The following is a 107,559-nucleotide window of genomic DNA, read 5'->3' as shown; positions in this document are numbered from 1 at the left end:
AGCTGCAGCGAGCAGGGACTACTCTTCGTTGCGGCGCACAGGGTGCGTGGGCTTCTCACTGCGGTGGCCTATCCTGCTGCAGAGCACGGGCTCTAGGCACGCAGGCTTCAGTAGTTGTGGCACACGGGCTTAGTTGCTCCGCGGCATGTGGGATCTTCCTGGACCAGGGCTCGAACCCGTGTCCCCCGCATTGGCAGGCGGACGCCCAACCACTGCGCCACCAATAAAACATTTTCTAACTAAAATTTTTAAAGTGTGTTTGCATGTTCCATTTCATTATCTGTCAGGAGCAGAGCATGGATATACTCAAACTTGAAGAACCTTGAGTCTTACACACCCACGCACACACACACACACACACACACAAGCAAAGTAAACAAACGACAACAAAAACCCAGTACACATATCTTGGGGCAAGATCAGTTATCAAATCCTTGCTTAGTATTCAGTGGAGGAACAAGAGCCCATTGATAACCAAAGTAGAAATGACAGTGGGGAAGGCTGAGGTTAGGGAGTTTTGCCAGGGGGAGTGGTGATGAGATGAAATATACCACTTTCTCTGAGTGATCCTTTGCCAAGAGGGTAATGCAAACCAGTAAACACGCATAGTCTCCCAACTGGCAGTGTACACAGTCCATGGGTGTCAGTGGGCAAGGACAGTGGGTCCACAGCAAGCAGTAGTATAAGACATCAATTCCATAGGTCTGGATGGTGAGCCTGAGGGACTAGAAGAAGGTGGAGCCTTCTTCCTCTCTTGTTTGATGAGCAAAGAACATCTCTGATCTCTGCTGAGAGTTTGATTCAGAAAAACTGGTGCTTCAGAGGACTTTGGTCAGTTTTTCACTGAGGGGTCACCCCAGAGGCTTCCTGCAGGCAGGGGTAGCTCATTCCATTTGAGCTCCTGGTCAAGGCGCTGGAACTTTATGATACAGGAGTGGAATCTGGAAATGGCAAAGCTTAGCCATCTGAAGCTGCATAATACCTCCAAATATGAGACTACGCTGGGGTGGCCATGAACAACGTCCCAGCGAAAGTTCACTGACAATTAATCTGCATCCCCTGATAAAGTCAAGAAAAGAGAAACTAGAGTTTAAAAGTCCTGTTGAACATTAGTTAATATTGGGAGCAAATAGCTGGGCTCTAACCATGAAACTTCTCCCTGAGAGGCTAGAGTGGACGTTTGCCACTTTGGCTATTCAGTATTCTTTCTTCTATAACAACAACCAGAGTTTATTATGGAGAACCACATTCTCCTTTTAGTCCACATGGATCAGGTAAGGCTCTGTGCCTGACACTGGGGGTGGAACCTTACCAAGGCCTGGCCAATCATACACAAAATCACCCTAGCTACACTTCAAGAGTGTGTGTGTGATGTGGTGGTGGTGACCAGGTTGGTCCAATCAGAATGAATCCCAGGAGTTGAATGGAAGTTGTTACGTCTATAAGAGCTCTCTTTTCTGGCAGACTTGAACCCGGGAGGCTGTACCTTTGAAGCTACTGAGGGCCATCTTGCTACCTTGTATAGCCTGAGAATTTTGCTATTGGGAAGGCTAATGTTGTCTGGAACACTATATGCTCAGTTAGGGGTGACCTGACTTTGCAGTGTGGGGCTGATGGGAAAATCACCAGAGCCTGTGATGGATCGATCAGAAGAGGCTGAATTCAGAAAGATGAAATAAACACCTGCAGCTTTCATCCTGATCTGCGTGCACACTATCCCTCCCCGCCCATCACTACCTGGTAGAACCTCAATCAAATCATTGTCTTCCTTCTTGGCTGGTCCAGTTTTCTAAGTTTTTGGCCTGTGATTTCTTCACAAGCTTTCCATAGACAGCTATGGCCTGTTAAAAAGGCTATCTTTCCTGCTTTGAACTGCTTTTGCACGATTGTCAAAAATCAGTTGAGCAGGCTTCCCTAGTGGCACAGTGGTTAAGAATCTGCCTGCCGATGCAGAGGACATGGGTTTGAGCCCTGGTCCGGTAGGATCCTACAAGCTGCGGAGCAACTGGGCCCGTGCGCCACAACTACTGAGCCTGCGCTCTGGAGCCTGCGCGCCACAACTACTGAAGCCCGCGCACCACAACTATAGAGGCCCGCATGCCTGGAGCCCGTGCTCCGCAACAGGAGAGGCCACCACAGTGGGAGGCCCGCACACTGCAGCAGAGAGTAGCCCCCGCTCGCCGCACCTGGAGAAAGCCCGCGTGCAGCAACGGAGACACAACACAGCCAAAAATAATAAATAAATAAAATAAATAAATTTATTTTAAAAAATCAGTTGAGCATATTTTTGTGGGACTATATCTGGATCCCCTGTTCATTGATCTATGTGTCTATCCCTCTGCAAATACTACACAGTATTGGTTACTACAGCTATATAATAAGTTTTGAAATGGAGAGGACTGACTGCTCCCATTTTATTACTTTTTTCAAAATTATTTTAGCTATTTTAGTTCCCTTATCTTTCCATAAAAGTTTAGAATAAACTTGCCTATATCTACAAAAAAAAAAGGCTCACTGGGTTTTGATATGAATTGCATTAAATCTATCAATTTTGGGAGAATTAACATGTTTACTATTCTTTGTCTTCCAATTCATGAACGTGGTATATCTCTGCATTTGTTTAGATCTTTGATTTCTTTTACCACTGTTGTAGAGTTTTCAGTATACAAGTCCTGGACATGTTTTGTTAGATTTACACTTAATTATTTTATTTTTATTAGTGACTGTAAATGTGTTTTACTTTTTGGTGTCCACATGTCCATTGCTAGTATCTAGAAATACAATTGATTGTTGTCTTTATTTTGAATCCTGTGACATTATTGAACTCAATTATTAGTTCAAGGAAGAAATACTTTTTAATAAATTCTTGTGGCATGAGGCCTGAAATTAAAATTCAATATTGAGAGCTGTCTTAACATCTAGTAAAATTGAGAGGGCCTCAAATGGTCTAACTGCAATTCCCCACTACCTCTTCTCCCACATGTGAGGTCCCCTAGCTATATGATCCTTCTTATCACAGGAACCAGACACAGTGCCTGTTTATTCCCGAGTAGCAGGCTTCAGTTCCCTATCAGCCCACTGAATTATCCAAACGAGCCCATCACACCCTCTGTGGGAACCAGGGCTTGTCCCCACCCTCTTGTTACTACAAAGTCTGCCTCCCAAGCCCCTACTTGTTCACTCTGTTCCAAGTGTAATCCCCCACATGGCCCTGCTTGGTGAGTGGTGTCCTCTCTTGGGCTGTGGGTAAATGTGACTTGTAAACTGCTGTTCATCCCATCTTTCAGTGTAGAACGTCGTGTGTTCAGCCAATCCCATTAGTTTACGGAGGGAATCTCTCACTGATGGATTGAAGAATAGGTGAGTAAGACAATTGGCGTCACAAACAGGATGGTCTAACCTCAGCTGAGGACAGTTGGTCAGCTTTAACTACCAGCTCCTTTGCTACTTAACTGGTTTGTAAGGTAGCAGTTACTATCTGGGATGTAAGTACCAGTTGCTGGCCAGCTTGGGCTTTAGCTCCTGTTCTGTTATTTCAAATGGATGTTGCCATCTCTTCGCACCCTAATGTCTCATGCTTGCCAACAAGGCAAAAACTATTGTTCATTGACCGTATCCCAGATTGAGGTACCATCAAGGGTGCCTTGTATGTGATACGTGGTCTCTGAGGCTCCTACCTGAGACCAGTGACAACATAATGTCCTAACTGGTGGGTGTTTGAGTTCCACTGACTGGGCATGGGCTAGCTCTTTGGTCATTGTGTCTAGCCTGATAACCATCACTGGCTGCTTGGGGCAGCCATAGAGACTCTGTTTGGGAAGGTAACCCCCACCGCCACCCCCCCGCCAACCACAGTCCTGGGGATGACCCCTTGTGTTGTTTGCAGAAAGGAAGGAGGCCATGACCCCAGGAAGATTTAAGAATGGCCCCTTGGTTGCCTCCTGAGTCATTGCTGTTCAGGCAAAAGTAGTGACCTTGTCCATCTCTCCTGTGCTGCATCTTCCCTTGGAGCAAGTTGTGTGCTCTCCTTACTCCTAACGGTTTTGAGGTGCACATCCATGGCAGCCCATGGCCCGAGAACTGATGAAAAAAACAAAAGTGGGGGAAGGGCTTCCCTGGTGGCGCAGTGGTTGAGAGTCCGCCTGCCAATGCGGGGGCGCGGGTTCGTGCCCCGGTCCGGGAAGATCCCACATGCCGCGGAGCGGCTGGGCCCGTGAGCCATGGCTGCTGAGCCTGCGTGTCCAGAGCCAGTGCTCCGCAGCGGGAGAGGCCGCGACAGTGAGAGGCCCACATACTGCAGAAAAAAAAAAAAAAGTGGGAGGAAGGGGCATGGCAGGGCCCTTCACGGTGTGCTGCGCCTGCTGATTCTCTAGATCTATAGGCATAAAAACTTCCTCCAGGACAGTCATTTCTATATCTTTGTCTTACTATACCTGATTAAAACAAATCCTGGGTACCCTTGAAATACCTGGGATCCCACTAAATTTAAATATGGTAAATATTTTGCTATTATAGATTTGGCTACTAGGTTCCATTCAATGCCTATTTCAACATTCTCTCAGCCTGTTTGCCTTCACCTCCAAAGGGGCACAATACACTTTTACCTTGTTACCCACAGGGTAACTAAACAGCTCTGCTATCACACACTACCTTTGCAGACAAGATCTTAAATGCACCCACCTTTCTCCAGGAGTACAGGTATGACATTACCTCCTTTGCAGACGTTTGTTTGACACACTTGTTAAGGATACACGAGTCCACCATCTTTTAGTTCTGTCTGGGTTCTGGAGGCAACGTACTCCTGGTTTACAAATTTTACTTAAGCCCATTTATGCTGTTACTTTTAAATGAGCCCACCTTGAGTGGGGGTCCCTCCAACAAGAGGCTCTAGAATCTGTCTAAATTAAAATCAACAGGCACTCCCCTTAGTGCCCTCAGAGACTCCTTCAGTGAAGTGGCTTTAGCAACTTCCCCTCCTGCTTCCTGGAGTCTCTGGACTGCTTATGATGTCTGTAAGTTGTCCTTGGGCTTCTGATGCAAGAAACTGCCCTCCTTGGCCCTGCATCACATACCATCAGAGCAGGAATTTCTGGCCATGCACTGGGCTCTTCTGGAAATAGAGTCTCTCCCAAACCCCAAGCTTCCATACCCAACTGCCCATTATTCCTTGAGTCATGGAAGCAACACTCCCACAAGCTCAGTAGGGTTATCAAAGACTCCTTGCTACAGGGTGGAGCCAAACCTAAGCCCTCTAGCACATCCTACCTGTAGGTGGGTATGGCCTCCCGTCATCAGTCCATTGCCAGATACCATGGAGCTGGAAGATGTTCCCCTCCCCCAGACCCTTTGGGATCAACCAAGTGAACATCAATGAGTTCATATACTTTATGATGTTGAGGACCACGTCTCCCTCTTGGTCAAGTGCCAACTTCACTGCCTGGGGAAGGACTTCACCTACTCCTTAGAATTCTCAGTCATCACCAAGGTTTAAATTGATGTCAAGCTATCAGAGAGTCAATTGTGGTATAAAGCCGTGAAATCAAGATTCACTATTAAGCGTTGCCTTGACATCTGGCAAAATTAGAGAATAATATGCTCCGATATACATAAATCTGCATATATTTCTAAAAGGCCTGAGAGAATACAGATCACCAATGGAGTGGTTTCCCAGGCAATGAAAAGAGGAGTGGGACTTAGCCAGGAAAAGTGAATTTTAGTCTTTTTTTTTATTATTCAAACAGAAAGTCACAAAAATTATAATCATCCTCATCACGAACTTTCATTCTTAAAAATGTTATGCCTCTTGTACTTTTGGGCTGTTCACCCTTTTTCTTATATGAAGAGCATGCACTTGTGTATTCTATCATTTTGAACATTAACGCAAGTTAGTGTTTTAATTCCCCAAGATCTGCATAAGTACCTGCTCCTTGTAAAACATGAAAGCATTACAAAAACCATTTGAAGCGTCCCTTGATCAGCCTTCAACCCCACTCATGCCCTTTCTCACAAGAAGTAACCACTGTCTGAAGGTGGGTCAATATCTTTGAAGTCCTTAAAACACACTTTTTTTTAAGTATTCGTATTTTTATCAAGCAAAGTCAAAATACATGCCTTTTTCAGTGACTTGGTTTCTTAAAAGTGCCATGTTGTCTCTGGCTGAAGAATCATCTATGGCTTTGAAAGGTCTTTCCGCACAACTCCAGCCCTCTTGCCAGGTGACAGCAGCAAAGATGTATATGTGGGCAAAACATCAGTAACAGCATTTAAAAGAAGATGCCCAGGGCTTCCCTGGTGGCGCAGCGGTTGGGAGTCCGCCTGCCGATGCAGGGGACATGGGTTCGTGTCCCGGTCCGGGAAGATCCCACATGCCGCGGAGCGGCTGGGCCCGTGAGCCATGGCCGCTGAGCCTGCGCATCCGGAGCCTGTGCTCCGCAACGGGAGAGGTCACGGCAGTGAGAGGCCCGCGTACCGCAAAAAAAAAAAAAAAAAAAAAAAAAAAAAAAAAAGATCTATTTCTTCCTTTCTAATACCCAGAATGTTACCCATTATCTGTAGCACTTCATGACGTTGTTGTTTTGGTGTTTGAAAATACCCCAAGAAGACGTTCCTCGTGAGGCTCTTGTCAACTTTTCCTTCTGTGTTACTTAGTAGGTTCATCAGTTTCTTCTGTACATCATCCAGCACTTCCTGTTGGACCTCATTTTGTTTTTTCAGATCTTTAATTTGTTCTTCCTTCAGAGTCAAGGCAGCATTCACTTTCTCCTGATGTCCTTGTGCCGATATTAGTTTTCCTTCTAGATTATCTGCAACTATTTCCATCCATTCTGCGACTACCATCCTCATGTTAGCTTAGCGCTTGTGCATACTACTTTTCTTGTTCTTGGGAAACAGAAAGCTGTAGCCAAATGTCATCTCTCTGCTTTGTGAGAACATTCAGTTGTTCCTTCAACGACTCTATCTGCAAACTGGCTTGCTGATTTGCATTTTCCCTCGCATTGGAAGATAAAAGGAGCTTTTCCTCCAATGCAGTGACTTTCATTCTTAGTTTAGCTGCTCTGTCTTCTGCAGCCAAAGCTTCGCGGTTATGAGACACTTCTGATTCTACTGCGTGCTTATGCGATCTCTCTGGCTCCTGCTTTAAGTGTAGTTCTTTGTCGTGTAAATGTTGAACCTCACTCTGGAGGGCACAGTTTTCTATTTGTTTCTGTTTCAATGCCAACATGGTCTCATTTCTGGCCTGTTGGAACATAACAGTCTTTTCTTGCATTGATGTAACTGCATTTAAAAACTGACTTAATTCCCCTGTCTTGCCGAGTTCTGTTTCTTTCAAAAGATACTCAAAAGCAAGCACCTTCTCCTTCATTGCAACGTATTCCAATTCTTTCTCTCTCCACATCATAGAAAACCACATCTTTGACTTTTGATTTTGTTTCCTCTTCCCTAGATGTTTCTACTAATTTTTCATTTTCCTCTTTTAGTTTACACATATCCAGTTCAAAGTTGACGACTCTCTCCTTCAGGTTGATTACTCCCTGCCTCAAAAGTTCATTTTCACTCACTACATTAGTGAAATTTTCACTTAAAGAAAGTAATTCATCACTTTTTGCTTTGATTAAAAGCTCTTTTTCCTTAAGTAAGTTTTGCAAGTCATCTTGTTTCTCCCGTAGCTGCTTCATTTCTGAATCCATTTGTTCACGTCGTTTTCTTTCTAGTTCTGAACTGTCTGCAATGGAATCAATCTATGATTACCTTCCTGGAGTGCTCTAATGGTTGCATCTTTTTCCTCCGTTAATTTTCTTAACTCTTCTGTCTCTTCTTTGAGCAATTTAGAAGATTCACTCAATCCACCAGGTTTCATTGCCTTCAGAGAGGCTGCTGACTCGGATGTAAGTGATTCATTGGACTGTAGTAAAATAAGGTCAAACAACCCTAACAGAATATCTTTGTATTGCAAAGCTGCTCTAGGCTAAACTGAATTTGCACTACTTGCTTCTCCAAGTTTTTGAGTTTGATTTCATTCCCATCGTAAGTTTGATCAGGTCAGTATAGTTCATCTGTAGTTTAGAATTATTATCATTGTCAACTAAAACCCGTGCCTGAAGTTGTTGAAGCTCTGTCTGAAGATGGGGTGACCCACGCTGCATATTTTATACAGTGGCCATCACGTGCTTTTTCTACTCTTCCATTATCTTAACTTGCTGTTTTAATTTATCACGTTCCTGTAGAAGCTCCTCAGACTGATCCATATTAACACCTCTCACTTCATCACCATTGCTGGACGTTTGCAGTATTGCCAGTAAAGTCTGACACTTCTGAGTCAAAGCATCAGTTTCCATATCTTTTTCTCGAATGATGTGGGACAAATTCTGCATCGTTTCTCTAAACATATCCTGACCACTGCTTTCAAATCTGGTGGAGAGTTTTGTATTTGCATCTTTGAGTTTCATGAGGTCTGCTTCTTTGGCAACAATTATATCCACATCATTCTCAAGTTTTCTCTTTTAAGATTGCTGTTTTCCCTAGTCTTCTCATCTAAAACAGCTAATATTTGTTCTCTTTCCAAAGCAGAGGCTCGCAATCGCTGTTGACTCTGTCCATTATCTTGGTCACTGGAGGAAGCTGAAGATACTTTCATGTGAAGACACAAATCTTTTTGCTGGATAAACTGCGTTAGTTTACCAATCTCACCTTTGGACAGCTGATCAATCTGTTCAGTTAAAAGGGTATTCTTTTCAATTAGAAGTTTAATCTCCAATTTTTGTTCTTTTATTCCTTGTACTGATCTTTCAGTTTCGGCTTTAGATAAGTCATGCTTTTCATTTCCATTTTCTATATTAAGACTCTGAGCTTCTGTTACTTGAAAAGTATCAGAATGTTCTGTTGGCGTGTGCTGGAATTTTTCCAGTGGCTGGGTTTTGATTTGTTCTATTGCATTTTGCAAATTCTCCTTTTCCTCCCCTTTGGCCAAAAAGAGCTGATTGTGTTTAATATTCATTTGCTCATGTTGGTATTTGGGATTTTTCTGTTTCTGCTCTTGTAAAGATTGAAGTAGTTGCATTTTACTCTGGTTTTGATCTTCAATTATCTTTTGATGAGGTTTAACCTCAAGATTATCTTCAACTGTTCTCTCTTGAGATACCTCAGATTCTAGTTCTGTAACAGTGTCTAGAGTTTTAGGGTCAACCATAGGTGCGGTTTGACTGTGTTCTTCCCTCAGTCATTCCAATTCTTCTTTCAGGTGACTATTTTCTTCTTTCATGGATGCAAGCCTTGTATCTTTTTCCTCTATGGTTTGCTGTAAAATTTCGATTTTTCTTAAGGCTTGAGTATATTGATCTAACTCCTCCCAAAGCTGTGAACTTCCTTGAAGTTTTTCAATAAATTTTTTTTTCTCTCTTATGAGTTGTTTCAATTGCTTCTGCTCTTCTAAACTAGATGACAAAATTTCCTTAGTTTCTTTGTGCTCAGCAATCATCTGCTCAATATTCTTTTTGAGTTTTGATATTTCACAGTCTTTCTCTTGACTGAGTTTAATTAAACACTCATGCTCCAGCTGTAAGGCACAGCTGTCTGGGTTATCTGTATTTGACAGTTCTTTAATAGTTTGCTCATACTTCCTTTCTTCCAACAGTCTCTGTTCATCCTGAAAAAATTCTGCTTCTAACTGTCCTTTTTCCATTTTTAAATGAATTAAATTTTCTTTTTGCCCATCTAACTCTTTAGTAATGTTCACTTTATCATCTTCAAGTTAACGAACTCTCTTTTTCTCATATTCTAGATCTTGTTTTACTTTACTGATGATGCTGTCTCCTTCATCTTGTTGTTCTGTTTGCTGATCTTTCATCAAAACCACGTGCATTGTAGTTTTTGGTTTTTGCCTGTGCAACTCTCCTAACTCAGAAATCAGTAATTTCTTTTAAGTAGTACTCTCATTGACTTTTCCTTCTTTGATTTCCCAGTCACATCTTAAATGATGTACTTCTGAATCCGAATCCATGTCTCCTGTAGCTGTTCTTTCAATGAGTTCATATTCATTGCTCAATTTGACAAGTGATCATTGAAGTTCTTCCTTTTCTTTATTTAATAATGAATTTTCTTTTTCTAAAACTTGGACTCATTTTTGAAGTTTCAGGTTCTCTTCCATGAGATCTTTATCCTGCTTTAAGCTACTCAATCGCATTATTTCATTTTCAGCAACAGACAGTGGCTGTTGCTATCCGGACACTTCTTCCAGTGATGTACTCTGTGGAAGAACTTTTTCTTTTTCTGTCACAGCATCACTCCACTTCCTAAGAGAAGGTTGCAACTCACCTTCTTCAGTTCTTTCGTTCATTTCATTTATCTGGTCTTGTTCTCTAATGAAAGCATCCCTTTCCTTTTCTACAGAAGATAATTTTTTTAAAGATATTTTACTCTAATCTCAAGTCCTTTGATTTTTTTTGGTGGAATCTAGTTTTTCAGCTGCTAGGACTTCAATAGCTTTTTGCATATCATGAATCATTCCCTCATAGTCCTTTAATTGTTTCTTTTTTTTTCTTTTCTTTTTTTTTTTGCAGTACACGGGCCTCTCACTGTTGTGGCCTCTCCCATTGCAGAGCACAGGCTCCGGACGCGCAGGCTCAGTGGCCATGGCTCATGGGCCCAGCCGCTCCGTGGCATGTGGGATCTTCCCAGACCGGGGCACAAACCCGCGTCCCCTGCATCGGCAGGCGGACTCTGAACCACTGCGCCACCAGGGAAGCCCCTTTAATTGTTTTTGATGCCTGCGACTTATTTCTGCCAGTTTCTGTTGATGAACTTCCTGCAACACTGCTATTTCAAGTTGATGGTCATCAATTTCCTTATTTAGATTCTGTTCAAATTCCTTGATGGTATTTTGCAGTTTGTAGATTTCATTTACATCAAAGCTATAGATCTAAATGAAATGCTGTAGAAGTTTGAGCAAAATGTCTCCAATGGCTGACATCAGCCTCAAGTCTTAAAACTTCTTTTGACAATCTATTTCTTGTTGTGACCAAATTAGGTCAGCAAAGTCCATATCATCATTCTGGAAACCTAAAGCATGCTGATAGATATCATAACCCACTGAAGAGGGTACACGAGTTGAGGGCACAAGGCCATCCTCAAGATTTACTATCTGGGTGACTGACTGCACCTTTAGCAACTGATCCTTTAGTGCTATCTGCCTTGCTTTAAGAAGTTTGATTTCTACGTCTTTCTGGTGTAATTGATGTCTGTAACTTGCAGTTTGCTGCTTTCGTTGAAGCTCTGAGGTTTCATACTTCTTGTCTACATCACTACAAAGATTCTAAGTCTCTCAGCCTCTGATTTTAAGACTGACTGAGAGTCTTCAACCTCCTCTGTTGTAGAGTCAGGTACTTCTACATTTTCAGCTCCCTTCCTCAGCACATCTTTTGTGAAACTAGAAATGTGGCCTGTGAAAGATGCCACAGTACCACCCACTTGCCCCAGGGAATGGCCTAAGCAGGAGCCAAGGCCACCAAACTAGGAGGACATCAAAGCAGGTCATAGAACTGACCTGGTCCTCTCCGAAAAAAGTGTCCAGCACAGTCGGACAATCCCGCCAAGTGTCACTGCACTGCTGCCAGCGTGAGGTTAAGAATCAAAGCACAGTGAGGGGCTTCTAGGCAATGTGGGCTGCGAGGGCCCCTCAATGGCCACACCTGCCTGGCAACGCCCAGGCCTGGCCTGGGACATAACAAAGGGCCCGTCTCCAGTGACCTGTCCCCTCTCGGGCCTCTGTTCATCCATGACTTCCCAGCGCTGGAGTTGGGCTCTTCTCCTCTCCTTCCGTGATTTTCCCAGTGCCCTGCACCACCTCGGCCCCCTGGACGCGGCCACCATCACAGCCGCACTAAAGGTGCCATCTCTGAGCTCCTGTTCGTAGAAAACACACTTTGCCTCTGATTTTTTTTTTATACGGAATGATATGCAAGGTAGATTTTAATCAATAAAAGAAAAGCAGTACTAGAGTAATACTTTTTGAATAGGAGTAAAATATATTTAATTGCCTTTGACTTTTTTACTAAGTGGCATCACACTGTCCTGCAGCTTGTGAGTTTCACGCAACCATTTTTTTTCTTAAAAAAATCGAGGTAAAATGTACATGGTGACACGCATCCCTCTTAAGAGTACAGATAGGTGCATTTTGACAAATGTCTACACCTGTGCATAAGTACGGCCCTGCTAAAGACTTTGAACATTTCCGTCGTCCCAAAGCTCCTTTTCGGGTCCACCTCGGCCCCCCTCCCTCAGTTAGCCCTGCCCGGGTGTCTAGCCCTGAAGATGAGTTTTGGCGGTTCTTGGACGGAGTCGCACCGTCTACACTCTTTGTGTCTGCTTTGTCCACCGTGTGTTTGAGATCTAGTCTGGGAAGTGAGTTAAGTATCCCTCGGGCGGGCGATCGCTGAGCGAAAGCACGCCGAGGTCCGAGTGGACCGCAGGGCCCTGGGCGGCCGCGCGTCGCGAGGCCCGGGGACCGCCTGCGGGCTGGGAATCGGGCGGCCCCCGGGCCGGGGGCGGAGGCCTGGCTGCGCGCCGCACTGGGCCTGGCGCTCTTCGCCGGACCAGACCCCGCGGGCCCGGCGGGCGGCGCCGCTGGAAGTGACGCGACGAGGGCGGGGCCGCGGGCCTGGGGAGCCGCCGCCGCTGCCGCCGCCGCCTCCGCCTCGGCCGCGAAGCGATGTAGGAGCCGCCAGGCCGTACCCCGTCCCGCCCGGCCTGAGCCCCGCGGGCCGCCGCCGCCGTCGCCATGAAGAAACAGTTCAACCGCATGAAGCAGCTGGCCAACCAGACCGTGGGCAGGCGAGTGCGCCGCGCCGGGCCGCCCGGGGGTTGCGCGGGCCGGGGGCCGGGGGTCACGGACGGGGGCCGGCCGGCTCCTCCGCGGGCCCGGCCGCTCCGGGCCCGGCCGCCGCCCCGTCCGAGGCCGGCGGGGCTCGGGGCCGGGGGCGGCGCCATGCCGCGGCCTGGCGCCCGGCTCTGGGCCGCCGCCTGGCCCCCGGAGACCGGCGGGGCGGGCCGCGCCTCCCTGCTCCCACCCCTCAGGGTCCCCACTGGCCCGCGAAGCATCGCCCTCCGGGGACTGGACCTGTCCCCTGTCTTTCCCACCAGGAGATCGAGCCGGCCCGGGCCGCCGCCTGCGGCTGAAACTCCGATCAGTGGTGTGTCCGAGGCTGCGGGGCTTGGGGCGGCATTCTCAGCCTTTCCGGGTCGCCCAGCTGCCGCAAAGCCTAGCTTACAAGTGTATGGTGGCAGTAAAGAAGTAAAGGGTCATTAAAGCCCAGCGGATCTGCCTAGTGAGTTTCAGAACGCTCTTTGAGAGAATTTAGAGGTGGTGCCGTCTCCAGACCAGGGGCGAATATGAACGGGATGGCTTGACATTTAATAAGTTGGAATTGGGAGAAAAGGATTCTGGAAACGCCTAGTGCCAATTTAAAAGGAAATTACTTTTTTTTTTTTTTTAAAGCCTTTCTCACTTTGGATTTGGAAGCACATCCTGCACGATATTTCTTTGGGATTCCTCGACTGCTTGACAAGCATTGATTCTGTAATGACAGAATAGACTAGAGTTTGTAGATGACCGGGCTGTTGGAACAGGACTGGTTTGTGGTTTTGAGAGCTTCTGGAGGTGATTGTCATGTGCTGTTTTATCTGGGGCGAATATTTCAAGGTCTTCCAGGGCAAGTTAGCTGTATGGTACGGATTTTGCTGTTTATTCTGGGAAGAGATATGAAAGTGGGAATTTTTCACAGCTTTTGCTTCTTCTTTCGGCAGTTGAGTCAAAGGCGGAGTTTGGTTTGGCCGGAGCACGTGGGACACTTCTTTTTTTGTGTGTGTATGAAAATACTTTTACTTCCTCTTGCGTTTTCTAAATTTGCTCTTTACTGTTTCGTTTCCCTCAACTTTCTGCTTAGTTTTGTTGTTTAATTTTTTTTGGTACCCCACCCTGTTAGCTTGGTGTGCATTTATCCTATTTCCAGAGTTAATTCCTGTCTAGGCTAAAGCCTAGGTGTGCCTGCTTTTCTGTTATTTGTGGGAGAATGATAGAAATAATGCTGAGAGAGAGGAAGGTAGACAGAGTATTAGTGACGGCTAATGTTTCAACCAAGAATCTGTAAATGAATTACAAGATAATTTCTGTGAATTTTCTGCCCCTCCTAGCGTTCTCAGTAACGTGAATTGTGGAATCAGTACTTAGTGAGTGTCAAAGTGTATTTGTCAGATAGTCATTTTGGCCTGTTTGTACATTGTATCAGGCAAGTGATTTTTTTTTTTTTTTAAACAAATTTCTGAGGCTTTAAAAGCTACAGAGCCGTTCAGGGAAGCTGTTCAGGGTGTCTCTGGCCCCTGCTTCCTCTGTAGCAGCTACTCTCTTTACACTTTTAAATTCCAGCCATACTTGCCTACTTTCAGTTTCCAGAGGAGGCTGTGCTTTCTTATGTTTTAGCCTCTACCTGGAACTCTGGGAAGCCTCTTTCATCACACCTGCCCTAGGCCACCTCCTGCTCAACCTTCAGGTCTCCTCATAAAGATCTCTGCCTCTAAAAGGCCTTCCCTGATGCTCCAGCATAAATTGGATGTCCCTCCTTGGTGCTTTCATAATTCCACGTAGCACCTGTTTTTGCATAATGTAATTGCCTCTTTACTTGCCAGCGTTCTCCATTAGACTAAACACTTTAAGAGTTTTTGCCCATTCTTCTTTGATTCCCAGGGACTGCTGTGGTTCCTATAACATGGTACATACTCAGTAAATATTGTTAAACGAATGTAAATCCAGTTCTCACTAGATTGCCCTGGTGGTGTGGGCCCAAGTATGGGAAAATGAGAATTGGATGGAGTAAGTGGTGTGACTCATCCTAGGACTATAATTCTGGCCCTGACCTTTGACTCTGTTTGAAAATCTTTATTGCTTGATGCAGTGGAAGCTGCAGCTATTACAGAGCTATTAAGGGTATGACAATTATGCACCGAAAGTCAAACTGTTTTTACTGGGGAACCTGTTGCTTTACTGCTATTGATTTCCTAGATATATCTGTATTTTTTTTTCCACTTAAGTAATTGTAAAGGACTAGGGAGAGAAAATGGAGGTAGGAGAGAGCCTAGAATTGTTATTGGGCAGAAGCAGAGGGTTGGTGGGCACCAGAATCAGGCTTCTGGTCATATTTGGGTCAAAACAAAGGCTAAAAAGCACACACGCACTAATGAATGAAGTTATCTGTGTGAATGGCTTGCCCATAGTGTGTACTATCAGTTTGTAGAGTTCTAGGTGGTGTCTTGTGATGAAGTATTCTCTTCGCAAAATGAGGAACTTGTGAGTAACCCCACAGTGAGGTTCCATGGGATGGACATGTGGGAGAATTAGTAATGGCTGGAAGGAGTGAGTTCTCATGATGCAATTTGCTTACAAGGGGTAGATGAGTCTGTTTCAGAAGATGGTTTGTGTCCCATAGGGTCAAGGCTTAAGAGGTGTTCTCCTGATATGGGTGTCCCAAATGAGAGAATGAGGATGGTTCCTTTCGTCCCCCTGACTTTTGTTGATTCATCCATTCAACAGACACTTGTTGGCCCGAACTGTGTGCCAGTGTGTGAGGTATTAAAGAGTCAAAAGTGAATACGACACAGTTTCTGCCCTGAAGGAGCTCAGTAGATTTGTGGAAGAGATAGGCAAGCAAAGAAATAATTATCTACCCTGAGCTCAGTGCTTATAGAAGGGTGGCTAGTGCCAGTTCTTATTGGATGGAGAGAGGTAACCAAAAAACAGGAGAAAGTTTGAGCGAAGCCTTTGTTTCCATCTTTGAGCACTTCTTTCAAATTTCTCTAATATTGATGAGGTCTCTTTTGATTGTAAGAAAACCCAAATCAAACTGCTATAAGCGAACATGGGAATTTCTAGGCTTACATGTGCCCAAAGGATCCAAAAGGAGTATGGCTGCAGGTTGGTCTGGATCCAGGGCTTCCACTCTTTAGACAAGCTGTGTCCACAAGGAGAACCCCCAGCCCCACCCCCTTCTTCCAGTCTCGTCCCAGAGGGACAGAATATTTTTCTTCCAGTCACTGTTGCCAAAGACCCAAGATGGACTCTGAGTGCTTCTGACTGGGTCCCATGCTTTTCCCTGGAAATGGGTATGGAGTAAACCCTGTCTGAACAACAGGGACTGAGAGTTGGGGAAACCGGGGCGCTGGTCAGGAAACAAGAAACATCATGTCGTGTCTTTTGTAGTCCTGCTAAGAAAGATATTTTGTTGTTTGGAAATCCTTGATGCAGATAATGCAGTGGATGCAGGTGGTGATTTTGGGGAGGTGATGCCCTGCATGGAGGAAGCTGTACACAGGATGAGGAACTTGAGGACAGTTTAGTTATGAGGTCGAAGTGTCCAGGAGAAAAGGAAGCTGAAGGACTAACCAGGAGAGTTATTACCTAGGTGAGGCTCTGGGAGGGAGTGTCTCATTGGGCGTGGGTTTCTGCCTTGATTGAAGTGCTCCCTGGAGGTTCAAATGCTTTCCCAGATAGTTGGCTTTAGATAAGCCAAGTTTACAGACTCAAATGCCTAGAGGGGCCAGACTAGTAAAATAAATGAGTGACTGAGGCCAGGTAAGGGTTGGGGGCGTGCCCACCCCCCCCCCCGCCATGATCTCACCAAAGGGGCATGTGGGATTATGGCCCCAGAGTGACTCAATCTTTGTAGCTTTCCAGAAAAGCCTGAAATCTGGATTTTAATGAAGGTTAGATGGCATTTAGCGCAAAGGAGACAATCACCGTGATACTGTGCGGGGCTAAACAAAATATATCGGTGACCAGATTTGGTGTGTGGGCCACCAGGTGGCAGTTGCTTGTCTAGAAGGACCTGGAGGTTCAGAATCCCTATGATTATTTTTCTTTTTTTCCCTGTACCTTACCCTGATATTACTGCATTCTCAGTTCTTTGGATTTGTTGAAGAGCTCATTCTTTCCTTTACCTTTAAAAGATTTGATAGTACTAATCATCAACTTTTCTCTAGTTGGTTTAGTTTGCCAAATGCTGTACCAGACCACCTGGCTTGGTTCTCACCTACTGGCAATGATCATTTCTATTCTAGAAAGGGGGAAAATGACTTGCCATGATCGCACAGCTACTAAGTGGCCGAGGCACGACTTGGGTCCAGGGCTTCTGACTCTGGATCCCATGTGCTTCCGACTACAGAATTTGGGCTGCCTTTTCACCAGGGAAGGATTAATGTTTATTAAAAGCTTTTGGTGCTTGTTAAGCCGCTGGGCTCAGTACTTTGCATAAATTATCTCACCACATTCTTGCAGCAGCTCTAAGAGGCAATGTTATTTGTTCCTGATTTAATGATGAGGCAGCCAGAACTCGGAGAGGTCATCAGGCTAGTAAATGACAGAGCTGTGCATTCAAACCCAGGTTTCTGATTCCAAAGCAGCTATAAATCTCCACGTGGGCAACTCTTATGTGAAAAACCTGTTGTTTGAGTCGTGAGTGATGCCTTCGTAAAATCCTGAAGGCTGAGAGTTGGATGTTGCTCTAGTCCAGTGGCTCTTACCAAGGTATGGTTTTGCCCCCCCAGGGGACATTTGGCAATGTCCAGAGACATTTTTTGATTGTTGTGACTTGACTGGGGGAGGGGTAGATAGAGGCCAGGGAGGCTTCTGAATATGCTGCAATGCACCTGACAGCCTCACAGTCCAGGCTTATCTGGTCCCAAATGCCAAGGCTGCTGAGGTTGAGAAACCCTGTTCTAGTCCTTCCAGGGTCTGGACGTCTGAATTATCAAAACCAAAGCTCCACACTGCTTGCTTGCAGGCCAGAGATGTGTTCTCTTTGGCCTATTCAGTATTTATTTATTTTTTTACAATCATTGGCTCATATTTAAAAATGAGAAGTTTTCACATGAAAACCTGGATTTCCAGCTGCTTCTAAAATCTCGGAAGACCTGGCAGTGCCTAGCATCCCTCCCGAGCACTGGCATCAGGAGCTCAGCAGCAGCTGTCCCATCTGGGTGGGGCATGAGCCGTCCAGTCCCTACCTGGCTTGTTTTATTCTGTTACGTTCTTTGCTGACCCTCCCTGAAGGGCACAGGTATCTAATGACCTTCTACTCCAGGCAGGCAGCACTAATTCTCAAGGTGAGTCAAATACCCCTTACCCCCGCACACCCCAGAGCAGTCCTCTGGTGCCACATTGAATCCATCTTGTCTCTCTTCCATGAGACAGCCCTTCCTATGTTTGACAGTACAGACCATACCCTTACTTTTGCCAGCATCACATTCTACATCCCTTGCCTACTCTGCTGCCTCATTTTACTCACACTGATTTCCTCTGAACAGTAATTCTGAGAAAGGGGAGGTAGCTGTGCTCTGCTTCAGTCTGAGTGGATTCCATCCAGTCTCTGCATAGAGTGGGGGTGGAAAGGAGTCCGGTGTCTTTGCAGCTTCTTCTGAATCTGATCTTCTGTGGCCTTGTTATGTACTTTACATATTGTGAAATCCTAGAATAGCAAACAGGTTATTTATAGGTGAGTGAAAACCCATTGTTCACTGAAAAAAAAAAACAGCCCTAAAAGGATGTGGCCATAAGCATCATTTTCACATATCATATGGAGTATGTGAACGCAGCATGTTACTCTAATATGGAATTACCTTGGTGCCAGTGATTGCCAGTGTGTGCATGGCAGGACCCCCTCCCCCACCCCGGGAATCAGCACTGGGGTATAGGGTCCTAGAGTCAGCATGTGCTCTACGCGTTCTTATCAGACTGGGATGGTTTTGCTTATATCATTCTATTTCTGTTTCTCAAATGTAGGTAGATGCCATTATAATTAATCCAGTATAAATCCATTTAAAAATATTATTACACTTCTATCTGCTTTGTGTATTGTTTTCTTAAACGCAGATAGTAAAAGTATAACAGGCCCATGGTCCTTTATCTATAACCCCTGGGATCAGATGAGTTTCAGAACTCAGAATTTTTCAGATTTTAAAGAAAATTAGGTACTTCCCTGGTGGCACAGTGGTTAAGAATCCACCTGCCAATGCGGGGGACACGGGTTCGAGCCCTGGTCTGGGAAGCTCCCACATGCCACAGAGCAACTAAGCCCGTGCGCCACGACTACTAAGCCTGCGCTCTAGAGCCCACGAGCCACAACTGCTGAAGCCCGCGAGCCACAACTACTGAAGCCCACGAGCCACAACTACTGAAGCCCACGAGCCACAACTACTGAAGCCCGTGCACCTAGAGCCCGTGCTCTGCAGCAAGAGAAGCCACCACAATGAGAAGCCCATGCACCGCAACGAAGAGTAGCCCCTGCTCACCGCAACTAGAGAAAGCCCGCGCCCAGCAGTGAAGACCCAATGCAGCCATAAATAAATAAAATAAAATAAATAATTAAAAAGAAAAGAAAAGTAATAATGCATATATGCTGTTATGTAATATCTCCAGTAGGGTCTGGGGCAGCAGCCTGTAATCATCATACATGTTATTATTTCCATAGCAAAATATATGAATGTATTTCACACTAAATGGAATCCTTAAAGATTAAAAATAGCTTCATGTTAGCTTAGGTCAAGTTATGTTGCCAAATGAGCTACAAAAAACTTTTTTTTTTTTTTATTTCAAAGTGATAGATAAGGGATTATGGACCTGTAATGTTCCTGGTGAGAGAGTCTGAACTTTTGCTTTACATAATGTCTCCCATATTGCAAAAAGTTGGAAACCACAATCATACTTTGTAAGCAGGGGTCGCAAATTCAAGTGCCAGGGCAATTAAAAGTAATAAGTGGGCTTCCCTGGTGGCGCAGTGGTTGAGAGTTCGCCTGCCGATGCAGGGGACACGGGTTCGTGCCCCGGTCCGGGAAGATCCCACATGCCGCGGAGCGGCTGGGCCCGTGAGCCATGGCCGCTGAGCCTGCGCATCCGGAGCCTGTGCTCCGCAACGGGAGAGGCCACAACAGTGAGAGGCCCACGTACCGCAAAAAAAAAAAAGTAGTAAGTGAAGTAGGAGATAGGTTCAAGGCAATAGGGGATGATGAGGACTGCAGTGAATTAGTGAGTACATGTTCATTTAAAGGGGAGAGTTGCTCTCAGCTCCAGCCAGTTGTTGCCATGGTGAAATGTGTGTCGTATAGTCACATCTCCTTGTTGCTAATGATATTCCAGAATGCTGATTTCTTGATGTTTAATGTTGGCAACTAAAAAAAAAAAACAAAACACTGCGTAGGCCAAAGAAAATGTATCTTCAAGCTTTATCTGGTCTTGGACTGCCTGCTTTGATATCTAGTTTAGAGACTAATTCTTATGGTATGAAAGTTGGACAGTGGTGTTTTGGTAATGAACTTCTTCACTTCTTCTTAAGTTGGAGACCAAACATTTGTTCTGTCATCATTCATCATACTTAATGCACATGTTATATATGTTTTGAGTGTAAAATTCATAATAAAAGTGAAACATTAAGAAGTTGATAGACATTTTATTTTAGAATTGCCTTACTTTCCAGCCAGTGGGAAGTTTTCTTTTTCATCTATGAATCTGAAACTTTAAAGTTTTTAATCTTGGGAAAGGGGATGAAAGCCCTAAGTTAAAATAGGAGCCTCTTTTTAAGTTAAGGGAGTTAATGGAGATTAGGCCATATGCCTCTACCGTTCCAGGACTGTAGTGACCCGAAGACATTGCCCATCTGCCCTTGTATTCGGACAAGGAAGTGCCCTTCATGTCCTCTCTTCTGAGGCCATTCCGCCTGGGTGATCTCAGCCCCATAACTGCCACCACCTGGCTGATGCCTCAGTTTTATTCCTCTGGCCCTGGCATCTCTTCATCTCTAGATTGAACGTCTCCACTTAAATGTCCTGCTAACACCAAACTCATGAACTTCATCCTGAAATTGGCCTCCTTTCTCTGGATCCCCTAGTCTATGCGTTGGCAAACTTTGGCCTGCAGGCCAAATCCTGTCTACCTTCTGCTTTGTAAAAAAGGTTTATTGGAATGTAGCCATGGGCTGATGCAGCAGAACTAAGTAGTTTTAACAGTGCCTTCTAACAAGATAGCGCTATCATTTCACTTGCAGCACAGCAAGTAATGTTGCATGGCAACGCATGTCACTGTGCGCGACATGATGAATGCCATGTCTCACCGTCACCCTAGTAGCACTAGACATTGTCTTTTTAAAATTTGCTACTTACTTTAATTTTTTCCACTAAGGTTGAAATGACCATTGTCCCTATATTCATATTTCCTTATATGTTCAAGTTTTCTGTATGTCATTTGTTTATTTAATTGCCATGGAATTAATGTTCAGTTGTCAATTTCACCATTCAGTTACCAGTTCAGCTCAACTGGTAACTATTGAGAACCTGTCTATTGAGAACCTGTCAAATGCTAGCGTCTGGGGTTAAAAACATAACTGGTTCCTAGGAACTTGAGTGGAAAGATGGACATACAAGCAGATAATTTGAATATAGCCAAATGTACCTATTCTAACATTTCAGGTGTTAATAATGAAATGCTAATGCCATATCTTGATTTATTCATATATTTTAATATAAACAAGCTGATATTCTTATTCTCAGATACATTACTTAATGAAAGCAGTTATGGAATCTTGAGAGAGCATGTCTATGACTAGGTGCAGATTTGATATAAGTTTCAGAAGATAAAGCAGATTCTGTTGAAAATCTAACCCTGTGATTTATATAAGAAACTGCTTTTGAGTAGGTAGAGCCTATTTGTAGCAAATGATGTGAAAACAATATTCAGTTCACCTCAGCCCTCCAGGTTGTAAGACTTGTTTCCTGTGTCCTAATATTTCACATTAATTACCGCTTATTGATTATTTGCATAGGCCACTTCCTTTTAATTAGTCCTAAGATGTTTCTCTTCCTCTCCTTTCCCTCGGTTCTTTTTTAGGTGTCTTATCAGAGATACCTTTTGATCTAGCAGTCAATTTGATCTCCCCTTTAATGTTTCATTAGCATTTCTTCTATGGTTTCTCGGTGTTCTTCCACATGGGTTAGCCAAGTTTATGTTTCCTAAAGAGTTTAAATGATAAATTGTAGACTAAGTAAACAGGTGCTCAAATGAATACAAATATTTAAATATATAAATGTTCAGAACTGACAGAAATTCTTGTATGCAACTACCAGCTACCTGTCACCTATCAGCGTGAACATTTACACATCTACCAGCTTGGATTTCATGTGGTCATTGGATACTTTCAGATGCATGGGCTGGAGTGGCCACTTAAACCCATGCCCAGCTGTACCTTGGGGAGATACACCAGAGTATTTCTACTTCACTAGCTACAGTGAGTGCTAGGATAGATGGAGCATGGACTCAGGCATGGGGGCTCTGAGATATGCTTTCGGCTCAGTGAAGGCACCTCTGACATGTGACACTTTAGCAATCTCGATAACAGGCAGGCAGGAATGACAGGTGATTAAGAATTCCAAGAGGGAAGAAAAATTCTTAGGGGAAACCTAAAACCCTGAAAATGTATCCTTTAACTTAATATTTTTTTGTCTATAAATTGGAAAAAGACAACTATATCTGACTCTTAACAGTGGAAAAACTCTATCCAGCTCTTATTTTCGAATTAGATATTGAAAGGTTATTAGGTAGTGAAAAGTTGTGTGTGGATCCACATGTTCTCAAGTCCGGAATGACTGTGGTATTTAAATTCACAAACCCCTGGATGCATTTCCATCCAGTTGGAGGAGCAAGTTGGTTCCTCAAAGCTTTAAGAAGTCTTAAAACCAGTATATTCAATTTTCTTTGCCTCGTGTAGCAAAGATGGCCATCTTCCCCCTAATAGACAATTTTGCTGTACATTGAAAGTCTATTGAGTCATCATATTTAACAGTGTAACTTTTAGTTTCTTTAATTTTCATTATACTTGTTCATCCCCTCTTATAACCTTTTCAATAATCTCACTGCTTTTGCGTTTTTGGACATGCTAGGATTAATAATAATCCCCAAACAATCCCAAGGTGGCAGGACTAAAATACATGATCACCCATGACCATGAACACCAACTTTTTGGAGTCGGGCAGTATTGATTGGCTTTTGTTCTCCTCTGTGGAAGACCAACATTAGAAAGGCTTCTGTTCCAGTTTTGGGGGGATCATGGTTTGAGGACTACTGCAGTGGAACTGGGGAGCCCTTACATGCAGAATGTTGAAAAAATTAAGTGGGTGCTTTAGGAAGACAAGTCTGGCAGCAGGTGGAGTTAGGATTGCAGAAGAAGGAAAAGAGGAGAAGGTGAAAGGAGGCTAGCTAGGAAACTATGGCCACAGGCTGAGAGAGGTGATGGCAGCCAGAACTAAGACAAGGGCATTGGAGGTTGACTTGAAAACATACTTAACACCATGATGTTTGTGGTGAAGAGAAAAGGTGTATGATTCGGTGTTATTTACAGAAATAGGTAACACCATGATTCTTCACTTTTCCATTGTTTTATAATGCTTCTCTTTTTTTAAGCATATAATTCATATATCTGCTTTTTTAGCTGGGCTTTCTATTCCATTGATTTATGGCTTTAGTGTGTGTGTATGTATGTGCACACCAGTACCACACTGTTTTACTAACTGTTGATCTGTAATGTGTTTTAAATCTGGTAGAGCTGGTTCCCTTCAACTCTTCTGTTTCAGTTATTCTTTCCTGTTTCTGTCAAAAAATGAATTTTGGTGTCACTTCTTTTCTAGTTCCTAGAAAAATTCATTTAGGATTTCGATTAATTTGGAGCTCACTTATCCAGGTAATATTTATTGGGTGCCTGCTATGGGCTAGGTCCTGAGGATACAGAAATAACTAAAACCGAGGAACTATGGTCTAGTAAACCTGTGAACTAGACCCTGGGGAGAATTGGTGTCTTTACAGTATGAGTGTTGGCACATCTCTTGATAGACACAAAGCTTTTATGTGTTTCCTAAATATTTTGCGGCTGTTGTTCTTGTTGAGACTAGTGCCTAATTAGTGTAATTGGTAAACATGGGTGATATTGATGTTTGTATATACTTGTTTACTTTACAACTTCTTTAGCTACAATTGATAATTTTGTTACTTCTTTGACTTTTCTGTGTATACAATATTATCTGTGTTATGTTTCTATTCTTTTGCTATTATTCAATGATTTCTTTTTCTTCCCTGATTTAATTGGTTAGACTCTCCAAAATAATGTTTAGCCTTATAATTGTTTATAGCAATATTGTATAAAGGGCATGTGATTGCACCCCTATTGGGCATTCCAGAAACATGATAAGGAATGCTTAAATCCTGCTAAAATGCAAATGTCTTCATCTGAATGGTACCCAGTGGAAACCAGCCAGCATTTGCCCTCTCTTTTTTGAGCCGCATACCTTTTAGTATGTCTGATGAGCCTTTATTCTGTGTCTTAGTCATAAGATTGACAGGTGACCTTAAGGGCAGAATGCTGACTTGTAGTGGCCCAACTGTATGGAGGAAACAATTGCCATACACTTGGGCTGAGGAAGGACTTAAAAGAAAAAGTTGAGAAATGGGGAGAGGAGTTTCAGTGGAGCATATGTGACTTGTCAAGTGGTCAGCAGGTCACAGGGCGATGGACTTAATTGTAGTCTGTGAATATTAGAGCAGTCTTTAGGAATAGAAACCTTGCTACCCGTAGATTTTGATGGAGCTTCTAACAGTCCTCTCCCCAGAAAAAAATCTCCGCAAACACATACTTGCATATAACTTCATGGACTTCACAGACATCCTCAAGCCCATGGATTAAAGAAAACCTATCTATATGGTCTGCGGCTCAAGAAGCCTACTGGTTATTGGAGAGATGCTGGGCTGCAGTTCCTGGGCTGTGAACTGGTCTTAATGTACAGATGGGTCCCTCACGTGTCTGTCTGTGTGTGGTGTTCTGCTAGTCTCCAAAATATACACTCAAGGTCTCTCTGAGAGCCTTCCCCACAAAAAAACAGAAATCTGGTTCTCTTAATGATGAGATGTGGTGAGCACATCAAATTACTTTCCCTTAATATAAATCAGCTTGTTGGGCAGTTTGTTAATTTAGTTATGTTTTCAAAACTTTTAGATGAGGGCTTAAGGAAACTAACATTGCTTTAGGGCAGTTGGGGTATGGTAAGAGGTAGGCTGGACTCCAGTCTGAGGGAGAGCCTGTCTATGCTGTTCACTAGCTCTCTTTCTCTGACCTTTGCCGAATCAGCTTCCCTGCTGTGTTGTCCGCCCAAGAGCAAGCCCTGGTATGTTTAGGAAGTTGGCAGGTGATAAGGACAGTAAGGAAACAGTATGAGACAATAGGTTAGTATTAAGAAAAATAGTCAGGTGAGATTTCACCTCACCACTATATGCCAAGATAAATTACAAACAGGTTAAGAGTTTCATGTAAAAAAGCCATAAAATAAATACAAGGAAATATGGAAATTACTTCATGCTCTGGCTTACAAATGCAGAGAATGAACAATAAAAGATAACCTATAGATTTAACCACATAATAACTAAAATTCTGTCTGTCATAGATCGTCATTAAAATTATGACAAATGATTAACTGGAAAAAATTGAGAGCAGCCACAACAGAGGGTTAATATCCTTAATGTATAAAGCTTTCTTATCGATCACTTTAAAGAACTCTTCTGTCATAAGCAAATCCCATGAACAGAAAGTCACAGGTGAAATACAGATGACCAGTAAATATGTGACTCTTTTTAAAATTACAAGGAATCAAAGAAGCACAAAGCTTCGAGACTCCATTTTTTATTTACCAAATTGGCAAAGTTGAAACTAATGCTGTGTTCCTGCCTTGGTAGAGGTGAGGAAGCCTGTGTCATGCATTGCTGGTGGAAATGCAAAGTGGCTTTCTTTTCCAGAAAGAAATTTGCCATTGTGTTTTAAGACCAACTTCAGTGTCGGGGAGGAGGGATAAACTGGGAGTCTGGGATTGACGTATACACAGTACTATATTTAAGACAGATAAGCAACAAGGACCTACTGTATAGCACAGGGAACTCTGCTCAATATTCTGTAATAACCAAATGGGGAAAGAATTTGAAAAAGAATAGATATACATATATGTATAACTGAATCACTGCTGTACACCTGAAACTGACACAACATTGTAAGTCAGCTGTAGTCCAATATAAAATAAAGATTAAAAAAAAAAAAGGAACCACTTCAAAAGTCTTAGCCCTAATTCTCTGTCCACCACCTGACTGCAGTCTCTTGCTCTCAGATTTCTCTCCCATCCAGTTCCTCCTGCCCTGGATGAAGTCCCCTTCGTCCTCCGACCTAAGTCCATAAAGCCTCTCTCTATGACATCACTTTCGGAACTCTGTCCAGCTGGCCTTTTCTTTTCACCTATTCTGCAGAATATGAGCCTGACTCCTTTATCTTCTTGGCATCTTCACTCTGATACCTGTGATGCAGGGTGTGACCTAGAAAGATCATCCAATTATGCAAGTTAGGGCTGCCAAAAGTTTATGGCCTCCAAGCTCAGCTGGGCTTTTAATACTGCATTCCAGTCCTTGGCTGAGTTTCCCATCCCATTTTCCAAAGTGCCTTCGCCAGACTTTTACTTTTCTCAAACCCACTCCACCCTGCTCCAGACACACCCACTCTCCTCAGATGACATGCCTCCTAATTTCCAGAGAAAACTGGATGCTGCCCCCAGTTCTCGGTCCCTGATGCTCAAGCACATCGTCTTCGTGCTCATCCTTGCTGCCCCTCTGTCTCCTTCAAGGGGGCTTTTCCTCACACTGGTCTTCCTCTGTCTGCTCTGCATTTTCAGCCTCACTCTCTCCACTGGCTCTTTCTTCTCAGCTGCTAACTGTGCTCAGGTTTTTCTGAGAAAGCTTTGCCTCTGCCTCTCCCACCTCCTCCCTGCATCTTGGCTTCCAGTAACCGTTCTCCTCATACCTTCCTGTCCTCTCTGCCACTGTTTGCATTTTTAACCAGTCACTCTACCTTGCTTCACTGCCAGCTTCTTCTCTGCCCTCCCAGGGGACTCCTCTTCTGTTCCCTGCTTTGGCTCCTCTTCCATTGTGTGCACAAGTCTTCTGTCCTCGGCCTCCATCTTCCCTGCAGGATCTGCATTCCAAGTGAACTCCCCCAAATCCATGTTTGCTGCTCCTCTTTACAGGATGCTCTGAATTTCCCATCCAGACGCCTCTTCTGTGCTTCTGTACATCAAAAGACACAAAGGACGGTTCCACCTGAGCATTCAACAGACCCGTTAAACTCAGCATTTCTGGAGCTGCCCGCCTTGACCTGACCTTCGGATCCTCCCAAATCTCTTTTCTAGGTGAAGAGCTTTATTATCCAGCGAGTCACTCAAGATAGAAACCTGGCGATCATTCCTTCTCGCTTCCTCCCCACACCATGTCACCAAGTCCTGGTCACTGTACCTCTGTAAAAGCTCCCCGTCCCCTCCTCTGCTTGCCCACTGCTTTCTCACTTGGTGGCCAGACCCCACCAAGTCTTTCCTCACTGGGATCTCATATATTTGGGTCTCTTAATGTTCTCCTCACCCTCCAGTATGTCTTCTCCCTCAGGCATGTTCCACGTGGTTGCCAGAAAGATCCTTCCAAAGAAAACTCATTGTGATGATGACAGCTTACATGTATCTGAATGCTTACCGTATGCCGGGCACTGTTTCAAGTGCTAGTCATATACCGGCTCATTGAATACCCAGCACAGTTAGTACCGTATTATTCCCTTTAACAGGTGCGAAAACAGAGGCACAGAGAGATTCAATAACTTGTCTGAGGTCACAGAGCTAGTAAGTCTGTCTCCAGAGTCTATACTCTTAACTACCTATGACAAAACAACAACAGAAACCATTTGGGGGGCTTTCTAGGAATGAGCACCTTGCATATATTATCTCTTTCAATCCTTTCAAGTCTCCAAGTTAGAAACTCAGTATCTCCATTTTTACAGGTGAGGAAATAGAGGCCCAGAGATGTGAAGTAACCTCATAGTCACACAACTTTTAGATGGTGGAGAGGGCTTCTTTTTTTTTTATAAATTTTATTATTTATTTATTTATTTAATTTTTAAATTTAGGTTTATTTTTGGCTGCGTTGGGTCTTTGTTGCTATGCACGGGCTTTCTCTGGTTGCGGCGAGCGGGGGCTACTCTTCGTTGCGGTGCGCGGGCTTCTCATTGCGGTGGCTTCTCTTGTTGCAGAGCACGGGCTCTAGGTGTGCGGGCTTCAGTAGTTGTGGTGCACAGGCTTCAGTAGTTGTGGCTCACGGACTCTAGAGCGCAGGCTCAGTAGTTGTGGCGCATGGGCTTAGTTGCTCCACGGCACGTGGGATCCTCCTGGACCAGGGCTGGAACCCGTGTCCCCTGCATTGGCAGGCGGATTCCCAACCACTGTGCCACCAGGGAAGCCCAGGGTGGAGAGGGCTTTGAGCCCCAGCAAACTTGGTCCAGGCTGTCACCCTAAACCACCTCATCCATACACAAGGGCCGGGGGAGGGGGTACCTTCTGGACTCACAATTTTATGTGCATTTTTCTGTTCTACTTTCAGAATTGTAGGTGGAAGATGAGATATGCATGTATGAGGTGGTCTCACTAATAAGAGCATTTGTGGTGATAAGAAAAGACCAGTTTCCTGTTTGAATGATATCCAGATATGATGAAATGTCACACTTTCCCAGTAATGCCGTAGAAATTCCTGTGCTCGTTTAAAATTCTCCATTCCAACTGCTCCCTCTCTGCCTTTTTATCCACTGATTTTGTAATTGGGAATTTTCATAAACTCTTAGGGACACAACTGTCATAATAACATGTGACAGCACAATGGATTGAACGATCGTCTCCACTAGTAGGTTCCTGAAATTATCCATGGGAGGGAAATTCTCTGCTGAGGAGAGGAACTTAAGACATTACGGGAGACAGTTTAGTTTAAGACGATTGGCTGAATACGTTATTTATTTCTTAAAATCCACTGAAATGTTAGAAGAGATTTTTTAAAAAATTTTTTGGAAATTAAAAAAGAAGGCACTGAAAGCCATTCAGAAAAAGTCCCAGGTGACTTATTGAGTAGTAAGTAGCTCCACAGATGACTGAAGCAAGTGCAGTTTTATCTGTTCATTTGTTGTCCAAGGCAGGACAATAGTATGTAAAAATAAACCCTCAGAAAAGATATTTTATCCACTAAAAAAAAAAAAAAAAGACTACTAACAGAAAGATACAGGGTTCTTGGAAGTTAAAAAATATACTACTCTCACCAATTCATAAAAAGCCTCAAGGGACTAAAGAAATAGTCTTTAGAAAAGAAGTAAGAGCAAGTTTCTATGTTCTTTCATTTTCCAGGACACAGGACTCCCCCAAATTTACATCAACAGGAAGAGCAATAATGAAACAAAAAAGAGTTATTTACTAGGTCATTACAGAATTGGACGAGCATCCTTCCTCTTCCTTCAAACTTCCATCCCATTAATATGAATAAATTATATTGATCTTCACCCAGAAAGACTGCCACCTTTTTGCCTTTCTGACAACCATGAAGATTCTTTCCGTTAACCAAATGGTTCTTAACTGGGGGCAGTTTTGCCCCCCGCCACCCCGACATATGGCAGTATACCAAATGGTTACTTGGTTGTCACCACTGGGATAAGGGGGATGCAATGCCGCTGGCTTCTAAGCTGTAGGAGCTAGGGCCACTGTTAACTTTCCACAATGCCCAGGACAGCACCCCCAGCAAGAAGGAGTTATCCAGACCAAAATGTCAGTGGTGCCAAGGTTGAGAAATCATTAACTCTAAATTGCCTAGCACACTTGTAGCCAAAACTTTTACTTTATCTCCCAAGACCTCAGAGACATAAGAAGTTAAAATCTGAAAGCTGAAAACTGGCAGTCTTCTTTATGTTAAACTATCCTAATACTTTACTAGAAAGTAGATGAAATCTCTAACATTTCCCTGTGCCTAATCTGCCTGCACGGTGAAACTAGGGTGTGACATTAAGTTTGACATTTAGCCTGGGGCAAAAATCTCCATAGTTAGAGTCTCTCTGCCACTCTGTCATTATCAGTCTGTCTGGTTCTCTTTCCCAGGGAGTTTGGGTGCAGCCTCACAGTGCCCCTCTGACTGCGGCTGCAGAGAGCCATGACTAATCGGAGTTGGCATGGGAAGGAAGAGCTCAGAGCTTTCCCCACCCCAAACTGGATCAGCAGAGATGTCTTGTGCCTAAGTTCTCTTCATCTCCCCTTGTCCTCCCCACTGCAATACTGTAGTGAGGTCTTCAGAAGATGAAATCTTTTTAACCTTTGTATCTCTAAAAATGTCTATTTGCCTTCATCTTTAAGGAATATTTTCATTTGATGTAAAATCGTTGGTTAACGGTTTTTTCTCTTACCACTTTAAAGATGTTATTCCATTGTCATCTGGTTCTAGTGTTTCCTATTACAAGTCAGCCATCATTCTTATTGTTGCTTTCCTGTATGTGAAGTGCTGTGCTTTTGTTTTTTAGATTTGAAAGCCTCTCACTCTTGTTCCTTCTCTCTCTCTTTTTCTTTTAACTTTTTATTGGGATATAGTTGTTTTACCATGTTGCATTAGTTTCTACTGTACAGCAAGCGAAGTGGAGTTCCCTGTGCTATACAGCAGGTTTTCATTAGTTATTTGTTTTATACATATTATTTTATATATATCAATCCCAATCTCCCAATTCATTCCACCACCACCCTTCCCCCTTGGTGTCCATACGTTTGTTCTCTACATCTCTGTCTCTATTTCTGACTTGCAAACTGGTTCATCTGTACCATTTTCTAGATTCCACATATATGCGTTAATATACGATATTTGTTTTTCTCTTTCTGACTTCACTCTGTATGACAGTCTCTAGGTCCATCTACTTCTCTACAAATGACCCAATTTCGTTCCTTTTTATGGCTGAGTAATATTCCATTGTATGTATGTACCATATCTTCTTTATCCATTTGTCTGTCGATGGGCATTTAGGTTGCTTCCATGACCTGGCTATTGTAAACAGTGCTGCAATGAACATTGGCGACCTTGATCTTTTTAGGTGTGTTTTTCTTTGTGTTTATCCTGCTTAGAGTTCTCTGAGCTTGGATCAGTGGTTTGATATTGTTCAGTAAATTCGGAAACTTCTCAGCCATTGTTTGTTCAGTATTTCTTCTGTCCTATGTTCTTTCTTTTTTCCCTCAAGCACTCTAATTACATATGTGAAACACTGATATTGTCCCATAGATCTCAGATACTTTGTATCTTAGCTTGGGTAATTTGTTTCGATTTCCAGATCTCTGCTGAAATCCCTCATCTACTCATGCATTCTGTCCATCTTTTCCACTAGCTCCTTTAATGTATTTATCATAGTTGTTCTAAAGTCCCCGCAAGATAATTCCAACATCTTGGCTGTCTTTGGATCTGGTTCTGTTGACTGTATTCCATCTTGATAATGCATACTTTGTTTCTTTCCTGTGGTAAGTTTTGATGTGTGGAAACTGAGAGTGTGTGCCTCTTCTGTCTGGCCATTCGTATGAGGACTCAAGTCAGTCTAGTCTGTTGCTGTGTGACTCCAGGCTTTGTTGTTGCTTTTGATACACTCAGCTCACCACTGACTTCAACTTATTTGAAGGTGGGATGAAAATTTTCCCTCTGGCAGAGCTTGTCTAGCTCAATTTTCTTGCTTATCCCCAAGTTTAGTAGGACTGGTGTGCCTACATCAAGAGAGCTTTTCTCAGCTCTCCTGCCCCTCCCTGTGGTTGAGGACCACTGCCTGATACTCATGTTATGGCCCAAAGTCCTGCAGGTTTCTCTGCTTTCCCCTGCCCTTGAGCAGGCTCTGCATACCTGTGCCTTGGGTGGCTTCAGGGGGGGATGTGCCCGCTCTCCCGCTGCCTCCCTCAGAGGTGGACTGCCACCACCTCCCACTCTGTGTGAGGTCCAGAGTACCAGAAGGTTTCTCTGGTTCTCGTGCTTTGCCCTCGGACTTCAGCAGGCCCCTGCACCTGAGCTAAGGTGGGCTCTCCCCCAGCTCTATCACCTTGTGTCCATTCCTCTCATCCCCTCTCTCTTAACCTCACTGCCTTAATGTCCTCTTCTCTATCTAACACCTGTGCTTCGAACTCCAATTCATCTGTTAGGCCTCAAAAGCCATTGCTAGTTTCAGAAAACTTTTCTGGTATCTTCAGTCTGCATTAGATGCCCTCCCCTTGCTCTGTAACCATTGGTAACTTAATTAACTTCTCTGTTCCTAGGTTTCTCATCTGTAAGATGTATATAATCATAGTATTGATCTCATCATTATCTTGAGGATTAAATGAGTTAATACTTGTAAAGCACCTGGAAACAAGACGTTAAGAACAGGATCTCTGGAATGAAATTGCCCAGATTCAGAACCTAGCTATGAAACCTTGGGCAAATCACTTCTCTGTTCATCAGTTTCCTCATCTGTAACATGGAGATGATACTCCTTACCCCACAGAGTTATTGTTGTACTTTTAAGGAATTAATTCATTCTTTTTTTTTTTTTTTTTTTGCTGTGCTGTGCGGCATGAGGCATCTTAGTCCCCTGACCAGGGGTTGAACCCGTGCCGCCTGCAGTGGAAGCTCGAAATCCTAACCACTGGACCACCAGGGAAGTCCCTTTAAGGAATTAATTCTTTTTTTTTTTTTTTTTTGTGGTATGCGGGCCTCTCACTGTTGTGGTGTCTCCCGTTGCGGAGCACAGGCTCCGGATGTGCAGGCTCAGCGGCCATGGCTCACGGGCCCAGCCGCCCCGCGGCATGTGGGATCTTCCCGGACCAGGGCACGAACCTGTGTCCCCTGCATCGGCAGGCAGACTCTCAACCACTGCGCCACCAGGGAAGCCCAGGAATTAATTCTCAAAAGCACCTAGAACAGTGCTAAAGCACATGGTACAAGCTCAATAAATATTAACTGTGGTGACAATGACAGACAACCACCCCTCTCAGAGTGCCCTGTGCTCCCCCGTCAGAGCATTCACTGCACTGGAGGTAATCGTTTATTTTCCTCGATAGTCCTCGAGCTTGTCAGGGCAGGGGCTGTATCTCTTACTCATAATGGCTCATGGAAGGAAACCCAACAAATATTTGTTCAATGACTAACCACATGGAAAGGTTAGTGGCAAAGTATGCATGACGGCAATCTGCAGTTGGACTCAGTGATGGGCCGCAAGCTCCACTCAATTAACATTTCATTTCAGTACAAGCCTTCTGAGTAAAAGCCTCATTTGAAAAAATCCATTGTTTATTTCGAGTCATCCACAGCATCCTTTCACCCATCAAGCTGTAGTGTTGGAACACTCTTGCCTTTGACCTTCAGAAAAGGGCAAGTGAAGATTGACGGTGTTCTCCACCCAGAATCTATCTGTCATCCCTCAAAAGCAGCTTCACCCCAATTTTCCAGGTGACTGATTTTTCCCTTCATTTTGTGCACCACGCTAATCATGGAACTTTCTGGGCTACATCTGTGATGCGTATTCCTTGTAGAAACCTAAAGGGTCCACACTTATCCAAATTCTCAGTATTATATGCCTTTAAAAAAAATCGATTGTTTATAGAGATGCAGTCCTCTATTTGCAAAGCACAGTTTTGAAGGTTTCAAAATATTCTCTCATTTGCTGTTTTATTGTGGTCTTTTAAAAGTTGTGGGAGATTGTTGATTCAAATATAAATAAAGTGAGATACAGGAAGGTCAAGAGTGTGTTTTTAGATCATTTGGTTAGTTTGTGGTACAGCTAGGACCAGCATCTAGCATGAAAATTAATTCAGAGAGACTCAACTTTGGTTAATGATCTTGAAACTGCTCTCTTCTGAGGGTCCAAAGACTTTTGTTTCATTATGTAATTTATTTAATGGGTGTTTGCCTCAGTTTCCACATCCATGAAATAGGGATAATAAAAATTGCCCCATAAGGTACATGTAATATAAGCAAATGAAATAATATATGTGAAAGTGCTTTCATTTTTTTAAAAAAAGAAGAAATAAATGCAAAGTCTTACTTAAGTTTTAATTTAATTTAGTTTTGGAAATCTGGAGATTTAAGTTGGTTATGATCCATGAATTTTAGTTTCTGTGTTTGATTTATTTCTCGACCAGAGAGAACTCCATATTTTATAAATTTTTCTTGAACTTTAAAAAGTGTTTTTCATGTCGTTAGTTGATAGCCAGTGATTCTGCCCTACTATTTCTGTTAAAATAGCAGCATGTCTTTGGCCAGGATAGGACAGTGAGGGCTGGGAATCTGTGTTCTTGTCCGTCTCCCGAATAACTGCAGAGGCCCTCCAGGTGTTCTCCTACCTCCATTCTGCACCCTGCTGTCAGAGTTGTCGTTCTAAAATTCAAATCTGGGTTTCGCCTTGCCACTCCATTGCTGAGAAACCATCAGCGGCTCCCCATTGCCCCCTACTTCCTTAGCAGGCAAAGCCTTTGTTTCAGCCAGGTCCCCTCACCCCGTGCTTTGTGCCCTAGTGCAGGACCGTCTCCAGACCGCTTTCCCCCATGCTCACTGGATGCTCTGTCTTATCTGAGATCTGCTTGGACGGTTTCCCCGTGAAGCCTCTCCCTGCCACGCAATCCATTACTCTTCTCTCTGTGCTCCCACAAGTCTGAACAAACGTGTTTACGTTTCTGTCTTTCCCATCAGCTCTCCAAGGGTGAAGACTGTGGTTCATTTCTCTCCTTTTTTTTCCTCCCCAGTCCTTGACGTTTAGAGAGTGCTCCATGAACATGGGCTGAATGAATGAAGACCTAAAGTATCTTGCAGCAAGTCCGTTCTCAGGTGGTTTCTCCCTGGAGAGTTCTTTGGCCCCTCTGTGAACATGCAGAGCCACCAGTGCTGGCATTTTTACAGCCTCATTACCGTCTGTTGTGAGGCTCAGCAGCTTAAGACGTTGATCCTTTGGTGAAGGATTTTGCTAACTCACCACATATTTGGTCTCTAAGTTTCTGTGTACTGTGTGCCTGTGCTTCTCTTTGGTGGCTTCCAGCCCACACAGCATTATCACAACCAACCCTTTGTTTTAATTGACAAGCCTGCCCTGCTCCTGCTGTATAAGTGTGACATAGCTTTTTGTCTTTGTGTGGTCTGGGCTCAGCCATGACTTCTTCCAGGAGAAGCTACAATAGCTTGATGACTGCAGAAGGGTTTTTCTTAGATAAGACTTACTGCTCTGGATTTATCTGCAGGTGGTTGTTATTTGCTGTAATTCTCAGAAGGGCTAACACTCCATGAACCCTCGCTAGGCACCGGGGAGCAGGTTTATGAGAGAGATAAGTGAAATGGGATAAATGGCGTTACTGTATAACCAGTGAAGTGGTGGTATTATTGTTATTATTATTCCCATTTTACAGTGGGGGGAGTGGAGCCTCCTGTTTGCAGCTTGCCAGGCGACGGTGCTGGGATTCAAAGTCAGGTCTGTCTGAGTCCAGAGCCCTGACTCTCAGCTCCTACCATGCATGTTCCGTCTCCTTATCCTTTGCCTAAAACGAAACTTAGAATCTGCTATCCATCAGTTTCTTATCCCTCAGCTTACTCTGCCCGAGAAGGCAAGAGAGTAAAGTCACTTGTGAGTCATGCCTATCAGGCCACATCCTGGGCGGTCTTGACCTAGAAGGAGGGCCTCTCTGGCCTGTTATCCAGTGACACTGCAAGCTCTCTCTACTGCCTACCATTTACTGCTGGACCCTCTCTCTACCGTGTCCTGGTACTTACCCTGCCACCTACAGCTACTGGTACTCTGACCCTCTAATGCAGGGGTTCTCAGCCCTGGCTGCACTTTGGAGTGGCCTGGGGAGCTTTAAAAAAAAAAAAAAAAGCCAGGTCCCACCCCCAAAAGTTCTGATTCAGCCATTCTCGGTTGGGGTCCAGCCGTTATTCTTTTTTTTTAACAACTTCACTGAGTTGTTAACAACTTTATATGTCATAAAATTCACCCATTTTAAGTGTACAGTTTAATGATTTTTTTAGCCAATTTACAGAGTCGGGTAACCATCACCACCGTCTGATTTTAGAACAGTGGCATCACCCCATGAGATCCCTCTCGTACCCCTTTATGGCTAATCCCTGTTCTCACCCTTACTCTTGGCTGACTACTAGTCTTCTTTCTGCCTCCACAGATGTGCTTTTTCTGGTCATTTCGTATAGACGGAATCACCTGCATTATTTTGAAAGCCCCCAGGATTGTAATGTGTAGCCATGGTTGAGAACCACTGTTATCTCCTAGTTTTTTACTACTGTTCCCTGGGTTCAGCTGACGGCTACCCACGAGGGCTGTCATTTAGTTTAGCTGTAAGTGAAGTGAGTCCCTCTAAGCGGGACTGAGAATGTAATGATCATTTATAACCTGCTTTCTATGGGAACATGCTTTTCAAAGTCCAAATGTGCTGACGTAGGAAGAAGCCTTTGGAAGGAAGCCTGCACAACCTGTCTTCAGATGTGGAGTGCCTCCCCGCCAGCAGCCCCGGCCCTGAGTCAGAGCCGAGCCCTTGACTTTGTGTGGCTTTGCCTTTGGCACTCTCAATTTAGCTTTTTTGCGTGGCTTCTCAGCTCCTGCTGGCCTTTGGCCTCGCCTGGCGGTGAACAGGACACCCCCCACCCCCTGGAGGTCTCAGCTCCACATGCACTGTCCGCATTGCAGTGCTTTGCGAATTATTTCTCACTATTTTTGCGTGTTTGAGAAAGCTTTGAGATGTCAAACTTACCTGCCTGCAGGCGCGAGCAAGTACTGTAAATGACTTGAGCAGGCCTGGGAGGGAGGGACTGGGACGTCTGACCGCTGAGGGGAGTCGCACAATGTGCTGGTGGCCGTGAACTTTCTTTCTGACTTTGCCATAAGCAGGAGTCCTCAGTGGAGCTTTTAGACTTAACACAGGGTTACAGCAGGGATAGCAAATAGATTCCATTCCATGTGCCGGAGGGGAAGAAAGCCAACTGACCCAACAAAAAGCTGTGGGATAAGCTTATGGGTGTAGGAAAATGATAAACTCAATTCAATTTATTTTAAAATATAACAGTTCATCTTAGTCATTGATTGGAATTCAAATAATATTACGGAGATTCAGTTAAGATTGATAGGGTTTGTTATTGTTATTTAAAGTAAAAAATAAATATTACTTAGAGCAGCTGTAAACACATGGGTAAAATTCCATCATTTGGGGAAATAAGGTATAGAACTATGAGACATATGCCGCCCATACTATTACCAAAATTCTTTCTACTTGATCATTTTCCCTCTGATAAATGTCCTATTTCTTTTCAGTGTTATGTATGGAGATTTTTTTTTTTCCCATACTATCCCTTTAGAGTTCTGTAAATGCTCTTTTAAGGCTTTTTAAATTACTTTGTGGAATGTGTAGCAAATCGATTCATTTATAAAGTGTCAGAGGGTCCTTTATTTTTAAAATCCAATTAAGTAGATTTGCAATTCCTTCCCAGAAACTTAAGAAGACAGCTAATCTAATGAGATAAAACAGGAAAAACTCACTCAGTAGTCCCCTGGCTCACTGTGAAATCAGATGAGTGAATCCAAACTCCCGAGCAAAGGCTCAAGGGGATTTTGTAAACACTTGTAACAGGAGATGACAGTGTTGCACAAAATCTCGTTCCCAGCGGAATGAAATAGACCACTTAGCCGTGGGTCTGGCCACTGTAATTTCTCTGAGAATGCAAATTCCGGTGCATGCAGTGCCATGCAGTGTTGTTGCCCCATGTACGATATTGAGAATCCTCAAAAGATTAATCAGAGTTTATCTTACTCATCGAAGATGCATTTAGGTATTTGCAGATAACCAGAATTTAAAATCAGTTTATTAAAAATTCTCTCCAAGTCCCATTTCTTTTTTTTTTTCACTTTAATTGGTATATCAAAGCGAATGTATAAGTGAAAAACCAACAGAACTATGATCTCTTGTGTGAATTTGTAAATTAAAAAACAGCAGCACTGGATCTTGGAGGCATTGGAAGCCCTCGATATTGGATGATAGTACTGGCTTCTGGACCACTAATTTGCATCCCTGGGTAGAGAGTGTACTGAGGGGTAGAAAGATGAGCCCCCAGAGTGGCTGAAGGGATTGAAGAGGAATAATCTGATGGAGTCCTAAAAAGCCAGTGTCTGAAATATATGTTGGGAAAGTGCAGAAATCCCCCTTCGAAGTCAGAAGAATTTGTAAGTGATTAAAAAGGATTGGAGTTTCATGGGAAACCGTATTTCACTTGTACATGGATCAGAGGTCAGCAAACTATAACCTGTGGACCAAATCCAGCTGCAGTAGGCTCAGAATGGTTTTTGCATTTTTAAATGGTTGAAAAGAAATCAAAAGAAGAATAATATTTCCTGACATATGAAAATCATGTGAATTCAAATTTCAGTGTCCATAAATAAGGTTTATTGGAACCCACCCAGGTTCATTCATTTTTATATTGTCCCTGGCTGCTTTTGTGCTACATGGCACAGCTGAGTAATTGCAGCAGAGACCATATGGCCTGCAAGCCTAAAATATTTATTATTTAGTCTTTCCAGAAAAAGTGTGTGATGCCTGACACAGACAATTGTATTTATTTACATCCTGTCCTGAAATATGTTTATAAGTAGGAATCAGGAAGAAAACAATCGTTATAATATGTGTTTGGAGTGGGGGACGTGGGTGGGTGGAAGCGGGTAGGCGGAACAGAAACATAATTTCTGACTTTTCTCTGTCACCAGCGTCACCAGCGCTGGGCTCTGCCTCCACGTTTGAACAATAGTGGCCGAGCCAGCCACCCCCATTCATTTTAGCAGCTGCTTCTCAAACACGAGGCAGAGAAAATACACCTCCAGACCAGCCTCACACACCAGTTCTCAGAGTGATTCTCAAAAGCCTGCTGGCCTGGTTTGCACCACATGCTGTGAGCATCACTGCTACAGACCCCCGGGTGGTCAAACTTTTCCTGTAAACGAGCAGCTGGTATTTTGAGCTCTGCAGACCACACGGTCTCTGTTGCGACAATTCAACTTCTCTGCTGTAGTGAAAACAGCCATAGATAATACATCAACAAGTCAGCCTGGCCGGGCCCTGAGAAAACTGGACTTGTGCACACTGAAAGCTGAATTTCATGTAATTTTTACATGTGACAAAATATTATTTATCTATTTGGATTTCTTTCAACCATTTAAAAATAAAACTCTCTTAGCTTGCTGGCTAAACAAAAATAGGCAGTGAACTGGATTTGACCAGCAGGCCATAGTTTACTGACCCCTGGTCATAGAGATGGTTTACTTTCTGTGTTTCTTTTCATGAAAGAAAGATGAATTTTGGAAGACAATATCACGTTTTAATTGTAGTCATCGTGGATTTTACGGTGGAAGGCAAATCTGTATTTATATTGTATGGCTGCTTTTCTGCCTTAGTGTTACTGAGTTTTTTCCTTGCTATCTCTTTCGAAATCTAGAAAATTCTTTTTCTCAAACCTTTCTCTGTCATAGTGACAGCCATTTACTTTGTCATTCGTTCATTCAGTGTATATTTACTAAGCGCCTACTGTGTGGCAGGCAGGGGCTAAGCTAGGTACTGGCGGAGGGGTGATGCTAAGATAGACCTGGGCCCTGCCCCCAGGGAGCTCTGTTGAGCAGGGATGAGGTCAGTAATACTCAGTGCTTGGAAGACCACAGAGTGCATTGAAGATGTGGACTTGAGCGTTTATTTCCATGGCTCCCATGGTACATGGTTTAAACAGATGTCTGTGCCCTGGGAAGCAGAATGGCAGTTCACGATAGTGGCGTCTGGCATTGAGTGTCGTGATGGCAGAAACTCCTCCAGAAATCAGTCCACGTTTAGAGATGGAAATTATCAGCCCCAATTGGAAATTTTCCTTTGATCCTGTCTCCTCATTTGAGCATTTCTGGAAAAGATGAACACATCACGACCCGCACAGCACTGCTGCTTTTAGGCTTTGGGAATTAGGAGGAAAAAATCTTACGCTTTACCAGAAAGTGATAAATAAATTAAAAATCCTGCCTGATGTAAGCCTTGCTTGAATGACTAGTGAAATTGCACAGCAACTTGCATAGGAAAAAACAACCCCCAGAGTAAAATGGCGAGTGGGAAGTGCCTTCCTGCTTTGTATTGTTTTTCCAGTTACAGACAGGAAACATCAAGTGTGTTTTCAAGCATGGAACATTGGACACAAAGAAAGCTCTGACAAAGCAGAAAAAAAAAACATATGCAAAAAGTTTAGGTCTGTGTAGCAAAATGTTTGATTGAAAACAATCCAGTTTAGTAAGTATTGTTTTTATGATTGGATCACCTTGTCTTGATAAGTTCAATCTCAGTAAAACCAAGTTTCTTTGGCTTAGGTAAATGGCTTTTAAATGGGGACCTTGGCTGGTATCCTGAATGCTAATTGCCGAACTTTCCTTAGGTAAAAATTCCACATCTCTGGTAAAGATGAATGTTCCAAAACACTTCAGCATAGAAAGGGCTGAGCCTTGGATGAGTCACAGTGATGAGGGAAGTCAGGTCATTTGGACCGCATATTGGGGGAGGTGGGGACATTGATGGTTCCCTAAAATTAAGATGGGGATAACACAGGCCATTGGGGGAATTTTTGTGTGAAGGAGCTACCCCAATTTGTATATTACATTCCACAATCGTGATTTGTAACTTAAAAGTAATCTTTCCTAGATATCCCATATTCATGGATTGGAAGAATTAGTATTGTTAAACTGTCCATACTACTCAATCTATAGATTCAGTATAGTCACATCAAAATTCCAATGGCATTTTTCACAGAAATAGAAAAAAGACTCCTCAAATTCATATGGGACCACAAAAGACCCCTAAATAGCTAAAGCAATACTGAGTAAGAACAAAGCTGAAGGCATCACACGTCCTGATTTCAAACTATATTATGAAGCTACAATAATCAAAGCAGTATGGCACTGGGATAAAAACAGACACATAGGCCAATGAAACAGAATAGAGAGCCCAGAAATAAACCCACACATATATGGTCAATTAATCTTCGACAAGGGCATCAGGAATACACAATAGGGAAAGGACAGTCTATTTGAAATGGTGTTGGAAAAAATCGATATACATATGCAAAAGAATGAAACTGGACTCTACCTTATACCGCTCACAAAAGTTAACTTGAAATGGATTAAAGACTTAAATATAAGACCTGAAACCATAAAGGTCCTAGAAGAAAATAGGGGAAAAACTCGTTGATATTGGTCTTGACAATAGTTTCATATATATGACACTCAAAGCACTGACAACAAAGGCAAAATAAACAAATGGGGCTATATCAAACTAAAAAGCTTCAGCACAGCTAAGGAAACAGTCTACAAAATGAAAAGGCATCTATTGGAATGGCAGAAAACGTTTGCAAACCATATATCTAAGGGGTTAATATCCAAAATATATATATATAATTCAATAGTAAACTCATATAATGCAATAGCAAAAAAACCAAATAACCTGATTAAAAAATGGTCAAAGGACCTAAATAGACATTTATCCAGTGAAAACACTTTTCCATATGGCCAACGGGTAATTGGAACCCTTTTGCATTGTTGGTGGTGTAAATTGGTACAGCCATTAAAGAAAACAGTATGGAGGTTCCTCAAAAAATAAAAATAGAACTACCATATGATCCAGCAATCCCACTTCTGGGTATATATCCAAAGGAAGTGAAATCAGTATTTCAAAGAGATATCTGGGCTCCCATGGTCGTTGTAGCATAGTCACGGTAGCTAAGATACAGAAACAACCTAAGTGTCTGTCAACGATGGATGGATAGATAAAGAAGTTGTATACACACACACACACACACACACACACACACACACAGGAACATTATTCAGCCGTGAGAAAGAAGGAAATCAGGAAATCCTGCCATTTGCAACACATGGATGACATTATGAAGGACATTATGCTAAGTGAAATAAACCAGACAGAGAAAGACAAATACTATATGATCTCACTTACATGTGAAATCTTAAAAAAAAAAAAAAAAAAAAAAGTCAAACTCATGGAAACAGAGTAGAATGGTGGTTACCAGGGACTGGGGAATCAGGGAAATGGGGAGATGCTAGTCAAAGGGTATAAGCCTTCAGTTATAAGATGAATAAATTCTGGGGATCTAATGTACAGCATGGTGACTATAGTTAATAATACATACTTGACATCTGTTAAGAGAGTAGATCTTAAGCATTCTCACAACTATAACAAAAAAGGTAATGGACGGGGCTTCCCTGGTGGCGCAGTGGTTGAGAGTCCGCCTGCCAATGCAGGGGACACGGGTTCGTGCCCCGGTCCGGGAAGATCCCACATGCCGCGGAGCGGCTGGGCCCGTGAGCCATGGCCGCCGAGCCTGCGCGTCCGGAGCCTGTGCTCCGCAACGGGAGAGGCCACAACAGTGAGAGGTCCGCATACAGCAAAAAAAAAAAAAAAAAAAGGTAATGGATGTGTTCATTAACCTGATTGTGGTAGTCATTTCACAATGTATATGTAAGTCAAATCATCACACTGTATACTTTAAATATATACAGTTTTTTTTGTTTGTTTGTTTGTTTGTTTGTTTTGTGGTACGCGGGCCTCTTACTGTTGTGGCCTCTCCTGTTGCGGCGCACAGGCTCCGGACGCGCAGGTTCAGCGGCCATGGCTCACGGGCCCAGCCGCTCCGCAGCATGTGGGATCTTCCCGGACCAGGGCACGAACCCATGTCCCCTGTATCGGCAGGCGGACTCTCAACCACTGTGCCACCAGGGAAGCCCAAATATATACAGTTTTATTTGTCAATTATACTTCAGTAAAGCTGGGGAGAAAATAATCTTTCTTGATATTTGTCTTTCTGTGACTGACTTCACTGAAATTATTTAAAATTGCCTATAATCAGGAAAGATTATTTTCCCCCCAGCTTTACTGATGTATAATTGGCAAATAAAACTGTACCTCATTGCAGTTTTTATTTGCAGCTGAGCATAGTAGTGCCTATGGACTTTTTGATTTTTCCAAAGTTAATTCTTGCTTTCTTTTTATATTGGCTTTGTTTTCTTTGTGGCTGTCTCAGTGCTATGCTCATATAACTGACTCTCAAAAAAAAACCCCTGATTTGTATTACTTGCATTTGTTTGCATTGTATTAGATTTTTTTCATTTCATGTTACCAGTGTGAGGTCACTGAACAAGGAGCTGGGATGAGATGCACAGAGTTGGTCCTCCTGGACCACTGAGCTGTTACTAAGTCATACCTGCTAAGCACCCTCATTGGGATTTTATTTTATCTTATTAATTAATTAATTAATTTTTAATTGAAGTATAGTTGGTTTACAGTGTTGTGTTAATTTCTGATTTATAGCAAAGTGATTCAGTTACACATACACATATATATATCCTTTTCCATTATGGTTTATTATAAGATATTGAATATAGTTTCCTGTGCTATACAGTAGGACCTTGTTGTTTATCTATTTTATATATAGTAGTTTGTCCCTGTTAATCCCAAACTCCTACTAATTTATTCCTTCTTCCCTCTTCCCTTGTGGTAACCATAAGTTTGTTTTCTATGTCTGTGAATCTGTTTCTGTTTTGTAAGTAAGTTCATTTGAATCATATTCTAGATTCCACATATAGGTGATATCATATGATATTTGTCCTTCTCCGTCTGACTTTCTTCACTTAGTATGGTAATCTCTAGGTCCATCCAGGTTGCTGCAAGTGACATTACTGTATTCTTTTGTATGGCTGAGTAATATTCCATTGTTTATATATACCACATCTTCTTTATTCATTTGTTGATGGACACTTATGTTGCTTCCATGTCTTGCCTATTGTAAATAGTGCTGCAGTGAATATTGGGATACATATATCTTTTTGAATTATAATTTTGTCTGGAATATATGCCCAGGAGTGGGATTGCTGGATCATACGATAACTCTAGTTTTAGTTTTTAAGGAACCTCCGTACTGTTTTCCATAATGGAAACTTACATTCCCACCAACAGTGTAGGAGGGGCCCCTTTTCTCCACACCCTCTCCAGCATTTGTTATTTGTAGACTTTTTAATGATAGCCATTCTGACCAGTGTGGTGGTACCTCATTGTAGTTTTGATTTGCATTTCCCTAACAGTTAGCAATGTTGAGCATCTTTTCATGTGCCCACTGGCCATCTGTACCACATTGGGATTTTGAAACTAAGTTTTCCTCTTCTATTTTAAAAATTTTGTTTCAAAAGAGGACGTATTTGCTCTGAATCTATTCTTTTGAACTTGTGAATATTTTGATAGGCCTTGGTACTCTTCTCCGTGTATACTTATACCTACAGAAGGAGATTTCAGAGTGCTGTCAGAGGTGCCCAGGGCCCTATCCAGACCTTTGGGTTCTGGCCAGTGAAGACAAGGTGAAAATTACATAGTCCAGTGGTGGTACTTTGCTTGAGGAGTGGCAAGGCTGTTGATCGAGAGGGGGTAGTGGTGAAGCTATGGCGGTCTCATGCCAGCTCTGTCCCTGCTAGGCCAACTGTCAGACTTCTTTCTGAGGCTGCTTGCTTGAGCTTATAGTCAGCTGGGGCCCTGCTCCACTTCCCTAACTGGCGTGACTGCCTGGGTTTGGTGCTTCAGCAGTGCCTGGCACCACGTGTGCCAAGCGAGGGCTGGGATGGCATATTGGCTTGCTGCTTGCAGAACTTGTTCATAGAGTTGAGAGTTGACCTCTTCTGGAAGCTGGAACCTCGACCTCATCTCCAGGCTGGGCTCCTCTGGACCTGGGAGGTATTTGAGTCAGGTCAGAGTTCCAGTTTCCTGCAGAAACCAATGAGTGAGCCACTCCTGTAGGCATCTCCAAGTTAACTGGGGCACTGCTGTGACGACCAGTATTGGAATTCTCTGTGCCAACGCCTGGGTTTAACTTGACGTGCCGTCACTCAAGTGTGGGCTGGGGGTGGGGGCCACCATACTTGTTGCGTCTCGTGCTGCTCTGAGCCTAGCAGTGTTTTGAGGTCATTCTAGGGGATCCCACCATTTTTGGGCCAAATGGCTTTTCCTTCTCTTGCGTTGGTTCATGGGCAAGATCATGCAGCCTTCCATGGCGCAGTGTATCTGATAAAAAGGCTTCAAATTTCCTGGTTCGCTGATGCTCTTCCTTCCCCCCTCCTTCAATGATCAGAACTGAAACAGTTTTTTTCTTTTTCCTTTAAAAATTTCCTGGTTCGTTTCAATGGGAATTTGGTAGGGAATGTTAAATACCTTGGTTTAAATCACTATTTGAGCCAGAAATCCAAAATGTCACTTTGTAGTGATTCTGGGTATAACATTGTGTGGCAACAATGCTGCCTTTTTGGACTGTGGAGAAAAAGTCTTTGTAAAAAATGATCATGATCTGGCAGCTGAGGCTCCAACAGCTCAGAATGCTCTGCCAGTTGGAATGGGCATCATCAGAAAATCACACCAGTCCCTGCCCCACCTCACACCAGTTAGAATGGGCATCGTCAGAAAATCTACAAACAACAAATGCTGGAGAGGGTGTGGAGAAAAGGGAACCCTCTTGCACTGTTGGTGGGAATGTAAATTGATACCGCCACTATGGAGAACAGTATGGAGGTTCCTTAAAAAACTAAAAATAGAACTAAAAACTAAAAATAGATTGTTGGCTGCCACATGGATCTTCTAGAAAGGTCCTTGAAGTCCACAGGAGTTCTGAAGCATAGATAAGGGAAAGTTGTGAAAATACTTTGGTTTTTCTTGTTTGTTTTGTTTTTTGCGGTATGCGGGCCTCTCACTGTTGTGGCCTCTCCCGTTGTGGAGCAAAGTCTCTGGACACGCAGGCTCAGCGGCCATGGCTCACGGGCCCAGCCGCTCCACGGCATGTGGGATCTTCCCGGACCGGGGCACGAACCCGTGTCCCCTGCATCGGCAGGCGGACTCTCAACCACTGCGCCACCAGGGAAGCCCCACTTTGTTTCTTTTGAAAATAAAGATGAGATAGCTGAAGGAAGGAAGACTCAATTGTTGTTACTCATTGCATAACGTTTCTGGATTTGTGACAGACTTGTTTGCTGTGAAACTCAGAAATGGTCATTTGAAGAACTGAAGTTTAATTTTCTCTAGAGCAGTCTTTTCTCAAAGTGTGGTCTACAGGCCTCCTGCCATGGAATTCTGGGCAGGGAGGGGCTTGTTAAAAATGCAGGGTCTCACACACCTATGGTCAACTAGTCTATGACAAAAGAGGCAAGGATATACAATGGGAAAAGACAGACTCTTCAATAAGTGGTGTTGGGAAAACTGGGCAGCTGCATGTAAAAGAATGAAATTAGAACACTCCCTAACACCATACACAAAAATAAACTGAAAATGGATTAGAGACCTAAATGTAAGACCGGTCGCTATAAAACTCTTAGAGGAAAATGTAGGAAGAACACTCTTTGACATTAATCAAAGCAAGATCTTTTTTGATCCACCTCCTAGAGTAATGGAAATAAAAATAAACAAATGGGACCTAATAAAACTTAAAAGCTTTTGCACAGCAAAGGAAACCATAAACAAAATGAAAAGACAACCCTCAGAATAGGAGAAAATATTTGCAAACGAATCAACGGACAAAGGATTGATCTCCAAAATATATAAACAGCTCATGCAGCTCAATATTAAAAAAACAAACAACCCAATCCAAAAATGGGCAGAAGACCTAAACAGACATTTCTCCAAAGAAGACATACAGATGGCCAAGAAGCACATGAAAAGCTGCTCAACATCACTAATCATTAGAGAAATGCAAATCAAAACTCCAATGAGGTACCACCTCACACCAGTTAGAATGGGCATCATCAGAAAATCTACAAACAACAAATGCTGGAAAGGGTGTGGAGAAAGGGGACCCTCTTGCACTGTTGGTGGGAATGTAAATTGATACAGCCACTATGGAGAACAGTATGGAGGTTCCTTAAAAAACTAAAAATAGAACTACCATATGACCCAGCAATCCCACTACTGGGCATATACCCAGAGAAAACTATAATTCAGAAAGACACATGCACTCCAATGTTCACTGCAGCACTATTTACAATAGCCATGTCATGGACGCAACCTAAATGCCCATCAACAGACAAATGGATAAAGAAGATGTGGCACATATGTACGATGGAATATTACTCAGCCATAAAAAGGAACGAAATTGGGTCATTTGTAGAGACGTGGATGGATCTAGAGACTGTCATACAGAATGAAGTCAGAAAGAGAAAAATAAATATCATATACTAACGCATATATGTGGAACCTAGAAAAATGGTACAGATCAACTGGTTTGCAGGGCAGAAATAGAGATGCAGATGTAGAGAACAAACGTATGGACACCAAGGGGGAAAGCGGCGGGAGGTGGGGGTGGTGGTGTGATGAATTGGGAGATTGGGATTGACGTGTATATGTTGATGTGTATAAAATTGATGACTAATAAGAACCTGCTGTATAAAAAAATTAATAAAATTCAAAAAAAATGCAGGGTCTCACTCCAGACCTATGGAATTAGAAACTCTTGAGGTGAGACCAGGAAAATGGCATTTTAAGGCAGCACATCCTCCCCCAACTCCCTGGTGGGTCTGTGCATGCCCAAGTTTGAGAACCACTGGTCTCAATCATTTGTTCTTGTTTTGGGGTGCTATTCTCTGCAAACTTTCTTTTTTTTTTTTTTTAATAAATTTATTTATTTTTGGCTGTGTTGGGTCTTTGTTGCTGCACACAGCTTTCTCTAGTTGCGGAGAGCGGGGGCTACTCTTCACTGTGGTGTGCGGGCTTCTCTTGTTGCACAGCATGGGCTCTAGGGCACATGGGCTTCAGTAGTTGCAGTGCACAGGCTCAGTAGTTGTGGCACACGGGCTTAGTAGCTCTGTGGCATGTGGGATCTTCCCAGACCAGGGCTCAAACCTGTGTCTCCTGCATTGGCAGGTGGATTCTTAACCACTGTGCTACCAGGGAAGCCCCTCATTTGTTTTTTTTCTTTGGTTTTTTCTTAAGTTGCCCTCTGATATAAAAATTGGTAAAATTTGTCCCCTTGTGATCATTCATTTCTGTCTGTTTTGTTTTAAACTCCAGGACAATAATTACTCGATTTCATGAGTTGCTTTTTATTTCTGAATGTCTGATTTTGAACTTTTCATTTTTCCCACAGAGCCGAGAAAACAGAAGTCCTCAGTGAAGATCTGTTACAGGTAACAAAAGAAAGACTTTTAAAAGTGCTCTGTTTAAACAACAACAGCAACAAAAACCCATAGGAAGAACTGAAGCTTATGGTTCTTTGCTTTTTTTTTGGGTTTTGCCTGAAACAGAATTAGTGTGATTAGCATGGTTTTGAGCAGGAAAGAAGAGCAGTTGAGTTGTGCGGTGATCAAAAGGGGATCTGAAACTTGGGTGTCATGTTATGAAGTTCAGATGGAGCTAGTCCTGCGTTCAAGTGCCAGGTGTTGGGGTGAGCACAGGGGAGGAGCCTGGCTGGCCCGGCCGGTCCACTGGCACTGTGGCCTGGTCATGCGTCCTGGGCAGGCTGCTGCGCTGGCGACCTTGATGGAACAGGCTCTGCCAGCTGCGGCAGTGGCCCCACTGGTTCCAACCTAGATTTCAGGTTTTTTGCTCCCTTTTATGCTTCTTCCCTAAAAGTGACCTAAGTTGGGTCCTGAAGGACTCAGAGTCTCAGTGACAGTGACCAGATCTCAGAACCCCCTAGGGGTCCTAGTGTGGCCTCACACCAATGGGCCAGACTTTCCTTTCCATAGGGAGGGGCGTTTCCTGCTGGGGACCTTAGCCAGGGCCACTCACGCCATTTCTCAACAGGTTTCCCTAACTTTGGGGCTGGGAGTTTCTCCCAGGAGGGCCTGGACCCTTTATACACATCACTTTAGCCAACCCCACTCCGTCCCCACCCACACCGAATACTTTGTGAAGGACAGGACCCCTTCTGCACCTTCTCCTTGCCTCTCATTTCCATCACCTGCCTCTGGTGCACTCCAGCGAGCCCCTGGAGACCAGAGATCTGCTCCCAGGTGGCTTTCTGTCTCTTCCCATGCAGAGAAGGAGCTGCATAATTTTAAAAAAAGCTATTTCTGCCCCACCATGCCAAAACAGCCTTCTAAATTATGGCAGTCTTTTGCAGGTAGAAGATTTTAAGAGCACTTTTTTTTTTCTACTTTTGAGGACTAGAAGTTTTTATCAAGGATGAGAAGGGTTTTTTCAAGAAAAGATTTATTAAGGAATCATAATCTTTAAAAAAATTTTTTATTAAGGCATAGTTGATATACAATATTATAGTTTAAGAATCAGATTCTTAACACTATTTCCTGACTGGTTTTTATCAGGTATTTCAAATCCATTTTCAGAATTTTAGAAATATTGTTTGGTATGGTTACACTAGGTTTTCCTGTCAGCATTCTCCCACCTACATCCCACGTCAGTAATATACGTCATTCCCTTTCATCCTTTAAGCCCTGCAAGGAGGCCAGAGGCCTTGCAGGCAGGCGGAGGACGGCAGAGATTGCACGGGACTCAGACAGTGACTGTCTGTGCTTGTCCCTTTGCCCAAACGTCCGCTGGGGCCTGAGGAGTTTGCTAGTTTCTAGGAACTCCCTTTTTTTAAAAAATTCATTTTATTGAAGTATAGTTGATTTACAATGCTGTGTTAATTTCTGCTGTACAACAAAGTGATTCAGTTATACACATATGTACATTCTTTTTCATATTCTTTTCCATTATGGTTTGTCACAGGATATAGGAACTCCTTATTTTATAACACAGATACTCCACGTCTGCGGCAATTGTTTTCCTGCTCTGATTTCTGTTTGGTTTTTTTTTTAACCATAAAGAAGGCATGTAATGGTTCAAAGTGCTGAGTGCTGGGTCTGGTGACCAGCCACCTGGATTCCCATCCCAGGTCTGCCCCTGACTAGCTCGGTGGCCTCGGGAATTCACTTAACCTCCCTCTGCCTCAGTTTCCACTTCTCTAAAAGGAGGGTAATCACTGTATCCCCGCATGGGTTTGTTAGGAGGGATTCATGGGTTAAACATGGTTAGCACTGGGAGTGGGGCCCGTCACGTAGTGAGGGCTAAATATTATATTAGTGATTTGTTGGTATGACTACCACTGTCACAAGCCACAGAGCTTTTTTTTTTTTTTGGTACGCGGGCCCCTCACCGCTGTGGCCTCTCCCGTTGTGGAGCACAGGCTCCGGACGCGCAGGCTCAGCGGCCGTGGCCCACGGGCCCAGCTGCTCCGTGGCATGTGGGATCCTCCCGGACCAGGGCACAAACCCGCGTCCCCTGCATCGGCAGGCAGACTCTCAATCACTGCGCCGCCAGGGAAGCCCCCACAGAGATTACTTTGTTTCTGATGTGAGACTTCCCTTAATTTGCTCTTTCTCCTGCCTCTTTTCTTAGATCTCTGGTAGAGCAGTTTCAGAGGCTGCCTTTTTATCTTGTTTGTATGGAGTTTACCCAGGAGGCTGTGAATCCCAGGAGGGTGGGAACCACAATTTACTTACTGTTGTTTTTCTAATACCTTGTACGGGATATATACAATATATATACTTGTTCTTTCAACAAATATTACCTTCCATTTGGGCCAGTCAGTGATCTAGGCACTTGGGATAAATCTGTGAACAAAACAGACCAAGGCCCTATCCCTTCGGACTTTACATTCTAGTGGAAATTGGAATCAAGTGAAATGGAGTTTTGGGGGTTTTCTCCCCTCCCCCCCGCTTTTGTGGCAAATGAAGAATGTGTATTAGTTTTCCAATGTCTTAGAATCGGGTCATTATAAGATTTGGGGCAAGTAATGTGGCATCTGGCCCTAAATAAATGTGGCTGCAGATCGGGGTCCTGGGATGGGGCCTTGGTTGGATCTGAAGAAGGGCTGCTTGAGAAAGAGGCACAAAACCATCTCATTGGGTAAAATGTTTTGGGGTAAAAATGTATTCTGCTTTGAACTTGTTGATTTTTCTTTAAAATAGAAAGCATCCCTAAGGGCCTGCCCTCATTCTTAATGAGTCATCAGAATACACATTTTTGGCATTCCTTCCTGTAAAAAGCAGCTCTCTTTGCCATAAACAGCCATATCCCAGCAATAATATTTTGGGAAGCTAATCGTGATGTGTGGGCCCCTAAGTCAGTGTTTCTTACTGCTGGCTGTCCATTCTGCTTTAGAGGTTTATTATTAAAAAAAACCAAAAAAACAAAAACCACCCCCAGCCCAATAAGGAATAATGTTGAAAACATTGATCTGAGTTTTAGTTGTGGAACATTTTTTTTGATTCTCTGTCTGTTGAACCGTGTGTGGAAGGCTCCACCGCCATGTGCAGGAGAGAGCTGAATGTCCCTGTGGCTTTCCCACTTGGCCTTGGGCCTGAGGCTGGGCTTAGGCTGTTCATCTGCAGTTCTGCTGGTTGGACCTGGGACTTTGCTGGTGCTATAGTGTGTGAGTTTGTCACCACTTATCTGATAGCAAGTTCTAGTCAGGACTGTCCCCTACCCCTGGACATAAATTCAGCCTTTAAGGGATCTGAAAACTCAGTGTTTCTCAACTAGGGGTGATTTTGCCCTCTGGGGGGATATTTGACAATGTTTGGGGGCAGTCTTGGTTGTCACGAAGAGGGGAGTTGGGTGCTACTGGCATCTAGTGGGTGGAGACCAGAAATGATGGTAAACCTACTGATAATGCATGGGACAGCTGCCCACAACCCAGAATTCTCCAGCCCACTTATCCATAGTGAGAAGCCCTGGTGTAGCTGCATGGGAACCATGTCCATTTACATCCAAGTGAAAAATTCAACGGCAGGATGCTTTTTCCTGCCTACATGCAAACACCGCAGGAGGAAGAGGCTGAGTTGGTCTTGAGCCTTGCCAACGGCTCGTCTGTCTTTGTGTTGTCAGATCGAGCGGCGCTTGGACACAGTGCGCTCCATGTGTCACCATTCCCACAAGCGCCTGGTGGCCTGCTTCCAGGGGCAGCACGGCACCGATGCCGAGAGGAGACACGTGAGTACTGGGTGGACTTGGAGCCGTGGTTCTCGCCTCGTCTCTGAGAGGCTCTTCTCCCTCTATCAGCCGGTTTTTCCCAAGCAGCGTCAGCAGATTTGCCCGCAGACCTGTACCTTGTATCGCCATTCACATTCACGACACCGGCCTTATCATAGCATTCTTTTGTGCTTAAGACATCCCTGAGCCGAAAGCCATATTCACACTGAATTCTCTCCAGGTGCTTTTAGAGATTTGTCATCATAAGAGAATGGACACATCAGTTAGGAATCCTCTGATGGCAGAAAGCTGCAAGCCTCTCTTAAAGTGACCGAGAAAGTAGAGTTTATTGGCTTACTAACTGAAAAGTCCAGTAGTCAGGATGGACTCCAGGTAAGGCTTGGGCTAGGCTTTCGGTGATGTAAACCAGGACCCCAGTTTCCTTCCTTCTCTCCTTCTCTCCCCTCGGCCTTCTTCAGTGTCTGGCTTATCCCTCATGGTTGCAAGCTGGCTACCAGCAGCTCCCATGGGCTACCTACTTCCTTGTGCATGTCCAGCAGGAATAGAGAGCGTTTCTTCCAGTAGTTTTTCTTAATGGAGTGAGACGACTTCTTTTTTCCATACTTTTGGCAGGTAGAAATCCCTTCCCATTGCATTGATCTGTGTTGAGTCACATTCTCCATTACTGAACAAACTCCTCCCACAACCCACAACCAGTTACTGCGGGGAGGGATGAGGTTGGGCGAGGAGACAGGACGTGCTGGTTGGCATAAGCTAATCACAGCTCACCCCAGAGCATGGGCTGTGGTCCTACCTCCAGCTCATAGGCTCTATTGAGACCAGGATAGGTCCTTAGGAGGACTCAGGAAGGATGGGCTCTAGGAAACAATCAAATGTCTACTCCAGGGTACGTTCAGAGCGTCCAGGTCCTCGTGTCCCACCAGGAGAGCACAGCAGCTTTGTTCATCAGGCAGTTCCGCCCTTAGTTTTATGAGTTCCCAGCTTACGAGCATACCCTGACCCCCATATAACATTAAGGTGGGAGTTTCCATGGCACACAGGGAAGCTATGATTTCCCATATATATTTTTTCTTAAATTTCTTTATTTTTGGCTGCGTTGGGTCTTCGTTGCTGCACGCAGGCTTTCTCTAGTTGCGGTGAGCAGGGGCTACTCTTCGTTGCGGTGCATGGGCGTCTCATTGCAGTGGCTTCAGTTGTTGTGGAGCACGGACTCTAGGCACGTGGGCTTCAGTAGTTGTGGCACACGGGCTCAGTAGTTGTGGCTCACGGACTCTAGAGCGTGGGCTCAGTAGTTGTGGCACACAGGTTTAGTTGCTCCGCGGCATGTGGGATCTTCCCGGACCAGGGCTTGAACCCATGTCCTCTGCATTGGCAGGCAGATTCTTAACCACTGCACCACCAGGGAAGCCCATCCCATATTGTTTTATTTGCCACTAGATGTCTCAAAAGGAAGAGCTGATGTGCAGACGATCTGTGTCACCCTCCTTTTATGTTTCCTACACACATTTCTGGCCAACTTGACAACAGGGTTACTCCTCTCTTGCACAACACATAGTTTCCGCAGTGATGTATATCAAAGGAGCAGAAGTTTGCATGCACCTCCGATTCCAGGAGTGCTTGCTGCAGTTCCCGTCCATCAGAACCAGGCCCAATCCACCGGTCCTGCCCGCTCTGCCCCTTTGCATTCTCTTGCCATGGCTTCTGCTCTGCCTGCCCTTTTAATATTGTTTCCTAAGCTTCTGCCCTTCATCTCCTTATTCTCGCCATCACATTCCTTGGGCCGCCTCCTCTCTTCTCATGGCGCCTAACTAATGTGTTTATTCAGACACTTGTAAACCATTTTCAACGAAGAAAAAACTTCCTCCCGTAGTTGTCTATTTTAGCATGCATAACCAGTTCTTCTGTGCTGACTCTTGGATTCTATCCACCCTAGTATGCAAGTTAGGTTATCTTTTTTTATGAGTGAAGGGCATGTGTTTGTTTTGTTTTTTAATATATTTATATATTTATTTATTTGGCTGCGTTGGGTCTTCGTTGCTGCACGGGGGCACTCTAGTTGCAGCGAGCGGGGGCAACTCTTTGTTGTGGTGCGTGGGCTTATTGTGGTGGCTTCTCTTGTTGCGAAGCATGGGCTCTAGGCACGCGGGCTTCAGTAGTTGTGGCTCGTGGGCTGTAGAGTGCAGGCTTCAGTAGTTGTGGCTCACGGGCTTAGTTGCTCTGCACCATGTGGGATCTTCCCGGACCAGGGCTCGAACCCGTGTCCCCTGCATTGGCAGGCAGATTCTTAAGCACTGAGCCACCAGGGAAGCCCTCCCTTTTTTCTTATCCTCAGCCTCCCATAGCTGCTTGATTAGCAAGTCCTGTGATTCTCTTTGTGACTGTTTCTTGAATTTCTCACCTCTGCTCCATCTTTACCACCTTCGCCTTAATGCAAGACCTGATTACCTCTCATTATCTGGACTGTTGCAGTCACCTCTTGAGCTACATTTCCTGCCTCTGATTTCCTTTTTTTCCAGCCTTTCTTCAACCTGATCACCAGAGATGGTTTCCTGAAATACAAATTGATCTTGTCATCCTTCTGCCTAAAAAAAAAAAATCTTAAGCTTAGTTGTTCTCAACAGGGACCAGAATTACACTCCTGGGGATATTTGGAAATGTGTGGAGACTTTTTTGGTTGCCATAAGGTCTGGGGGACACTACTGGCATTTGGAGGGGGACCAAGATGGCTGGAGGGATAGTTCCACATAAGGAAGCATCCCATAATACCACTGATGCTCTGGCAGGGACGATGGCTAGTTCCCATTGCCTGGGTTAAAATCGAAGCTCTTTTTTTTTTTGTTTTTTTTAAATTGAAATATAGTGGACTAATATTATATTAGTTTCAGGTGTACAACATCATGATTCAGTATTTTTATAGATTACACTCCATTTAAAGTTATTGTAAAGTAGTGGCCATATTCTCTGTGCTGTACAAAATATCCTAAAGGCCAAGCGCTTTAGATGACTTCAGCCTTTCATAATCTCATCACATTTCCCTTATCAGTCTCAGTATCTCCCGCTTCCTCCCATTCATGCTGTAGGCCATTGTCATTCACACAGATTGTCTTGTTGTTCCTTTGGTCTGCTTTGAAACACAGCCCAGGTGTCACATAAATTCATTAAAAACAGACAAATTAAGTATTTATCAAACACCTACTATGTACAAGCGCTGGAGCTATAAAATGAATTAGATGTAGTGTCTCCCTTAAAAAGTGCTCATAGCCTGGTGGGGGAGGCTTCCTCCACAAATGGATAATTATAAAAACAACATACTAAACAAAATATGCACAGGGTATTATGGGAGGACCAAGAATGGGCACCAGAGGAGGAGAGGGGTAGTCAAGGGAGGCTTCCTGGTGAAGGTGGTGGCCTAGCTGTAAAGGAGGAAAATGAGTGGCAGGTGATGGGCCTATTCCAGGCAACAGGGGCAAAGGTGCCTCTCCCTCATTTCTAAAACCTAATGCCTTAGGCTTCCTTTTCCAGCCTCGAACCAAAGTGCCCAAGACAGGGCTCAGAGGTTGTCTATGCTCTGCACGTGGGACGAAGAGTCGCCATGGAATAGATGATAGGTGACCACGGGAGGTCGGCAGTCTCTCGCGCTCTAGAAAGTACAGGAGGAGCCTTGCAAAGGCCCCACCAGAAGCTCCCATGCATGTGAAGAGGCAAGAATTGGAGGGAAGAGAGACAGGGCAGGTGGCCTTCTCAGCCCAAACTGTTGACATGGCATAGCTTATGTCGTGGTTCATATTAGACCTGGAATTGTTTCTTTTCGTGCAGCTGGCATGCCTTTTATAAATTAGGAAGCCCTCAGCCCTCTCCGTGGAGGAGTTTGATGTTGGTAGACAGCATGTTCATTAATCAGCTCAAATGTTAAATGAGCAGAATGTCCTTATTTCTGTACATCGGGAACCAGGATTGCTGATGCTTTGGAGTCAGGGCATGGAAACCACAGGTTAGTTACAACTGGGCACTTGAATGATACTTGTCAAAGTAAACTTTATGATTTTTTTTTGCCATAGAGCTCCAGAGTTGCACAAAGTATATTTCTGTTGATTACTGCACTTATCCTACAGTAAATTCCCTTAGAAAGGCAGCATAAGTGAAAGGTGTGAATTATCCTCTATTCTGATCAAAGCGCACTGCCCATTTTCTCACATCTTCCTGGTCTATTAATGTGGAAGCTGGGAACGTCTCCTTGTGGGGCAGATGCAGCCTGTTATTTACTTATCTGAACATAACCTGAGGGGGAGGAGAGATGGGTAAATATATTTGTTCATTATTTATTTTTAAGTTTCTGTGTGCCATTTTGAATGGGCTGTCCAGCTACATGGGCAAAATCCATATTATGCAAAAGAACGTAACATGAGGTCTCTCCCAGCCCTGTTCCCCGGGCACCCGGTTCCCCTCTCCAGGACCACCAGTAGGAGCAGTTTCTTGTACAGCCTTCCAGAGATATTTTAGAAGTGTAACAGATGGAGCCCTTTGAAGGCAGGAAAGGCAGGTGACATGCCCGAGGTCAAGGCAGAGCAATGCCACGGCAAGGTGGACCCCAGGTCTTTGACATCAGTTCCCTTTCTACTGGGAAGGCAAAATTACATGGGGTACCGCAGCAGTGAAAGCATCTTTTGTTAGCAGATCGTGGTGTTATAACCAGCCCACCCGCTACTTCCCAGGCCTCTTCTGCCTATATTCTGAGATAAGCCATTAGCTGGTCACGGACAGACTCTGACCGGGGCTTGGGCTTTTAGCACCGAGGTCTAGCTCTGCACCCTCACCGGGGCGCCTGGCCAGGCCATGGAATCCCCCTGGGCGTCACATTCCCCAGCTGCACAATTAGAACATTAATCAGATGATCCTTACGGTCATTTCCAGCTGAAAAACAAATCTCTGATAGGAAAATGAGTGACTTGGTGCCTAAAAATTTTTTTTTAATTTTTTGGATATTTAGCTAGATATTTTCAGATCTTTAACTAAATCTAAATCTTTATGATTCCAGCCAATTTAAGAGCCAGTTTAAGAATGAGTATTCTAGCAAAAGTTTTTAAAATTGAGCACTTCATTGCATTTGTCATGATAATCAGAGGGTGCGGTGTATGTCTTATGTCCCCAGCGCCTGGGTCATAGTATGCTCTTGATTATAGTAATTATAGTAATAGCAACGACAACAGTAATAATAGCAGCTAAGGTTTACTGAGTACTTATCATGTACTCAGTAAACGTTACATGATACATTTACTTGGGGTACTTGACCTTGAATAGCTCCTTTAGTCAACGGACAGCCCTAGGACCCTTGCACTGTTATCCCTAATTTCCAGGCATGAGGAAACTGACACAGAGCTTAAGTCACACAACTCATACCTTTGAGACCAGAACCTGAACCTAGACAGGATATCTCTTACCTGTGCAGTTTACCTGGAGGAGAAACCAGTGACTGAAGATCTGAAGTAGGTAATTGAGAATGGGTGTCAATTATAATGAAAAAAAAAATGCATTGCCTTCTGCCTTCCAGAAAAAACTCCCTGTGACAGCTCTCGCTCAGAATATGCAAGAAGCATCAACTCAGCTAGAAGACTCTCTCCTGGGGTAAGAGTTGGGCTATTTCAGAAAGAGAGCCATGCACCCTGTGGGTTGGTAGAGGTGGATGGCTGGGTGGTGTACATGGCAGCCACATGTGTGACCAGAGGCTGAGGCCCCATGGGAGGCCACTGGGATGCTAGAGAATCATCCTTTTAGTAGAAGCAAGGATAGATGATACAAAGGGCCAATAACAAAAGTAATTGATAAGGTCGATTATTTAATCTGCTGAGCTTGGATATAAAGAACTCAGTCCCTTCTGTGGTCCAGGTGTTGACTCAGATTTATAAGCCCTGACCAGCCCCATTTAGTCCTTAAAAGTCACTTCTTTTAAAGATGATCACTGTAATGTCAGTGGAGGTTGTCTCAAAATAGTGCCTTTTCTGAATTATGTGGATTTTTTTTTTTACAAGGAGCATGTATGACATAAATAAGTTTAAAATCTAATAATAAAGCTGTTTTCATTGTAAGAGGGAAGGTTGACCTTTCTTTCTACTTGCTTCTCTACAAGGCCAGTGTCCTTTGATCCTGTCTGCTCTCTCCTGCTGTAACGTGGGCCCTCCTTTCCCAGCTGGATATGGCCTTTGGACTTTTCAGCCCATTTCCCAGGGTCTGCCATGCTCCACGACCTACAATGCTCTGTCGTTCTTTGAAGGACACTGCCTAGGCCGGACTTACTAGCAGACAGAAAACAGTATAGTATAATAAACGTTACATATGATTTAAAAGATTTTCAGGGTACTTTTGAGAATACTTGCTTTTCACCTGACCAGAGGACCTTATCTTTCAGTGAGTTCTCACCTCACTGTTTACACACATCCGCACGCATACACACAAATTATACCTGAGATAGTCTTGTGCATTTTATTTTATTTTATTTTTTTTATTTTTTTATTTTTTGGTACGCGGGCCTCTCACTGTTGTGGCCTCTCCAGTTGCGGAGCACAGGCTCCGGATGCGCAGGCTTAGCGGCCATGGCTCACGGGCCTAGTTGCTCCACGGCACGTGGGATCTTCCTGGACCGGGGCACGAACCCGTGTCCCCTGCATCAGCAGGCGGACTCTCAACCACTGCGCCACCAGGGAAGCCCAGTCTTGTTCATTTTAAAGCACAAGTCTGTGGACTCACGCCCTAAGTTTATAGTACTTTCAGGTCTCTATTGTATAGCGCCCTAATGCGTTCCCATCGTATGGAGAGCAGAGCTGGCTCAGTGTGGGAATCTGGTGCCAGATTTAATGGACGTACGTTTGTTGTTGGGCATCTTGTTTTTAAAGGAAGATGCTGGAGACGTGTGGAGATGCTGAGAATCAGCTGGCTCTGGAACTCTCTCAGCATGAAGTCTTTGTCGAGAAGGAGATCGTGGACCCTCTGTACGGCATAGCAGAGGTGGGTGCTTTGGCGGGGGATGGGTGGGGAAAGGTTCACTTGTGTCTGAAACTTTAACAATAATCAGTGGCTTTGACATACACTTCTTTTTGGAAATAAGGGGAGTAAGTTGAGGGTACAAAATCCTTTGCCTAAGAAAAAAAAGAAAATGGTAAATAAAGATTGCACTTTCAGAGGTTAAACTGAAAACCGCGAAGCTCGTCCCATTTCATATGTGGTGTGTTCTTCTGTCCAGGTAGAGATTCCTAACATCCAGAAACAGAGGAAGCAGCTCGCCAGATTGGTTTTAGACTGGGACTCGGTCAGAGCCAGGTAAGATAAAGCTGTGAAAAATAACCAATAATGCGGCTTTCTGTCACATCCCCAGCAACCATCCCCCTCCTCAACATGGATAAAGACCACTGGGTGCACAAAACAGACGTCATCACAGATTCACACACTTGACTCACAGACTGAGTCACAGCCTACTTACACCTGCTTTCAGGCCTCATTCTCCCAAGCATGGCAGCGGGATGATGTTAGAACACCCTGTTCTTAGTCAACCAACAGTGAAAGGAGACAGGGAAAAAAAAAAACCTAAATAAGTGTATTCTGGGGAGAAGAAGTGGTGGCAGACAGTTCTAAGAGCGTTGTCCTTGGAGTAGTGGAGTTTAGGAATAAATAGATCTGTGATCTCAGCAGCTGCTAAGCGTCCCACTGTGTCAAAAAACACCTGTGTGGTTAGGATCATTTTTCACAATCAAGAAATGCTGTGCTCAACAGGGAGGAACTAAGTAAGACCTAGTAGCCATCCCAGAGGGCTGATGTCAGATGTCTGTAGTGCTCCGCGGCTGGGCTCCAGCCTCAGCTCCATCCGTGAGGGCATTTGTATCAATGACTCATATGAGAGGAGTAGGGAGGTAGCTGCCATGGGCCCCATCCTTTCTCATACCTTATACAAGGGTTGACAGACTTGTTCTGTAAAGGGCCAGGTACTAAATATTTTCAGCTTTGCAACCCAGATGCCCCCTGTTCCAACTACTCAGCTCTGCTGTTGTAGCATAAAAGTAGCCCTGGGCAATACATAAATGAATGAGCAAGTCTGTGTTCGAATAAAACTTTATTTACAAAAGCAAGTGGCTTTGCTGAGCCCTGCTTCGTTAACTCTTTTAATCCTCATTGCACTCTTGTGAAGTAGACATGATTATTTATGTTTGGCAAATAAATGGAGATACAGAGATCATTTACTAACTTTCTACGTGTCAGATGCTTTTTTTTGGCTGCATTGGGTCTTTGTTGCTGCGCGTGGGATCTCTCTAATTGCAGTGAGCGGGGGCTACTCTTGGTTGTGGTGCTTGGGCTTCTCATTGCGGTGGCTTCTCTTGTTGCGGAGCACAGGCTCAGTAGTTGTGGCGCACAGGCTTAGTTGCTCTGTGGCATGTGGGATCTTCCCAGACCAGGGCTTGAACCCGTGTCCCCTGCATTGGCAGGCAGATTCTTAACCACTGTGCCACAAGGGAAGCCCCATGTCAGATGCTTTTATTGCAGATTTCCTTGTTTCTAAAATGTCGCTGAGTGTCAGATGCACCAGTGATTTAATATCCGATTTTGGGGGGAAAATGAAATAGAAACACCACTTTATTAAGTGTACAAATCAATTGGTAAGACATGTCCTGACTTAAGAAAAGTTGAGATGATAAGAGGGACATCTAGGAATTAGCACATGGTGAACACGATCATTGCCACCACTTACTGGACACTTGCCACGTGCCAGATATCAGACTACGTATGTGATATGTCAGCTCTTTCGATTCTCCCAGCGATCTCTATTCATTTGTCCACTTGTGTTTTCAGCAGACATTGAGTAGGTGCTTGCTGTGGGTCAGGCTCCGTGTTGGACACTAAGTGCAGAGGCCCTTCAGTGAGAGTTGGAGGGGACAGAGGTTAGGAGGTTACGTGACACCCCCTACTTTGAGAGGAGACTTGTTGTACAGACACTGGAGGCACCTGCACATGCCGTGTCTGTGACTTGCTTTGCGTCTTAGACATAATAAACGGCAGGGCTAGGATTCTGAACGCAGAGTCTGCCGTCTCCTTGTCACACGCACACGTGTGATTAGAGCCCTGTGGCCAGGACCAGGATCAGGGAGTGCAGGCCCCACTGTGGTAGATTTTTGCTGAAGATAAGGAAAAATGTTCTAATAGTTAATTAAACAAGGCCGTGAGTGCGCTCTTGCTGGAGTTGGTTGAGCGATATTATAGATGCCAGGAATCTTACATCTGCAGCACATGTATCCCAGAGGAGATTTCAGCACTGATTCTTGGTCCTGCATTCATGGTCCTGTTCACTTAACGAATCAAAGTAGGTATTAGAGAAACTGAAACCGATCAATATTTCTTCTTTATTTGACTTATTCCTGTGGCTTTTCCCTGGAGGAAAATGGTGATAGCTAACATTAGTGGGAATCGATCATATTCACACGCAGGCATATATATATTTATTCTCTCTTCTGCTGCTCATGACAGTTCTGCCGGGCAGACGGTATTTGTTTCCTTAGTTTGACAGATGAGACAACCTGAGGCACAGAGAGGTGAGGCCGTTGCCAAAGGTCACACGGCTAATGAAGGTAGAACCGAGCTTCAGGCTTCAGCCTGTCAGACTCCGAAGTCCATGCTCTTTCCGTTGCCAGCTTCAGCAGATTTACTGAAGCCTTGCTGTGGCGAAGTGCATCACAACAGCAATGTGAAAGAGGGCAGGGCAGAGCATTCTGGGGGCAATGCAGTCATCTGGGAAGCTTGATAAGTTGCTAACATGGGCTTTCATGCTGCATCGATGTCATATCCATGTTTAAATTTAAAGTGCTAGAGAGTGCGTTACTTAACCTCGACTCTTAGCTTGTTGAGGACGGTAACCAGGACCCGGTATCCACTCCTGTTGCCTGTGCCTGCTGACCTGTAGCCACCATGCATAAGTGCATCTCCATCCATGTTGGCCAGGCTGGTGTCCAGATCGGCAGTGCCTGCTGGGAGCTCTACGACCTGGAACATGGCATCCAGCCCGATGGCCAGATGCCAAGTGACAAGACTCCTGGGGGAGGAGATGACTCCTTCAACACTTTCTTCAGTGAGACAGGCGCTGGCAAGCATGTGCCCAGGGCATTGTTTGTGGACCTGGAACCCACGGTCAATGATGAAGTTCACACTGGCACCTGTCGCCAGCTCTTCCACCCTGAGCAGCTCATCACAGGCAAGGAAGATGCTGCCAGTAACTATGCCCGAGGTCACTACACCATTGGCAAGGAGATCATTGACCCCATCTTGGACCCAATTCGGAAACTAGCTGACCAGTGCACAGGTCTTCAGGGCTTCTTGGTTTTCCACAGCTTTGGTGGGGGAACTGGTTCTGGGTTCACCTCCCTGCTGATGGAGCAACTCTCTGTCGATTATGGCAAGAAGTCCAAGCTGGAGTTCTCCATTTACCCAGCCCGCCAGGTTTCCACAGCTGTAGTTGAGCCCTACAACTCCATCCTCACCACCCACACCACCCTGGAGCACCCTGACTGTGCCTTCATGGTAGACAATGAGGCCATCTATGACATCTGTCGTAGAAACCTCGATATTGAGTGCCCAACCTACACGAATCTTAACCGCCTTGTTAGCCAGATCGTGTCCTCCATCACTGCTTCCCTGAGATTTTATGGAGCCCTGAATGTTGATCTGACAGAATTCCAGACCAACCTGGTGCCCTATCCCCACACGCACTGCCCTCTGGCCACATAGGCCCCTGTCATCTCTGCTGAGAAAGCCTACCATGAACAGCTTTCTGTAGCAGAGATCACCAATGCTTACTTTGAGCCAGCCAACCAGATGGTGAAATGCGACCCTCACCGTGGTAAATGCATGGCTTGCTGCCTGTTGTACCGTGGTGACATGGTTCCCAAAGGTGTCAATGCTACTATCGCCACCATCAAGACCAAGCGCAGCATCCAGTTTGTGGACTGGTGCCCCACTGGCTTCAAAGTTGGCACTAATTACCAGCCTCCCACTGGTGGAGACCTGGCCAAAGTACAGCAAGCTCTGTGCAAGCTGAGCAACACCACAGCCATCGCTGAGGCCTGGGCTCGCCTGGACCACAAGTTTGACCTGATGTATGCCAAGCATGCCTTTGGTACGTGGGTGAGGGCATGGAGGGAGGAGAGTTTTCTGAGGCCCGTGAGGACATGGCTGCCCTTGAGAAGGATTGTGAGGAGGTTGGTGTGGATCCTGTTGAAGGAGAGGGAGAGGAAGAAGGCAAATTCCCATTGCTTTCAGCCCGGCAGCATGTCATACTCAGAACTTGAGCTTCAACGTTAGCTGACAGGAGTAAAAGCTTTCTGACTAGATTGTCTTCACTTTCAACTGTGATCATGTATTACTTTTCCATGTGTACCTGTAAGATTTTTCTGTCATGTCTGAAAGGTAAAGGCTTTAAGAAAGATAAATAAATAAAGTGCTAGAACTTTCTGCCATAGTAGGCATGTCCGTATTTAAACAGAAGGTCAAAACACACTTGAAAACCAAATAGAAATTGTTTTAGATTATTATTCCCCATTCACTTCCCCCGACTATTGCTATAGTATAATTTGGGGGGAGGGGGTCCTTTTGACTTATTTAGGAAGGGAATATAAACATTCCACATTATGTTTCAGATTTGCTTAGATACTAGTATTTATCCTTACAAATGATTTTAATTCTTAACATGCTTTCACAGCTATCAATTACTAGCTCCATGACTGAAGTTCTGGCTTTCACTTACTGAAAGTAATCACAAGTCAGGATGGTAGTAGGCGGTGTTATAAGGGGTCCTGAAGAGCAGCAACTGACCCCCAGTGGCACAGGGAACATTCTAGATCAAAGCAAGAGAACAAGGGGGTGTTTGATGGGTAAGAGCCCAAGATTGGACAGTAGGGGAAGGGGTTCCACGGATTGATTTGCAGCAGTTGGGCTTGCATGGGACAAGGCGTGGCCAGTTCTGCTCAGAGCAGACAGCTACTCTCAGCACTACCACAGTCCCATCACAGCGGGAAGCCAGTGTCACCTTTGCCCGTTTCCATTCTTAAAGGATAAACTCCAGAGAAGCTGCCATCCTAGGTGCTGATACCTGTCCCAGGTAGAATCAGTTTTGGGGAATGAGTCTGTCTCCATTAGGTCCTTAACTCCATAAGGTTGAGTATATACAGCTGCTTCTCAAATAATGGCTATGCCTGTGCTTTGCAGATGGAACCAGGCTCACAAATCTTCAGCAACCAACTTTCAGGGGCTTCCATCAAAAATAGATACCCTAAAGGAAGAGATGGATGAAGCTGGAAATAAAGTAGAACAGTGCAAGGTAGGAGAATTCCCTAATGAATATGTACTTAAATCAATCTTTTGGTTTTTCCAAGTGATGGATGAAAGGTCAAATATTGCAAATTATTTAATGTTTTACATAATTCCTGTTAGGATTCCCTGAATGATATTCAAGGTAGGTTTTATTTTCTTCTTCCTTCTTTCTTTATTTTCTAAGACTCTACATTACTTTATACTCAGAATAAAGCATTATTTAAAAATAAAATTCAGGGACTTCCCTGGTGGCGCAGTGGTTAAGAATCCACCTGCCAATGTCCACCTGCCGGGGACATGGGTTCGAGCCCTGGTCTGGGAAGATTCCACATGCCGCAGAGCAACTAAGCCCGTGTGCCACAACTACTGAGCCTACACTCTAGAGCCCGTCCACAACTACTGAGCCCACATGCCGCAACTACTGAAGCCCACATGCCTAGAGCCTGTGTTCCACAACAAGAGAAGCCACTGCAATGAGAAACCCGCGCACCGCAACAAAGAGTAGCCTCCACTCTCTGCAACTAGAGAAAAAGCCCACGCACAGCAATGAAGACCCAATGCAGAAAAAAATAATTAATTGAAAAAAATTCAAGTAGGATATTTTTTAAAACTTGACAAAAACGTCTAAGCTTATTTAAAATGAAGAATGGGAGAATAAAAGGAGAAACTATAAAAACGTATCATAAAATTACAGCAATTAAAACAATGTGCAATAGGCACAAAAATAGATCCATGGAATTGTATAGGTTTTCTGGAATGAATGCTGTCATATTTAAGGGTTGAATATATAGTAAAGGGGTCATCATATATCCATAGAAAAGGGAAGGATTATTTTTAAAATGTTGCTAGGACAATTGGCTTCTAATTTGGAAGAAATGAAAATTTGTATCTCCTAATCTAAATTCCAGACTAGGTGGTTATTCTCTATGCATCTATCTACAAAGATAAATGTTTATTCCAAATGTTATTTGAGGTGGTAAAGAAACAGGTCTTTGATGAATCTTAGGATCATCGCCTGAGACTTTTCCTCCTCTTATTATTCATCATTTTCCAATAATGGTCTCCACATTCTACTAGATAGCATTAAGACTGCTCTATTTTAGTTTATTCAGGTCATGCTATAATTCACTTTTCATGATGGCAAACCTTGGACAGTTAACTGCAGTAAAATGACTTGTTGAAAATAATATAGTGGGTAAGAATTAATACTGGACTCACAAAGTCATGCCATAGCCTTTACATTTAAAAAGATGATAATCACACAAATGCTTCTGACAAAAGTCTTGCACTGGCTTATTCTTGTTCAGAAGAGTTGTAGTTTTGCCAGTGTCATTTACGCAGCAGTCTTCTTCATATCTGGTCTAACCTAGATCTTGGCTAGTGGCTCCTTATTGGATATAAATTTGTCTAGTAGTTTGGGGGTTTGAACTGGTGCATTATAGGCTAAGTTAAAAGAGAGACTTCTTTTTTTTTTTTGTGGTACGCGGGGCTCTCACTTTTGTGGCCTCTCCCGTTGCGGAGCACAGGCTCCGGATGCACAGGCTCAGCGGCCATGGCTCACGGGCCTAGCCACTCCGCGGCACGTGGGATCTTCCCAGACCAGGACACGAACCCACGTCCTCTGCATCGGCAGGCGGACTCTCAACCACTGTGCCACTAGGGAAGCCCAAAGAGAGACTTCTTCTTTTTTTTTTTTTTTTGAGAGACTTCTTTTAACTTACATACCACAGCTTGTCAGAAAGTCAAATGGTAAAAACTTATGAAAATATTTTCTATTTCCTTCTCTCTTTATGTTAACTTCTGGGTAATTTCCTGAGATCTAAGTTCTGTTTCACTGATTCTCTCTTTAGCTATGTCTGATCTGCTGTTTAATTAACGTTGAGTTTTGAATTTTGTTGACTATATTTTTCATTTTAAAGTTCTAATTCTTCAAGTCTGCCTTTTTTGATAGTGCATTATTCTTTTTAGTATTTATTTTTTAATGCTTTTAATCATTTATATATACTTATTTTAAGTCTTTGTTAGTTAATTCTGTTTTCTGAAGTTCTCTATGACAGTGGTGGGAGTTTCCTTTATGGTGGGTTGTTCTGCAGTTTTGTATTGTGAGCTCATTTTAAGAGGGACTTTATCTGTGGGACTTCTGGGGATTAGGAGTGAGTCTCCCAGAGAGTATTACCAAGCCATTTTAAACTAAACTTTCTCAGTTCGAGGATTCCTGGACCACACAGAGAATCAACTCAAAGTTCAGACCCTCATGAAAGCAGGTCTATATTTATTTGTGAACTCTCAGGGAAATGTTTTACTTTCCCAGATACAGAGGCCAATCCAAAACGGAAGGTAGTACATTAAAAAAATATATATGTATATATATGAATATGTATATGAAAATTGGAAATATGGATATATCCAATTGCCCAGTCTATCAGTTTTAAGCTAATTATTTAATTCTTATGTAAGTAATTTATTTACATTAGTTCAAATATAAAAAGTATAAAACGGTATACAGTAAAGTCTTTCTTCTGCCCCTGTCCTCCTCCTCCTCCTAATTTCCACTGCTCTCAACAGGTAACCACTGTTACTAAGTTCTTGCTTTTTTCCCTAGGGGTATTTTTATACAAACATGGTGACAAAAATATTTCCTCTCCCTTTTTTACCCAGATAGTAACATACCATACCAGAAGTAGTGCTCTGTGCTTTGCTTCTTAACAAGGCATATTAATAATAAACCTTGGAGATCTTTCCATGTCAGTCCATAATAAGCTTGATTATTCTTTTCGTTATCTCTGTGTATGATTGTACCAGTGAGTTGATGGACGTTTAATCTGCAGCTGTTTCATTACAGTTTGCTCTAGGAGCTCACAGATCAATTCGTATTTTCTTTCACCTCATTTTTCTTCAATGACCTATCTTCTCTTCCACTTACCCAGGATCAACTTGCAGCGGATATGTACAATTTTATGGCCAAAGAAGGGGAGTATGGCAAATTTTTTGTTACGGTAAGCACTTTGCCCTGACGAGACGTTAAAGCATTGTAAAAGTTGAGTCATTTTAGCTTTTTTGCAAAAGATGTCATTTTTGGTTTTGCTCAGCCATTGTGTGTGTGTCCATCCAATGCTAACGTTACTTTTGTTTTTGAATGTGGGTCTGTTCTCAGTTATTAGAAGCTCAAGCAGATTACCATAGAAAAGCATTAGCAGTCTTAGAAAAGGCCCTTCCCGAATTGCGAGCCCATCAAGGTAACGTAACCTGCGTGCTGGCCTGATGCCTTCTTCTCGCCTCTGCCACTTCTGCCTCTGTTCTTCTTTACTCAGCTCCTTTGCATGCATTTCCTTTGGACAAAGCCTCTCTGCCTCGGCGGGCACTATTTCCCAGCACACCTTCATCTTCCCTTGCTGCATTCTCTAATTTCTTCCAAACGCAAATTAACATACTAATGGAACATTTGCAGTTCTTCTGAAATCTTCAGTTGAAGAGAAAGCTGCACCCTTTGGGGGAAGCATCTGTTTTTCTATCCTCTAAATAGGCTCAAAACATTCTAGCCTCTAATTATCTTTTTGCAAATCAGTTATTTGTTTCATAGGGCTTAATTCTAGCCCTGTGATTCCAAGAGCATACATCCTATGAAAAAAATTTTGGACTTCCCAAAAGGAATTTTAGAAGCCAGTACCTGATACCGCATCATCAGGCACATAATCAGTGTGATTGAATTGTGAGACCACGACCACCCCATTCAGATCTTGTTCTCATCAGCACTCACTTTGCCCACCATATTTAAGCACATTGCAGATCCTACCCTCAACTTACGAGTGGACCAGACTTTCCTTTGATGTTTAGTTTTAAACTGAACATTAACTCTTTTGATTCTAATTCTCTCTGATTTGCCATCAGAGCATCTTATCCGCAGAGATCAGTAAATGATCAGACATTCCTCTGTCACCTTTGGACCTGTTATACTCTTTTGCTTATGATATAGTCCTGACATTTGGAACTCAGGTGCCACAGACAGAACCACTGGTCTCAAGCTGAAAGAGGATCAAGCCAGGTGCTGAGTGTGATGACTCTGTGATTGTGAAAGAGACTGAGCATGTGTGTGAATGGGGCTGGTTATGTCTGTGCGTACACACTGGCCCCTCAAGAATACCACTCCTCCTCCCCTAAATTGCAGGCAATCCCAGCAGGGTGTGACTTTGTGCCTGAAAGTCCTTAGATTTTGGAATCAGAGAATTCTATGTAGGACTTCCCTGGCAGTCCAGTGGTTAAGACTCCGCGCTTCCACTGCAGGGGGCGCAGGTTTGGTCCCTGCTCGGGGAGCTAAGATCCTACGTGCCGCACAGCGCGACCAAAAAAAAAAGAAAAGAAAATGCTATGTCTTGACTGACCCCTTAGCCAGGTCTTTAGCCATCTTGAGTGTAGTGGCTCTGATTTGCTGGGCCAATCTTCAGAGGACGAGCTGCCCTTGCTTTCCAGAGCGATCCCATTTCCTGATCCGTGGGTAATGGGGTTGAGTCAGAGTGCAAAGGAATGAAGCTGCTGGCGAACAGTCAGCCTCGCAAGGGGCTGACTCTTGCTGGCCCAGGTCAGAGCACCGGGAGCCTGTGTTTGTGGGGTACCTTCTGTGTGCAGGGCCCTGCCCAGGACAAAACAGTAAACGTCATCATCCTAGCCTTTGAATGGCTATAAGCCTGGTTTGGAAAGGTTGACTTAACGGGCCCAAAAAAGAGAAGATTTAAGCAGCGCCATGCCCCCTTTTTTTAAACTCCCATTCTATTTTTACCCAAGGCTATTTTCCCTAGAGAAGTATGTCAGAAAGTCATGGGGAACAGGCAGGGGCAGGGAAGAGGTTTAGGATGGAACAAGGGAAGCTGGTGTGTGAGGGGGAGTAGCCAGTGAGGGAAATGAGATTCTTCTTTCTCTCTAAGGCTGCCGCCTTCACCCAAGCCTTGGAATTCAACCCTTCTCACCTCTGCCTGTCCGCAAATCTGCCTCTCGTCTTAGTTCTGTCCTCCTCTTCCTTCTTCTCTGTTTTCAGAAAGACTCAGAGTGTCCTTACGGTAGGAGAAAAAAAAAACTTGCCCGTCCGCCCCGTGCCCCTGTGCACCCTGGTCTCACACTCTCGGTCGACTGGCCTTAGTTCGGTACCTGCCTGTCCTCAGCGTGATGCCCCGTTTCGTTGCATTCTCCTTCGTTTTCCTGGGAGGTTCTTTGAATGACTCATTTCCGTCGCCACTCCTCAGAAGTCAAGCCTTTCCTGAGATCCAGTCCTTTCTCCTGTGTTCTTCTCCCTCCCTCCCACCTTTTCTCTCAAAATCCCCTCATTTTGGTGGCCTCCACTGACACCTGCATCTCTATCCTCTCAGCCTCAGTGTCAGTTCCCTTTGATGACCGGCTGTCACCTTAAACTCAGCGTATCTCAAGAAGCAAACTGATGCTTCCCCCACACCAGCTGGCCTTTCCTCCCCGCCTCCGTCTCCTTGGTACCTCCTTTCTCCAAACAATCCAGGTTTCAAACCTTGGAGCCATCTTTTCCTTCCTTTCTGATACCCTCTCGCCAGGTGCCTTTTTCCCTCTGCTGTGCCCTCCTCGTCATTCTCACTGCCTCACTCTACTCCATGCCCCTGTCGCCCGGTGCGCAAGTGTGGAATAAAGTGTCCATCCCCAGACTCAGGATCCCTGGTCTTTTCTCAGCCTAAGTCCTCCTGGTCTATTTAATTCCTGTCCATCTTCTAAGACCTTCGCCAAGCTCCCCTTCTTTGAGAAGCCTTCTCTGACAACTGAAGCCAACAGTGAGCACTTTCGTCTCCTGAATCACTCTAGCATTTATGGTCTACACCAGAAGTCGCAAACAGTCATATCTCATTAAAAATAAAAATAAATTTCTTTTTAAACTAATTGCCGTCATTTAAAAATCAGACTCTTTTCACATAACAGTGCTAACTTCTGGCTTCTCCTGAAAGTCCAGAGGGCCTGGCGACGCTGGGTCTGCTTTCCCGCGTGGTGACATTGCTCTGACGCCAAGGAGCAGCTGCTGCGTCTTGGCCGACCACGCCCTGCCCACCCCGATCCCGCACCTCCAGTGCCCATCCGGCCCCTGCAGACGATTGTGTTTGCGACCCTAGTCTATACCATTTTTCTGCCACGGCTTAGCAAACACGTCTTGTCTTGTTCATTGCTGTTGTGCGTTTGCCTGTGTGTCTTGTGTTTTCTTCACACGTAGACTGCTCTCATCCCAGGGGCGGGGGGGCCGCTGTGAACTCTGGGTGCCTGCTGCAGGGCCTTGCATGTCAGAGGTCTGTGGTTTGAGGAGCAGCCCCTGCGGTGGAGTTTGCCTCCGGAGTGGCCTCTAGGTCAGCGGCTCTCACCTCCGCCCTCTGCCAACCTTCCACCGAGGTGGGGGAGGGCACCCTGTCCAGGGTTTACTAGAAAGTTCCAGCAGGAGTCTGGATTGTGCCCGCCTCTCAGCATAGTAGGGTCGGGCATGGGGAGGTGACGGCAGGAGTCGTTTGCAGAACTCCCCCTGGGTGATTCTGATGTATCCGCCCAGGCGAAGGGTCAGCTGGCCCTTTTCTGCCTGTGTTGAGAATCATTGCTTTAGATGAAAGGGAGAAAGTATTCAAGGTAAGATCTGGCCTTTGAGAGGACTGTCGCAGAGCTCTGAGAAGGGCCAGGCCCTTGGATGCTTCTTGTGTTTGGAATTCCACTGACCAGGGCCGAGGCTGAAGCCAGGGACGAGGGGCCTCCGGACAGTTCTGAGAGTGGCCGCTGCCTTCCGCCCTCCCCACCCCTTCCTTTAACCTTTACCCTACTTGCTCTTGCCATCAAGTTTTGACTTTTCACAAGCGCCCAGGTCTGCGGGTTTGTGGGATCTCACTTTCCTTCCTGTGATGGGCCCCGCCTGCTCTCACGTGTAGGGCAGTGTCAGAGCCACGCTAGGGTTACACTGCCTGCCTGGAATCCAGGATTCGAATACCAGAGTGGCTGAAGGACACACGACCGCAGGCTGAGAGGGACATGAGCCCTTCCTGTCGCTGGAAAGAACCACGCTTCCCCAGTGGAGTATTTTCCACCAGCTGGTGTGCCCCCTTTGGCTTCTGTGTGCTTCTCAGTCAGTGCTGGATCTCTGCACCCCGCCAGGCAGGCTGCGCCCAACCACACCCCTCTTACTCCCCTTCAATACATCCATGTCCGAAATGCCTGTTTCTGTTTCCCGCTTTATTGTATGTCTTTTTGCTAAGCTGCCTCAAATCTTTTGTGGAACGAAGCAGAGCATATGACTGGAAGATAATATGCAGTATTGCTTTGCTGCTGTCGGCACAGCCTCCAGCCTCAGCTGCCTTGGGGCTACATTCTCTCCTACTCAGAGCCTTGGACTCTTTGGGGATATGGCACCAGAAGTGCTGCATGTACTGGAGATGTCGCCTCTAATAGGGGTTGGCATGGGCCCTCTCCAGTCCTGTATGACAATGCTTGGCCTGTGTTTAAATTTTTAAGAAATTATTTCCTTTTTTAATGGAAGGAGTCTACTTCTCGTCCTCTAGGTAGAAGACCAGTTATGCTTTTCATGGCTAGATAAATTTCAGTGAAAACAGTGTGCCTAGATGGACCATTGGTTTTAGCGCAAGGCAGCCCACCCGTCTCGGGTAAATGCGGGTGTGATGCTGGGCTAGAAGCACCATCGCAGCTTCCACTGGGCATCTTGCATTGGGTGCCACGTGGGCGCATCAGGGCGCTGATCTACTGGTCACCTCCCCAGCCTGGCACACATTTTGTACCCAATAAATGGGAACTGACAAAAGCGAAGAGAATAGATGCTTCCCCCTTTCCAAATCCTTGGCTACGGGCTTTAAAAAAAAAAAAAGGAAAAATCCCCTTCAGTAGTTTGGGGGAGGAAATAACTTGGCAATGCCGTGAGGTTGTCTAGTGTCTTACTGAACGATCTGCTGCTCTAGATAAGTGGGCAGAGAAGCCCGCCTTCGGGACGCCTTTGGAAGAACACCTGAAGCGGAGCGGGCGTGAGATCGCGCTGCCCCTTGAGGCCTGCGTCATGCTGCTCCTGGAGACGGGCATGAAGGAGGAGGTGAGGCCCCACCGCCCCGGCCGGCCTCTGCGGACCAGTGGCTCTCCAACCGCGCTCACCGTGACCACATTTCACGCTGAGACCCTGTCCATGTTGCCGTGGTAGACCCTAAATGAGACAGAGGTTTCACAGAGCAGTACTTACCTTGCCTACCTGCAGTACACTCTGCCTTTTTCTTGTTGGTCCCATTTGATTATTTCATTTTACACTGTGGTTGTGATTTGTGAAAATGAATTTCATGAGGTGCTATAGAACCAGAGCTCCCATGAGCTTTAGTTTCTAATAACACGAATTTTATATTTGTGTAGAACTGTGTTGTCGGGTGGAAGTGGGAGGGGCATTTACATACTTTATTGTGTGGAATCCTTACCCAGAAAACCCCATGAACCAAGCAGGGCAGGTCTCATTACTCTTCTTGTGTAGACAAGGAATTCAGCACACGAGGAATTCATGCCGGGGCAGAGCTAGAATCAAAACACAAGTCTTCTTTTAACCTTTGAAAGCTTAGTATTGAAGTGTAACGTACATATAGAAAAGTGCATGTATCATAAGTGAACAGCTTGATACATTTTCACCATCTGAACTCACCCATGTAATCAGCACCCAGATCAAGAAACCCCCTGGGGAACCTTCCTTGCACTTGCTTCCAGTCACGCCCCCGCACCCTGACCCCATCAACGTCACCTCAGCTCCTAACAGCCTAGATGAGAGCTCCTCACCCAAGGCCGGTTTCACTGCCTCCGGGGAACTTTTGGCAAGGTCTGCAGACATCTTTGATTGTTACAACTTGGGGAGCAGAGGGAAGAGTTGCTACTGTCTATCCAGGGGGTAGAGACCAGGGATGCTTCTAGACATCCTTCAGTGCACAGGACAGCCTCACAACAAAGAATTATCTGGCCCAAAGTGTCAGTACTGCTGAGGTTGGGAAACTCTGCCTAGATTGATGTTGCTAAAAGCCCAAGTCTTATAAGTGCTGGCCCAACGTCTCCATCAGGCCTGCTCCCGTGGCTGACCTGTCATGGGTTTTTCTCCGAGTAACATTTAGGGCAGTGAAAGTGACCGGTAGTCAAGCCTAACAATTTTTCCTGAGATTTCAGTTTCTAAAAAATATTCCTAAATTTAGAAAATCCATGGTGATCAACCTGGTGGAAGTATGAAATATAGCTCTTAAATAGATTCCTAACAGGCATGGTTATTTTGGCAATGGGGCAGGGCACGAGCTAGCACTGATTGAAAATGGTCTGCTCTCTGCCTGTCACTCTGCCCGGGGTACAAGCTCAGTCCTCTTTACTCCTCCCGACAGCCCTGCAGCTCTCCTGGATAAGCTGTGCTGGAGCTGGGGGGGCGGGGTGGGTGGAAGGCTCTTCCATCAGATTTTTACTGCCACTCAGTGTAAGGCTCACAACTTGAACTTGATACTAACGGCTTTTCATGTCTTTAGGGCCTTTTCCGAATTGGGGCTGGGGCCTCCAAGTTAAAGAAACTGAAAGCTGCTTTAGACTGTTCTACTTCTCACCTGGATGAGTTCTACTCAGACCCCCATGCTGTAGCAGGTGAGCTCCAAGGAGGCGCCCTCAAGGTGGTAAAAGATCATCAGTTAAAGGTCCAATATTAAGTGACAGTTAAATGGTCTCCTTATAAGTTTAAGTGACAAAACTGAAATGACAAATAAAACTGAAAAGCATGTGTGCGTGCACTTACACATACATATCTTTTCTCGTCCTGTTTTGGGGGTTTTGTTTTGTTTTCCTGATTATCAAGTAAAGGTGAAGGTAGCTTATAATCCAAATGTTCAGAGGCATGCTTTTATTTTCTTCCCTTTTACCCCCAAATCTCCATCTGCCTAGAGAGATGATGTCTTATTAAGAAGATAGCTTTGAAACTAATTTTATTTTCTATTGATCTCTCAATATATTTTACGAGGGATGGAAATTGTTCTATGAGCATTTCATTCTGTAACCACTCCTGCCAATTCATGATTTATTCTCTACATTGTGAACGGTTATCGTTGAGATCATTTCAATTTGCAAAATAATATATCCTGAGAGTTCCGGCCTTGCCCCTTGTCATACTCAAAGAGGATGTTAATAATTTCAGGTGCTTTAAAGTCCTATTTACGGGAACTGCCTGAACCTTTGATGACTTTTAATTTGTATGAAGAATGGACACAAGTTGCAAGGTAAGTTTAAAGAACACCTAGTTTTAAAAGCTAAAGGAAACGACGCAATACTCTGTCCCCTTTGTAAATCATCTTACCCTTGGGGATCATAAAAATAACATTAAAGGGCTTCCCTGGTGGCGCAGTGGTTGAGAATCCACCTGCCAATGCAGGGGACACGGGTTCAAGCCCTGGTCCGGGAAGCGGAGCAGCTAAGCCCGTGCGCCACAACTACTGAGCCCGCGTGCTGCAACTACTGAAGCCCATACGCCTAGAGCCAGTGCTCTGCAACAAGAGAAGCCACCGCAATGAGAATCCCGCGCATCACAACAAAGAGTAGCGCCCACTCACCGCAGCTAGAGAAAAGCCCGCGTGCAGCAGCGAAGACCCAACACAGCCAAAAATAAATAAATTTATAAAAAAATAATAATAACATTAAAATAGTGTATTTAGAGCTGTTGTTTATCCCTTCCCCTCCATTCCCAGCTTCCGTCTGCCCGGAAGTAGTTGGTTTAGGCAAGGCAGTCTTGTTGCAAAAGTTCTAGAGGTTTTCTCCCGCCGACCAGCCCACATCCTTGTCAACTTGTCCCTCCCGGTTCTCACTCAGAGGTGCCTAATTCCTCACCTGTAAGGGAAGAGGAACACACCTCCCCTGCCCTTCCACTCCTCCCCCCGTCTTCAGATGCAGTCACCCGTTCCCATCAAATAAGCTGTGTGCTCCGACGAGCTTTATGTCGTCACTTGAACCAGGCATCTGAGCTTTTCTCCGTAGCTGTGGAGTGAGAGACTTTGTCCCTGGTAGGTGGTGAGGATTTTAAAGTCAGAGTAAGTCCTTGGTCTGGTTGTGTCCTTGGAACCCAGCCCAGGGCGCAGCCTGCCGTGAGTGCCCGTGTTTGTGGGGCTGAAGGAATGGAACCTGCCCTCAGTGTCAGGTCGGGGTTCTAGGGTCTCGTATTGGGTGGGCTTCTTCGCTTCTCCTAGGCCTTGACTCTCCTCTCTGTTCTGAGACTCCCAAACTCATCCTGTGAGGAAATAAGCTGTAAAGGAAGGTATCCGTCCACCGGTGTGTTGCTTCTACACTTGAGAACTGTCATCCCCTCCCGGTGACACGTCAACTAGCTTCTAAAGTATAATCATGTTTAAGCCCTACCCGAAGCTCTGCAGGCTGGTTCAGTTGTGGAGGAGGTTTTAAGTCCAAAGGCATGTCGTGTGGGCAACTTCGAACACTCTGTGCTGCTGGTGGGCAGAGGTGACTCTGCTTTGCAGGCTCTTTGGGCCTGTGAAAGCTTGCACGTTGAAACTCTGCGGCAGAAGACCTCCAGCAGTTGCCTCACAACAGAAAGGGCTTCTTGGCCTGGAGCCTTTGAGCAGTACTGAGAGCAGGGAGAGACCCAGGGGTCTGGGTGCTGGGAGCATCTGGCTCCCCAAGGCTGTACGTGAATATGCACGTTTTCTAGACAGAATTTTCAGAATGTCTCCTGTGTGCCATGCATTGGTCTGGGGGGTCCCTCCTTGTTCTGCCTCTGAAGCCTCACGGTCACTTGGCAGAATTAACATTCTTATCCCCAGTTTGGCACATCAGGAGACTGAGTCTTGGCAAGGCTGACTAACTGCTCAGAGTATGTTGGTTAGTATTTGACTCCAAATTTCTTTCCCAAAAAATGGGCTTTTAAAACATTTTTTATTTATTTATTTTTTAAATTTTGGCTGCACCACGCAGCTCATGGGATCTCAGTTCCCTGACCAAGGCTTGAACCCGGGCCATGGCAGTGAAAGTGCCAAACCTGATCCACTAGGACCACCAGGGAGCTCCCGCTGTGCTGTTTTCCAGCTGTGCTTTCTCTGTCAGTAGAGGCATCGCTGTGAATATAGCAGATGAACACAGGTATTCCTAAAATGAGCATTAATAAATGGTTATGAATAAATTTGTTTTTCTCAGTGTACAAGATCAAGACAAAAAACTTCAGGATTTGTGGAGAACATGTCAGAAGTTGCCACCACAAAATTTTGTTAACTTTAGGTATGTATGCTTGGCATTCTGCAAATTAAGCCACCAAGCTACAGCGAAGAATGGTTTAATCCACAGCAGAGGCCGTTTAATTCAAGCCTGTTTGGCACATCAAAACAATGCTCTGGAGAGCAACTCGGGTTTGCTGGGAAGGGGATTTGGTGTATATTACTGTGATGCACCTGAAGCACACTGATTGTGTCTGGCATTAATAGGTAAGTTGCCTGATCATTTTATCGTTGCAGCTATTGGGGAAAAAAATTCTTGTGGAAAGGTTGACTGACAGTATGTTGGATTTGGAGTCTAAATTGTCCAGTATCTACAAGGCAAAAATTAAACAATAGCTGTACTTTCTGTAATATCTTTCATATATGCTACATAATTTATTTTAAGCAGAGCACAAATCATCCTACTAAATAAAATTTCAAGAAATGCAGATTATGTATTAGTTTATGGAATGACTATGTTTTTAGGAAATTTTACCGTGGAATAACTTTCTAGGATTTAACCTCTATTTTCCCTTTGACTTAAAATATAACTTTGAAGAAGCATAGAGAGAAGGGTAAAAGGTAGCCCCAGGTAACAAAGTCATTTAAAACCAAAGAAAATGTTGTGAGAGGATTTGGTCCAAAATGACAAATACTTGACTGGTGAAATTTCTGGTATGCCACTTGACCGTTAATTTCAGTCTTAGGTCCTGTCACCAAGCTAAGCTAAACATTCTCTTTTAACATCTTAACTCTCAATTTTGCCTTATGAGTGCATTGATATATATAATATTCCTTATTTGATTCATTTAACACACCCAGCTTGGAATTGCAGGTACTCTTAGCCCATTTAGTGTCTTATGGTGGAGACTGAATTACAGTTCTTTTACTTTGGGATTTAGCCTTTTATTTTGTTTAATTTACTCATTAAAATGTTTACTAATTGTTTTTTGAATAGGGAGGACATTCCTGTGGTTCAAAGTTCAAAGATGTACATTGGAAAAAATCTCTCTCCTCTTCCTCTCTCCCAGCCACCCTACTTCCTCTCCTGAGACACAAACTATGTTTTCAGTTTCTTATATATCCTGTCAGCAAGAGATGATACATATAGAATCAAATATATATATACATATACATATGTACAAACATTTCTTTCTCTCACAGCTTTCACTTTTTTAAAAAACCAAATGGCAATGTATATTATACACATCATTCTCCTCCTTGCTTTCTTTGCTTAATATACATCCTGTAGGTTTTTCCATATCAGTACTTCTTACTTTTTTATGACTGCATAGTACTCCACTGTGTGGCTGTGTTGTAATTTATTTAATCAGCCCCCTATTGGTAGATAGTTGGGTTGTCCTTAATTTTTTGATTTTATAGTGCTGTTCTTGTACATAAGAGAGTATATGTATATGATAGATTGGATATCTTCATAATTACAGCCTAAAGCATTTTCAAATACAGTTTCTTTTAAGCAATATGACTATACTTCTATTTTTTTTATTATGTTTGTATTAAAAACATTGATCCCATTGTTAATCATAGTATAATCTATTTCGGGGTAGATAGGGCATAAAGGAGAAACGGATTAGAAATACACAGCATATAGAGATCAAATCTTTGAGGTTTACGTTTGATCTGTTTTCACCTTTCAAGCCCTAAACTATCTGTTCCATGAAACAAAGAACACACCCCGAGCCGGATTTGGATTTAGTCATTTAACACCCTGCAGTTAGCACCTGAGCAGTCTGGGGCTGAGCGCCCCCCAGGCAGGGAGATACTATTCCTCCAAATATTTCAGAGTAGATGCTCTCCCTCTTCTCTTTTGTTCCATAGGTATTTAATCAAGTTCCTTGCAAAGCTTGCTCAGACCAGTGACATTAATAAAATGACTCCCAGCAACATTGCAATCGTGTTAGGCCCTAACTTGTTATGGGCCAAAAATGAAGGGTGAGTAATCATTTCCCATATCCTATTATTTTAACTTCTTTCCGCCTGATGGAAACAATAGAAATGTAACTCACTCCTGAAGTTGATCTTTCCCTTTAGCTGACTTTCTCGGAGCACTGCTGTGAGCTGGGTCCTGTCCCAGACGCTGGTCACACAAAGGTGTAGGAGACCTTGTCCCAGTCCTCAAGGGGCCCCAGTCCTGGGCAGCCAGGCAGGTGGACGGCTATAGTGCAGTGATAAGCTCCGCATACACGTCTGTGTATCACAGACGTTATAAAGGAGGAAACAGCTCAGGTTGAGAAGTTCAGGAGGCGATGGCACTTGAGGGGCTGATGGATGAATGGTTTCCCGCACGTGGGACCTGAATGAGCCCCGCACAGCGGGTGTGAAAGGGCCTGGTGTCTATATTGGCTGGGGGGGGGGGGGGGGCGGCGTAATCACGTGGCCTCATGTAACTTGAGCACAGGGGCCGTGAGGCTGTGGCCGAGGTTTATGGAGCTGGAGCCGGGTTAGGAAGGGCCTCATGTATCTTGCTGAGATGTTAGGAACTTATTTTACGGGTCATGGTGGGGAAGGGAGATCAGAATTTCTCAGCAGAATGACTTGATCAGATTGCATTTAGAAAGGTAATTTGTTGGCAATGAGAGCTGTAGATTGACTGGAGGAGAGGGATCAGGGAGGTCAGCTAGAAAGCGTCTGGGAAATCACTCACGTTGTTGTCTGCTCTGTTTGGTGGCGTTATGATGATCCATTTAATCCTCACAAGTTCTCTCTTGGAGTTGGTGCTTTTGTCCTCACTTCTGCAGGTGAAGATGCTGAGGCTTAGAGAGGACGAATAATTTGCTTAAGGTTGCACAGCAGGGAAATGGTGGGGCCCATAGAGTCTGTCCTTAAGCCTCACCACCCTCCCCTGCCCCCCGTCAGTGCTGTTCAGCTTTGGAAAATCATGAGCGGTTCAGATTTCCATCAAAAAATGCAGGGACTTTCTGAATCAAAATCTTTCTATCTTTAACTCATTCATTCCCTCATGTATGCTCACTCTTGTTTCAGAAAGTATTTATAAGATTCTTTACAAAGATCCAATGTCATAAAGCAAATCAAAGATAAGTGGATATAAAAGCTAACTACATGGCACAGGGATATTGGCTCAGTGCTTTGTGACAGCCTGGAGGGGTGGGATAGGGAGGGTGGGAGGGAGGGAGACGCAAGAGGGAAGACATATGGGAACATATGTTTATGTATGACTGATTCACTTTGTTATAAAGCAGAAACTAACACACCATTGTAAAGCAATTATACCCCAATAAAGATGTAAAAAAAAAAAAAAAGCTAACTACATAGTACATCACATCTTATAGCAAATAAATTCCAGGAAGACCACAGAGGTATATATAAAGAGTGATGTCATAAATATGGCCGGTTAAAAATAAATAAATAAACATAAACACGGCAGGTAAATATTTATTAGCTTTGGGGATATAAATGAATTTTATAAACATAAAATCAGTTCTGGAAACAAGTAGATTTAGCTCTATAACAGCTAGAAACTTCTGTAAGTCAGAAAGCTCCTTAAATAAATGGCAATTCACAAACTAGTAGTTCCTCAAAACATATCCAGATATGTAAAAAGGTCTTGAAATCAATAGACAAACAGTACCTCCTCAAAAAGAAAAATTTGCAAAGAACACGAGTGGACGGTTCCTCCCCAGTTCTAAGGTTCTAAGGTACGGGAGGGATCAGAATCCAGATGGGCAGAGGGAAGTGTGAACAGGTGGGGAGGGTAATTTACAGACAGAGCTTGCATTTTAAGCTGGAATTTAAAAGGAGCTAGAACTTTCACCTGGTTGGAAATTGGGGTGAAAATGTTCTCCCCAATGGAAAGAGAGGTCAGAGTGATAAAATGAGGTGGGGAGATAGGTTTGGGGCAGTCAGGTGTGGGATCCAGCCTATCAGGGATTCAGTGTCTTCATTTATAAGGCCTCAGAACAGTCCCCATGTTGTAAAAATTAAATGCAGGGAGGAATCTGAGGCTCTGAACGTGGTAGGTGCTCAGTAGGTGTCAGGCCCTTGCAGCTTGTCTGCTTTCCCGTGTTCTGACTCTGAACTGGATATGAGCCCCTCAACAGCAGGAACGATTCTTCTTTATTTTCTTCCTTGTGGGCCCTGGGCATTCGGACACAGTCAGCTTCTGGACATGCATCTTGGGACCAGTCCACATACGTGCGTGACAGCCTGAATAATATGTGTAAATGCGGGGGCCCAGGTCTTCTGCTGGTGAGAGGCACCCAGAAACACTGCGCACGCTCGGCTGCATTCTAGGCAGAATGGGCTTGTGGTGATCTGGGGACTTAGAAGATGACTCCCGGGGAAGGACTGTGCCACCGTGTCCCCAGACAACTGAAAACCAGCGTTTTGACACACTGTTGGTCACTGACTTACACCTAGTTGTTATCACAACACAGACTAAGAAGTGACAGCCGAGTCAGGGCAATTTTTCTTCCTGGGTGATCACTGCCACACCCCTAGGCCAGGGCCTTGTGCGTTTAATTTTTGCATTCGTACTTAAATGTTTTATCCTTTTGATATAAAATATTGAATTGCCCTGACTCAACCTGCAGACATCAGAGGCTGCCTAGGGGAGGTGTTTTAACTTTGTGAACTTCCTTTGCAGAACGCTAGCCGAAATGGCAGCGGCCACATCCGTCCACGTGGTTGCTGTCATTGAACCCATCATTCAGCATGCCAACTGGTTCTTCCCCGAAGGTAACTGCCACTCCGAGTTCACTGACTCCAAAAGCACAATAATGTACAACAATAGTATAAAAAATCTTTCTGAAGAAGCAGATACTTCAGTAATCCCTTCATGATTACATAATTGGCTTCACTTTTTCACGTTTCTTTTTAGACTATTTGCATTCATATTTTGACAAAGCAGTAACCACGTTATTGTGTATTTCACTTTGTTTCACTTAACGTGGAGTCGTTCATTCAGCCAGTGTATACTGAACACTCCCTAGGCGCATATGTTTGCTGGTAAGAAGACATGCTGTCTTCCCTGGAGGAGCTTGGTCACTGGAGAAGGAGGCTTCATCATCAGAGAAATTGTAACACATGGCACATTAGAAGGAAGATGGATGGGGAATGAGTTGACAACTCATGCTGGGCACAAAGTGCCGGGGATTGCTTTATAGAAGAGGTGACACTGAATATGCAGGGATCCTCAGAGCTTCCGCGGCTCCCTTTGCGGGTACCGGTTGGGCAAGTGCTGGGAGTCTGGACCTCCCACCCCAGCTTCGCCCAGAGCAGCCCTGCTGTCATCCTCTGGCGTGTAAGCTCCATGAGGCCAGGGCACGCTCCTCTTTTCTTTACCACTGACTTCCGCCGTCGAGAATCACGCCCCACTCATGTAAGGTTGTGCAGTAAATGTGAGATGGATGAATGAATATTGTCATTCTGTCCAAGATTTCCCTTGAGAAAACGAGTCTTCAAAATCTGCTATAGGCAGTATGGAATTGATGTTGCCTTTTATTTCTATTTAATATCAAGCTGTAAATATCTTATTTTTTATGATTCAGATGAGTATAACCCATGCTCACCTTCCTCTTCTGTATTCCATGATTTTTTTTTTTAACAGAAAGGAAAGCAGGGGAGTTGTGTGACTTGGATTCTGAGTCATACCCCCTCCCCTATTTCTGGTTTTCTTATTTTACCCACCACCCTGGTTTGGTAAACTGTCCTTTAAGAAGGTGAGAGTGCCCGGGGCTTCCACCTGTGAAATAGTGAGGGCTTGTGGATGGAAGAATGAGGCTCCTATTCCAGTGGGGTGTCCTCAAGCTCCCTCAACCCCTGTGCCCTGTGTCTCACATACACTTGTTTCTTTCTTCTGGCAGAGGTGGAATTTAATGTATCAGAAGCATTCGTACCTCTCACCACCCCAAATTCCAATCACTCATCCCACACTGGAAATGACCCTGCCGACTCGGGGACCCTGGAGAGGAAGCGGCCTGCCAGCATGGCGGTGATGGAGGGGGACCTGGTGAAGAAGGAGAGGTGTGTGCAGAGCTATTGACTTTCACACCAGCGGTTGATGGCTCGGAGAGGAGTCGGTGGGCCCACCGTCCCTGGTCCTGCCTCAGTGGCCTTGCCATTGGGGAGTGGCCTGCACCCAGGCCTGTTAGAGTCCAGCTAGTTTCAGGAATTCCGCTTTAGTCCATTCCAAACATTAATCTGACCCCAAAGTAGGTGTGTAGCTTGTCAGTTAACAATCATACCTGACGCATTCAAGCTTAACTGGGTGGTCTCTGATAAGTCCTACACAGTAGCATCACACACATGTTACAAATTCACCTAAATGTACTTGGTTGGGGAAAAAGAAAGAAAAAGAAAAAAAAAACGTTAGGTATTGTGGACGTCTGTCCAGGAGCGAATGTGAGAACAACCCACCTCTCACGGTGACATGTGCGAGTTGGTGTCCGAAGACATATATTCTTTGTATAACCTGGCCCCTCACCGGAAGCCAACCATAGAAACCTCAGTGTTTGCCAATTCTGGAATCAAAAAAAAAGCCTGTGTTGGACTCGTGAGAGACAGCGCTAGTCTCTGTTGCTAGGCTCCTTGGGTGATTTGTGGGATTTTCAAAGGTCCTTAAGGCTATTTGGGATTTTTGCCTTCAGATGCCAACCCATCCGACGTGTGTGCTGCGGTGCCACTGCGTTCACCGATAATGCTGAGTTAGAAGTCGTGTGCTTTTCTCGCATACATGCAACAATGTTACTGAAAGTAGTTTTACACTGAAACTAAACAGCAAGCTCTTATTCTAATTGCCCAATCTTATAGTGTGGTCTGTTTTCTGTCTTGCCCTTTTTTTTTTTTTTTTAAACCCATAGAAAAGGAAAAAGCTTTACTTTTCTATTCTGTCACTTCTCTGAACCCACACTCAGAAGTGCTTCCTGATGACAAACTCTGTCCTCCACAGAATTAGCCTTTATGTATTTTAAGTTACAACATGGAATGTTATGGGTCTAGTTAGCACACAATCAACAGTTCTTAGCCATCTTCCTGGATGGATTCCCCCCGCCAACTGACCCAGTAGCCACAAGCTCAGGGGGCCATGTGTCTTTTTATTTTTTGAACTGGAAAAAAGTGTTAAAGTTCATACACCAGTGGGCTTCAGTGAAAAGTGAATATCCCTTCTAACCTGTCCTCCAACCACCATCCCCTTCCCAAAAGCAACTATTTTTCCAATCCTACACATCCTTTCAGATATGTTCTTTGCACACGCATAGACCAGTGTTTGCACATCTCAGCTTAAGAGGCAGTGCAGTGTGACAGCCTTACGTGGCCACGGGTGGTACTTCTGCACTCAGCTTCCACCTTGATGCCCAAACACACAGGTTCAAGATAATCGCCTTGTACATCGCACTATGGAAGTAAAAACACAAACATGATGTCACTTACTCAAGATGAAGGCTGCCCGTTTGCTTTCAGCTGCCCATACCCACTTTGAGAAAGGGCATCGATGGGTACCAGGTCCAAGTTTAAAGCCCACTTGAGTTGCTTGCCTGGGTAACAGGAGTGACCGTTAATCTGGTCCTTGCCGCTTCACTGCATGCTGGGCAACTTGGGTGGCTGTCCCTGCGTGTGGGGTTTTACACGCGAGGACCGATGGGCTTCTGTGTCAGTAGTCGGCTTGCATGGTGTGTTGTTGACTGTTTCTTCTCTCTGTGTAGCTTTGGTGTGAAGCTTATGGACTTCCAGGCTCACCGGCGGGGTGGCACCCTAAATAGAAAGCACATATCCCCTGCTTTCCAGCCACCACTCCCGCCCACAGATGGCAGCACCTTGGCTCCAGCGGGCCCAGAGCCCCCTCCCCAGAGCTCTAGGGCCGAAAGCAGCACAGGGGGTGGGACTGTCCCCTCCTCTGCGGGCATGCTGGAGCAGGGGCCCAGCCCGGGCGACAGCAGGTAAGGAGGCCAGCATCTGCTGGCAGTGGGTGCCAGACACCCCAGCCTTCTTGCAGGCGCTGGCCTGTGGGCATGGCCTCCATGCCGCAAGGATCACTAGGCACGGAGTGAACCAGCTTTGCCTTCACTCCTCCGGTTGGCAAAGGATGGGAAAAAAAGACTGCAAATTGCTTGCTTCCTTTCCTGTTTTCAAAAGAAAGCAACATGTGTTTGCATTCTTTACCATACTGCTTTGGGGCTGGGAGCCAGAAGCCGATAAGTGTCTAGCAGTCTTATAAGCCTCTCTTACCTGTTTGATGTGTACTCGTTGTTCGTGTACCATTTGCTTGTTGTCATTCAGTATGCTAACTAGTAAACATTTGAATGCAACAAGTTAGTGAAGTTATTATATTCCTGGCATTCACTCACTCATCCATTCATTCATCCGTCCATCCATTTATCCATCATTCATCCATCCATCCATCCATCCATCCATCCATCCAATCAAATTTACTGAATAAGTGAGTACTGAATAATATGTGCTGTCTCTGCTATACTGAGCACCCCCCCAACCCCCTGGCTTTCAGTCCTATAGGGCAGGTGATACATGAGTACAAGGTAGAAAATATGATGATAGGTTTTCTTAAAAAGCTCTTTTGTTGCTTCACCTTTTGGTTAACCACCTGGAGTGGACTAAGAATCTATAGCAACTTTAAGGAGAAATACCTTTGAAGTCGAGACCTTTATTTGCACAAATTCAGTTCTCCACTCTGACCCAGGCAGATGACCACCAGAGGCCACTTCAGGTGGTATCTCGGGTCGTACAGAACTGGCAGCTGCTATAAAAGATGAGCCCCTCCAGTACATGCTAACATTTTTATTGCATTTGGTCCACCTTGGCCACCTATAAAGCACTAAATGATTACATATAAAGTAAAATAAATGATAAAACAAGGATGGCCTGTTAATCGTGTACTTGTTTTCCGCCCAGAGGTGACTTTGCCTTGGGAGAACTCCCTCACCTCTTCTTTGGGTGGAGAGAGAGTGCCTCGTGCTGTGTGAAGCTAGCTGCTTAGGTGATTGGAATCTCGTTAAATCCTTATAGCTGAACTCTGAGGACTTCGTGCATTCCTGAATACCTTTCTACCCGCATAATTTGAGGAAATTCACTTTTTTGGTTAAAAATATCTAAGGCTTCAAACTCCCTAGTGCTTCACGTGCACGTCGTAAGCTCCACGTTGGTCTTTCCGTAACTGCTACCACACATGTATTCGTTTGGGCTTAAATCTTTTTCTTGGAGAAAAAAAGTCTCAGCAAACTCTTACACATTTTCATTTACCTGTAGCATTCAATTTGTTTAATCAAGGCTAAATATATTATTTAAGATAATAATTAGTCTTCACTGCAGAAGGACAAATAGAACGTCAGTTATCAATTTGCTCTGTGTTTCTTTTGCTCTGTAGATATTTTTGTGTACATCTCACTAATGCCATTTACTCTTTGGTGACTTTGACAAATTGTAGCTATAAAGTTCAGTATAAAAAGTTCTGAGCCAGGGCTTCCCTGGTGGCGCAAGTGGTTGAGAATCTGCCTGACAATGCAGGGACACGGGTTCGGGCCCTGGTCTGGGAAGATCCCACATGCCGCGAAGCAACTAAGCCCGTGAGCCACAACTACTGAGCCTGCGTGTCTGGAGCTTGTGCTCCGCAACAAGAGAGGCCGCAACACTGAGAGGCCCGCGCACCGCGATGAAGAGTGGCCCCCACTTGCCGCAACTAGAGAAAGCCCTCGCACAGAAACGAAGACCCAACACAGCCAAAAATAAAATAAATAAATAAATAAATAAATTTTTAAAAAGTTCTGAGCCAGGAATTAGGAAGCCTGAACTCTGATCCCTACCCCAGTATTAACCAACTCTGGGCCCTGAGCAATCATTTAGCCTCTCAGAGTTTCTCTTTCGTGAAGTCCAAATTATTGATAATAATTGAGTGCTTTGTAATTTAGAGCAGTGTTAGTATTTTGCTATTGCATTTGCTTAGTTTTGTGCAATGTATATGGCAAAATCGCATTATTCTGAAGTCCAAAAACCCTTTCATGTGTTTAAATACTGCCCAATTTGAGTGCAAGTACGCTAGAACTTGAAATGGCCTCTATCATGATATTTAAGTGGCAAAGTAGTTGGAAGATAGTCTGATGCCATGAGTCTCATAAAATATGTGGTCCTGTGTGGCACCAAATGTTAGCTTCACAGACCCAGTGTGAGCTGTTTAAACTCTCAGATCACCTCCTTGCCCGCTGCAGTGAAAACTCTAGCTGGAATTTGATATTTTACAGCATGTTTAGCTTTTATAGCTGGGAATGCCTGACATCTAACTTGGCTTCTGCTTTCCTTAGTCCTCCAAAGCCCAAGGACCCTGCAGCTGCACCTGCACCCGGGAGAAACAGCAGTCAGGTGGCCCCCGGCCAAAGCCAGGCCCAGGCCACTGCCGGCTCCCATCAGCTCTCTCTGGGCCCTACGCACAATTCCGCCGGCCCGAGCCCTCACACGGTGCGCCGAGGTAAGTCACCACCTTTACTCCGCGCCCTTGGGGAGGGATGTGCAAACCTTCCTAGGTCGGTGCAGGGGTCAGGTTGAGAAGCTTGTTCCGATGGTTCCACGTCTGTTATAAAATGGCAAGCAGAAAAACCAGTCGTTAAGGAAAAGAATCATTAAAGGGAGATGGAAAAATGGAGAACAGAAAAGCAGACATTTAAGAATATGTTCAAGCTACAAAGCTTAACAAACAGTCATTTCTCCAGAAACGCCCCCCGTTTTCCAGGAATCTGGCGCTCCAAGCCCTCGCTCTGTTTTGGACCTGCCACAGCCTGGCCTGTGTCCCAGCCGGGCTTCGTGAGTCTGGGAGCACTCGTGCCCTCTGGATTGGGATCGGGGCCTTCTAGTTCCCTATTCACATGTAATCTGAACTGCTCCCACTTACGCCCTCGTGGTCCTCCACCCAGCAGCCAGGGAAATGGCTGTTTTTCCTTTCTTTCTTTCTTTTTTTTTTTTTTGCGGTACGCGGACCTCTCACTGCTGTGGCCTCTCCCGTTGCGGAGCACAGGCTCCGGACATGCAGGCTCAGCGTCCATGGCTCACGGGCCCAGCCGCTCCGCGGCATGTGGGATCTTCCTGGACCGGGGCACGAACCCGTGTCCCCTGCATCGGCAGGCGGACTCTCAACCACTGCGCCACCAGGGAAGCCCTCTTTTTTTAATTGAATGAAGGATTCTTTAAATTCTATATTGCTTTACAATTTTCAAAAGTTTCACACAAATGATTTCATATAATCCCAAAATAACTCTCCTTTTTTTTTCCCTACTCCTATCTTGCACCTTCCCCCTTCCCTCTCCCCACTGGTACATTCCCTATATCTGTGAGTCCACTTCTTTTCCGTTTTATTCACTAGTTTGTTGTATTTTTTAGATTCCACACATAAATGACATCACATAGGATTTGTCTTTCTGTCTGACTTATTTCACTCAGCATAATGCCCTCCAGCAGGGGGTGGCTTTAAAACACAAAGCAGAGCGTGTCATCCTGGCTGAAGCTCTCCAGTGCCTTCCATGCAGACCTCCCACCACGCACCCTGCGTGGCCTGGCCACGTGGTCTGGCCGGGCCGCCTGTGAGCCCAGCTCTTCCCCTGCCCCCTCACTCACTTCAGCCTCGCTGGTCTGCACTCTGCCCCTCAGTGCACTAACCTTATTCCCTCTTTAGAGCTTCCACACGTGTTCTCTTACAGAACGTTCTGTCCCACGTCTTCACATGGTTCCTTCTTTTTTATTTTATCGGGGTAAGAACACAACATGAGATCTACCCTCTTAAATATTTGTGTACAGTATCCAGTACTGTACTCTTAAGTGTACAATACAGTATTGTGCTATAGGCCCAATGATGTAAAGCTACCTGACATAATTGAAACCTTATGCCTATTGAATACCAGCTCTCCATCACTCCCCATCTCTACTGTATACCCCCAGCCCCTGGCAGCTCCCATTCCACTCTCTGATTCTAAGAGTGTGACTATTTTAGATGCTTCATGTAAGTGGAATCGTGCAGTATTTGTCCTTCTGTGACTGGCTTATTTCACTTAGTATAATGTCTTTAAGGTTTGTCCATGTTGTTATATATATGACAGAATTTCCTTCCTTTTTAAGGCTAAATAATATTCCATTTTATATATACACCACATTGTTTTAATCCAGTCATCTGTCAATGGGCATATAGGTTGTTTCCATGTCTTGGCTATTGTGAATAATGATGCTTCAGTGACCATGGATGTGCAAATAATCGCTTCAGGATCCTGATTTCAGTTCTTTTGGATAAATACCCAGAAATGGGATTTCTGAATCAATATGGTAGTTCTATTTTTAATTTTTTTTAGGAGCCTCCATACTGTTTTCCATAAGGGCTGTACCAATTTACATTCCCACGAATAGCGTATGGGAGTTCCAGTTTCTCCGTATTCTCACCAGCACTTGCTGTCTTTTTTTTTATATTAGCCATTCTAGCAGATGTGAGGTAACATGTCGTTTTGGGGTTTGATTTGCGTTTTCCTGGTGGTTAGTGATGTTGAGCGCCTTTTTATATGCCTGATGGCCATTTTTATGTCATCTATAGAGAAATGTCTTTTCAAGTCTTTAGTCCATTTTATTTTATTTATTTATTTATTTTTGGCTGTGTTGGGTCTTCGTTGCTGCACGCGGGCTTTCTCTAGTCGTGGTGAGCAGGGGCCACTCTTTGTTGTGGTGTGAGGCCTTCTCACTGCGGTGGCTTCTCTTGTTGTGGAGCACAGGCTCTAGGCACACAGGCTTCAGTAGTTGTGGCACGTGTGCTCAGTAGTTGTGGCTCACGGGCTCTAGGGCACAGGCTCAGTAGTTGTGGCGCACGCACTTAGCTGTTACGTGGCATGTGGCATCTTCCTGGACCAGGGCTCGAACCCGTGTCCCCTGCATTGGCAGGTGGATTCTTAACCAGTGCACCACCAGGGAAGTCCCTTTAGGCCATTTTAAAATCAGGTTGTTCGTGAGACTTCCCTGGTGGTCCAGTGGCTAAAGACTCTGTGCTCCCAATGCAGGGGGCCTGGGTTCAATCCCTGGTCAGGGAACTAGATCCCACATGCCACAACTAAGACTTTGCATGTCTCAACTAAAGATCCCGCATGCCACAACGAAGATCTCGCGTGCAGCAATGAAGATCCCTGTGTGCCACAACTAAGATCCAGTGCAGCCAAATAAATAGATAATTTTTTTAATTTCTTTTTTTTTTAAATCAGGTTATTCATTTCTTTGCTATTGAGCTATAGGAGTTCTTTATATATTTTGGAAATTAACACCTTGTCAGATACATGGTTTGAAAATATTTCCTCCCATTCTGTAGGTTGCCTTTTCATTCTGTCGTTTCCTTTGTTGATTGTACCAAAGCTTATTAGTTTGATGTAATCCCACACATCTATTTTTGTTTTGTTGCCTGTGCTTTTGGGGTCATATCCATGAAATCACTGCCAACACCAATGTTGTGAAGCTTCCCCCTGTGTTTTCTTCAAGGAGTTTTAGAGTTTCAGGTCCTATGTTTAATCCATTTTGAGTTGACTTTTGTGTATTGTGTAAGGTAAGGGTCCAGTTTCATTCTTTTGCATGTGGATATCCAGTTTTCCCAGCATCATTTGTTGAAGAAACTATCCTTTCCCCATTGTGTATTCTTGGTACCCTGTCGAAGATCAATTGACTGTATAGGCATGGATTTATTTCTGTTCACTCTATTCTGCTCCACACATGGTTCCTCCATCATTCAGGTCTCAGCTCAAAGAGTACTTCCCTGGTGAACCCTCCTTGACCACCCAGTCTGAACTGATGACCACCTGCCAACCCCACCACTCACATAAATTATTCTCTGTCACATCACTCTATTTCTCTCAGAGCCTTTTCCTCCATCTGAAATTTTTAAATTTGTTTTTTAGCGTATTGCCAGTCTCCCCTAGTAGCTCTTAAAGAGCTGGGATTTTACCCGTCTCATGCACTGCAATATTCCTAGCCCTTGTCCTGTGCCTGTCCTGTGCCTGTCCTGTGCCAGAGAGGGCACTCAAATATGTGTGGTCTGAGAGCTCTAAGTGCCTCTTAGATCTAGAACAACTTGGGATGATTTAGCTGTCCCCCACCATCTGGGACATTTGGCAATGTCCGAAGACGTTTTTGGTTGTCACAGGCAGGGAGGGGAGTGGTATTGGCATCTAGTGGGTAGAGGCCCGGGATGCTGGTAAACATCCTACAATGTGCAGGACAGCCCCCAGCAACAAAGAACTATCTAGCCCAACATGTCAGTACTGCTGAGGTTGAGAAACTGGTCTAGAAAGGGACATGATTTACTGAAAATGCTTCTAAAGCCAGTTAAATTCCATGTGAACCATGGTGCCCTGTCTTAACTCCCAACTGTATTTATTGGAGGATGGATAATCTTCAATATGAAATGACATACATATTTTAAAATTTTTTGAATTTTATATAATTTTAGACTTAAAGGAAAGTTGCAAAGATAGTATAGAGAAGGCCCATATAGTCTTCACTGAGCTTCTCTTAATTTTACTATCTAACAGAACAACTACTGAAATCAGGAAATTAACACTGATACAATATTATTAGCTAAACTTCAGGCTTTGACCAGATTTCTGAGTTTTTCCAGTAAAGTTTTCTTTCTGTCCCAGTATCAGTCCAGAATCCCATGTTGCATTTTCTTTTAACATGTACAATACAATGTGATGACTTAATATATGTATACATTGTGAAATAATTACCACAGTCAAGTTAGGGGGTTAATATCCAACGTATATAAGAAACTCATACAATTCAATAGCAAAAAAACAGATAACCCAATTGAAAAATGGGCAAAGGATAGATTTCTGAGTCCACATCACTTTAATATCTCCTCTGTAACCAGGACTGGGGAAATGGAATAAATAACAGTTTTGCTATTGAAAAATCTTAAGAAGGCTTTCCTCTGAGCCACCACCACCTTCATCTGTATCCCAACTGGTGCTCAAGGGAAATTAGGTCTTTTCTACCTGGATTCCAGGTAGAGCCCCTGCTTTCAGATTGAGGTTCCTTCGTAGCCCCATTCGGAGTCTTTCCTGCTTCCTTTTTCCTGCAATCATAGATCTCAGTTTGATCCTTTGTGTGCCATCCCCCACCCTGGCTCAGCCTCCCAGCACCTTCATGGTGGCCTTAGACGAGGCCTGCCTTGCTCCCAGCCTGGCCTCCACGATGGACGTGGCCAATGTGGGACTTGAGCCTTATCACGCTACTCTCATGCTTCCTCTTCTAATTCCCTCTGCTCCCTTAAATGTCAAGAATGATCTTTTATCCAATATGAATTTATAATTAATATTGCTTAGAACAGAGAGCTAGAAACCTTTCTTTTCAAGTTGTTTATGATAACCAGAGTGCGGCTAATATTCCAGATTCCTTTGTCAGCTGGTTGGTTGTTTCTGTGGGAAAAGGTCTTCCCAGTTCTGGGATCAGAAGTTCTAGACCAATAGAGTAGACTTTATACTCCTTTCATTCCTGAATCCTGGCCCCTATGAGCAGGAAGCCAGGCAGTGCAGGAAGGAGGAAGAGGGAAAAAAGAGTCCAAGGAGTCCACAGGACATGGTGTGAGCCTCTGTTCTGCTCCGTACTGGCTGTGTGACCTTTTACAAACACTTGACCTCTCTGAGCCTTGGTTTTCTGCACCGTGAAATGGATATAACAATGCCTGTTTTGCGGTGTGCTTGTGAGACTTAAATGAGACAGTCTATGTAAAGGGCCCAACTTGGTGCTGGTCATGTTAGGTGAGTGATACATGTTCATTTCTTCCCTTCGTTTCCCTCTCCCTTCCTTAGGCGATTAGTAAGATCTCAGCAGAACTTGAAATATGCTAAAGTCTCTCCTTTCCACCCAACCTCTCAACCCAAAACCAGTCTCCAGACTTGTTTTTTCTACCTACCTTACCATCCTCAGTACCAAATTCCCACCCGCCAGTGGTGCTGATCTCAGCTGGTGTAGGGGGGAGACTGATGTGATTCAGCTCTCCTTAGAGCTGAATCTAAGGCGATCGTCCGGATCTGTACTTTTATCTAGAATATATCTATTAGCACAAGTGATTCTGGAATTCATAGAATTTCTGTTATAAAAAAAAATCAAGTCCTCTAGGAGAAGATGGCTTAGAGCAAGGGGCCCACGGTCTGTACAGGCAGACCAGTCGTGCTTAGGGGTCCCCCCCCCGCCACCACCGCTTAGCTGCTCTTGCTTCTCTGTGTCTCTTCTCATGAGAGAAGGTCGCTGTCAAGTAGGCTTTGAACGGAGACTCCATGTAGGCGGGGTGGCCTCCATTAACTGAGTTTTCTAATTATTCAACTTTTAAAATGACAGGTCTGTAAAGACCTATATGTGTCTAATGTACTTTTAAAAAATAACCTTTTTATTTTGGAGTAATTTTAGATTTACGGGAAAGTTGCAAAGATAGTCTGGAGTTCTCGTATACCCCTGACCCACTTTCCCCTGTTAACATCTTACATCACCACAGTACATTTATGACGGCTAAGAAACCAACGTTGGTACATTAGTACTAACCAAACTCATTTTGTTCGAACGTCACCGGTTTTTCCTCTAACAGCCGTCTTCCAACCCCTGCTGGCTCCCACCCAGAAGAGCACAGGGCATTTAGTCATCACGTCTCCTTACTCTCCTCTGGCCTGTGACGGTTTCTCCATCTTCCCTTGTTTTCTCACGGCCTTGACAGTTCTAGGGAGTACTCGCATTTTAAAGACAGTCTCTCAATTTGCGTTTGTCAGAGGCTTTTTTCATGGTTAGACTAAGACTGTGGGTTTGGGGGAGGAGGACCATGGTGGCGAGGTGCCGCCAGATGGTGTGGTATTGGGAGTGGGCGTGGGTGCTGATCTCAGCTGGCTTACACCAGCCTCGGTGCCCTGGCCCGGGGGGCGTTGGCCATCACCCTGCTGCTCTTCCTGAGAGGTGTTTTTCCTTCGTGCAGCTGTTAAAAAACCTGCTCCAGCACCCCCGAAACCTGGAAACCCGCCTCCTGGCCATCCCGGGGGCCAGAGTTCTCCAGGAGCATCTCAGCATCCACCCAGCCTGTCACCAAAGCCGTCCACCCGAAGCCCTTCTCCCCCAACTCAGCCGCCCGGGCAGGCCCCAGGCCAGCCCTGCGCCACCTCGCAGCTCTCCGCACCCCGGAGATACTCCAGCAGCCTGCCTCCGATCCAAGCCCCCAACCACCCGCCGCCGCAGCCCCCCACGCAGGCCACACCGCCGCCAGCGCTCACCAAGCCAGGCAGTCAGGGCCCACCGGCCCCCGGGGCCCTGCCCGGTGAGCCCGGACTTGAGCAGTCCTCCCACACCCCTCCCCAGACGCCGACGCCCCCCAGCACTCCGCCCCTAGGAAAACAGAACCCCGGCCAGGTGGTGAGTAACCCTGAGACCGCGCAGCCACACGCTGGAACCTTGCCGAGACCGAGACCAGTACCAAAGCCGAGGAACCGGCCCAGCGTGCCCCCACCCCCTCATCCTCCTGGCGCCCACCCCGCCGGGGATGGCAGCCTCAGCATCGCAGCTCCCACCTCCTCCAAAATAGTCACGGGTAAGTGGGAAGTGGGTTCAGACATTTCCCCCTGTCCACTCTACCTGGCTTTTTACTGCTCCCCCTCATTTAGGCTTTCGTTTATATCAGGGGTTGGCAAACTACCACGCAGGCCAGATCTGGCCCTCAGCTTGTTTTTATAAATAAAGTTTTATTGAAACACAACTACGCCCAGTTGTTGACATATTCTTTCTGGCTTTCGTGCTAAAACAGCAGAGTTGTGTAGTCCTTTCAGAAGTCATATACTTCCAGAGCCTTCAAAGTTACTACCTCGCCCTTGAAGTTTGCCAACCCCTGATGTATAGGTTCACTATGTGTTTAAGAGCCATCTACATTTACATTTTTCTAGGTATAATGACCTAGTAATACAGGTGGAAGGTATTGTACAACTTGAGCATGACATCCATTTCTTAGTGAATCCCTCATTAAAATGCTTATTTTCCTTTTAAGAGTAAAAATATTCATAGAAAGTGAAGCATTTCAGGTATAATCTTAAAAAATGTGATTTGTTCCAAATTGGATGCTCTGGAAGGGAGATTTGGGACACGATCATATGAGAGTGCCAGCCTCTAGTGGCAAAGGACAGAAGAATCAATATTTCCTCATAATTCCATGGAAATCTGTTTTGGGTATTGGTGATTGTACAGATTTTACCTACCTAATGGGGTATTTTTTTATAGACAGTCTAGAACATGACCATTTTCTTTAATTATGATTCTTTTAAAAATTTCTGTCCCAAGTGCTCTAATTTACTATTTGATTTAAGGATGGGATGGATAGATTTTTTTTTTAGTGTGTTTTCTTAAAATGATAATTAGGGACTTTGAATCATATCTTAGAACAGCCTAGTTTTAAATTTTCCTAAGTGGAGCCAGTTTTAGAGAAGTAGCCGAAATATACCTCTGGGCCCTCCAAGCGTCCTGAATGACAATCTCTGCTGAAAATGAGCAAAGGATACACCCCACACTGGTACCCTAAGTGATGAGGGTTAACCGACTAGTCTTTCTTTGGATAACTTTTTTTTTTCAGGAATATAATGCATGATTTGTGTGTGTTATAAATTGTTAACTTTTTTCTGATGATGCTTGCTTTTATGTTTAAAAAAACAAAGCCACATTGGTTTGTTTGTTTCCCAATAGATGCCCTTCCTAGCGCCCTCACAGGTGGGGAAGGTTTCCAGGACTAAGGTCTGTAACCCCCCCAAGCAGCTTCCTGCAGCTCCAAATGCTCCTGCTTAGCGGTGTTTTGCATACATGCTTTTGACTTTGTGCTCAGGAGCAGCCATCTGACCCCCTGCCATCCATTCTCTAGACATCACTTTTGTTTTTATCAGAAGCACTTTGAGCTGCAAATGCTTCGAATTCAAGAGGTAGATGTCAGTAGATTGCAAGCCCGATTTCAAGCCGCTCAGATAAGATACTAAGAAATGTCTCCTTTGTTTTTGGTAAGCCTTTCACAAGCATTCTGCTCTTTTCAGCGTGATTTCCCTCTCATTGATTGGCTCATCAGCATCACCCAAAGAGGTCTCTGGTGCAGTTAGCACGGAAAATTGCGTCCCTTGTGTCTTGAGCTTTAAGTTTTAATTTTACCTCTTAAGTGCAAGTTAACTGCATGGAGCTTCTTAATTTGGTGTTTGAATTTCTCAGGACCCCCCCCCCCAAAATCTTCCTCCAAAGATCCCACACTAAATTTCTTTGCATTCTGGCATGCTTACATTTTTGCTTTCTTAAACCATATGAGCTTTTTGAAAGGTACTGTGAGGCTCATCTGAATCTTGCCTTTAGGTCCACACTTAGACGGAATAAGGCTCTCGTTACTGCTCTAATCAGCTGATCTGAGCCTTAAGCCTTCAGTGGACTACTTAGCCGGCGTTTCCACATCTTTGGTCTAGGAAGACTTTCTATAGACACCAGAAGGGGAAAACAAGAATGCGATCTTTACAACACAGAGGAGGACACAGAGGCGTGGTTCCGCCTTCCTGACTCCTAGGTGATGAACCCAAAAGTCTGTGGTTGCCCAGTTGGGTGTGAAAATCACAGAGTGAAGTGACTAAACCCTAATTAAGGCTGAGCCTTTTAACACTTCAATACTTGTGACACATCAGAATTTTATTCCCAGATCTTCCCTTTTATTTAGATGAAAGACTGCAGACCAGAATTATGTCTACTCTTTAATACCATGTTTACCTGGGGTGTATTTATTTCAGAAGCTTATTTTATTGATCTGCTATAACACTGCAGTGCTCTGTACTTTGACAATTGTCAGATAAGTGAAATTTGATATTATAAATACTTTTCCTTAGGATATTAGCTAAATATTTTAAAACCAATCTGCACTTCGAATTCTCCTAACTCAAGAAATTACAGGTCACCACCATTATCTTTGTATTACAGAATTAATTTTTAATTTCTTAAAATCCCCCGGATTGCCATTAGGAGTACACAAAAGGCCAGCGTTTAGAATTTATGAATACGCTCGTGTTGTTCATGCTGCTCTTAGGCAATCTTGGATATAGCCATTGGGTATTTCAAGAAGAAAAAAATGTAACTTCCCTAGACAGGTAGTCCTTTATTGTGACATCATGTTTTCACTTGGAAAGCTCTAGACAGACAAATTCCTGAGAACAGGTTATTCATTCAGAGCATTTAATCTTAAAAATTGAATTAAGGCCTGGGGATTAAGAGAGACTCTTGGGGGCGATTACTGCTGCCAAACAGGTCGGACAGCCAGTTGGTGGCAGCTCTGCACCAGCACCAGAGAAAGGAGGGATTCTGCTGTCGTTCTGAATCTCTTCCTAATTTGTTACTCTAGAAAGCAGTAGGAAAAAGAAAGAAAGAAAGAAAGGAAAAGAAAGCAGTAGGAGTTTAGCTTTGCAAGGAAAAGAGTTTGCATCTTGCTGTTTTTAAAGTAATAGATTTTAGCCAAGAGTGTTCTAATTTAACATTTTATTAAATAATTTAGATGTATGACCTGCCATATTCAGTAGGAACTGAAATTGGAATATTTAATGGTAAGGAAAAGGCACCTGATTGGCCAAAGCATTTTTGCTACTTGATGATCATATTTGTGCACTAATGCCTGCTATTAACCGGTCACTCTAACCCTGCCTGCTTGCACCCCTACTAATAGTGCATGTGCTAAAGGAGGCTGGCTTTGTTCATGCTTGCTGCCAAGTACTCTGCATACTAAGCATGTTCACAGACATGCAACACGTCATCGCCAGGCTGGCCTTGTTACCTCTTTAACTTCCAGTCTTTTCTGTACTGGGCAGGCTTGAGGGGTAGTGGAAAGAGCACACACTAGAATCAGACAAGCCTGAATTAAAATTTCAGCTCACTCTGTGTAACAATGGCACGGCACAACCTGGCTGATCTGTAAAATGGTGACATTTGTGAGAATAACCTTCAAAGGGATTACAGTAGATAAAATAAGAAAAGCATCGTGCGGTTCTTACTATGCAGGGGGTCTAAGTAAATGGTAGCTATTTATTATCATTTTTATGGAGAAAAAAAAAGATAATACAGAGTTAGGTATTAGATTCGTATGTCACCATTTTAAAAACTCATGCCGGGACACAGACGCAGGAGGTCTGGAGCCAGGCATCCATATTTTGATCCTGATGTGCCCCTTGGTGGTGGGTGAAAAAGACAGTGCTCTGGAGTAGAAAATGTTCTTGATTTAGTGAGGCTGGGATTAATTTAGTGAGTCATTTGTCCACTGTATGGTGGTAGAATGAGTCACAATAGTGGTCATCAGACACTTGGGACTTTGCTGGTTCTCATAGCCTTTGCTTTTTAAAATTAAACTCCTTTTATATCATGAAAGTAATGCTTTTTTTTTTGTTCGTTTGTTTTTTGCGGTACGCGGGCCTCTCACTGTTGCGGCCTCTCCCGTTGCGGAGCACAGGCTCCGGACGCGCAGACTCAGCGGCCATGGCTCACGAGCCCAGCCGCTCCGCGGCACGTGGGATCTTCCCAGACCGGGGCGCGAACCCATGTCCCCTGCATCGGCAGGCGGACTCTCAACCACTGCGCCACCAGGGAAGCCCAGTAATGCATTTTTAAAAATAAGTATGATACTAAAGCAAATTGGGGATTAGAAACAATAAGAAATCACCCTTCCATAATTGAAAAAGTCCACCATTCATATTTTATTTTTTCCTTCTAGTTTTTTTTTTTTCTAAAAGGCAAGGGGATGCACAATCATAATTATTTGGCATATACAGATTTTGATTTTGCGGTTCTATTTTACTTTACATCACATGCTCTTTCCCACGTTACAATGTAGTTTTTCAGTGACTGCATAATATTTCATTAAGCAGATGTATTATTGCTCATAGTTGGACATTTAAGTGGCTTCTGCTTCTACTTGCACTTTATTTTTAATAAGTAGATGTCAGAATCATGTCAAGATAAACATCCAGTGAGACTGGAACAGAATCTCTCCTTTGACTGAAATAATAAGAAGTTGACTCAGTCTCCCAGAGATGAGTCAGCCTCTCACAGCCCTAGAAACCTGATGAGGACTTCAAGGAAGTCATTCCCTCAGACTGTAGTTTAGAGAAGGATTTAATGATTGGGAGGGGGCTGATTCACCCTGCAGCCGTGCCTGAAATGTTTGATTTCAGCAAGGCATTTGGATCTCTTACCTGTCCAAGTGGCTATCAGAATAACCTTGGCCTTTCCGGAGGGGAGGTTTACAACCTGAAAGCACATATTCAAAATTGCTGGACCATACTCTAAATTGTAGAATGCCAGTTCCCACCCTCACAGGGTCCACTCCTGGATAAAGATACTCAAAAAAGGAGGGAACCAGGCTGCATTCGTCAGAGCCGCAGAGCAGTGGTGAACCACATGGCATTCTGCCTGTGAACGGAGGCTGTGACCTGGGCCTCTGCTTTCTTGTTTTTATTTTTGTTTTTTTTTTTTCCTCTTTTAATCTAATATCTTTCATATGAACTTAGCTCCAAGCAATATGCTCAAAGACCAGCCCTTCTTGGAATGCATATAATGAAAAATGATGCCTTGTGTAAATCTATGGCCAGCAGGGTTTAGAGGTGTTTAAAAAAATATGGAAGTGCTCCTGCAGGCACTTTCTAAAATAACCTTTATCTCCTTTGTACTAAGATGAGGCAGAGTGTTTAAGACTCAAGCCGTCATCTGCTTAGGCACTGTCTTCTCTCCCAGGCCGCTCACCCAAGGGCATACGTCCTCCTGGGGGTGGGGTGGCGGGGGAGACACCCTCTGCAGATTAAGAACCAGGCTCCAGAGCCCAACCAGTCTGGCTCTGCTCCTCCTTCCAGTGCCGGCTGTGTTGGAGAGTTGAGCCTCCCAGAGGCTCCCCTGCTTGTTGGTTTTACAAATATAAGACCTGAATTGTCTGAAATGCCATCCAGCACCTGAACTCTTTGCCACCTTGGCACCTTCATAAATCTAGACGTTTCTCTGGGTTGTGGTGTGTAGGAAACCTCGACAGATGGGCCTTCCAACCCAGGAGTCACTGAGAGTAAAGGGACGTCCCAGGAAGTAAGTGGATCTCGCAGCTCAGAGCTGTGGGCACGTGTCGGATCAGGAACCAGTCTCAAAGCAGTGAGCCTCCCAGGGTGCACCTGCATTTGCCAGCTCTGTCTGTGTGGGTGAGGAGAAGGTGAAACAGAAGTACTGCCGAAAGCAGCTCCCAGCAAGGGCAGACACGGTGTACCTGCACCACAGCAAGTGCAGAAAAGCAGCTCTTAGGCATAACAGGGAGACCCCAGCACACCCACCTCCCACTCTCCCTCCCTCTGTGCTCCCTACGTGACTAGCCCTAACCTGGCACAGTGAAACTACCACAAATCTGAACGTCTCCCTTCTCTCTTCCACCAGCCCTAAAATCCCTAACAAGGCTCATCATTTGCTAGAACTCACATCTACCAGAGAAACAAATTCTTCAAGACAGAAGGGCCTGTCTCCCCCACTTGGCTGTAGGCTTCATTAAATCTGTGTCTGGCTTGTTCACTGTTGTGTCCTCACCGGTAGAATGTGGGAGGTGCTCAGTAAGTATTTGTTTATGAATGAGGGAATCTGAGGCTCACCGTCTCACTAGGAAGAGGGCTGTGATTGGTTAAGGTGTCTTGTGAGCATGGGAGCGAGGGATGATGGCTTGAGGACCGTGTATTTACTGTCTTGCCGAAGGAGTTCCAGCCAACATAATAAGATGTGAAAAAGGAATTGGAGTTATATAAGTATTGGGTTGGCCAAAAAGGTCGTTTGGGTTTTTCCATGTTACAGAACCGGAACGAACTTTTTGGCCAGCCCGATATTAGAAATAGATGAGAAAATTAATATTTGTAGGAGATTTGGTGCTACACTCCAGTGCTTGTTCCCCCCTCCCACCCCAGGGACATGTGGCAGTGTCTGGAGACATCTTTTGTCGTCACACTGTGGGAAAGAGAGCTTGTGCCGTCAGCATCTAGTGGGTTGAGGGCAGGGATGCTGCCAAACATGCCACAGTGCACAAGACAGCCCCACAGCCCAGAGGGATCCGGCCCCAAGTGTCACTAGTGCCGAGGTTGAGGGCATAGCATTAGTAACAGGAGGACACGCACCAGCCTCGGAGGAGGGAACTTTTCCCAGTGACGCTCAGCTATTCCTGCAGCCCAGATGCTGTCAGGAGATTTCAGTTAATGTGTTAGAGACATTGGTAGGAATAAGGTTTCCTCTCCTCAATCAGCAAGCAAACCCTTCCAGGGTTGCATCTCTGAGGACTGCCGTGCGCTCACAGAAAGGACCACCAGAGCCAGGAGGTGGGGCTGTGCCACGTGGCTGGCTGCCCCTGGGGTATCAAAGGCTTGACTCAACTTCTCAGGGCTGATGGTGCCTCTAGTAAGGGAGTGTGCGTGCATGGGCTGACTCCAAACTTTCCAGCTTCTCCTCTCCTCGGGTGGCCTCTGGGGTGTTACCACGCACTGATACCATGTCTCCTCCTCGTGTTTTTGTCCAGACGCCAATTCTAGGGTTTCAGAACCGCTTCGCAGCATCTTTCCTGAAACGCATTCAGACTCAGCCAGCAAAGACCTGCCCGGCCGCATTCTGTTGGACATGGACAATGATACAGAAAGTACCGCCCTGTGAAGAAAGCCACCCCCTGCCCTTGACCCCTTCCACCCTGGCGAGTGGAGCAGGGGCAGGCAGACGTTCATCTTTGCAGACCAGACAGCGAGAAGCTTTCAGTGGAGGGAGAAAGAAGGCCTCATCATGCAGGACATGGCCTTCTCACAGCCTGAGGAGAGAGCCGAGGCTGACACTTAAAGCTGAATGACCTGTGTCTTGAAGAAGTTGGCTTTCTTTACATGGGAAAGAATCATGCCAAAAAAAAAAAAATTTTTTTTTAAAGAAAGAAAGAAAGGAAATAGAAATACCTACAGCGGAAAGAGTATCATTGCCGAGGCATGCGTAGGAAGCATTTGTCACCGCTATTAACGCAGGCAGCGCCATCAGCAATTTGGAATGAATAAAAAGCAACGCGTTAACTATCTATTTAATAAAGTACATCCATTACGCAAGTCACCTGCTTCCTGCTACTTGGGCTTTCGTTCTTATATATCACAAGGGAGGTTCCTCTTCTTCGGACGTGCTGCAGAATCATTTTGTATGAAGTATGGTCTGTGTCTACCCAACTGCCTCAAAACCACAAGCGTTGGTGGTGACTGCTGGATCCGTCACCTCAGCAAACTGGATTGCCTTGGCCTCGTTGGATTGCCAGAACGTAGACGGAAATGTACTGTTCTCTTTTTTTTAAACAATGTAATTGCTACTTGATAAGGAGCGAACATTATTCTAGTTTCATGTTTAATTTGAATTAAATATATCCTGTGGTTTATATGAAAACTTCATCATTCTTAGAGGCAAAGCTGTGGATTGTGTGTGCGCATGTTGTCACTTAACTACGTAGAATTGGGGATGGGACGTCTGGGGGTCTAGCTGTGAATGTAGAAGTTTGAAAGAGTGGCGGGCAAGGTCACAGCAGTGAGACCAGCCACCAGGTGACCCAGAGACTGCCCGGACTGGCTGTCTCTTAGCGAATGTTCCATGGGCTGGGCTCTTCCTTTGCTCTCACCAGTCCTGACACCCTTTCTGGTCCGGAGACACTTGTCTTGTCTAGAGACACTTAGACCCTTGGAGGCCAGCTCGCAGTACTCAGCCCCACAGGCCTAGGGCAGGAGGCAGAGCCATTACGTTCCAGGGGAACATCCTTTTCCAGGGACTGGAAGGCACTTCCGTCCCAGGATTGAAATACTTGGGAAGAGTGGGTGGGGAATTGGAGCAAAGCAAGGCCGACGGGCTGGATGGCTGTTGTGACGATAGCCCTCCCCGTGGCCCAGATTTGGCGTCATCTTTTGGAACACATGCTGCCATGTTGGCTGCCCTGGGCGGCTCCACTGATAGAACTGCTCGCCAGGTGCATCCGTGACCCAGCCCTTGCTCAGAAGCCCCTGGACCTCCTTCCCCTATGAATTGACTTAAGTTTAACTTGAAAAGGGCAATCGCTTTTTCCTCTTAACTCACAGTTTCCTGTGCCCCAAAGTGCTCCCTGCACTTATTAATTACATTGAAAATATGTACCTGTAGACCCATTTTCCCCGGTATCTTAAATTTGTGTTTGCCGAAGGCTCACTCTTTCCTTCCTCATACGCCATCCCTGCTCTTTTTTTATATATATATATAAATTTATTTATTTATTTATTTTTGGCTGTGTTGGGTCTTCGTTGCAGCACGTGGGCTTTCTCTAGTTGCGGGGAGCGGGGGCTACTCTTCGTTGCAGTGCGCGGGCTTCTCATTGTGGTGGTTTCTCTTGTTGCGGAGCATGGGCTCTAGGTGTACGGGCTTCAGTAGTTGTGGTGCGTGGGCTCAGTAGTTGTGGCTCTCGGGCCCTAGAGCACAGGCTCAGTAGTTGTGGAGCACGGGCTTAGTTGCTCCGCGGCATGTGGGATCTTCCCGGACCAGGGCTCAAACCCATGTCCCCTGCATTGGCAGGTGGATTCTTAACCACTGCGCCACCAGGGAAGTCCCCATCCCTGTTCTTTTTCTCTGCTCCCCCTCCCCACTGCCCTTAGCTTTAGAACAAACCTTATAGAGAAAGCAAAGGTCTCGATGTATGTTGCTCATAAGCGTTGACCCCTTCTTCAAGGAGCCCAGCTGTCCACAGTCAGGCATCTCTGCAGACCTTGGAGATGCTATCTCCAGGATGCCTGAGCTCATACTCAGGAGGGAGCTGGGACGCAGTGCTTGCCGAGGAGACGGCATTGGTGCCTGGGGACATGGAAGGGCCATGATGAACAAAATGATTCTGAAATACAGCAAACCCTACCCTCATTATTTTAAGAACAGTGTTCCATTTTCACTCTCCTATTGTTTGTAGCAATCTCCCTGCCTCAACAGCTCCGATCTAAAGAAAAAGGAAACCTCCTTGCCCCTGTACATGTGTCAGTGGCTGCTCTCCATCTTCTTGGATGGGCGAGTCATAGTGTGGGACGTGGCGGCTCAGTTGTAATTGCACCATGGCGGAAGCACCTCCAAGGTGCTGCAGAGATGTGATCAGCCCTGCCAGGGGAGGCGCCACGTCGCTGTCGCCTCACCCTGGCACTACCCGCGGGAGAGAGGTAGACAGCTCTGTAATCTAATTCTTTAAATTTACTTATGTATTTATTTTTTGCCTCGCAGCTTGCAGGATCTTAGTTCCCCGACCAGGGTTAGAACCCGGGCCCCCCCACCCTCCAGTGAAAGTGGAGTCCTAACCCCTGGACCACCAGGGATTTCCCGAGAAGTCTGTAATCCAAACTCATGTGGCCATCCCTGACCATCCAGGAAGGTGCTGGCCTCTAGGAAGATGCTGCTGGTATCTGCCCCTTCAGATTGCTTCCTTCTCTTCTCCAGAGAACAGTTTCTCCTGGAAACTTCAGTCCTGTGTACTCAGGCCTTCTGTTCCTGCTCTCCAACCCACAGCTACACCAGGGTCGGGGACATGTGCCTCTCACCACACACCCCTTGCAAGCAACACCCACCTAGCCTGATCTTGATCCAGCATTTCGGAGACTGCAGGGGGTCGGGGCATCCCCCTGGCTGCCGTGATTGTGCTGGATTACCTGTGGATTCCCAAGCCTTCAGATGCAATTGGAATGACTGAATCCCTGCACCTCCTCGATGGCCTTGGTTCCCTTGGGGACCCTTGTCCCACTCTTGGGGCTCCAGCTCCCAGTGCTGTCCTGAGCCCAGTGAGTCCCGTAAGTGCTCTTACTTGAAAGTCTTAAGACAAACCCTCTTTCTAGGTTCTCTACCTGTGGTCTGTTGCCACCATTCTGCCACCTGCGCCGTGAGCCTGGTGGTGTGTAACCATATTCCGGAGCCTTCGCCCTCTTCTCACAGATGCCACTCTACCATCTCTTTACTCCAGGGTCTCAAGTGGGCTCTGTGCCTCATAGTCTAGAGGTCTTGCGCCAGACTGGGCAGCACCCCATTGACAGATATTTCTAGACCAATGGCTTCCACTTTTCTAATATCGTAGTGATGGAGCTGAGGATAAAGAGAGATCTGCTGGCATAGTGAAGCCACTGGCTCCAATGCAACCAAAAGGCAAAAAGTGGTCATGGAAATTCCCTGGTGGCCCAGTGGTTAGGACTCGGTGCTCTCACTGCCAGGACCCGGGTTCAATCCCTGGTCGGGGAACTAAGATTCCACAAGCCATGTGTTGCAGCCAAAAAAAAACCCACACAAACACAAACACATTTATTATCTCATAGTTTCTGTGGGTCAGGAGTCCAGGCACAGCTTAGCTGGGTCCTGTCCTTGGGTCTCACAAGGCTGCAGTCAAGGGTCAGCCAGGGCTGGGGTCCCATCTGGAGGTCCAACTGGGGAAGGACCCACTCCTAAGCTCCCTCAGGATGTTGTCAGAAGTCATGTGCTTATGCTTGTAGGGCCACGAGTTCTGAGGCCCAGGACTTCTTGCCATCATTGAGGGGTTGCCCTCGGCTCCTAGAGGCTGCCTGCAGTCCCTGGTCACGTGGGCTTCCCTGGGGAGGCTGCTACTTCGGCAAGCCAGCAAGGACAGCCCCTAGAGTGAGTTTGCTAGCAAGACAGAGTCTGCATGCTGTAATACAATTACAGATGACATCTCATCACCTCTGCCGTATTGTATTGGTTAGAAGTCAGTTGCAGGTTCTGTCCACACTCGAGGGGAGGGGACTATACAAGGGCATGAACAGCAGGAGGTGGGGGTCACTGAGGGTCACCTTGGGGTCTGTCTGCCACACACATCAAAATGTCATTACAAATGACACGTCAGGGTATACTTGAACCAAATATATTTTTGGAAGAACCAAAACAATTCACCAGGGTTCTGTTTCTACCCTCTATATTTGTATTTGAATTCAGTTTTCATACACATCAATAAATGCTATTTGATGACCAAAATTTTTTTCACATCATTTCATGGTAGAAACAGCATTCTTGCTTTCATACAAGGATGCTTAGAATTGAAGCCACGGCTTCTAAATAATTCTGTGTCTCCTCCGGGGGATACTGGCCTAGACCCTGGGGAGCCAACCTGAAGCATACAACTGTGGCCTCGGTCCCCAGGAAGCTTGCAAACAAATACCCAGGAAACAGAGACTGCGGAGTGGGGGAGCCGTGGAAGTACGTGGGAGGAAGGCCCATCTTGGTGGAGAAAGGAGGGGGGGGTGGGCCCTCCAGATGCTAGGAATGGCTCGTGAGGTGAGCGACAGCATGGAATTAGAGGGGGAAGGGGGCAACGGGCAAGGAGTGAGGCTGGTGAGGGAAGCAGGAGCTGGAGTGTGAAGATCCTTATAACTCATGTTTGGAGTCATCAAGGGGAGCTGCAGACACAGGAGGGGAGTGACTGTCGGATTTGTACTTTAGGTCCCTGTGGCTGCGATGCAGAAAATGGACTGAAGCGGGGGCAAGGTAGCAGCAGGACACCCCCGAGAGAGGAGCTAGTGGGGCCCCGATAAGGCAGAGGCAGCGGTCCCACGAGCACAAGGTTAGGGAGACAGAGCCAGCATGACGTGGTGACTGATGTGGGCCTTTCCCAAAGATGAGAGTGGGTCCTATGGGCAGCCCTAGAGACCATCGTCTGCGGTCAAGGAGGGTTTGGAAGTTGCACAGTTTCCAAAGGGCAGAGGATGGGTGATGGGTCAGCCATTCAGTCACCTCCACGAGCTCAGACCTCAGGGACTGACTTGATGCAGGGTGTTCCCGGGCAGGGGTGGGCAGCCAGGCCAGGGAGGGGGTGTGGCTGGAGGATATGAGACAAGGAGCCAGACAGCTGTGTTCTGGAGGTCATCCATTCACCAGGCTGTGCTAGGCAGCAGTGTAAGCCATGCCTTCTGCCCTCGTGGAACTTTCTCTCTAGTTGGGAAGATGCTTAAGCAATCAATAATAAAGTGTGATACCTGCTTTGAAGATGCATGTCGTAGTGGGTGTGGGATGACCGAGGAAGTCTTCCTAGAAGAAGTGATGTTTAAGCAGTGACTAGAATAAGAGGTAGCCAGGAGAGGAAGGGGGGGATCGTTTAGGCAGAGGGAAGAGCAGAAGCAAAGACCTACTTACTGGATATTTATGGGGCCCACTGGGTGTCAGCCACTGTGTTAGGCCCACAGGTGGGACAGCATGAGTGTGGTCTGACCCTAGACTGTGAAGGGAGAGCAGTCAGAGTCGAAGCTGAGAAGAGGCCTGGCTGTCAGGGGCCTGGAAATTCCCATCCAGGTGTGGACCTGATCCTGGCAGCAAGCAGAGGAGTGGCTTGATCAGACTTGCTCTCTCTGCCGGGAGCTGGAGAATGTGCAAGATTAGAGGCAGGAAGGCCAGTCGGGACACTGGTGGCAGCGATCCAGGGGAGAGGTGGCAGTGGCCTAAGCTACCGCAGTGACAACTCCCACCAAAACGCACTTCTGACCACAACCTGTGGCAGCAGAGGTCTCGGCGTGGCAGGGGGCTGGGGGGCAGGCCTGGCTGAGGGGCAATTTGGGGAAGCCTTCTGGGCCTCCCACTCCCCTCCTTTGGCCCTTGAGAGGGTCACTCAGCCTCCCCTTGAGCCCACTTGCCCCAGACAGAAGCTCAGCCTCTTGCGGAGCCAGTGACAGGGTCTGGATAGCAGCCACATTAGCAAACAGCTCTCCGTAGGGGCCCTTTCCTGGGGGGGCCAAGGGGCCTTTGTCCAAGCCACAGCTGTCATCTGGATCCACGTGGAAAAGCCAGGCCTCTGACTAGGATAGGTGTCGAGCTAATACCTTTACCTTTGGACAAGGCTGGTCCAGGTGTTGAAGGCGTCGAGTAGGAACTCAAAAGATGTCATGAGTGACTACATGAGCCAGTGACCCCTCAGCCCCAGGGCTTCCTGTCTGTGCTCCTTGGAAACTGGGCTTCCTTGAGAAGCTACTCATTCTCCAGCTGCTAAGCCAGTGAG

The 107,559-nt window shown here is 45.0% G+C and overlaps 1 protein-coding gene and 3 pseudogenes across 4 annotated transcripts; 2 read left to right on the top strand and 2 right to left on the bottom strand.

Annotated features, from left to right (window-relative positions):
• Nucleotides 1–6,357: 6,357 nt before the first annotated feature.
• Nucleotides 6,358–10,501, bottom strand: LOC132437683 (thyroid receptor-interacting protein 11-like; annotated as a pseudogene).
• A 243-nt stretch (nt 10,502–10,744) lies between these two features.
• LOC132437682 (thyroid receptor-interacting protein 11 pseudogene) lies at nt 10,745–11,517 on the bottom strand (annotated as a pseudogene).
• Nucleotides 11,518–12,670: 1,153 nt separating this feature from the next.
• ARHGAP17 (Rho GTPase activating protein 17) lies at nt 12,671–101,593 on the top strand. Of its 4 annotated transcripts, none has more exons than XM_060031936.2 (21): nt 12,671–12,825; nt 48,122–48,161; nt 51,868–51,972; nt 57,521–57,594; nt 58,860–58,971; nt 59,207–59,283; nt 64,207–64,318; nt 67,239–67,307; nt 67,466–67,547; nt 72,258–72,385; nt 73,827–73,938; nt 74,483–74,564; nt 76,483–76,563; nt 78,378–78,491; nt 81,163–81,254; nt 82,382–82,541; nt 84,221–84,454; nt 86,828–86,991; nt 93,496–94,101; nt 95,241–95,264; nt 101,083–101,593. In XM_060031936.2, exons 1-21 carry the CDS (start codon nt 12,773–12,775, stop codon nt 101,211–101,213), a joined length of 2,652 nt encoding a protein of 883 aa, XP_059887919.1. In that variant the 5' UTR covers nt 12,671–12,772; the 3' UTR covers nt 101,214–101,593. The 4 variants fall into 4 exon arrangements, with proteins under 4 accessions (XP_059887919.1, XP_059887922.1, XP_059887921.1 ...); XM_060031939.1 differs by lacking the exon at nt 95,241–95,264 and adding an exon at nt 97,063–97,111 and having other exon boundaries at nt 101,083–101,220; XM_060031938.2 differs by lacking the exon at nt 95,241–95,264.
• Nucleotides 61,780–63,347, top strand: LOC132438090 (tubulin alpha-1B chain pseudogene; annotated as a pseudogene).
• Nucleotides 101,594–107,559: the final 5,966 nt, after the last annotated feature.

Source organism: Delphinus delphis, chromosome 15, assembly GCF_949987515.2.
Source record: "Delphinus delphis chromosome 15, mDelDel1.2, whole genome shotgun sequence".
Taxonomy (NCBI): Eukaryota; Metazoa; Chordata; class Mammalia; order Artiodactyla; family Delphinidae; genus Delphinus; species Delphinus delphis.
The sequence above is the reverse complement of the archived record's forward strand: the minus strand, read 5'-3'. Positions and strand labels throughout refer to the sequence as shown.

Excerpts from the sequence above, each read along its gene's own strand:
- ARHGAP17 (XM_060031936.2), top strand. The coding sequence starts at position 12,773 with ATGAAGAAACAGTTCAACCGCATGAAGCAGCTGGCCAACCAGACCGTG. Across the intron at positions 58,972-59,206 it reads CTCTGTACGGCATAGCAGAG|GTAGAGATTCCTAACATCCA; the intron begins GTGGGTGCTTTG and ends TCTTCTGTCCAG. Across the intron at positions 81,255-82,381 it reads CAACTGGTTCTTCCCCGAAG|AGGTGGAATTTAATGTATCA; the intron begins GTAACTGCCACT and ends TTCTTCTGGCAG.